A 144,179-nucleotide genomic window follows, 5' to 3' on the forward strand; every position below is an offset into this window, starting at 1 on the left:
TTCTATTATAAGCAATATTAAGGGGATGTGATTCTTAGTTATGTTATTTTTGGTAGTGTCGAAATTTTCTAAGTAAGGAAAGATTCCCATCGCCCAAGTTTCAATTGGACAGAAGCTTGGAATCACATGATTTGAATCATGTGATGTATGGAAATCTTGGTAATTGGGAAATTAAGACTAATTCCTTACTCACACAAGTATGTGAGTTAAGTGAAGGACTAAAGGATCTAGTACGCAATGTTGTGCACTGGTCGAGTCCACCACAAATAACAATAAGATTATTCGTCATAATTTACTAAAAGTCTAGTAAATGTGGTTATGCTTACAAGATTAAGTGTAATTCTGAATCATTGAAAAGTTTCAATGAATGGAAGAACGGATAAGAAGAAACAATTAGGCAGAAAGATAAAAGTTTCTCCAATCTGAAAAGATGGGAGAGTACTTTAGTATCATGTTTTATGATCGTCTTATTGATTGTGAAACCATATCACAATTGATCCTCTAGGTAAACCTTAGTGCACTAGTATGGCTAAGAAGAGGAATCGGAAATTGTTGAAATGGTTAAATCAAAAGGTGAATCATACTTCGTTCCAGAATCAAGTCTTAGAGTCATACTCCAAGATTGTGACTTGAGTGACACGTCTTAAGATGTTCTAACACACTCATCAAATGTGGAGTAGAAAAATGTTTTTCTTACTCTTGCAGGTTTGAAATGAGTAAATTGTGATGTCTTGGATAAGACAAAGACCAACTAAGACCAATTGTGTGTAGTGTTTGTCTTCATAAGAATCTGCACTAACTCTTGAATATTTGTTTATCAAGAAATGTTTATTGACAAGAGAATCTTATATGTCAAGAGGTCAGTGGGAGTCTAAATGATCTTAAAAATGTTCAAGAACTAATCAAGAGTAAACATATTAGACACTAGCACACGACTTGAGGTTTGTAACCTATCGTGTTGACAAAATTTTATTTCTATGCCATTCCAATAAAGTTACTTATGCATATGAGTTCTATGAGTTCTCAATTGACTGTATAAGGGCAAGCACCTTGTTCAATGAAAGTACATTGACTAGTATAGGTGAGCTAATAAATCACTTGGAAGCAATGGTGGGACCCTTGATGGCAAGAAATTAAGAATGAACAGGTTCTGTCTATAAGTGTTTGGATTTGTCACGAACATTATCTTATGATTATGGTTATGACAAATTCACATGGATAAGAGCACATACACCATAAAATCCAAGTGTCATAAGGTTTCTCTCTGTTTCATGAAAATGATTGTGAGGAAACGCTTTCACTAAGAGAGATTTTAAGGAGATAGCAATTGTGATATTTTCATTCTCAAATTCGATTATGATTACGGCATCCCTCTTCATAGTTCGAATTGTGAGATTTGGTGATTAGTCTGAACATTTGGGACTTAGTAATATAAGTTCTGAATTAGTTTAGACACACATGTGAGCTATCTAAGGAAATGTGTATGAGTTTGAGAAGCTTAGATAAAGGCTTATCGAAGCATATCGTATTAGAAATATGAACTTTGGAAGTCAATAAGTATTGATTTCTAGAAGTCCAACTGTTTTATGAATACGTGTCAAAGATAGTGGGAGCATAAATGTTATGCTGGTATGGATATAATTATCATGTTAGTGGGAGCATGATTATTATAGTTAGCAATATTAATTATAGAAAACAAAAGTTTCACTTTGCAAAGTTGCAGGGATTGAAAAGTTGTTTTGCTATAATTAAGGGAGATAATATTATACTTCGTTTAAATCTAAAAGCTTAGATCGAGAAATTTTAATCAAATTTAGTCAAAAGACATATATGGATGTTATGTTGAAAAGATTCAACATAAAGGAATTCTATATATGGCAATATTATAGCAAGAAACTGGTAAAGTATCACGTTTTTCATTATGAAGTGTGTCCCATACGCTTCCGGTATAGGATCGATTGCATATGCTATAATATTCGAACGTTCTAAAATTTTCCAAATGCCTAGGGCAGTAAGAGGGAAAAGGACTGGAACCGGAAATATAGTAACGAATGGACCATAATGACATTATTATGATTAGATATGATTCTATTTATAATGAGTTGTCGTATGGAAAATATGGAAATGTTTACATATTGGGAGTTGGATATCGAGAATCTATGTCTAGATTAGAAACTTTTATGCAAGAAGGATGTTCAAAGGAATGTACTTTGAATGTGAGACTTCATATCTATGGAATTGCCTTGTAACAATCTCCATTAGAGCACTTTGTAATATCATTGGTAAAGTCTTGGTGGCTTTGGTGTTGTGACATTATGAAAGGATCGTTGCATAAAATGTTAGAATCTAACATATTCTAATAGTGGCAAGAATTTGGTATTCTTACACTTATGATAAGGATTAGGAATTGTGAAATGAGTATCATTGGAAATGTGTTCAATTGATCTATTTCACAAAATAAGGACCATAGGTAAACATTGTATGCATGCTTGGAGCATGGGACAACTGTTATAATTCAAGTAATAAGTTGATTATCCGAAACATTATACAATGAATAATGAGTAATCAATATGGTGATTAAATAATGGTGTTTTATTTATACTCAAAAGTTTGGGGCCATATAGGATTAGTATTATTCTTGTGTTTCACTTTGCATGTTTTGACTTCCCGAATAATAAGATTATTCAAACCTAGCTTCCACAGTCGATCATACTTTGGAAGTAGGTATGAAAGAAGACTGTCATGAATCCGACTGTAGATTGTCTAAAGCGTCTTAGACATAGCAAAGGTCTGTTGCAGTGTTCATGAGTAGTCCTGAAATAAGATTTGATTATTGGATTAAACCCACGCTCACTTGAATCACTTCATGGATTTTATCACGAGTGATTAGTGAGACGATAATATCTTATATTCTTGAAACCGAGACATGTGAGTTGTAATTTACAAGTCGGTTGCACATTGATAATATGAAAACGCACCAGTAACTTGGTTTTATAAAATATATTGTTGTGTGTGATTTGATGAGTAGATACAAGCGAGCATTTGAGTCGATGTTTATCCGTTCCTTTTACCCAAAGTGGGATAAAATCAATATATGTGGGCCCCTCGATGATTTAGTGATGACACCCTAAGCGCTTTGCCAAGCCGGGACTAAGTTGATGTGTTCAATTGTAGTCTGTTGTCAGTCGTCATAAATTGGAAATCGGGAAACAACACATGAACAGAGAGTATGATTAAAATCCATGTCTCGGTTCATATGATATCTAGAATGGAGGAATATATGATCCCTTATCTAAAGGACGTGTTACTGATAAGATCAGAGTTGGCAGCGGCTTTGGAAAGCTACGATTGCCGATCAGGTTCTGAAGTCATATGCAAAATAGTTATTAGACTTATCCAAGTGGGAGACTGTTGGATTAGGTGTCTAAGCCCATAACTATTTTGGTATGTACTTGACCCGATTATGAGCATGGTCCTTTTGGGTTGCCTTCACTCATGCAACTTGATAGGATGACAAGAGGAGAGAGAATAAGATTTATTATATGAATAAGAAATTGGTACTCAAAATGGTTTTATTAATATATTACAAGTTTAATATATTATTTGGAAATCATATTATTTAATTAGTATTAATCAGAAATTAATTTAGTATTAGTTTGGTGATCAAAAGAGACTGATTAAATAAAGGGGACTGATATTGCAATTAACTGTTAGTTGCTAGTTGGGATGACGGACTCCATAGAGTGGAGTGGACGAAATTTATGGGGAAGCCCATAAGATTTTGTCCAAAGGGCTCTAAGGAAGGAGTCCATGGGATGCTTAAGGCTTAAGCAGTCATATTAGGGTTTCCACCTAAAACCCTAGCAACCACAAGTAAAAATAGACCCCATGACTAAGAGATTTTCGGCCAATGCTTCTAAGAAACCCTAAGGGCCGAAAGTCTTCCCTCTCCTAAAGTCATCTTGTTGCTTGAGTGTTTCTGAATCCATTAGAGGTGCAACACTTAAGGCACTAAGCTTTCAAGAGTCAAGATCAAGGAGGTTTGTGATTGTTATTGCTACATAACAATCAAGGTAATGATTCTAACCCTAATCATATCTCAGTTTCAGATTTGTATGCTAGTCAATTAGGGTTTATTGCTTTGGTATTAAATGTTGTATGTTTACTTAGAAAAACCTAGATCAAATCAATTAAGGTTGCATGAACACCATAGAAATGATGTTATGCTCATAACCCATCAGTCGACTTTGAAAGTTTATTAGGACACATAGAAACAACTCTTGACTCTAAATCTAGATCAATACCCTTCTCAACTCCAAATCCACCCGTTTCTCAAAATCTATCTGGATCGATGCCAAGCATTCCTCCTTTTGATTCCGGAGTGCTTCCTTCTCAGGTTGAGGGAGAGAATATATATACTTCTATGCCTTAAGGGCAGGGAGGTAATCCAACCCTCAAATCAAACATTAAAGGATTTCAAGATGCATCAGATCAACTTTCCGAAATTGTTCCCATTCTGAACAGCAATGATGATGCGAACTTCTTTGATTTTCCCTCCAACGATGCAAATATCTCTAGTTTTGAAGTTCAGGGGGAGCATCATCCTTAAATTCAATAAATTCAGGGGGAGCAACACAACCTCATTGTTGATTTTGGATCATCAGCTGCACAAGAACTTCTGAGATTATATATCTAGATGAAGGATTATCCTCCTAACCAAGTGATTGGAAATTGAATGTTCGAGTTCAAAGTCACTCTGTTGTTGATATTTAAATTAAATGTCACTTATCTGCATTTATTTTGATGGTTAAACCTAAATCCATCAAAGAAGAATTGGAACATTCTGACTAGATTACATCTATGCAAAAAGAGCTAGCCGAGTTTGATAGAAATAAAGTTTGGAATCTTGTCCCTCCTCCTTCGGAGCACCTAATTGTCGAAACTTGTTGGGTTTTCTAAAACAAGCTCGATGATTCAAGAGTAATCATCTGAAACAAAGCAAGATTGGTAGCTAAAGGATTCACATACATTGAAGGTCTAGATTATGATGAGACATTTACACCTGTTGCGCGTCTTGAAGTTATTTGTATCTTTATCGCATATACAGCTCTGAAGGACTTAAAGGTTTACTAGATCGATGTCAAAAGTTCCTTCCTCAACGGTGAACTCGATGGAGACGTTTATCTTCAACAGCATCCCGATTTTGTAAATTTAGCTTATCCGAACTTTTGCTACAAACTCAAGAAAGCTTTTTATGGCGTTAAGCAAGCTCTTCGCGCCTAGTATGAAACTCTTACATGCTTTCTGAAACGAACTGGTTTTCAAACATGAGTTCATGATCCTACTCTTTTCCAAAGAACAAATGGCAACCATCTCATTCTAGTCCAGAATCTATCTTGATGACATCATCTTCGAATCAACCAATCCGAAAATGGTCACTAACTTTGCATAGTTGATGGTTAGCTGATTCCAAATGAGTGTGACTCGTGAATTAAGTATCTTCCTCGGATTACAAGTCAAAGAAACCAATCGAGGAATCTTAATTCATCAAGAGAAATACACTTCTGGACATCTAAAAACGTATTTAATGGATACCTATGCCTCTGCAAAGGTCCATATGGGTTTCGGACACAAGATCTTTTCGGAACCGACTAGTGAACATGTTGATCAGAAGAAGTATAGGGGAATGATCGGATCACTGCTTTACCTTAATGCAAATCGCCATGACATCATGTTCTCAACATGCTTATGCGCAAGATTCGAGGCTAATCCGAAAATGTCTCACCTCTTGGCGGTGAAATAAATTTTTAATACCTCAAAGTAACAAAGAGCCTCAGAATCTGGTACCCTGCAAATGAAAGCATTTTATTGCAAGCTTACATTTATTCAAACTATGGTTTCCTACATCTTGACTGGAAGAGAACCTCTGGAGTATGTCAATTCCTTGTTCGAAGATTGGTGTAACACCCCAATTTTCATGTATTTTCAAAATCATCCCCTGGGTTATAATTAGGTCATTTTTAGTCCTTGGGGAAGAAAGGAGTTGGTCCTTTTTGGATTAAGGTGTTGAAGTCTAAGTAGTCTGAGTGTTCGATGGCGTTTCGGAGCCAAGGGTATAATCCTAATTTTTTAGTTTGGGCCTTTTTGAATTTTGGGTTCTCGTTCGGAAAGCTTTAAGACTGTGATGATTTTCTAGAAGTTTAGGGCTTCTCGCCACCTTTCTTTGGATATAAGGATCGTCGATAACGGAGTTGAAATGAAGAAGATATAACTGTTCGAAGTTGGAAAGAATCTGGGAAAAACTGAGCTCACGACATGAGCAGTTGGAGCTCAAGACGTGAGAAGTGATAAACAAAAATGTTGATTTAAACTGTGCTTACGATGTGAGCATTAAGCGCTCACGGCGTAAGTAACGCTGCAGCCCAAGCCCACGGTCTTTTAGGGTTTCCATCGTATTTAAACCCCATAAGCTCCATTTTAGGGTTCCAAACCAACCTCCCTCACCCCTAAACTAAGTAAAACCCTAACCCTAGCCTCTCCTTGTGTTCTTGAACTTTTGGTGGAGTTTTTGAGGTGTAAAGAAGAAGAGGAAGAGCATCTAGTCCATCATTTCTGCATTCAAGCCTCACCATCATCCATTTTGACACCTTCTGGACCTATTGTGAGTTCCAAGTTCATTGCTTTATGTGTCCATATGCCTAGATCTAGATTTTTGGGGCTTATTTCTCTAGATCCAAGTTGGTGTGGTTATTGGAATCCATAAAGTTGCCAACTTTATGGATCTCCAGGGTCCCTTGAGTGTGATAATTGCTAGATCTTTAGTTTGGTAGAGTTTTATGACACTTGCATAAGATTTGATGTCATATTTCTTCATTTGTGCCCTAGTTGATATTGGGACATGTATTAGAAATGCATGTCCAAAAAGCTTCGATTTTTATGGTCCTTTGGGTCACGGAAGACCCTCTAGACTGCCCTTTGTTAAGGATTAATGGATTAGGAGCTTAATGATCATTTTTGGTCAGATATGGACTCACGACGTGAGGGATAAGACCTCACGACGTGAGAGCGTGTCCGAGGAATTTTCTGGACAAAAGTGACGACCTCACAACGTGAGCATAAGGTGCTCACGACATGAGAACCTCCTGTGCAAGTTTGGACTCTTTGATTATTCGCTAGCTTGGTCTTGGACTTATCCTTTGGTTTGGGCTCATAATGGACTAAGGATTTTTAGAGTAATGGATTTCTAGTTGGGCTTGCCTTGTTGGGCTTGCCCTAATGGGCTTTGAATGGTGAATTAGGCCTTAGTAGGCCGAATGGAGTTGGGCCTTGTTTGGGCCTAATGGGCTTGGGCCAATTGTGGGCTTGGTTAGTTGGACCATTTAAGGGATTAGTGCTTGGTGGTTTGCCATGGGTAAGTATTAAAGAATGGTTTGGTTGTTTGGTTCAGTTCGTGGAAGCCGGTTCGTAGCAGCTGCAATAATTATGGGATTTATCTACGGTTCGAGGTGAGTTTTCCTCACTGTACTAATAGGATCGAAGGCACCAACGTCGTCCCTTGGATTGTTATCCCGATTATCTTATGATTGAGTATTGTAGTGATATGTTAGATCGGTATCCTGGTAGATAGGATGTTGCTATGCTTAGGGATCGGTTAGATCTACCTGTTATATGTTCTGCCTATATGTTCTCCAGTAGCTTGTGTTGATGTAGTATGGGTGGGTTGAGACTGTACTGCTTTGTGTTGCCAGTCAACAAACCCGATAATGTTTATATCGGTAAATTATATGTGTGTCTATCTATTATATGTCGACATGGCTTGTGTGTGTGTGGTTGGGTTGAGGCGGGCCTGCTTCATGCTGAAGGCCAACATACCCAGGGTGGCCCGGATAGAATTAAGGCCCATCGGGCATACCAGTCAGGCCGAAGGCCTGGAGTGCGGTCCAGACAGGGTGAAGGCCCAACAAAGGCGGACCAGACATGCTGAAAGTTCTGAGAGTAGCCCAGACAGGTTGTAGGCTCTGAGAGTGGTCCAGATTGGCTGTAGGCCCAGCCATGTTGTTATTTGTATATGTGCTACTGTTGTATATGTGCTACTGTTTGTGTGTTGGTACTTTGGGAGAACTACCTAAGCTTGGTGCTTACGGTTTCATTTGATTGTTTCAGGTGCTTCAGATGTTTTGGCAAGGTAAATGCGTGACCGTACACATCCTCGCATTTTGGACTTATGGTTTCTGGGAAATTCTGATAATGCGAAAGTTTTGAAAACTATATGTAAATGATTTCGGTTTTAAACAAATGTTTTGGAAACAACGATTTTGTAAATACTTCTATAGAAAAAGGATTGTTTTGGAAAGTTTAAAGTGTACTTAAATTTTATGGATGTTACAGTTGGTTAACTAGTTGTCCAAGAAATAGAAATATATCTCTCTTTCAACAGCTGAATCAGAATACCTTTTTGCTACAAGCTACACATCTCAAGTTCTCTAAATGAAATCTCAACTTTTAGACTATGGCTTCCGATTTCAACAAATTCTAATCTACTGTGACTCTCAAATTGTTATCGCTACTTCTCACAATCCGATCCAACACTCTATGACCAAGCACATTGACATTCAGTACCATTTTATAAAAGATAAATGTTCTAAATGGTAACATTGAGCTACTTTTTGTTCCAACGGATGATGAAATAGCTGATGTCTTCACCAAGGCATTGGACGAAACCAAATTCAATGGTTTTCAGAACAAGATGGGACTGATGCTACCTAATCCACAGTTCTTAAATGAAGTTTGCACTCTCTGATGGAAACATCAAAAAGTCAAATTAATCCAAGCATAAATTATTTCTCACTGTAGAAATACTTCATCTCGGAAAATAAAGGATCTTTACATGTATTTTTTTGTCTAATCTTTCATCTAGTTTAAAGATCTTTCAGGATTTTTGGCCAAATCAAGTCATCCATTCTGAAGTTGCATTTGTTAAAGAATCCAAGAAGGTTCTCAAAGAATGGTACGAGATCTCACATTTCGATCCACATGTTAAAACTATCTCAAAATTCAAATCCAAAATGGTAATGTGATTTCTCCGCTCTTTCCGAGCTCTGTTCGTTCAGCTCTCGTAATCCTTCTTATATCTCTGTTACAAATTCAAGAACTCTATGATCTTCACAATCAATTTAACCTCATATATCCATTCAAGACATTGTGCCATTTCTCATAGTAATATCAAGTATTAGTGAGCATTTTCTATTTCTTGGAAGTATCTTATGTCTGCTTGACCCATTTTTGGAATTTCATGGATTCGACTTTCTCTTTCAATAAATATAAATAACAATTTTTAAGATTTTCATTTAATCATGTTTAATGAAACGTCCAATTTTTTTGTCCAAAGGTTATCTAATTGTTCTTTTAAATCGAAATAAACATGCTTTGACACACAAAATAAGAAATGATTGAGTGTTTTCTGAAACTGAATCGACAATTTCCCTTTTTGTACCAACAAACGTCCTTTCACTTGGGATTAACTGTCACATAGGAGGGTAATTATGTACCCCGCATTTAATACGACCCGTTTCCAAGTTGGGTGTCATAATTTTTGTTTTGACCCGACCCGAAAAAAACCCACCTATAAAAGGATTTTGAATCCAACCATTCCCTCTTTACGCTCTCATATCTTCCTCAAGCCCTAGAATTTTCTCTATACTCTGTTTTCTCTCGAAAAAGCTTTAAATATTCACCAATGGCTTCCAAGATTGCTAAGTCTCAATCGAAGAAGAAATCATCAAAAGGCTAAGTAGAATCCTCATCCACTGAACCAATCATTCGCGACACCACACAACTCTTCTCCTTGAACCCCCTTGATTATGATTAATCTGTAAGAGTCATGATAGAGTTCATCTATTATCATCCCATCTTTGTTCCTCTCACCAAAGAACCTGACCCTAAATTCCCTCTTATCCTTGTCACCAAATCCTTTGAGAGAAATCGCTACGAGCATGGAATCATCGAGATATTTCTTACTGGGGATAGGATTGTTCCAGTTACAAAAGGAATTGTTTCTTTCAGCCATAGGAATTGATCCAAATCTTGATGGATTTACTATTTTTTATCCAACTACTAATGAATTTCAAGCATTTCTGACCCAAATGGTTATCGTGGAGAGTACAAGTCGAAGGAATTCAAGAAATCAGTTGTTCATGGCCTATCGACCATTCTGATGCACATGATCATGAAGGGTCTATCTGGGAAGCATGGAGGATCTGACTCCATGAGCAAGAATTGGCTATATTTGGTGTATAGCATCTTCACGGGAAGGAACAATGTTGTAGATCTTCCAGAAGTTCTTTGGAGCGATTTTTGCAAGTTTACAGAACATCAGAAGAAGAATGAGATTTCGAGTCTAAGATTCTGGGCTCTCAGATTGCTGCAACTATATACCGAATGCAATGAACCGATTCCAGTCTCGTCTAGTCCTCCTGAGGTATACTACAAAATTTAACTTATTAAATCTTATCGTCTTCTGAACCAAACTCCTTTTGGGACTATCCAATGTTTGCCACAACACATGCTAGACACTCTCCCTTCAAAGAAAAACATCTTGAGGATTCGTAATTAGTAAACCCAGTAATTCATACCCATTCCTCCGATGTTATCCCATCGAAAGGAGAGAAATCAACCAAGAAAGGTTTCCAAATTAAAATCAAATCCAAGAAACGTCCAACCCCTTCCCCATCTAACTCTGGGTCTCCGCCTACCCTTCTCGCCCATTCGTATGAAGTACACTTCGACGTTTCAATATCAGAAGCACACACACACACACACACACGGGGAGTCTGCACATGATCTACACCTACCCTCCCAAAAGGGTGGTGCAGGTATCGAACAAAGTTCCTTGGAGCCCTTGGAACACACTCTTGAATCGTTTTGAAACAACATCCTTCTACACATGAACGATTTCTGACCTCTGTCGGAAATTCCAAGGTTTCCGAGGAAGGAGTTCTCCCTCCAGCTTTGGAAGCCTCAACCGAGCCGATAGCCACCACGGGTAAAGGATGTTCAGGTGCTACCAACTTAGAATTGAACGATTTTGTTGATAGGATTCAACTTTGACACCCCGACCTTACTCTTGATCAAATTAAGTACACCATTACTGGAATGCGAATAAGAGTTTCTTGCTCCCAACGTGATTACAAGTTTCCGAAGGATGCTGACATTGATGATGATGTTGGTAATGAGTCCAATTTCAAAACTTCTGATGTTGTTCCCAACCAATTGGATGATCCATCAGCCAATATTCTTGCCAAACATCCGAGTGTAGATGTGCCCGATCCTAATCCAATTTCGGATGATCCTCCTTGGAAAGTTATTTTTTCCGAAGAACCAAGTGTAGATGTTCCCGACCAAACTCTTAATTTGGATGAGCCTCCCCGGTAAAAAAAAAGCTACATGAGAAGTTCTCGACACCACTCTGGTCTCAGATGGTCCTCCCCATTTCAATGACGATGACGAAGATCATGTTCAGATCATGTTTGAAGAAGGGACTATTGATATCACCGGTGTACTTCCTCCTAGTTCTCAATTTCAGTTCTTACAACCTTCTGCTTCTAAGCCTTAAGCAGAATTCGACTTTCAATCATCTTCCGACGAAATGGATCTTGGTGGTGGTGAAGAAGGTGATCAAAAGAAAGCAAATCCAACTGGTGATGATGATGGTGGCAATGATAATGATGATGATAGAAGCAACTTAAGTGAAGAATCCAGTTTGGATACTAGATCCTTAAACGAAAACATAGTAGATCCCTTCGCTCTGCTTGAGATGCGCAACAAAGTTGAAAAAGTTGACGCCAAAGTTGATTTCGTCAATGCTCAGGTTAGAGCTCTTGACTTAAAACTGGATTTAGTTCTTAAAATCCATTTCCGAAGTCAAGAATGCCACCCCTTCCATTCAAGACAGAGAACAACATTTTGACCATTTAATCTCGCTTCGACTCAAGCACTCCATAGAAGAGTCTGAATGACGTTATTCCGAACTGGTCAAGCATCATGTGGAGACAGTTCAGAAGATGTTTGTTTTTCATGATGAGCTTGTTAAAGCGACCAACAAACTCATCCATCAAACACACGTCCGACACCATAAGCAAATTTAGATATTGGAACGAGAAATCCACTCAAAGGATGCCTTGAACCTCATCTTGCAGCAAGTGTTTATCAAAGTAATTCGGTCTGCCCAACACTTTGTGGACATTCCGAATTACAAGTTTGATGAGGTCATTTCCATCTTTAAAGACATTATTGATACTTTGAAAGCTCAAGCTCCTACTGCCAATGCATACGATAATCTCACCAAGATGGTGAATCTTAGCTTTTAGAAAGTTTTCAACAAAATTGGAGAACTCTGAGACACCATGATGCTTGTACCGAAAGTAGGGCCATGCAAGAGGAGGGAAGTTGTTGTTGTTGTCAGTGGTTGGAAACGAAGCTCGGAATTCCATATCAAAGATGAAACCTCTGATGAAGATGAAGATTGTGATATAAAGGAAAATGACAAGGTCAACTTGGCTATCCAGTCTGAGAAAGAGCCTCCTTCAAATGATAAAATCTTTTCCGATGAAGATAAAGCGAAATGGTCTACCTAGCCATCAGATCTTGATGATACTCTCAAACAAATCATGGATCATACAAAAGTCAAAACAAAGCTGACCATTGACGCTTTCCGAGCGACTAAACCTATGCTACCTCCAATCCCTACTCCAAACATCATCAAAATTGATGAAGTGTAACATCCCCCTCTGGCACATAACACAATATTGTCCGCTTTGGGTTACTCAGCACGAGGACTTCCCAGGGGGTCACCCATCCTGGTACAACTCTCGCCCGAGCACGCTTAACTGCAGAGTTCTTATGGGATTCAATGCCCTCATGGATTTAAAACGGGTTGTGACAATATAACCCGGGGGGTGAAGGTGGGTTGCACCTGATCCCACATTGGATTGGAAGGAGAACCAAACATTTCCTTATAAGGGGTGTGGATACCTTCCTTGTCACAATGCGTTTTAAAGCCGTGAGGGCAGCAGATCCCATAAGAACTCTACAGTTAAGCGTGCCCGGGCGAGAGTAATCTAGGGATGGGTGACCCCCTGGGAAGACGTTCTAATCAAAGATAAATGCAAAGTGATTACGTTCTCTCAGATCATCCCTATGAAGACGCTGAGAAAGGTCGTGGGCCGGTCGCAAGATGAAATTAATCAAACAATTGAGAAAAGTATTTGCATTCAAGCTCTACAGGATTCTCCGAATCCCCTATCTAGCATTTCCCCATATTTCCCTGAAGGATGATTGTATGAACATCACATGGTTCCATTTGAGAGTTATGCACTTCCGACTTCAAATTCTGAACAACTTGATCTGGATATCTCTCCTCACGGCAGATACTATGTGAAATTCAATCCACCACATCCATTCAATGAACAAGAAATTCTTGTTCGAACCGAAAGAGAACAATTGAGCTCATTCTACACAATAATGATCTTCTACTGAAAGAACCTTGGTCTAAACGAAGAATCACTCAAATTAGTGGTTATGGAATGAAGGTGCTAAACAAGTTCGGTCTTGACCGCATTCTCTACCAATACTTTATCACTCGGAATACTCAGAAGAATATTAAGATCTCGGGTGTAAACTTTCCGACAATCAATCAAAATGATGTTCTTGTCATCGTAGCCCATCTCAAAGATAAGCAACCATATGAACTTGGCATCAAAGCTTGCAATGTTGCTCTGAACTTCTTGAAAGACTACATTGTTGAATTTGTCCGATAAAATGGTGAGTTTGCTTCGCTTTTTGGAACCGAGAAGCTCCTTGGTCCCATCAACACAAAGTTGGAAGGAGTTGATCTACTGGATGAAGGTTCTATTGGAGATCCAGAGCTCGAATGCGTCAGATATGTTTATAAGAAGAAGAATTCAAACAAAAAGGAATTTTTCCGAGTTAGGCAAAAGCACTTGGTTCACACCAATGTGCTTCAAAAATTCATTTCCAAATCTTCCAAATCTCAAGCATCCAGAGAAACAAAGAAAGAACTGATCGAGCAACTCACATGGTGGATTGAAGTTAGAAGTTGGCTGCAAAAGGCATACTTGTTCGCCATTGGAGAGAAGATGTAGAAGCTCGATGATGGCTAAGGTTACTTAGTAGGAGGTTTTTGGTTCATGACAAGTGATCCTTAGACAATCCGAGATAATCAAGTTTCCGAGATGGGTGTATATCCGAAGTATCTACATACAGAAGTAGTGAAGTTTCCGAGTTTGAAAGAAGACTGAATGATCCGCAGACTAGTGCTCTTTTGTTTGCGATTATTTTGTCTTGTTTACTGTAACATCTGTAAGAGACAAGGCCAACCACGACGTTGTGTCAGGTGGTTGATCTGCAGTTCACTGTTAGTACTATTATCTCCTTATGTAATTGGTTCTAGGTCAGTATAACTAGGACCATCACCCCCATATAATTCTTTACCTTTTCACAATCTTTTGAATCATCCAATCAATCATATCATTCTCTTTGTTCTTGATCATGTTCATACTCTTCAATATTATTAACTATCTTGAATACTTTGTTGCTTTATTTCTTCAATGCTTGACTTGTATTATCCAGACTTGACTGGAATAGATTATTTGCCTCCATTGTTGTCTTTATCTAAAGGTTTAATTTATTAAACCTTGTCCTAAATTTCTTCCGATATCCCCAGTTCTCACAAGGATGTTAATGTCATCTTGATTATTTTTTTATATGTATTTTGGATTTCTAGACCTCAAAGGAAATTTACGATAATAGTGTTGAACCCCCTAATTCGAGCTCCTACAAGAATACGTAGCATGACAGTAATTTTTTGCACCTTTCCTTAAGAATGCGGAGCTGTAAAGCCATGATAACAAAAAACAGCCACCTCATTAGGTGATGATATATCGTTGGTTAGAATGCCTAATATGATAATTTTACAGTTCCACAATATTTTTTATTTGCTTTAATCAGATCGTTACACATTATTAATATTAATCCCACGAATTTATTCTAAATCAGAAAAAGTATATCAAAGATATGGGTTTTATAAAAAGAGGTGGATAAATCCACTTTTTCAGGGTTCCTAATTCACATGGAGTGGAGGGGAAGTCACCACTTCCATTCTATTGTAGATCTCAATTCACCTTGGTATTTGATACCCTTCACTTTCTTTTCTTTTTCTTTATCATTTTCCCTTTTGAGAACATATTTTATTCTTTATAAAATTACATAGCATACAAGTATTATAACTAAATTTCAGATTATTAAGTTATTCCAAAAATTATATTTTTTCGTAGATTAAGAACATTTGTTTGTAAATTCAATACGTTGGTATCTTATTCAGTATGTCATATATGGTTGTTTATAGACATATATACACAAAGAACAATCTATTTGGTAATTTGTTGTCAATAAATTATATGTGAAATCAAATTTATATTATATTTGAGTAATGCTAAAACTTCATTGTTATAGAAAAGCTTGATGTCTCAGGCACTATAAATTCATTGTTATAGAAAAGCTAACATACAAGGGCTTCTAGCCCAGCGCTATCTGGTGTTGCCCTCCCTCTTTGGGGTTAGGGGTTCAAGTCCCGTCGTGGACATAGATTGATTTAAGGTATAGTTTAGGAGTATATTAGATTTGCCGTTTCAAAAAAAAAAAAAAAAAAACAAGCAACCTTATAATTTGATTTTTGTTTATATATTATACAAAAATTTCACTAAAAGATTTTATAAAATCAACATTTAATATACATAACAAAAAGGTTAAGGAAACAATAAATTTATCTTACTTATTTAGTTTGTTGTAATCTGAATTTAAGTTTTTCCACATTTATACAGTTCTTCGCTTTTAATTTAATTTAATTTTTTTTGTAAATACCATAAATAATATGTTTCATCGATCATTCACACCTTATCTTAAGATACGATTTTCAATTATTAAATACTTGTTTACAATAATATGATTTTCCTATACAATATTTCTTATACATAGTCCACTCTTTTACCAAATAAAAAGAAATCAATTGGTTTAAATATATAGATGTCGGTTTCGAAACTTCTAATTATATAGATATATATAAAGAAAAGATTATGGGCCCTCCATTTTAAGCACAAACTATTATATATTGCAAGTAACGTAACGTTTTAATCTTTTCAATTTTCAATAGAGCCGTTACTTTTCCCCGCACCTTTCCCCTTTAAAACCACCATAACACAAAAAATCAAATCATCATCTCATAACAACATGGCTGCTAAAACATTTGCACATCTTTTCCTTCTACTTTCATCATTGCTTTCAGGTATACAACCTTCCTATATATGGCTTCGAAACTACATGTTCAATAAACATGACGCACAACATATCTGACATTTGTCATCTTTTCCATTTGTTTTCTTGCAGTTGGGACATTGAGGATAGTTCATGGTGATGTATGTCAAACTATTTGCTTTTTAACTTGATGATATTTGCTCTCTTTTTTTTCAAAGAAAAAGACTGAAATACCCTTGTTGATGATGCAGAAAACATGGTGTGTGGCAAAGCCGTCATCGACTGATACCATGCTATTAAATAACATTCAGTATGCATGCTCACAAGTGGATTGCAAGATCCTGCAGAAGGGTGGTGCATGCTATTCGCCAGATAGCTTGATTAATCATGCATCCATAGCCATGAATATTTACTATCAGTGCAAAGGAAGAAACACATGGAATTGTAATTTTGGTAGCACTGGTTTAATTACTATCACCGATCCAAGTAAGTAATCCTCTTTAGTAGGAATCTTGAACAAACCCATTAAAGATTTTAAGCAAGATATAGGGTTTTTATCAGAAATGTAATCAACCAGTTAAAGATTTGTGCATAAAGTTGGTTTTCTATAGAAATTTAATCAACCCTTTAAGATGTTTAGGTTTTATTAATTAGAAATTTAATCGATCCATTAAAGATGTTTAGGCATTATTTGAAATTTAATGGAGCCATTGAACATGCACTAAACTCATTTTTTTTATTAGGAGTTCAACCAACCCACTAAAGATTTGAAGCTAAAGTTAAAATTTTTATTTAGACTTTTCAAATCAAACGTCAAAGATCAAGTTAAATTACCATCAAAGATTTGTGCACTCATTGATCATTTTAAGTTAATCAGCCTGTTAATTAAATATATGAAGCTAAATTTGAGTTTTTCTTATTAGATTATAGGGATAAATCAAGAAACAATAATATATATTTTTATTTACTTGGATAATAACATCTCGATGATAAACGCTCTACTAATTTACAGGTTATGGAGGTTGCCAGTATATGTAATGATCGGCATGAAGAAGATGATGATTTTTAGCAATTATGACCATAGTTATTATTTGTTACTTAAATAGAGTTTTTTGATGCAATATACTTAATTAGTCAAATTTGAGACAAAATGACGTGTTTAGATCAATATTTTCTTGTCAAGTTATAATTAATTAGTCAAATTTGTAATCCGATTGGAGAAGATTGTGATTGTGTTTGAAAAACGGAAAAATTAAAGAATGGAATCGAGTTGCCCCGAGGACACTACAAGAAAATTTCGATTTAGCTACGAAAAAATTCCGTAGCTAAAAGCTAAAATTCCGTAGCTAAACCTGAATAGCTACAGAAGTTGCTACGGAATTTGTCAATGAGATTCCGTAGGTATATTTCTTGTAGCAAACTGTTTAGCTACAGAATTATAGTTCCGTAGCAGTTTTGCTACGACGTTTATTCCGTAGCAATTTAACTATAACACACTTCCATAACATTCCGTAACAATGGGGTGCGTAGCAAATTCCGTAGCTACTTGTTCCGTAACAAATTCCGTAGCCATTTGTTTTGTAGCAAATTTCGTAACCATTTGTTCCATAACAAATTTCGTAGCCATTTGTTCCATAACGAATTCCGTAACCATTTGTTCCGTAGCAAATTCCGTAGCCATTTGTTCCGTAACAAATTCCGTAGTCATTTGTTCCGTAGCAAATTCCGTAACCATTTGTTCCGTAGCAAAAATAGGTTCCAAAACAAATTCATAACGATAAAAATATTCAACAAAATCCAATTTCCAGTTATAATATTCGTTGAAATATAAATACACGCAATAAATTTAATTTTAATAGTTACATAGATTTTTATAGATATATTACATAATTGAAAATCCTTTTACATGGTTCTCTAATCATCAAAACTAAATATTCGTTACAAATATCGTTACAAATATTGTCACACAATTCATATTGGAACCAACATAAACACACAAACAACCATAGATGTTCAAGAAAAATGGCAAAACCTGCAAAATCAAATTTATAAACAAGTTGATTAACATTCAAATCTCCTGTATGAAATCTCATTATATCTCTAGATTTTGACTAACTAGAGATTTAAAATCTGAAAAAAAACAAAAAATAAAAAAAAAACAATCCAACTCTTCTAATTGATACAGTATTACCATATACACAAGAAACAGAATAATAACTAATTCAATTGTTTTTAAGTATTTATTGCATTAACATAAAACTATTATAATTTTAGTATATAATTTCTTCTTTCTTTTTGTGATGTAATGAATAATGGTGACAATGCACAGGGGAAATTCTTGTAGTTTAGTCTTTTTGTGCTAGAACAGTAGAATGAGTCGTGCATAGAAGTTGCTATACTTTATTTAAAAAAAAATAGGATGTCACTAAGTATTGTTAAAAAAAATTAAGATTCTAACTGACAATATATAAATGTTTCCTTGATTATTAAACTAACAATATATAAATGTTTATTTTGCAATTATGAATTATTCAAAAAGAAAATTTTATGTTTTTTTTATTGAGGATGTCATTTCATTTTGACCCATAATGACAATCAACTTTCATTCTTAACCTATATTGGCAACATACTTTAATTTTTAACCAATCATAGCATCTTACTTTCACTTTAACCTATAATAGCAGCCTACTTTCCTTTTTAACCCATCATAGCATCTTACTTTCATTTTAAACATGTAAACTTACACAAAGTAGATTGCTATTATTTGTAATATATATATATATATATATATATATATATATATATATATATTAACACAACTTTCCTTTATGACAATAATAGCAATGCACACACAAACATCTACAATCCAATACACACATAAAAGTAGCTAAAAAAATAAAATCAGTTCATCTTTCCTATGTTTTTTAACCTATTATGGAATTCTTTAATTGTATCAGATGAGAAAAAAATGAAATTGCACTCTTTTATTAACCCATATCAACTATTTCAGATAACAGTTCGTACTATTTATTTTAAAAAACAAACGGATCCATTTTTAACAACGGAAATTTTTCTTTAAAAAAGTCATAATTTCATAACATGTTATCATTCCCTCCAAACAATTTCAAAATTTAAATTTCAAACATTTCATTAATCTTTGAAATCTAAAACCAAAATTAAAGAAATTATAAACCCTAACCTTATAAAGTCGTATCCTCTGATGCGTTGTTATCGGACCAAACAATTTTTGAAGTCTTCATTTTTGCTCTCCTCTCCTAGCGTCGGTTAACTTACACATAGCGAGATAGGGCAATTGTCTCAATCATACATCTATCTTTGAGTAGTCATGTAGAAGCTTTGTATTTATAACAGCAAGCAAGTTGTTTACACAAATATCGCAACAGATTCCAATAGTAAGATCCATAAGCCTCACTATGGGAACCTGGCTCGAGTCAGTGCCTACAGAAATAAGGGCAAAATGGTCATTTGAGATTTTGAGAACTGAGAATTGATTATGTTTTGCATAATTTTAGGATTTATGTTTAAGATAATGAGATTGATTGAATTTGTTTTGAAAACAAAACCTAAAAAGACCAATTTACCCTTCAAGAGAATTACGTGAACATTCCCAAGATTATCAGATTTCAAAATATCTGGAAGCTTCAACAAAATCTCTGCTTTGTCAATATCTGCATTTCCCATTGCAAGACAAACACCAATGTCACTTTTACGAAATCCAAATGAATGGGCACATGTTCCATAAGGAAATAATCGAGCTTCAGGCCATTATTTTGTAACATGTTTATCCAATAATGCCATGAGTTGCTTCTGTTTTTCGTTCTCTTATTCCGGTGGAATCAGTGACACATAAATTGCAAGAAAATATGCATTTAGCCTTTGTATATCCCCCATACATTCTGTACGGCTTCTATAGTTCCTCATTCTTTGGTTAAGTATCCACTCTCCCTTTTATCTGATCTGTAATCCTGAATTCATATCACAAGAGTTGCAAATAAAGCTAAAGATAAGAAGTGAGATTATAAAGTTAATGGAAGCTCATTTCAATGCATATAAGTGGCTGTTACGTTTTAATTTGATGAGTATTATGAAATTTTATTTTGGAATGTAAGGGTAAAAGAGTCATTTAGTCTGATTCAAAATCAGACCAAGTTCAGCTTCAATCGAGTAAAAAAAAACAAACCAACAATTTCTCAATACAAAATTAAAACGATAAACCAAGGCCCCTGAAGAAAAAAAACCTTGGACGAAACTATCATTTACCATTAACACATTGTAGTTGTTGCATCTATATCTAACCTTCAAGGACCAGGTGACACCATGTTGTCTTCATTGATTACATGCAAGAACCGAATAGGGATGGAGGAGCCTCCATCTTCTTCATTGCTTCAACAGCCATTCTTTCTACACATATGGTTCTTAGGTTCCTATAATCACAATACATTTCTAATCTTTATCAAAAAAAAAATTAAGTGTTAAACACATAGATTTCATCCTCTTTTCCACAAAATCAAAGTTATTTATGATCAATGTTTCCTGTTGCACATCTCACCAACAGTAAGTTTAATGATCCCCTTTTGCTAGCTTTGAGTATATGCCTAAGATCACTATCAGTGGCAATCATCATTAATCACCAGAAGACAATCACATCATTTATTTGTTAGCTCCACCAATTATTCCATTATCAGGTCTCCTTCACCACATACTGGAAGTTCATCTTGCTTCTTCATAACATCCTTCACCTGCAACATGCAATCAAATCAACAGATCGCCAAATAGATTAGATGTAGGTTGAAGAAACATGTTATTACTGAACTTGCTACATAGTTTACCCTAAAATTGACATGAGACCTACTGTCGTTCGTGATTCGAAAAAAACTCCACACCTATTTACCGGTTTATCTTTCCCTTAACGTACATAAGAATATCTCATCTAAAATTGAAAGAACACACAAAAGGTCAGAATAAAATAAACAAAATCGGTTAGCGAATCTTGTGTTTGTACGACCTTCTTCATGGAAACCTCTCAAAGTCCTAGTTGAAGGCGGTGATTCAACAACTTAAAAAGGATTCGAGGTCAATATGAGATGAGAGTATTTGCAATTAGACTAACAATATCAATGAGGCATTCACTCGATAGGGGGAATGCTTTACAAATATTCTTAGAAATAGGCAATAATTAATACAATGTACACATATCTGAATCGTAGACAAAAAAACCATAGCAACTCCTCATAAATTGAAAATCATAAAAGCAGAAATCATCATGTCAAAAAAATCGACAATAAGTAAAATACTTTGATGTATGCCTCTTACACACATAATCAACCGGTCCCTCAAAAATCGGCACCCAACAACAACAACGAAACCTCCGACACAAAAGTAAATCAGAAGAGGCGATAGAATAAGACGAACGACAAAACCACAAAGTAAACAACGACCAATTGAACTGAACTAAAGAAGGCATCGGCAGGTGGTGGTGGAGGCTGAGAGAAAGGGGGAGGGGCTTGAGGTGCAAGAAAGGGGAGCGTCGGAGATCGCAACGGGCATCGCAGGCTTCCAAAGGAGAGAAGGAAGTCTCAATCGATCGATGTATGCATTCTAGTTGATTATTAGAGGAATCGGAAAGCAATGATGGACGGTGGCTCACCGACTTCTACTCCAGTTTCTCCAAAAATGTTTAGATGGAACCAAAAAAAAAAAGCGGTGGAAGCAGGTGGAGGGATCAGAAATAAACCGGCAAACCTTAGAATATAGTGGAGGGACTAAAGGTATAACACCAGAAACAATTGGACTAGAAGTAACAGTAGAAAACGCGTGGGGGAGTAAACGTATGAAACCACAAACAATTGGACGGAAACTGACTAAATGATTAAAAAAATGTGGCCAATCTCAAATAAATAGAAAAGTGACTTATCTAACTACAACCAGAGGAGGCGATATTCCGTAATAATATGTAAAGAATTTTATTAATCATAATTAAATTATAATTAAAAATCATAACACAATTAAAAACAGTAATTTATTTTTTTTGGTAAAATATTTTTTTCTATTTTACTACGGAAGTATATTCCGTAACTAATTGACTACGAAATATTCCGTAGCCACATAGCTACGGATTAAGATTCTGTAGTTATTTTGCAAATTCAAAAACAACTTAGATACACAAATAACAACGGTTAACCTTTCCACTACAAGTTCCGTTGTATATTAGCTACAAATTTTTATTGTGTAGCAAATTTTCGTCACAAAGTAGCTACGAATTTCTATTATTTAGCAAACTAGCTACGTATTTTTATTTCGTAACCGATTTTGTAGCCAACTAACTACGAAAATGGATTACAAAACAAGTTCCGTAGCAAACTAGCTACAACCAACAACCACGTAGTATATTTCATAGTGAAATAGCTACAAATTTTGATTTTGTAGCAACAATTCAAGATTTAGCTACGAAAATGCAACTCCCTAGCTATTTCCGTAGAAAAATAGCTACGACCAGCTATTTTGTAGCATATTCCGTAGTATAATATCTACAGATTTTGATTACGTAGTAACTTTTTGTAGTTATTCCTAGTTTAGCTACGGAATGTAACTCTGTAGCCATTTCCGTAGCAAAATAGCTACGAAAAGCCATTTTGTAGCACGTTCCGTAATAGAATAGCTACGGATTTCAATTCCGTAATAAGTTTTCATAGTTATTTATGATTTTTCGTGTAGTGGAGTAGACCAGAATCCCAAGTTCCGGCTGACTCACATAATTGTTTTCTTTCTTGATTTTACTGTTATATATTTGGATTAACTGAAATTGTTTTCAGTTTGTTGATAAAACTGATGCGCATCATTTTTATGTTCTTAAATCTGTTCTTGAATTTAATTGGATGTTTACTTTGATGGGTACTTAATTTCTTTTCTACATATTAATCTCACTAGTTTGGAGATTGTTTGGTTGTAATAATCTACTGGAGATTGATTTTGTTAATATATATTAATTATAAGCAAAGTTATTTTATATTTGGTTTTATTTTTCAAAATTTAACGACAAAGAAGTGTCGTTAATTGTTGAGTGATTAAATTGCAACTATATTTGAGTTTGGTATTGATATTGTGATATTAAGTATACTTTATTAGTTTTTTAGCGTTTGTGAAATTCCGTCTAAGCATGTGCAATGATATAGGAGAAAAAAAAAGTAGAAGGACGAGGATAGGGGAAAAAAAAAGTAGAAGAAGAAGAAGGAAAGGAGTAAAAGGGTAAATCGGTGACAAATTATTAGAAAAAGTTCTAATATTTTATCTTAATTTACGAAAAAGTTTCAAACTAAAATTTGTTTACAATAAAACATGAAGTACCGATAAAAATGAAGATTTGACCCATTATTTTCGTTTTACCTGTTTCATTACTTACCTGATTCCATTAAAATCTCATTATTTTATCTCAATTTACGAACAAGTCCCAAACTAAAATTTAGTGATGATTTGGTCATTTTCTCAATGTAACATACATTTTACCGGTTTCATTATTGACCTGCACGCCTAGTCATTAAATGACCCGATAAGATGGATACGATGAGTTATATAATGTTACATTTACCATAAAATTTTGATATACATCTCATCGGCTCATTTATAACTATGTATCTAGGTCAACAATGAAACCGGTAAAATATGTCTTTGTAGGAAAAAAAGGACAGAAAATTAGCTAATGTCTAATAAGATGGATATACTGGGTTACATAAGATTAGATAGACAATTTGAAATTTTTTATAAACTTAAAAAATGACGAAGTTGTTGCTAGTTTATGTAATTATTGTAATCTTTGTTTGATGCATTTTATATTCAATATATATATATATATATATATATATATATATATATATATATATATATATATATATATATATATATATATATATATATATATATATATATATATATATAACGCAACATATTCATCCAATAAGATCATTTAATGACAGGGAGAGCTGCGTAGGAGACATCTTTATCTGAGGAGGAGGCTTCGTTTTTCGGCTCCTCATAATGATGTTAGAATGGGCCGGCCCATCCTCGGAATCCTAAAAAAAAAGAGGGAACAGAACCACTTTCTTTCAGTGACATATCTAATCAAACTAAATAGGATTTTAAGAGCTGTCATGTAAAACCCCGACTCCCAGGTATATTTTTAAAAGCTTTTTATTCATTTTATTGAAGGAACTCGACGAGTTGGAGGCCCCAACTCGTCGTGTGGAACTTAGTCATCCCGCGTGCGTTTTGACTCCTACTTGACGAGTCAGAGGACCCCGACTCGACGAGTAGGGGTTGTGCATGGAAACCCTAATTTTTAGGGTTTGCTCCCTATTTAAAGAACCTTAACTCCCCTCCCTAGCCTCCCTTACCAGCCTATCGTCCATAAACAAACCCTAGCAAACTAACTCTCCATTTTTTAGTGTGTGAGGCTAAAAGAGTGTGTTTTGGTGCAGCTTAAAAATGTATGGATAGGAAATGGACTGCATGAACTCGACGAGTCGCATAGCCGACTCGGCGAGTCAGATGAAGGTTGCCCGTATTTGATTCTGCATGAACTCGCGAGTCAGTAAGAGGACTCGACGAGTCAGTTAGGGTTTTCCCCCGACATCTGGACACGCATGGACTCGACGAGTTGGTTGGAAACTCAACGAGTCAGTTAGGGTTTTAATACTTCCTGAGTTCTTAAGGAACTCGACGAGTTGCTAGCTGCACTCGACGACTTGGGTCAACATAGACTGTTGATTTTGACCGTTGACTTTGACTTTGACTAGGGGTTGACTGGTTTGACTTCTGGGGGTGTTTTGGTAATTTGGGAATTTATGGAAATGGATCATTGGTGGCTGTAGGTGTTGGACTTGGAGCTGCATTTGGTGGGGTTTGACTTTATCACTTCGAGCTACTTGTGAGGTGAGTTCTTCTCACTATATCAACAGGGTCTACGGCACCAAGGCCGGCCCTTTATAATTTGCATCATGGTTTTAGGATGGTTGCTATGTTAGAGATCGGTTAGATCGGTATCCTGGTTTAAGGATGGTTACTATGTTAGAGATCGGTTAGATCGGTATCCTGGTAATTGGATGGTTGCTATGTTGGAGATCGGTTAGATCGATATCCTGGTTATAGGATGGTTGCTATGTTATTGATCGGTTAGATCGGAATCCTGGTTATAGGATGGTTTCCATGTTAGTGATCTGTTAGATCTGTATGACTATTTGTACTTGCATATGTAACACCCATAAAAATTAAGCCAAATTAAAACATTTTAATTCATTCAAAAACCATTAAGTTCATACATCTCGTTTTCAAAATAGTTTAAACATCAGAGTATCCCCCAGAACCATATCACATAAATCATAAAACATGAGGAGCGGTACGATCACGCCTTCGCCTTGCCACGATCTCCTGAAGTACCTGAAACAATACACTGAACTATAAGCCCGAAAGCTTAGTGAGTTACCCCCAAAATACCAACCACACATAAACATACTCATAACATATCACAAATAGAACAGCCATGCACAACGGGTCTACTGTGTGACTGGTCCGCCCGCACCGGGCCTTCAGTCCACCTGGTCCACCCTCCGAATCTAGCCATGTACATCGAGTCTACAGTGTGATTGGTCCGCCCGCACCGGGCCTTCAATCCACCTGGTCCACTCTATGAGTCTACAGTATGACTGGTCCGCCCACACTGGGCCTTCAGTCTGCCTGGTCCACTCTCCGAGCCTCGGCACGTCTGGTCCGCCCTCTTGGGGCCTTCAGCCTATCCGGACCGCTCGCTGGGCCTTCGGAATATCCGGTCCACCCTGGGTATGTTGGCCTACAGCACAAAGCAGGACCCGCCTCAACCCAACCCCCGTTAAACAACCATGTGCACATAAACAGTTAATCTCATAACAAATCCTTAAACAGACAAACAGTCTAACATATCACATAGCATATCAACATCCTAACCAGGATTCTGACCTAACCGGTCACTAGCATAACATTACCCTATATACCGGGTACCGACCTTAACCAGGTCACTAACATAACACCATCCTAAATACCAGGATGCAGATCTAGCAAAGCAATAACATAACAAACAATACCCGGATTTCCATCCGATAAAGGGCCGGCCTTGGTGCCGTAGACCCTGTCGATATAGTGAGGATAACTCACATACAATTGCCGACTGAAGAGATACGACCAAGCTGCTCCGACCACCGACACGAACTTCACCACAGCACACTACCAAAGAACCAATACCAAAATTACCAAAATACCCTTGGAAGTCAAACTGGTCAACTCTTGGTCAAATTCAAAGTCCTCAGTCAAAGTCAACCTTCCTGGTTGACTCTACTCGCCGAGTCAACCCGTCGACTCGTCGAGTTCTTATACTCAGAAAACTCCCATAACACAACTCAACTCGCCGAGTCGCCCCAAGACTCGTTGAGTTCAACGATCTTGGAATCCCATCCTGTCCAACTCACTGAGTCGCCAACCGACTCACTAAATCAAAGCTTTAACCAAAAGAGGCTGGGTTCTGCGACCAGACTCGCCGAGTCCAAGAACAGACTCGCCGAGTCCAAGGCAATCTTCAACAAACTCGCCGAGTTGTTCTTCCACCTCGTCGAGTCCAAGGCAATCTTCATACAACTCGTCGCGTACACCCATGTGACTCACCGAGTCTCTCCAGTTCTCAATCCATACAGAGGCTTTTCGAGCCATGCAGGGGCTCCAATCCATAGATCCACTCTTCTACAGCCTAACCCTCACATAAAGTTGCAAACTTTACGTGAAACCAAGGAGATATAAGCCCAAAACACTCTAGGGCTAGGGTTTATGACAAAGGGGCTTCACCAATAACTCTTAGACAGGAGCTTTATGACATTATGGACCATCACAAGCCTAGATCTGAAGTAGCAACCTCAGATCTAAGCCTCTAACTCGAAATAGCTCACAATCATACCAAAAATGCCCCAAATCTCAAATGATAATAGATCTAGATACAAAAGAGCCCAAGCAACAGATTAATACCTCCAATATATGCTCCAACTAAAGTAGATCCCGCATCTACACCACTCCTTTGCAGCAAGTCCCTTGATCTTCAAGCCCCTTTCCAAGATTTTCTCCTCCAAGGCTTTATTCTCTCTATTAATGGAGACTCACTCGAATCTAGGGTTTCCTGGAACTCTCTGGGGGAATAGGAGGCTGGGAGAAGGACATAAAGTCCTTTAAATAGGGTGCAACCCTCGGGATTAGGGTTTTCTCATTCCAGCACCAACTCGTCGAGTACGTCTTCCGACTCGGCGAGTTGGCCACTTAACCCGCGATCAATCCCGCTCCGACTCGACGAGTAGCACACCTACTCGTCGAGTAGCTTCCTTAATTTACACGTAGCACCCTGCAACTTCTTGCTTCCGAACTTGGGATGTTACAGCATGCTAGCGTATGATATTTATGTGCACATGTTTGTTGGTTTGGGGGAGTGGGTTGAGGCAGGACCTACTTTGTGCTGTACGCCAAGATACCCACGGCGGACCAGATAGACTGCAGACTCGGTTAGGGCATACTAGTCAGGCCGAAGGCCTGACGAGCGGTCCGGATAAGCTGAAGGCCCTGAGAGGCGGTCCAGACGTGCCGATGGCTCGGAGAGTGATCGAGATAGACTGATGGCCTGTGAGGCGGTCCAGTCAGACTGATGACTCATTATGCATGTTGTGTTTGTTTATATGATATGATTATATCTGTATGGCGTTTGTATTTTGAGGGAACTCACTAAGCTTCGGGCTTACAGTTGTTGATTTTGTTTCAAGTACTTCTGATGATCGCAGGAAGGCGAAGGCGTGATCGTACACATCCTATTGTTTATGATTTGATTATGGGATAATCTGACACTGAACTATTTTGAAAACAAATTTTGTAATAATCATTGGTTTTGAAATGTTTTTAAAAGTTTAAATTTGGCATGATTTTTATGGATGTTACAAGTTGGTATCAGAGCCTTGGTTTGAGTGAATTGGAGGAAACACTCGTGTGTCTCCAGTCTCAAACTGAGGACAAGATTTTAAAACGATTTTCTTAAAATGTTTTCAAAATAATAAAGGAGGATGCAAGTGTATGATCAGCCGGAGCTCGCGGATAGACCCCAAAATACCTTACGGAATATTTGATTTATGTGATATGATAGAACAACATGCTAGTACTAGTCTAGCGATCTTCAGGAACTGCATGATAGAATTGCCTGATTATATGATGCTTGATAGCCTAGGGTTTTTTCGTATATGAAATTGACATCAATACTGTAGTTTCTTAGTGTATGCATCACGGCCGTACATAATTAAGATCTTATAGCTTGAGAATGTTTGGTTTGGCCTTATTTCCTGTTCTTGTTTGATGAAGGGCTTAGGGTAGGATCAGGTATTCGAAATTCTATAGGGTACACCGTTATGTATGGCTAGCATACACGAGTGCTGCAGGGTTGGTGGAAGTTTCATGGAGGGGTTGTTTGGGATGAGTCTGCCAGTTATGAGATATTTAGCCTTCCTCTAGGAGTGAGGATTGAGTGCATGCCATGCTTATGTATAGTTTTAGGGCGTTGTGATGATACTTGAGACAAATATGGGTAGGTGTAGAAGGTAGTATGGTTCCGTATTACTAAAAGCACACGACCCATACGCATAGCAAGGAAGTCACAACCCCTAGGGTTTTGTTGGGAGTTGGTTCCCGGATTGTTTTGAGGGATATCTGATATCTTCCTGGTATATTTTTCAGCATGGTGGTTACTCGACGATTTGTGACTGGATCCGGGTCTGGATCAGGAGGCGGCGGACAGGAGGCACCGACAGCACCCGAGACTATCGGCCATATGGCGCCAGACGAGATGGACGCTAGGATCTGGGAGATCCTGCACGCTGAGATGGCTGCGATGTTCTGGGCTCAGTTACCGGAGATGTTTGGGTCTATCAAGACTGTCATGGTGGAGTATTTCAATGATCACTATGCAGCCCTCACTGAGGCGGCTGCCGCAACAGCCACAACGGCTGTAACGACGACAGGGGTAGGAGCCAGTCAGACTTTTCAGTATCGGGACTTCGACAACACGAAGCTCCCTACTTTTTATGGGACCCAGGACCCCATCAAATCCATGAGGTGGCTATTTGACGTGGATGGGTGTTTCTTCACGTGTTCATGTCCTACTGGCCATAAGGTCATATGTTCCATGAACCTGCTGAGGTCTAGGGCAAAGGACTGGTGGAGGTTGATGACTGGATCGTATTCAGATGACCAGAGAGCTGCGGTTACTTGGGAGCAGTTCAGGGATATGTTCCGCGCTCGCTACATTCCACGAGTCGAGCGGGAACGGTTAGCTCAGGTGTTTCTAGATTTGAGACAGGATGGTGAGACGGTGATGGAGATCAGCCGCATGTTCACGGAGAGGGCGATGTTCTGCCAGGAGTTTTCTTCTGAGTAAGCTCAGATGACACGTTATCTGAGCATGCTCAAGACTGATATTCGACAGTTTGTGGCGACCCAGCATTGTGATACGCTTCTGGATTTATAGGAGGCCGCTAGGCGGCGTGAGTTGGAGATTGAGGTGCAGTTGAGGGAGCAGCGGCAGGTCCCGACACAGGCACAGCCGGTGCCAAAGCGGTCTAAGACCGTTGATTCCAGGTTAGGGGGACAGCAGGGCCGCACTTGTGGCAAGTGCGGGAAGGGTCACTCGGGGGTTTGCAGGTCGGGTAGCGCGTGCCACAAATACGGCAAGGAGGAGCACTTTGCGCGGGATTGTCGCCAAACAGCCCCGGTTCAGGATATGAGGATATGCTACCACTGCCATCAGGTTGGTCACGTGAAGACCAACTGTCCATAGTTCGCTGGCAGACCGGCGCAGGCTCCAGTGCCAGCTATATTGAGGATTACTGACAGGAGTCATGGTAGAACAGCACCCCTGAGGGCTCAGGGACGCGCCTTCCAGCTTACAGCAGAGGAGGCCAGAGCAGCACCAGACGTGGTTGTTGGTATGTTTTTATCCCTTATTTTACTAAAGATATCTGTTTTATGCTTATATGTTTGTACCTATGATTAGGTATGTTTTTAGTGAACTCCTTACCTGCTTTGGTATTATTTTACTCAGGGGCAAGTCGGTCGTTTGTCTCTCAGACATTTAGTAGGGAGTTCGGTTTGCCAGTAGGACAGCTAGAGTGTCCGATGCGAGTCTCTATCACCAATGAACATGGCGTTTCCGCTTCTTTGGTCTATCGGGGTTGTGTATTGGAGATCTTCGGGGTATCTTTCCCGATAGACCTGATTTCGATTCCCATGGGAGACGTATGTGTGATCGTGGGTATGGACTGGCTTAATCGCTTCGGTGCCATGATTGACTGCGAGGGTCAGCGGGTGGTAGTTCGAACCCAAGTGGGGGAGAACTGATTGTCTACGACGAGGGCACCAGATTGGGATCATGGTTTTGCTCGGCTGCCAGGGGTCGAAAATACATTCAGCACGGGTGTGCGGGTTTTCTAGCGTATGTGGTGGATACGCGGGTCAGGGATCAGACCTCGGTTTCATAGGTTCCAGTAGTCAGGGAGTTTGCTGACGTGTTCCCGGAGGAGTTACCAGGAGTGCCTCCGGAGAGGCAGGTCGAGTTCAGGATCGACCTTGTGCCAGGTGTGGCCCCTATCACCTAGGTGTCGTACCGGTTGGCACCAACAGAGATGCATGAGCTGTCATTACAACTGCAGGAACTGATGGGCAAGCAGTTCATTCGTCCGAGCAGTTCTCCGGGAGCGCCGATTCTCTTCGTCAGGAAGAAGGATGGTTCACACAGGATGTGCATTGACTACCGAGAGTTGAACATGTTGACGGTGAAGAACCGTTATCCACTCCCGAGGATCGATGATCTTTTTGATCGGTTGCAAGGAGCATCTTGGTTCTCCAAGATAGATCTGAGGTCCGGGTACCATCAGGCTAGGGTTAAGGAGGAGGACGTGGAGAAGACCGCCTTCTGAACTCGTTATGGACATTACGAGTTTGTGGTAATGTCATTTGGGCTCACCAAAGCGTCAGCAGTATTTATGGACCTGATGAATCGGGTCTGCAGACCGATGCTCGATCGCTCAGTCATAGTGTTCATAGATGATATCTTGGTATACTCTAAGACCCGAGAGCAGCATGAGGAGCATCTACGGGAGTTATTGGGCGTTCTGAGGCAAGAACGGCTTTATGCCAAGTTCTCGAAGTGCGAACTTTGGTTACGAGAGGTTCAGTTCCTTGGACATCTCATTAACCAGGAGGGGATTTTGGTCGATCCGGCCAAAATCGAGGCGGTAATGCAGTGGGAGGTTCCGAAATCTCCCTCGGATATCAGGAGTTTCTTGGGATTGGTAGGATACTACCGTAGATTCATACATGATTTCTCCAAGATTGCAGTACCCTTCATTCATCTGACAAAGAAGGGGGTTGATTTCCGGTGGGGCCCCGAGCAGCAGAGGGTGTTTGAGACCCTCAGACAGCGAGTATGTGAGGCTCTAGTCTTGACCCTCCCAGAGGGAGTTGAGGACTTTGTAGTTTTCTGTGATGCATCCATCACAGGACTGGGAGCAGTCCTCATGCAGAGAGGACGGGTGATAGCCTACGCATCACGGCAGTTGAAGCCGCATGAGACGAGATACCCTACTCGTGATCTGGAGTTGGAAGCGGTGGTATTCGCTCTCAAGATTTAGATACATTACCTCTATGGGGTCTGCTGTACCATCTACACTGACCACAAGCGTCTGAGACATATCATCGATCATCCGAATCTAAACATGAGACAACGCACGTGGCTTGACGTGGTCAAGGATTATGACTGCGAGATCCTTTACTATCCTGGTAAAGTGAACGTGGTTGCAGACGCTCTGAGCCGCAAGTCAGCTGGGTCTTCTACCTCAGTGACTTGTATGAGGATATCCGTGCATTCTCCACTTATAAGCTTGATCATGGAAGCTCAGATAGAGGTAATGCGTCAGGAGAACTAGAAACTTGAGAGGATTAGGGGTGAGAACACCCGGTTTGTGCAGGATAGCCGTGGATTATTGACCCGTTGTGGCCGGGTCAGGGTTCCGATGTCTGGTGGGGTCAGACAGACTATATTGGAGGAGGCCCATAAGTCTCGCTTCTCTATTCACCCGGGGGCGACCAAGATGTACCGGGATTTGCGTTTGAGTTACTGGTAGTCGTGCATGAAGCGAGAAATCGCTTGGTACGTGGAGAGGTGCCTGACATGCAGGATGGTCAAGCCCGAGCACCCGAGGCCGCATAGCAAGCTGCAGCCTCTAGAGGTTCCCATGTGGAAGTGGGAACAGATCACGATGGATTTTATCACCAAACTGTCGAGGAAGGCGAAGGGCTTCGACGCTATTTGGGTCATCGTGGATTGATTGACTAAGAGCGCCCAATTTTTAGCGATACGGGAGAATTCATCAGCCGAGAAGCTGGCCGATGTGTATATCCACTAGATCGTTGCTCGCCATGTGGTGTCGGTCTCTATTGTCTCAGACCGCGATGTTCGGTTTACCTCCCGTTTCTGGCAGAAGTTCCACGAGGATCTGGGCATGCACCTGCACTTCAGTACAGCCTATCATCCATAGTCAGACGGCCAGAGTGAACGGACCATACAGACTCTCGAGGATATGCTGAGGGCCTGCATCATTGACTTCGGTGGGATCTGGGACTCCTACCTACCCCTCGCAGAGTTCTCCTATAATAACAACTTTCATTGCAGCATTGGTGCTCCACCTTTATGAGTTGTTGTATGGACGGAGATGTCACACCCCAGTTTGTTGGGGCGAGATTGGTCACAGGGTGATGGGACGGACCGAGGTGGTCCTGCAGATTACCGAGATGATTTAGCAGATCAGACAACGATTGCAGACCACACAGAGTCGGCAGAAGAGTTACACCGACCGGCACCGATCTGAGTTGGAGTTTCAGGTCGGTGACATGGTGCTCTTGAAGGTCTCACCCTGGAAGGGTGTGATTCGCTTCTGTAAGAGGGGAAAGTTGGGTCCCCGATACATTGGACCATTCAGGATCACTGCCAGGGTTGGCAAGGTGGCGTATAGAGTAGACCTCCCTGAGGAGCTTAGTCAGATCCACAAGACTTTCCATGTCTCACAGTTATGGAAGTGCATTCAGGATGAGGAGGCAGTAGTATCCCTAGATGATATTCAGGTCGATGAGCGCCTGAATTACGTGGAAAGGCCAGTGGCTGTTCTTGAGAGGAAGGTAAAGGTTCTACGGAACAAGGAAGTACCTCTAGTAAAGGTACAGTGGGAGCACAGGAGGGGATTCGAGTGGACGTGGGAGCCGGAGGCAGAGATGCAGGAGCACTATCCAGAATTGTTCGCCGCAGCAGACTTCGAGGACGAAGTCTAGTTCAAGTGGGGGATAATTGTAACACCCCGAATCCCAGGTATATTTTTAAAAGCTTTTTATTCATTTTATTGAGGTAACTCGACGAGTTGGAGGCCCCAACTTGTCGTGTAGAACTTAGTCATCCTGCGTGAGTGTTTTCACTCCTACTCGACAAGTTAGAGGACCCCGACTCGACGAGTAGGGGTTGTGCATGGAAACCCTAATTTTTAGGGGTTTCCCCTATTTAAAGAACCTTAACTCCCCTCCCCAACCTCCATTACCATCCTATCTTCCATAAACAAACCCTAGTAAGCTAACTCTCCATTTTTGAGTGTGTGAGGCTAAATGAGTGTGTTTTGGTGCATATCTTGAAGAAGATTTGAAGACTTAGAAGCTTGGAACGAGAAGGAGCTTGTGGATCCAACATCCACTTCTTTTTGGCATTCATTTGAAGGTAAAAAGTCTTTACCTTGGCTTTCCATTTCTTAGATCTTCTCTCATGCATGAATATGGTCATTTTTGGGGAAAACGGGGTCATTCTTGGATTTGAACTTGTCCATAAGATATGGTCTCAGATCTGGACTACTCTAGGTCCCAAATTCAGAAAGCTATTAGATTTATCAAGTATTAACCCTTCACCATGCCCTAAACCCCATTATAGACTTCGTTTTGGTGTTCTAAGCATGTGGGACCTTGCATGCACGTAAAGTTTGCAAATTTACGTGGAATATGTGCCTTAGGAAGCTAGATCTACAAGTTGGAGCTTTTGAGTAGCTTAAAAACGGCTGGATAGGAAATGGACTACATGAACTCGACGAGTTGCATAGCCGACTCGGCGAGTCGGATGAAGGTTTCCCGTATTTGATTCTGCATGAACTCGGTGAGTCAGTAGTAGGACTCGACGAGTCAGTTAGGGTTTTCCCCGACATCTGGACACGCTTGGACTCGACGAGTTTGTTGGAAACTCGGCGAGTCAGTTAGGGTTTTATGACTTCCTGAGTTCTTAAGGAACTCGACGAGTTGCTAGCTGCACTTGACGACTTGGGTCAACATAGACTGTTGACTTTGACTTTGACTAGGGGTTGACCGGTTTGACTTCTGGGGGTATTTTGGTAATTTGGGAATTTATGGAAATGGATCATTGGTGGTTGTAGGTGTTGGACTTGGAGCTGCATTTGGTGGGGTTTGACTTTATCACTTCGAGCTACTTGTGAGGTGAGTTCTTCTCACTATATCAACAGGGTCTACGGCACCAAGGCCGGCCCTTTATGGTTTGCATCCTGGTTTTAGGATGGTTGCTATGTTAGAGATCGGTTAGATCGGTATCCTGGTTTAAGGATGGTTCCTATGTTAAAGATCGGTTAGATCGGTATCCTGGTAATTTGATGGTTGCTATCTTTTAGATCGGTTAGATCGATATGCTGGTTATAGGATGGTTGCTATGTTATTGATTGGTTAGATCAGAATCTTGGTTATAGGATGGTTGTCATGTTAGTGATCTGTTAGATCTGTATGACTATTTGTACTTACATGCTAGCGTATGATATTTATGTGCACATGTTTGTTGGTTTGGGGGATTGGGTTGAGGCAGGACCTTCTTTGTGCTGTAGGCCAAGATACCCAGGTCGGATCAGATAGACTGCAGACCCGGTTAGGGCATACTAGTCAGGCCGAATGCCCGACGAGCGGTCCGGATAGGCTGAAGGCCCTGAGAGGCGGTCCAGATGTGCCGATGGCTCGGAGAGCGGTCCAGATAGACTGATGGCCTGTGAGGCGGTCTAGTCAGACTGATGGCTCATTATGCATGTTGTGTTTGTTTATATGATATGATAATATTTGTATGGCGTTGGTATTTTGAGGGAACTCACTAAGCTTTAGGCTTACAGTTGTTGATTTTGTTTCAGGTACTTCTGATGATCGTGGGAAGGCGAAGGTGTGATCGTACACCTCCTATTGTTTATGATTTGATTTTGGGATACTCTGACACCGAACTATTTTAAAAACAAGTTTTGTAATAATCATTGGTTTTGAAATGTTTTTAAAAGTTTAAATTTGGCATGATTTTTATGGATGTTACATGTCACGATCATTCACATCCATTTCAGTAGGCAGGAAGGGCACGAAAGCTACCGTTTCTAGAATGCGAGCAAACTAGCTTGCTGACTCTCCTAGTGGTTTGGCGGCAAGGAAAGGGGCATTCGGGAAGCGACTAGTCGCTTCTGGCGAAGATTCTAGAAGTACACGTCTTCTCTTTGTTTTCGGGGCCTCTAGTGAGTTACAGACAGAGTTTGAAAAGGTCAAATCTTTGATGATTCCATCATCTATGATTGAGTTGCGAAAAACCGATAAAATGTATGTTACATGGAGAAAAGGGCAAAATAATCACTAAGTTTTAGTTTGAGACTTATTCGTAAATTAGGGTAAAATAATGGGACTTTAATGGAAGTAGGTAAGTAATGAAACTGGTAAACCGGGAAAAGGGGTCAAATCGTCATTTTTACTGGCAATTCATGCTTTTTCGTAAACAAATTTTAGTTTGGGACTTTTTCGTAAATTAGGGTAAAATTGTAACGTCCCAAAAATCTGAGTAAAATTTTTAGTTTTCAAAACCAATCCAATGACCATAATTGTTTACAAAACATTGTTTCCAATAGTAATAATCGAATCAGAGTATCCCAGAAATCCAAAATCATAAGAATTAAGAGGATGTGCACGATCACACATATGCTTTCCCACGATCGTCTGAAGTACCTAAAACAATAAACTGAAACTGTAAGACACAGATTAGTGAGTTCCCAAAAAGAACCACACGCACAACCATACATACTACATCATGCATATATGACCCTTCAGCATGACTAGACCGCCTCGCAGGCCTATAGACTATGTGGACCGCTCTCAGAGCCTTCAGTATGACTGGACAGCCTCGTCGGTCCTTCAGCCAATCTGGATCGCTCTTTGGGCCTTCGGCCTAACTGGACCACCTCGTAGGCCTTCAGTCTATTCGGACCACCCTTGGTATCTTGGCCTTCACCACCAGCTGGTCTGCCTCAACCCAACAAACCATAACATGTCGACATATACAATAACAGTTAATAATCAACAAACACAGGTAGTCCTACAGATCTACTAGTCTAACACATATCCAACAATACAAGTAATCATACAGATCTACTAGTCTAATCACATAACCAATGAAAACATACTCTCGACATAGCATCACATGGCAAACCAGTATATCTAATCCAATCGGCTGACATTGGTGCGTTCGACCCATACGTACAGTGAGGAAAACCCCCCTCCCAGTCCGAGAAGATAGTTGAACAGGACATTGCTATGAAAATCAGCTCTACAAGTCACATATACATCAAATAGTGACCAATCTCAACTACAACTCAAATTCCCAAAATACCCTTAGGTCAAACTTGGTCAAAGTCAAAAGTCAAAGAAGTCAGCCAAGTCAACTCAGCTGAGTACGCCCAACGTACTCAACTTGTATACACGAAATACTAGGGTCTTAACCAAAATACGGGTTGTTGACCACGTACGCGAAACGTACCATAGTGTACACCCAATGTACATGCCAACCAACTTTTCCTTCTATTAAGAGCTTAATCCCTTAATCCCTTTCGTCCAAAATCCAGACCTAGTCCCAAAGTAACATCTTGAGTCATAAACTTTCCAACTTTATGACTTTGCATGGCTAAGAAGTGCTCAATACCCATGCATGGAAGGAAACTAATGATGAACATTGCATTTTTATGACTTTAGACAGTCGAAATTGTCAGAAAATGCAATCCATTTGGTCTAGAGCATGTCATACTCAAGAGCATCATTGTTTGGGGACAAAAGGACATAATAACATCATACAATCTAGATTTAACCAAATAAGCATCAAGTTATAAACTTTATACCTTCTAGAGATGGTGGAAGGTGCAAAACTTCCAGATTCAAGGTTGTTCCAAGCTTCCAACTTGTTCTCCTTTCCTTCTCCTTCCTCTATGAACACCAAAACACACACTAAGGCTCAAGGATGCTAAAAGTGGATTAGGGTTAGCTAGGGTCGAATATGGAGGTAGAGGCTGAAGAATGAAAAGGTATCAATGAGATAAGGATGATTAAATAGGGTCCAAACCCTAAAAAATAGGGTTTGACCCCTGACCACGTACGCCCAGCGTACACATGCAGCCCCCACTTTTCATTTAAATGTGATATGTGACCAATTTGCAAGAATTTCTCATACTAAGTGTCAAAATTTAAAATACCTGGAAATCGAGATGTTACAATTCTCCCACACTAGCATCAAATTTCGTCCTCGAATTCCGTTGTTGTGAACAACCCGCATCTCTGCCTCGGGTCAATAAGACAATCCTCCTCGAAACCCGATCTGAACTAAAAAGTCGACTCATACAGGCGTCTGCCTTCCTATACTATAATCAACCCAATCTTAGTGAAACTCACGTATCCCGACTAAGAATGAATCCTTGACCCACTAACTTTTACCACCGAAGAATAACCATTACAATTTTGCCCAAAATCCAAAAATACAATACCTTGTCTGACTCCCAAGCAGGCAAAACTATGTCGGAACACAGTCAATACGACTTCATTTTACAATCCGAACCATACGAAACCCTTCCGACCCTGAATTACCTTGCTAATACCAGTAGGAAACGGAACCCCTGACTATTTACAATTGTTGAACCCACCATTCGAAAACAAGGCGACTCCCAACACGAGTCTCAGCTAAATAACTGTTATAGAGAAACACGTACAACACCAACATATTCCACAACTCCCTTTACCCACTTTGAATCAAGGCATCTTATGAAGAAAACACGAGAGACCACTTAGGATCCCACAACTACCAGCAACAACCCTATAACTTGAGAATACTCAATCTCAAGGACTATCTTTCTCTCCCTAACTATAAGACATAACTTCTAGTGATAACCACACAGTCGGGGACTCTCAAAACTACAACCACCAAAACAACTCCATCAATATGCTACCCGGGACCGGGAACCCATCAGTTCAAAACTTCAGAAAGCATACTCCAAGACTGATATTCATCCATTCATTGAACCTATCCCTTGTCCCTAATGGAGAACACAACCAAATCATGCGGAAAGAATGCTCAAAACACACCGATCGCAAATTTCAACCAATCCCAAATCTAGAAGTTGTACCAAAAACTTTAAATACACCCTTGACTCCTTAACAAGTCATCTCCAACCCACTGCTCCTACAAGCAAAAGATAGTAAATCCAAGAATTCTCACGTTGCATCCAAATCCCTTATCAGCTCAGGTGTACAATCCTGCACATAAACACTCGCAATACTCAACTCGATATCTCACCCAAAAACCAACTCGATACTCAATTCATAACCCGAGATCCACGAATCTGCACTTGCATTTCACAAAAAACCTTCTGATTCACGACAACCCCTTACTAGACCGAGATATAAAGGTTACCAAACCAGCTTTGAGGCTACGAGTCTCGCACATGGTCCATCCACCAGGTTCCCAAGTTTCCAAATAACACCCAGCCTATAAACCCCTCTGCGCCACACACTAAACACCCACTTAACCCTGTAACTCAAGATCCAAAACTTTGATCCAACGGTCTCCACAAGATCCCACCTGTGTTTCCATAATCACACGGGCCTTGCCTATAGGTTCCACCCAAAAAGAGCTACATGGGCCCGACTCCGCCTCAGACGCCAATGGTCCTCAATCTAGAACAGAGCAATACCTCTCGACAATCCTGACCGGTGTGCACAAGGCACAGACTGATTTCCCTTTTGCACTCATGACCACCTCCAATGATAGTCTACCTCAAATTAGTGAATGCTACGATTCCATCGCAGTCTTACAACACTTATAACCAACCATGGTTACCACCCATGGCCTTACCACACCCTAACCATCACAACCCCACGCATCCTGAGCCGATACCTGCATCCCATCAGATGTTCGGGACATACTTCAAATTCCGAAGCCCTCAACCTGGACTCAACTAGAAGCCTGCTATGCATAATAAAGGAGACGCCAACCAACAGTTGGAAGTTTCCTGAATTCCTACTTACACAAACTCAATCTAAATGGCCACTCGGGTCGTCTCTCCTCCTGGTGAGGATGTGAAACTTGCCCTTGTTCCACACCCTTCAATTCCTAACTCTCAGAAATCTTGACCGATTCTTCCCCACTTGGATTCGACAAAGCTCTTTCATCACTTAAGTCCTGAAGGATTTCCCAACTCATCAACCTCATATAGCATGAATCGCCCATGACCTCCGTTAATCAATACTAGTGTTCCATTTCTAGCCAACTCCATGATCACCCAACTCCTGAAACTATGAAGAATACTCTTGAAACCTTAACTAATATGATATTCCAAATCACCTCCCATGATACCAATTCCTGAGTTCATATGTTGGCGACTAAAACTATAACTCTTGTCCTTAACCGATAATCTTTATCCCAATTTCCATTCTCGAAGAATCATTAAATTCTAAATGACTACAACCCATGCGAATATAAAACTCCCCTGTCACTTCGGATGACCAAACAACTCATGCAACTGACACTACCATCTTTCTGCTACCGCTCCCCTCCTAGCAACAACAATGCTTGAACCCAAAAGTTCTTCCATAGGCAACCGCCGCTCCTATCAAAACAAATACTAGAACCACCAAACCCTGACGATTACTGGAGAACTAACTCGCTGAATCCTGACCATAGACCTTCCACACGATTACTGGAGAACTAACATATTGGAACCCGCTACACGAGATACAACCCCTCAATAACCCACTAATGATTCAAGTCATGAAAAAGACAAAAAACAATTCTTAAAGATATATCCCAACAATAACATAGAATTAAACCAACGATAACGCTTACCCAAACCAATATAAAATTCCAAGAAACATGAATACTGATAACAACCAAAAAGAACACAAAAGATAATATACCCGCAAAATCACCTACCGGAGCACGGGCCTCCCCTGACTGACACTGCAATGACCAAATCCTCTATGTTGGGGCTCCTGCCCTACCCTCACAACTATCAGAGATCCGCAAAGTAGCCGAAGCAGGTGCACTCACTGCTCCTCCGCTCATCATCGGACAGACGACCCTCTTGTGGCCCACTTGATCGCAGAGAAAACATAACGAGCTTGCCCCCCAAGGACAATACCTACTGACATGATCAATCGTGCTACGCTTGTAACAACCCATACCCCTGGAACGACAAGCTCCATCGTGCAGTTTCCCGCACGTGTCGCACTGACCCCGACCCCGATGGCCTCCTAATCGCTGATCTGAAGTCTTGGGTATTTTCCTGGAACCCTCCCTTTCCTACACCTGATCTGGCCCCCTCTTTCCTAGGTGCTCCAAATCAGTCTCTCGCTCACAGCATGAAAGAGTGTGGGCTCCAATGATAGCCATAACCTCGGCGCGGATCACGCCCAAGCGCTCATCCAAGATCTCCAGAATCTCCTCCTTAACTGAACCAAAGATCACAGGAGTCTACTCCAATATACCGCGGGTAATCTCTGATGAGATGAATTCCCGCATTTGCTCGCTAGTCGGCTCAGTACCTGCACCTGAGCTGGAACCAAAACCTGAACCTCCTCCATGAGTGCTCATCATCAAACTGAAATACAACATGCCAATGATCAGAACACACCCAAAAATCCTCTTCCCACAAACTTCTTAGATTCTCCAAGACTCTCATGATTCGAGTATGGATCCTATGCTTTCAGTAGTACGGGCCTAATACTACCTTCCACAACTATCCATACTTTCCCCAAGAACCATCATGAATCCTCTAAGTCGCCTACTCAAACCGATGCACCAAAAATTCACTAAACCGCGCCACAAAACCCACTGAAGCGCTTCCAAGGCTCTCCTAGGTTCCCGACCTCACACTGCCATTAGCTGCTGAAGAACTCGCCATAATGCCAGTCACCCACCTCATGAATACTTTCATATGCACATAGTAGCTAACTCCCATTACCTAGGAGTTCCCCAAAGCACAAAGCAAGCAACATTCTTGCAGTAACATTCCAATCCATAGAACGGTCATAGGGCATTCAACCTACATACCACAACTCATGCTAAAAATTTCCACCCTCACTGTCGGCTTCCTTATGCATGGAAATTATACACAGAACAGGTCAAATAGATTGTCGAATAATAGACTCTACCATTAGGACCACAACCAGACAAGGAACATGAAATAAGGCCAAATCAATTATTCTAGGGCTATAAGATCCTAACCATATACAATTTTAAAAGCATACACTTAGCAGTCACTAATACCAATAGATATTTCCATTACAACATAGCATCCAATACTCCCAAGACTATAAAGCATCACACAAATCAAGCCAATCCATCCCGGACTAATCAGCTCTAGCATGCAAGTCCACTAGCTCATACAATAGACATACAAAGGCATCTCTCCTATCATTCTATTATGCAAAAGCTGAGCATATTCTTAGCCCTAACTAGCATGCGATTCACAGATTCATAAATCAAATCATATCAGATAACATGTATGGGTATTTTGGGAGAAACTTACTTGAGCTCGGCTAATTGCATGCACCACACCCTTTTCTTATCTTAGGAATTTCCTTTCTTAAAAAAATATACTTTTCTTTTCAAAAACTTCACCAAACCCAAAGTTTGAGTTCAGACACACTCGAGAGTATGTCTGAATCCCTCAAACCAAGGCTCTGATACCAACTTGTAACATCCCGAAAATCATGACATAAAAGAATTGTTTTTAGATTAATAAATCGTTAATACATATCTTTCCCATAAAACCAAGGTAACTGAGTCTTAGCAAAACATCGTTAAATAAGAGTATTTTACAGAATGCGGAAAAATGGGGTGTATGCTCTTCAATCATCCCAAGCCCTTTCATTTGAAAACCGAAGTACCTAAAACATAAACTGAAGACCGTAAGCACAAAGCTTAGTGAGTTCCCCAAAATACCATACAACATACAACCACATATTATCATGCAACATACATATAGTTACCATGGGCTCCCCCCCATGGTCTTTATCTAGAATGTCATGGGCTCCCCCTATGGTCTTTACCTAGAATGCCATGGGCTCCCCCCGTAGTCTAATATCCAGGTGCCACGGGCTACCCCCGGGGTCTTCCATGCAAGTATCAAAGAGACATTTATCATACAACACAACACGTAATGGGCCGACATTGGTGCCTTCGACCCATGGATATAGTGAGAAGACTCACCTCGCACTGCCAAATCAAACAGAAAATCCCAGGCTGCTGGCTGACATATCCCCGAACTATCGAAGTCAAAACAACACCCAATCAATAATTGGATTCCAATCGATAACCATAAATCCATTACTAGGACAAATGACCAATTTATCCCTCACCTACTTTTGGACCAAGACTTAGGCCCAAACCTAATAGTCCACAAGGTCCAAATACCAAAAACTACCCAAGGCCCAATCCATGGCCTAATTTTCCAAATTTTCCCAAATCCATAGTGGGCCTCCACAAATAAATATCAACCCAAAACATGATGGCCCAACAGGTCCCAAAACAACAAAGCCCAAAAGATGGTCCAAACCGAAGACCAAAAATCGAAATTCCACTCTGCTGAGTACGCGGGGCGTACTCAGCTTGTACGCTAAGCGTACTGGCTTAAGAGCTTGTATGTTCCGCGTACAGGCTTGTACGCCCAACGTACCCCTCCTGTTTGACCAACTCTCAATTCTAGCTCTTAATCCATTAAGCCAAGATGTCCAAAACCTCAGAATAGCTAAATATAAGTTACTTGATCCACAAAGTCGAATGCTTTAAGCCTTTGCATGGCTTAATGAAGCCCAAACACCAAAGATGAATTCCAAAGGTCAAAATCACTCCGAAATGTCTTAAAAACCTCTTAATACCTTAAGACCTTAGTCCAAACTTCCAGATCTAATTCAAAGGGGCTTCTTAAGTCATAAACTTCCTGACTTTACGAATTAGCATGACTTAATGGGACCCTAATCAAAACCCTAAGTCCCATGCTTCACCAAAAGACTACCAAATCATGCATGGAAGGTTTATACTGATCAAGCTCCAAACTTTATGACTCCATAACCCCAATAAAGTCCAAATATCAAGCTCAAACGTTCTGGAGTAACTTCTGCTCACAAGAACCACCATAAAGGGAACAAAATCATAACAAAGTGCCACCTAGCTAGATCTACAAGAAAGAGTTGCGAAGGTTGAGACTTTATACCTCCAGAAGTTAGATCTAGGTGCACAAAGCCTGGATCCAAAAGCTCCAAGTCAATGACTCTTCAAGAAGTTCCTTTTTCCTCCTCAAGCACCAAAACACACATAAGTCACTTTGAAGCTCTAAAATCACTCAAATGGGGGTTAAGGGTCGATTTATAGGGTTTAGAGGAATGGAGGCTGATGATATTAGGGTTAAGTTATGAGATAAGAAGCTTAAATAGGGTCCAAGACCCTAGAATAGGGTTTGGGTCTGATTAGAGTACGCCCATCGTACTCTAAAGAGCACCCGTGACCATCCTGTTTATTACGCCTAACATACACCGAGGTATGCCCTACGTACTGCTCTCTTCACTAGTACGCCCAGTGTAACCTTTGTGTACGCCCCGCGTACCCGGCTAAAACTTTAAACCACCAAACTTCTGAAGGCCATAATTTCTTCGTTATTAGCCCGTTTCTGACGATCGTTATATCCACGGGAAGGTAACGAGAAGCCCTACACTTCTATCAACTCATACCATCCTTAAGACCTTTCGAACAAAAATCCAATTTCCACAAAAACCTTGACTTACACTTTACCGAAATAACCCTAGGCTCTAAAACACAAACTGAACACCCATATCACTTCAAATACATCACTCGCACCCAAATGGGCCTAGATCTCACCTTTTCAAAGGCCCTAATCCTTATGATGACCGATCTTTGGGTCACATCCTAGAATTAGGAATCGATTCGGGACTGGGCATTACAGTTGTAGCACTATCACATCTGATAGAAATGGTAGATATCAGTTTAGGCCATGGTTGAGTTAGTAATACAATTCTGTTTCTTAGAAGCCTAAGAAATGGCACCTCCTCCAAGAAGAAACACCCAACCACTAGTAGAGGAGTGATCCTCTAAATTGTTAATCTAGTTGGCATCTGAATAACCTTCCAAAACAGAAGGATATATACTATATGTCAAACCATAATCCATGGTTCCTTTCAAATACCTAAATACTCTAATTACAGCTTGCCAATGATGTGAACTAGGATTACTAGTATACCTACTAAGCCTTCCCACAACATATGGTATATCATGCAGAATGCTAATCGTGGCATACATCAGACAACCAATAGCCCTTTACTATTCAAGTTGAGACATTGGAGATCTATTATTAGGTCGAAGCTTAAGATTGGGATCTATGACAATGCTAACAGGAGAAAAAAATTCGAAGTTAAACTTTTTCAATATCTTATCGATATAATGAGACTGAGAAATTGAAATTCCCATTGTTTCCTTGTTTGATTCTTATACCAAGAATCACCTCTGTCTCCCCCATGTCTTTCATTTCAAAACAAGATGATAAGAATTTCTTGGTTTTTTCAACTTCTTTTAAACCAGTACCAAAAATCAACATATCATCCATATATAGACAAATTATAAATCCTTTCCCAGAAGTATCAAATTTTCTATATACACACGTGCTATCTTGGTTTAATGCAAACCCATTAGACAATACTGATGGGTTTTGAGCACTACAACATTCCTATGGTGTACATGCAACCCTAATGCTTTGGATCTAGGTTTTTCTCAAGTTATACATGCAAGTAATCATCCAAAGCATAAACCCTAATAACTAGCATACCAATTTCAAAAATTGACATAAACTATGGTTAGAAACATTACCTCACTTGTTATTGATTTGATCTTGACCTTCAAGAGCTTAGTGCCTCAAATGTGCACCTCTAATGGAGTCACAAACACCACTAGCAACAAGGAAGAACAAGAGAGAGAGGAGAAGGCCTCAAAATCGGCTAGGGTTTCTCTTAGAAGCATAGGGGTCGATTTTGTGAGTTGGAGGGTTCCTTTTATAGTTTAGCTGCTTTAGGATTATCTACTGGAAACCCTAAATCCCTTGCTTAGGCCTTAAGCAACTTATGGATCCCCATATGGCAGTCTTGGACGAAATCTAATGGGCTCCCCATAGATTTTTGTCCATCCTATCCAATAGGATCCATTAGCCCAAACTACAACTATCACTAAATTAATTCCAAATTAATTTATGATCAATACTAATTAAATAATTTGATTTCTCAATTAATATATTATTCTTATAAAATATTAATAAATCATTTACCAACCTCTTTCTCTATGATTCATCCTATCAGTTGCTATGGTGAAGGCAACCCAAAAGGACCATGCTCATAATCAAATCAAGTACATACCAAATATAGTTATAGGCTTAGACACCTAATCCAACAAATATAATATCGTCAAACTTTTGATGTCATTGTTTTGATGCTTGTTCAAACCATATAATGATTTCTTCAACTTGAACACCTTGTGTTCATTTCCAGGCATCGTAAACCCTTCGAGTTGTTTCATGTAAATTTTCTCGTCAAAGTCACCATTCAAGAATGTAGTTTTATATCCATTTGGTGGATCACAAGATTATATATACTTTCAAGAGCTACCAATAATCTGATAGTGGAAATTCTAGCAACGGGATAATAAGTATCAAAGAAATCAATGCCTTCCTTTTGCTTAAAGCATTGGACAACCAATCTGGCTTTATAATTATCTATTGTCCCATCCACCTTCATTTTCTTTTTAAGGATCCATTTGCATCCCAATGCCTTGTAACCAGGAGGTAAGTTAGAGAAAACCCAATTATTGGTATGCATAATAGAATCAATCTCATCCTGAATTGCCTCTTTCCATAAATGAACATCCCAAGAAGCCATAGCTTCACTAAAACTATTTTGTAAAAATCGCAAAAATAAACCCCAAATCGGTAATCGCATCAAGTATAAAAGACTTAGAAAGAGATAGTTATGTCAAAAAGTTAAAGAATAATATATCCCAAAAGTACATGTTGTTGGGTCACTTAGTTATATAGATTTGATGATTCAAAATATATGCATTATAGTTATAGTTTATCTACTCATTGTAGAAAGCCAGTCTTGTCTAAGTAAGTGTAAATAATACAACTTAGACAAGCTGATATGTCAGAGCTTGTGTAGTTATGCTGATGGACGTTCATATGTCGAAGACTGAAGATCATCCCCTGATGAGCAAAAGACCCTAAAGTCTCTATCAGCACCAAAGGCATGAAGTCACCATTTACTGAAGACTAGTCAGTATGTCCATACGTTGAAGGTCCTACATTGATTACACGCTAATCTAGTGATACACTGATGATGTACGTTGATGCTGAAGTTGAAGCTGATCAGCGTGACTCCCTAACACTGACGTTGATGCTCTAATCAGTGTATGTTGTGATGGTGCTGATGTCTGAATATGGAGCGGATCAAATTTACTTGGTGAAGAAGTAATTTGAAGATTTGATCTGATCCATTCCTTATATACCAGATCAGTTTACATATTTAGAATATATTAGAATCAATCCCTTGATTGAAGGGATTCTCTAGAATAGTTCACTATATAATATTGTATTAGGGTAAAACCCTAATTAGGTCTTTCTGACGGTTTTGTGCCAATAGCTTTGTGCACCCGTTCTAGTTTTTTAAAAACCTTTCTTAGTGAAAGATATTTTTATGATAATTATTTCTCCTTCTATTGTTTTTTCTTGTTTGTATCCAATCTACAAATCTACAAAGGGTTTGGGACCAGCACATATCAACATGTTTCCAAAATATAAATTTCGTAAAAATCTAAATCCGTCTTAATTAGATATGATTATTGTAAAATATAAAAATGAGTCGCGTGTAAGAAGTTACAACGCTAAAACGCTACGAAGAGAATGGTTGGCCCTTGGATAAAGTCACCAAAAGGAGAATCGTAGTACTTCTCGAGATAAGGATTTTGAGACAAAGAAAACCAAAAATGGATTTCTTATGAGAGAGACACGATTCTTGCAAAATCTTTTAGAATTATAAAAATAAGGGTTAAAAATAAAGTCCGAATTAGCTAATACAACCTAAAGGAAATTTGTAGTACTCAATGATAGCTACGTGTATGTATAAAGAATGTCGAAAACAAAATTTATATGAAAGAGATATGAGTTTCTGAAAAACATTTTCGTGTGTGCGTAATGCGCACTCTGACAACCAGATCCGTCGAGATTCGAGAAGACGTGGACAAACGAGAGGGTGACACGTATTCAATGTTGGGTGGACCCAATGTGCACATGCGCGCCGCGCACACCAAAACCGGTTACTATAAATAGAGACCCTCACGCACTCTCTTTTTACACCTCACGCCACTCTCTACTCTCTCTCTCTCTCTCTCTCTCTTGCAATCGATTTATATAAATTCCCTTCTTCTAAATGGCTCGAGCCTCCCGATGCAAAGTTCCGAAGCAACCGTGTGACAACCGTCAATTTTGGCCAAGTCAAAGTCAACTAAAGTCAACAAGTCAAACCGGTCAACTCATCTAACCCTTGTATATTAGGGTTTCCATTATGTTTCTTATTGAACAACTCGCAATCTTAATACAAAGTATCACTTAGAGTTTTCACGTGTTCGGAAATTCTAAACCCTAATCAGGGCAAGTGATGAAACTACTCGATAAAACATTATTCCTTGACCCTCGGGGGCATATAACAATCATAACAAGACTTAACGAGGTTTACGAACCTTGAATTACAGAGCCAAACACTCAAAAAGGTCACAAAAGAAATCTCTCCAAGAATGTGAAATCTCTCCCAAATCTCTCTCTGTATGAGAAATCTCTCCAAGAATATGAAATCTCTCCCAAATCTCTCTCTGTATGAGAAATCTCTCCAAGAATGTGAAATCTCTCTCAAAACCTCTTTTGATTTTTTTTAATCATTTGGGGCATCCCGGCACTTGACTTGGTGAAAAACCATTCGAAATGGGATGATACCTTGGAAAATAGCCTTTTAGGGCTGAAGTCTCTCTATAGGGACCAAACCCTCCTTGAGCCGAAGCTCCAAGAACTAAAACTGAAGTCCCCTTAAGGAACCGCAGCCATCGGCCCGGAACGACTAAGGACCGGAACTGCTGAGGACCGAGGCTGATGAAGACCGCAACGCTGAACCGAACCCGAAACTGGAGCACCGCATCAGACCTTCAGCTGCGGTCCCTTCTGATGAGTCCGCCTGCGGTACCTGCTCGGACCGAAGTCCCTCCCCCTTGGTTCCAATGCACCAACCAAGCCATCCCTGCGGTTCTAAGGCTGCTAAGACCGGAACCTCACCCCTGACTGCGGATTTTCCCATTTTCCACCCGGTTTTCGACCACGACTCCGTTTTAAGCCTGTTTTTAATTATTTTAGCGAGGTATTTTCACCCAAAATTATATTTTGACATATAAGACCCCATATATTCATAAATTAAGCATATTTTTAGGGAAATCCTTATTTAAGAATAAAAAAAATCTATTAAGTTAGATCTTGTGGTGGAGTGTTGACTTTGCCTTAGTGTATGACACAAGCAACCACCCCATGCCCACTCCATGACCAACCATTGTCCTTCCACCATACCTAGTCACTTCCATCGTCCTTCCCATCATTTTCTTCCAGCCATACACTTGAACAAAATGTAGAATCATTATCTCTCCTCTCTCATTTCTTTCATTTCCACCAAAGATCAAACACCTTTCTCTCTCACTTCTCTTTCTCTCAAATTCGAGATTCAAGGGCTGATCATCAAGTTTTCTTTCACTTTTGGTAAGTGATATTATCCTCCTTATGATTATTTCACTTCTTTCTACCCAAATCATAGATTACTTACACAAAATCCATCACATTTGTGTTAGATCTTCGAACCTTCAAGGCATCTTCTAAGTGTTCTTGAGTTGAACACTTCCTTTTCTTCAACATCCATCCGCTAAGAACACACAAGGTGAGTTCATACCCCTATCTTTTCATGTTTTTCTTAAGTTTTAAGGGGGGGGGGGGGAGGAATACAAGTTAAAACACCAAGAACACAACTAAACTCTTTTAACAGCCTTCATCAGAAAAGTTTAACTTCATTCACGGACTATTTTGGTCTACTTAAACATTTTAGTTTTCACAACTGTATTATATTCAAATAGTTCAGATTCATACCTTTAAAATGACTACTTGCACATCTCCATACGATTTTTCTACGATTTATGGTGATTTTTAGAAAACTGACTATCACTGTAGCTACGAGTTCGGACCAGTCTGTGAATATGAACATTTTAACACAAGTTAAAGACTTCTAAAAATCATAATAAAAATTATGAATAAACTAGACACATTTTATGAACTCTCAGTTCGTATGATGTTTCTATGATTTTTCTAAAACAGTGCAGAAAGGCTAAAAACTAGTTAACAGCTTATAACTTTCATAACACTTTGTATTATGTTGAGCAAAGTGTATAACAATAAGTTCTAAATATTGAATGTATTTTCTTGTTAGTTTCTCATCATAAACTGAAATTTAGTCATTCATGATAAGGATTCTTCATTCATTTCGAACACATATAATAAGCTATAATAAGCATAGTTTATGGATTTTTACCTACATGAGAAAGGTTTTACTCTCAAAACAAATGGGTTTTTCATATACTACATAATAGTAATAGTTTATGGACTCATAGCACTAATGTATTTTCATAAAAGGGGTTCTTTTACATTACAAACGTTCTGGATAAACTATAATAGGTATAGTTTATGTATCATTTACATTTCAAACTCATTTACCAAAGGTTTTCACTTCAGTTCACATAAATCTGTTAATGAATAAATTTGTGAGATATTCGCTTCGTGTTACCTTCATAGTAACAAAGTCAAAAGTCCTGTAAATTGTAACCAGAGTCTCTTGTAGGGAGAGCGTGATAATTGTGTATAGATCTATATTGGGTCTGACAAGCCCGCACCTGAGCTGCATGCAACACCTAGACCGGCAGGTCTGAGGTGACAAGTGTCATTTAACTTGAGACACCTGAAGAACATCGTATTACGAGGCCGTCTAAGTCTTAGCATGGTTATAATAGCTCACATGTGGTATTAACAAATCATAAGATCTACGGGTTTTACCTTTAAATTAACGAGTTATGTCAATTTAACTCACATGAATTACTTTAAGTATGGAAAAATACTTGTATACTTTCGGTCTTAGGATTAAAGACAACACATAACACATAAAGTTTACGAGATTTTTCTCAAATTAAAAAGGGTTTTATGCCGATTTAAAATCACTTTTATATCTTTAAGTATGGAAAAATACTTTTTTATTTTCGGTCCTAGGATTTAGGACCACATAACTTTTATAAGGAAAATATAGGATTTTCTTTGGAAACATATTTCTAATAACACTACATCTCGTCTAGAATTGTTAGACTTCAACGGTTTATTTAACTCAAATTATATATGACTTATATACGTTGAGTGATCATAGAAGGAATCTATGGGCCCTTCTAGGGTACATTATCGCATAACATAGAAGCATTCATCCCACACTTAAATAAGAAAATATTGGGTTTTCTGGAAACATACTTTGTCGCTTTTACAAGGAAAACGGTTTCTTTCTCAAACAAAACTCTTATGAACTCACCAACTTAATTGTTGACACTCTTTCAAAACTACTTGTATTCTCAGGAAATCAGTCAAACAGGAAAACCAACAGCATTTTGAGGATGGGACGATAAATCGTCAAACAGTTCATTTTGTCATCATAATGTAATTGATTTTGAAACATGTAAACTTATTCCATGGTGTAACCTTTTCAATCATATTTATGATGGTTGTATTTACTTTGAGCACTATTATACTCGTTGTTGTGATACTATACATGAAGTCCTCCACCCCCGGACGTTTCCGCCATCCTTGGTTTGGGGGTGTGACAAACCGAATCAAGCTACAAGGGTGAGTTCACAGCCCCACTTTTATGATTTTCAAATGTTTTACATGGGGGATACATGTTATAATACTATACTATCGATTTCACAGAATATTGTTATTTGTAATATATTAGTAGTTTACAAAATGCATGAAACCCTAGGATGATATTATGTCTGGTAGTTATCCTGCCAAAATTTTAGGAATAATATTATGCCTAGTTGTTATACAATAGAAACCGTAGAATAATATTATACCTGGCAGAAACTCTGCCCAAAACTATATGATAATATTATACCTAGTTGTTATACTGGCAGATACTCTAGGATAACATAGTACCTAGTTGTTATGCTGACCAAGCCTTAAGGATAAACGTAGTACTTAGTTGTTACTCTGCCCTAATATCCTATCAAAAACTACGATAATTATATATATATATATATATATATATATATATATATATATATATATATATATATATATATATATATATATATATATATATATATATATATATATATATATATATAAGAAAGTATATATTAGTATAGTTATGAAGAAAAATAACATCAAAGGAAAAACTAAAGATAACAAGATCAATTAACATACTATAAGGTTAAACAAAGCAGTGTTAAATGAGAACGACAATTCATCCTTTAGCTGATTTGTTTTCAGCAAACTCTGGCCTATAATCGTTAAATCTTAAGTCAGCAGGACAAATATGTGCATATCTATAAGGGATTCACAACCCCGCCTGTTGTAGCTAGCTACAACCCCTGATGGTAAAGTCACATCAGACATAACTTTCTAAACTACATTACAACGTCCAATGAAGCGTTTTGCGGGGCAAATACCTAGTTAAAAACTCAATTATAGGAACTCATTGTAACAAATTGTAACGCCCGTGATTCTGGGCTAAGCATTAGTAGATGATGTAATAGTCTAGTTCAACCAATCTAACTCCTTTTGAAATAATAAAGATGAATTATTTGAGTATTATGTGAATTAAGTGAATTTATGTGCTTTATACTTAATTATAAAGGTATAATAAATAAAGGATAAAAATAAGCGTCAAAATTAAAGTGTGAGATAAACCCTATATCTATATATAAAGTGGTAGTTGTCGAAACAAGGATTCCGCGTATATAAAGAACGCCGAAATCTGAGTTATAACGAAGAAGTTATGGCACGTCGAAGTTTTACGGCAAAACCGACACGGCACCGGGAGACGTAAATAGTGAATTTATGATAGAGGACTTTTTAGCCTTAGTAATCTAAATGAAAGTCGTAGAATATGTTAAACCGAGAACGTCCATAAAAAGAACGCCCAAATCTGACTTCGTATGAGGAAGTTATGAATTTTCTAAGATTTGGCATAGCAGTGCACGACCCGAAACTCGAATTTTAGTTCGAGCGGTTTTTGACCTACATGACCTAAATGAGAGTTGAATATCTCATTAATAGGAACTCAACGATAAAAAGACAGACGAAAACGGAGTCCGTATGTAGAAGTTATGAATTTTACGCGAACATTTAACAGTGTAATCTCCTCGTAGTGTTAAATTTAAGATCGGCCGAGAAATAGCCGATGGAGTCTAAATGAAAGTTTTAGATCTTGTTTTTACCTACGCGTGGATATAAAGAACGTTGAAAAAGGAGCTCGTATACGAGAGTTATGATTTTTATAAGTCAGGAGGCTCCTGTACGAGTTTAGGTGACGTGGCACGATCATAGCCGTTGCTTTCTCTCCAAGGCAAGGAATCAGATGATGACACATGGCACTGACTCGGCGAGTCAGTGACCCAACTTGGCGAGTCCATCACAGCCTGGCAGCCTATAAATAGAGGTGTCGGGCATTGCCATTTCTTCACACCTCTCAATCCTTCTTTCTCTCTCTAAAACATCTCTCTAGCTCTCCTTAAGCCCCCTAAAGCCTAGGAAAACCCTCTAGCACCGGAAGGAAGCCCCGAGGCTCCCAAAGGCTCTGAGAAAAGAGCTTTTTAGTTCGGAAACGCTGCTCTAGCGAAGCCCCGGTTTTTAATAAAAACTCGTTGTATGTGAGATACGCCTACCATACTTTAAATATAGCTTATATATAAATATAATATCATTATTGTGAATCTATAAATAAGATTTATCAGTGATTCAAAGTCGTTATACTGATTGATCTACTTACGAGAATGATGTCTAGGCTGTGATTTAGTGTGGTGTTTAAAGTGCGATTTCCAAACAGTATACTTCGTATACCAAACGGACCCTACCTCCGATATGATCCTACCTGGTTGTTCCATACTTGATAGATCATGAAGTAGACTCTGAGTTAATGATGAATCTAGACTAATAAATAGTCCCAATGAATATTAGACTAAAATCTAGTGGTAATGATACTAGGTTTCGTCGAAAGAAAATAAATTAATAGAAGCGAAGCGCTGTCTGAGTTCGGAATCACCACCTTAACAGGTGAGTGCATAGTTAATTTCATCTTACACATAGATATGAAGTATTTTATATAAATTACGTGCTTTGTGTGCATATTATCTTTATACTTACTATCTATGCTGGATGAACGATTTTATACATATTTTAAATGATTTAAACTGTATATGTATTTTATATCTACAAAATGTGTTGGGTAAAACATGGGTAGATGTAATAGTTGTTGTGTGATAAAATAATGAGAGGCCTCGATGTTATTGATGATCTAGTCATCTAGCGGAGTATAGATGACGACTACGGACTATTCTATACAGTCCAGTGGAACGCTAGCAGGATCGCAACCTATAGGTGTTTATTTGAACTGTGTGCTCATCAGAAGTACTCCATCCCTCCACATGGTTGCCTTATTTGACATGAATTGATGAGGAACCCCCAAAGCATGTGTTGTCGCCCCGATGAAAATCCTTAGGCTAGGTCCCTTATGTTAGATGTTCTAGGGACATAAAGTGAGGATAACGGGAACGTGTAATCGGGTTTGTTTGGTTGATGAAAATAATAATATTATTTAGTGTGGGTTGAAAACCCCATGTGCTCACCAGGCTCCCAAGCCTGACCCACTAAGTTTCTTGTATTACAGGTAGTGGCGTACGAGCATAGATATGATGTTTGGGATGAGAGATTACGGATATAGGCCTGCAGATATGAATAAATGTAGTAAGGCTTATATTGTATTGTTTATGCTTTTGATCTGTATCGAACATGACATCCCGGGGTTTTTAATGAAATACATTTCTTCGAAAATTATTTGATAAATCTTTATCATATTTTATTTTGGGAACAAATTCCGCAACACTTTTATTTAAAATGTTACTCTGATTTTTAAACAAAGCATAAACAAAAAATTCGTCTTTTCTGGTCGTGAAAGTGGGGATGTCACAGTTGGTATCAGAGCATTAGTTTAAGCAAACTAGGAATTTGAAGGATTTCTAGACTTAAAATTAGAATGCTAAGCGATGATTGTGAGATGAGTGTCTAGTATATTTTAGACACAAGCACTAGTTTATTTTAGGAAAGATGCCTAAAATTCTTTTATGTGCTATATGCTATTATTTGTTCGGATCTATGGTCTATTGCTGACCGGATCTGGAAACCTTATGTGTTCAAAATTCTAAACGTACGACTACGATATTAGAACTAGCATGTAAACGTTTCGGAGAGATAAGGATGATTTAAACGTCTATCCTAAATAAAGATCTAAATTCACCCTATTCGGTGAATAGATCAAAATGGCGAGAACCCGCAGTGGAGCCGGGAATGCAAATGGGAACATGAATCAACCACCAGTGATTGAACAAATACCTGCTGTAGCAGATGCTCCAAAGCCAATTACAATGGCCGAAGTACAAGCCATGATACGGGCTATGTTGGTTGAACAACGGGAAGAGATGAGGCAGATGTTGCATGAAAATAGGAACGAACCTACAATGCCAGTTGAACAGTTCGAATTGAACGATGGGCAGTCAGAAGGAGGGAACTACAGTGGGACCGTTGGTCAAGCCAACCCACCAATAGTTCGACAAAACAACCAGGATGACAGAGTCGAGAGGAATGGATGAAAGTACAAGGATTTTCTGACTTGCAAGCCATCAACTTTCACTGGAAAGGAAGATCCGATCGGAGTCATTGATTGGATCTCGGAGATGGCGTTAGCTTTCATGACGTGTGGTTGTAGAGGCAAGTTACAGACCACCTTTGCAGTATGCCAGTTCTGAGGAAGCGCTGTGCGCTGGTGGAATACCCTGGGGAAGACTCTGAGCCCCAATGAGCCCCTGCAACTGACATGGGCAGAGTTTTTGGTGCAATTCAAATGCAAGTACTGCTCAGCCCAAAACCTGCTCAAGCTAGAGAACCAATTCCTGACCTTGAAGAAAGGAAGCATGTCAATTGATGAATACACCAACAACTTCACAAAGAAGATGGAGTTCGCCTTGCGTCTTGTTCCGGATGAGCTGACAAAAATCGACAAGTACGCAAAGGGACTTCCATGGGAGTACGCGGTGCCAGTGCGTCAGGCACCCACTCTGGAGGCAGCTATCTGGGTTGCCAAGTCTGTGGAGCGTATGATTAAGGGAAGAACTGCCAGCAAGGTTGAGGTTGGTGAGAAGAGGAAGTTCGAGGGGTCTGCAAAGCCCAACAATAAGAAAATTAAGTCTGGTTCAAGAAAGTTCGGAGGAGTAAATGAAGCGAAGTGGTCCGAGAAGTGCAAGAAGAAGCACTTCGGGAAATGTAGCGAGGAGGTGACCTGCTACAAGTGTGGGAAGACCGGGCATTACGCTAATGAGTGCACCGCCAACGAGAGGGTGTGCTACGAGTGCCGTGAAGAAGGGCACATTGCTAAGGATTGCCCGAAGAAAAAGGAGGCAGCAAGACCCAATGTTCCACCAAAGCCGAAGGCTAGAGCCTTCCAGATGATGCTTGAAGCTTCAAAGGAGGCAGCATATCTCGCTTCAGGTACCTTTCTTGTAAATGGATTACCTGTCAATATACTATTTGATTCGGGAGCGAACTACTCCTTTGTGTCACATAAGTTTGGTGGGAAACTAGCATTGCCCGTAGAAAAACTTGATAATGCCCTGATTGTAGAAGTTGACAGTGGCAAGTTCGTACCTGTTAGTAATCATATTAGGAATATAGTCATCGACTTAAATGGAAACGAATTCCACGAAGAGCTGTTACCCATAGAGTTGAATTGTTTCAACATTGTTTTGGGAATGGATTGACTTAGCGCCAACGATTCCGAGATATTATGCAGAAAGAAGATAGTAAGAGTAAACCCACCTGTATAAGAGTCATTTATGGTGTACGGGGACAAACGCAGAGTAAGTTCTGGAATCATCTCCCTGATGAAAGCCAGAAAATGTTTGTCCAAAGGATGTGCATCATATTTGGAATTTGTGATCGATGCTAAGAAGGAAAAGAAGGAGGTGCAGAATATACCGGTCATGTGTGATTATCCGGAAGTCTTTCCCGAAGATCTTCCCAGATTACCGCCTGATATACAAGTGGAGTTTCAGATAGACTTGTTACCAGGAAGGATAGCAAAAGCACCGTACTGATTAGCACCAACGGAGATGAAGGAGCTCATGACGCAAATTCGGGAGCTGTTGGACAACGGTTTCATTCGACCTAGTTCATCACCCTGGGGAGCTCCGGTGTTATTCGTGAAGAATAAATATGGAAGCATGCGAATGTGTATAGATTACAGAGAGCTGAACAAGGCAACTAAAAAACAAGTCCCCTTTTCCAAGGATTGATGACCTATTCGATCAGCTGCAAGGTTCGAGCTATTTCTCAAAGATCGATCTTAGGTCAGGATATCATCAGCTGAAGGTGAGAGAGCAGGATATCGAGAAGACTGCATTCAGAACAAGATATGGACACTATAAGTTCTTGGTTATGTCGTTTGGACTAACCAATGCTCCAGCAGCATTCATGGATTTGATGAACAGGGTTTGTAAACCATTCCTCGATAAATCCGTGATAGTCTTCATAGATGACATTCTGATTTACTCAAAGATCCAGGAGGAGCATGGACAACATCTAGGATAAGTGTTGGAAGTCTTGAAGAAGGAGAAGCTGTATGCAAAGTTCTCCAAGTGTATTTTTGGATCCGAGAAGTCCAATTCTTGGGTCATGTGGTTAACCAAGAAGGGATAATGGTTGACCCAGCAAAAATCGAAGCGGTGATGAAGTGGGAACGACCGAAAAGTCCCATGGAGATTCCAAGCTTTCTGGGATTAGCTGGATATTACCGAAGATTTATCCAAGGTATTTCTTCGATAGCTGCTCCATTGACAGCTTTGACCCACAAAGGAGCTATGTATACGTGGAGTGAGAAGCACGAAGAAGCATTCGAGAAGCTAAATAAGAAATTATGTGAAGCACCGATTCTTTCTCTACCCGATGGAGTTGAAGACTTAATAGTATACAGCGATGCGTCGGGAGTCGGGTTAGGATGTGTTCTGACCCAAAGAGAAAAGGTGATAGCATATGCATCTCGACAATTGAAGGAGCATGAAAAGAACTACCCCACTAATGATCTGGAGTTGACAGCGGTAGTTTTTGCCTTGAAGATATGGAGGCATTACCTCTATGGCACGAAGTGTGTCACACCCCCAAACCTGAACGGCGGAAACGTTCGGGGGCGGAGGACGTCATATTCAGTATCATAACAATTGAATAGTAAAGAAAATACACACCACCATAACATATATATTTGAAAAGTTTACATGATTGAAAGTGTTGCATGTTTAAATATCAAATACAATATGGTGACCAAAATATGTTACTTACACCAGCGCGTTAGTCTTCAAAAGTAGTTGCTACCTGGCTTAGCGATTTCTTGAGAATACAAGTTATTTCAAAGAAAAAGTGTCAACATTTAAGTTGGTGAGTTCATAAGTATATATTTGTATAAATGTATGCCATTCGAAAGCTTCGTGTTTGTTTTCCAGAAAATCCGATATTTTCTCATAAAAGGAGTTATGAATCTTTGTTTGTATAATATGAATGTATTGAATCAGGAAAAACCTATATTTTCCTAATAGTGGAGAGTAGTCTCAAATGTCCAAGACTATGATTTTGTAAGTAAATATGTTATACTTAAAATAATGATGTATAGTTTTATTAGTAAACAAAACTATACGAAGTTTGTAATTTTGCGTAAAGATAATTCTAATATTACTTTTCCCGCAAAAACATAAATACCATAATAATTGTCTATCCTGTGAGTTTTCATAACCGTACTATGATGGATTTGCCTGCGGCGACGTTCTTCAGGCGTCGAGGCGATATGATATTTGTCACCCCGCAGACTGTAGCTAACAGTCAGGGCGCGAGATCATCAGTCTCGTATAGATCTATACACACGTATCACGTTCTCACAACAGAGACTCTGATTATAAAACAGGGCTTTCTGGCGGTACCTTGACAGGTATGGTGAAGACGATTGACTCACATATTCTCAATTAAGTCACGTATTTTGAATTATATATGAATGATTTCTGAAAAGATTACCCTTTCTACAGTGTTAACAAAGGCATAATAATGAGTTGCATTTTCTTGTATAAACATGATGTTGTAGTTAAAATGGTTACCCTTGGTATGATGTAGCATGCAGAAATATAAATGAAACATATTTCTATATATAAAACATATTGTATCCCATGAGGGTAAAGTTTGTGATGTGTGATGTTTTATATGTTAACAACTTCATATAATAGTTAAAAAAATAGTAAGATAAGTATAGAAAAAGATTGATGTTTTTCACCCGAGTTTAACCGTGTGTTTACTTGTATTCCCCCCCCCCCCCTAAAAGCATTTAAAAAGGTATTTAAAAACGTAGTGATAGGGGTATGAACTCACTTGGTAGCTTGAAGAAGGTGAGACAAAAATTGATCAGAACTTCGACTGGAGAAAGCTGATTTCTCGGGATTCTCGGGAATCTCGGGAGCGTAAAACTTCCTTCGGAACTTGGATATGAAAACTGAGGCTTCAGGATGGTTTCGAGGGGTTAAACGCAGAGCAAAAGCACGGGAATGAGAAGAATTGAGCAAAAGAACTCGGCAGCCTCGCATGCCCTTTTATAGGGGCTGAACCTCGCACGTACGCTGGGCGTACGAAGCTCTACGCGGGGCGTAGTTCGGATCAGACCTCCAGGTGTCGAGCTTCGGATGGTGCAACGTGGTCGCTTCTGGGCCGAGGAAAGCAGTTGTACGCTGCGCGTAACTATCTCGTACGCAGGGCGTACCTTGGTGTCGACATGTACGCGGGGCGTACTCCTCGGTACGCTGGGTGTACCCTTCGGATCAGATCAGACTCGTCAGCACTTCGGATATTATCCGAATAAATAATTAAATTTATATATTTTAATTATTTAAAAACTTCAGAAAATCATAACTCTTGCATACGATCTCCGTTTTCGACGTTCTTTATATCCACGCGTAGGTGAGACCATGCTCTACAACTTTCGCTTATCCGTCGGCTAATTTTGAATATATTTTTAATATTATATTTTTAAAAGGCCGGGACTGGAAAAGTCCGTTAAAAATCCATAACTTCTTCATCCGACGTCCGTTTTTGTCTATCTTTTTACTGTTGTATTACTATTGATGAGATCTTCGATTCTCGTTAAGGTTGCGTTGGCTAAAAGTCGTCCGATCTCTATTTCAAGTTTTTAGATGTCTACTGCTATGTATGAAACTTCGAAAAATCATAACTTCCTCACACGAAGTCAGATTTTGGACGTTCGCTTTATGTATGCTTACGGTTTAGTGATATTTACAACTTTCATTTAGATACTTAATGCTAAAAAGTATTTTATTGAAATTTCGTGTTTTACGCTTAACAGTGTTTTGCCGGTTTTGTTGCGGATTTTCGATTGGTCATAACTTCTTCGTTATAACTCGGATTTTTGTGTTCTTTATATTTTTGAAAACCTTGATACGATATCTACCACTTAGTACATTCACATTGAGATTTTTGAACATTTCATTTTTGACGTTATTCATATTATATTAAGATAGGTTACCAAACCTGACTTTGGATCGTTACATTGATTCGAAATATCGGGTTGTTACAAAGTGAAAACTTTTCACTGATCATAAGAGTCTCCAGTATCTCTTTAATCATAAAGAATTGAATATGAGGCAACGACGCTGGCTAGAGTTACTCAAGGACTACGACTGTGAGATACTTTACCACCCCGGTAAACCAAATGTTGTCGCTGATGCTCTCAGTCGAAAAGTCAACCTTGAGAGCAAAAGGCCAAGAGCGTTGAGAATAGAAGTTGTCTCGATGATTGTGGAAAGTATCAGGAAAGCTCAAGAAGAAGCTTCAGAGAAGAATGACCGAAAGGAAGAACGTTTGGGCAAAACGTTAGTGTTCGGTACTAACAGTCAAGGACTGAAGGTATTCCAAGATCGGGTTTGATTACCTAAGACTGGAGGAATAAGAGATATTCTGATGGAAGAAGCACACAAGACCATGTACTCGATTCATCCTGGTAGCACTAAAATGTATAGGGACCTAAAACCCTACTACTGGTGGCCGACGATGAAGCTCGGTGTTGCGAAGTATGTGGCCGAGTGTGTAACATGTGCGAGAGTTAAGGCACAACATCAGTAACCGTATGGGAGTTTAGAACCTTTACCTGTACCCATGGGTAAATGGGAATACATCACCATGGATTTTGTGACTAAACTGCCCAGGACAAAGAACGGACACGACATGATTTGGGTGGTCGTGGATCGTTTCACTAAGAATGCACACTTTATAGCAGCTAACGAGAGGTGGTCTATGGATAAGCTCGCAAATGCTTACGTGAAGGAGGTAGTAAGACTTCACGGTGTTCCTCTTATGATTGTATCAGATCGTGATAGTCGTTTCACGTCAAGGTTATGGAGAAGTCTACAAGAGGAATTGGGTACGAAGTTGTGTTTGAGTACAACTTACCATCCGCAGACTGATGGCCAGAGCGAAAGAACGATTCAAACACTGGAAGATATGCTGAGAGCATTTACCCTGGATTTCCAAGGTAACTGGGATGAGCACTTACCTCTGGTAGAGTTTTCCTACAACAATAGTTTCCAATCGAGCATCAAGATGGAACCCTATCAAGATTTGTACGGACAGAAGTTTCGTACGCCGTCTTGTTGGCTTGAGGCTGGGGGAAAGCAGTTTATGGGCCCTGAGATAGTCCATGAGACTGCTGAGAAGTCAAAGGTGATCAGGGAAAGGATGTTAGCAGCTCAGGATCGTCAGAAGAGTTATGCTGATAAGAAAAGACGACCGATGACATTCGAAGTTGGAGATTCTGTTCTGCTTAAAGTCTCACCGTGGAAGGGACTTATAACATTCTGGAAACGAGGAAAGTTGAGTCCAAGGTTTATTGGACCATTCAAAGTTCTTCAGAAGATTGGGAACCAAGCTTACAAGCTCGAATTACCCGAAGAACTAGATGGTATTCATAACACCTTTCACGTGTGTTATTTGAGGAAATTCACGGGAGAAGTTCCCGACATAATTCCAATCTTAGAATTAAGAATGGTTGAGAATAAGAGGCTGATCGAAGAGCCCGAGGCAATCGTTGACCGTAAGACTAAGAAGTTACGACGCAAGATGGTCGATTTAGTGCTATTCCGTTGGACACATTCGAATGGGCCGAATCACACCTGGGAGACAGAGAGTGACATGATGAGTCGCTATCCACATCTGTTTGTTGATTCATGATTCCCGGACGGAATCATCTTAAGGGGGAGAGAATTGTAACGGTCGTGTTTTTGGGCTAAGCATTAGTAGATGATGTAATAGTCTAGTTCAACCAATGTAACTCCTTTTGAAATAATAAAGATGAATTATTTTAGTATTATGTGAATTATGTGAATTTATGTGATTTATACTTAATTATAAACGTATAATAAATAAAGGATAAAAATAAGCGTCAAAATTAAAGTGTGAGATAAACCCGATATCTATACATAAAGTGGTAGTGGTCGAAACAAGGATTCCGGGTATATAAAGAACACTAAAATCCGAGTTATAACGAAGAAGTTATGGCTCGTCGAAGTTTTACGGCAAAACCGGCACGGCACCGGGAGGCGTAAATAGTGAATTTATGATAGAGGACTTTTTAGCCTTATTAATCTAAACGAAATTCATAGAAAATGTTAAACCGAGAGCGTCCATAAAAACAACGCCAAAATCTGACTTCGTATGAGAAAGTTATGAATTTTCTAAGATTTGGCATAGCAGTGCACGACCCGAAACTCGAATTTTAGTTCGAGCGGTTTTTGGCCTATGCGACCTAAATGAGAGTTGAAGATCTCATTAATAGGAACTCAACGATAAAAAGACAGACGAAAACAGAGTCTGTATGTAGAAGTTATGAATTTTACGCGGACATTCAACAGTATAATCCCCTCGTACTGTTAAGTTTTAGATCGGTCGAGAATTAGCCAACGGAGTCTAAATGAAAGATGTAGATATTGTTTTTACCTATGCGTGGATATAAAGAACTTCAAAAACGGAGCTCCTATGCGAGAGTTATGATTTTTCTAAGTTGGGAGGCTGCTGTGCGAGTTTAGGTGACGTGACACGATCATAGCCATTGCTTTCTCTCCAAGGCAAGCCATCAGATGATGACACATGGCACTGAATCAGAGAGTCAGTGATCCAACTCAGCGAGTCCATCAGCCTGGCAGCATAAAAAATAGAGGTGTCGGGCATTTCCATTTCTTCACACCTCTCAAGCCTTCTTTCTCTCTCTAGAACCTATCTCTAGCTCTCCTTAAGCCCCCTAAAGCCTAGGAAAACCCCCTAGCACCCGAAGGAAGCCCCGAGGCTCCCGAACGCTCCGAGAAAAGAGCTTTTCGGTTCGAAATGCTGCTCCAGCGAAGCCCGGTTTTTAATAAAAACTCGCTGTAAGTGAGATACGCCTACCATACTTTAAATATAGCTTATATATAAATTTAATATCGTTATTGTGAATCTATAAATAAGATTTATCAGTGATTCAAAGTCGTTATACTGATTGATCTACTTACGGGAATGATGTCTAGGCTGTGATTTAGTGAGGTGTTTAAAGTGGGATTTCCAAACAGTATACTTCGTATACCAAACGGAACCTACCTCCGATATGATCCTACCTGGTTGTTCCTTACTTGATAGATCATGAAGTAGACTCTGAGTTAATGATGAATCTAGACTAATAAATAGTCCCAAGAATATTAAACTACAATCTAGTGGTAATGATACTAGGTTTCATCGAAAGAAAATAAATTAATAGAAGCGAAGCGCTGTCTGAGTTTGAAATCACCACCTTAACAGGTGAGTGCATAGTTACTTTCATCTTACACATAGATATGAAGTATTTTATATAAATTACGTGCTATGTGTGCATATTATCTGTATACTTGCTATCTATGCTGGATGAACGATTTTTTACATGTTTTAAATGATTTAAACTGTATATGTATTTTATATCTACAAAATGTGTTGGGTAAAACATGGGTAGAGGTAATAGTTGCTGTGTGATAAAATAATGAGAGGCCTCGATGTTATTGATGATCTAGTCATCTAGGGGAGTATAGATGACGACCACAGACTATTCTAGACAGTCCAGTGGAACGCTAGCAGGCTCGCAACCTGTAGGTGTTTATTTGAACTGTGTGCTCACCAGCAGTACTCCATCCCCCCCACATGGTTGCCTTATTTGACATGAATTGATGAGGAACCTCCAAAGCATGTGTTGTCACCCCGATGAAAATCCTTAGGCTAAGTCCCTTATGTTAGATGTTCTAGGGACGTAAAGTGAGTATAACAGGAACGGGTAATCGAGTTTGTTTGGTTGATGAAAATAATAATCTTATTTATTGTGGGTTGAAAACCCCATGTGCTCACCAGGCTCCCAAGCCTGACCCACTCAGTTTCTTGTATTACAGGTAGTGGCGTACGAGCATAGATATGATGTTTGGGATGAGAGATTACGGATATAGGCCTGTAGATATGAATAAATGTAGTAAGGCTTATATTGTATTGTTTATTCTTTTGATCTGTATCGAACATGACATCCCGGGGTTTTTAATGAAATACATTTCTTCGGAAATGCTTTGATAAATTTTTATTTAAAATGTTACTCTGATTTTTAAACAAAGCATAAAAAAAAATCGGTCTTTTCTGGCCGTGAAAATGGGGATGACACACAAATGCTCGACCAACCTTAATAAAATAAACTACGTAGAGGGGAAAACCTTGAAGTAGTAATAGTATGTATCAACAAAGTAAAACAGGTGAAAAGCCATAAGATAAATGGAATAGAATGATTTATTTAAAAGAAATAATTATAAAATTTCAGAAAGAGATATTAATTCAAGTAAACCCATATAAGAATAATGATACATACTTTCCTAAGTACCTTATCAATTACCTACTCGAAACTAATCGAGTACACAAATCCAAATTTCCTAAAAGAAGGAAGAAACAAAATAAAAAAGAGAACGTTAAAGGAAAGATAACAATGTAAGAAATCAAAGATAGTAAAAGAAAATACCCCCTACAAACTTAGAGCACAAGAGGAGTTTCGAAATCATGAATATTCATAAACAAAGATCCTATATTGAGAATTTTTACAAGAATACTTTCAATAATCGTAAAAGTTGTAAACTCACCAGCATTATGTTGACCGTTTTCAAACCACATGTAATCCTAGGGAGCTGCAGAAAAAGAGGATCATTCCAAGGAGTACATGTGACATCCCCAATTTTACGGCCATAAAAGACCGATTTATTTATGCTTAGTTAAAATCAGCGTATCCTTTTTAGTGGTAAATATTGCGGAATTTGTTCCCAAAAACATGATAATGATGTTACCAAAGCAATTCCGGAGAAATGTATTTTATTTCTATTAAAAATGATGGGATGTCATCGTCAATATAGTACATAAGCATAAACGGAAATAATATAGGTCTTACAAACATCTATTATTCTACTGGCCTATAATCCATAAATCTCTCATCAATCATCACACATGTGCTCTCGTGCCACTACCTGTAATACAAGAAAATAAGTGGGTCAGACTTGGGAGCCCAGTGAGCACATAGGGTTCTCAACCCATAATAATTAAATTCTTTTAATTATATATGCTCTTCAAATCATTCAACCCGAATACCCATTCCCGTTATCCTCACTTTTTGTCCCTAAGGCATCTAATTCAAGGGACCTATCCTAAGGAATCATCTTCGGGATAGAAAATAATGCTTGGGGGATTCCTTAGCATTATATGTCAATAAGGCAACCATGGGGGTGGAGTACACCTGGTGAACACTTAGTTCAAAAACACTTATAGGTTGCGAGCATGCTAGAGTTCTAGTGGTCTGTCTAGAGTAGTATGTGGTCGTCATCTATATTCTGCTAGAGTATTGGATCATCTTTAAAGTCAACTCCTCTCATCATCTATTTCATCTTTTATATCGCATCATCTATATCATCTTTTATCTACCCATCTCTACCCAATATATTTATAGGTATAAAAATATATACAGTTTAAATCAAGTAAAACATGTGCAAATCGTTCATCTAGCATAGATATCAGGAACATAGATGATAGACACATATAGCATGTAAGTATCTTAAATACTTCATATATATGTGTAAGATGAAAGTAACTATGCACTCGCATGTTAAAGTGATGACTCGAAATTCGGACAGCGCTTCGCTTCTAGCAACTGACTTTTCCTTTGACATAACCTAGTATCGTTATTACTAAGTCTTAATCTAATATTTTATGTGACTAAAAATAATCTAGACCTATCAATTATTCCAATGAATACTAATAGTTCTATCAAATAAGGATCTGTCAGGCCGGACAGTTGGGAGGCAGAATCATTTCGGCATAATAGCTTTTCTGAAATCCGACAACCAAGCCAACATGACCATTCTAGACACCTCTCATGTAAGTAGATCAATCAGTATAACGACATGAAATTACTTATAGTTATTATTTATAAAGTCATAACAACGACTATGAATTTAAACATAAATTACACTAAAATAAGATAGAGTGTAATTTAACTTACAGGGATTCCTTAGACAAAAGTCTGGAAATTGCACTGGCGGAATTCCGGGCTAATAGCTACTAGATGTTAGGCTCCTACAGACTTCTAAACTTGCCAAAATACCTTAAAATCTAAGAAGAATTCAGACCAAAAGAGGTAGAATCGAGAGAGAGAGAGAGAGAGAGAGAGAGAGAGAGAGAGAGATAGAAAGAGAGATGTGTTTGGGAAAGTTATAAGCACAAATGATGTATTTATAGCAAAATTTGGGGTGCACAGTGTGTGAAAGAGGTGCACATCGCAAACTTTAAGGCTATGTCTCACCGGGCGCTTTGTGTCACGTTTCGGCCTCTCCGTGGTTCGCGTTTTCACCTTCTAGAAGTGCACGTCGCGCACCTGGCGATATCTACAACTTTTCTTTAGACCCCAGCAGCTAATTCTTACTTTATTTTCCGTCCATATTTTTATAAAATTAAATGATTTTGCTAAAATCATAACTCTCTCGTACAGAATCCGTTTTTGGCGTTCTTTTTGTCAAAATTCATATCTTAAAGAGTACTACGATTTTCCTTTTGGTGACTTTAGCCAAAAGTCAACCATTCTCTTCGTAGCTTTTTACGCCACACATTCCTTGTGCGCGGCTGAATTGTATATCTTATATAAATCATATCTAATTCATACGGAGTCGGATTTCTACGAAATTTATATTTTCAGGATTCGGTTGATGTGTACTTTCTAAATATAATATATATATATATATATATATATATATATATATATATATATATATATATATATATATATATATATATATATATATTGCCGCACTTATTTTTACGATTTACGGGCGATTCGGCTAATTTTTCCTATTTTATTATATTATAATCATCATGAAACACATAATATTCACATAATTCTTCTTTATTACATCAAATAGGTTACACTTGTTGACACAAACTAGTACATCATCTAGTTAATGTCTAGTGAGAAACGCGACCATTACATTTCTCTCCCGCTTAGGATGATTCCGTCCTCGGAATCATGCATCAGCAAATAGATGTGGATAGTGATTCTTCATCTCACTTTCTGTTTCCCAGGTGAGGTTTGGCTCATTCGGATGTTTCTATCGCACAAGCACTACATCGACCATCTTACGTTGTAACTTCTTCGTCCTGCGGTCATCAATGGCTTCGGGCTCTTTGATTAACCTCTTGTCTTCATCAATTCTTATCTCCGAAAGTGGAATTATATCAGGGATTTATCCCTCAAACTTGCTCAAATAACTGATTTAGAAAGTGTTATGAATGCCATCCAGTTCTTCTGGCAATTCCAACTTGTAAGCTTGGTTCCCAACTCTCCGAAGAACCTTGAATGACCCAATAAATCTTGGACTCTGCTTCCCACTCTTTCCAAATCTTATAAGTCCCTTCCATGGCGAGACATTGAGCAACACCAAATCTCCAACTTCAAAAGTCATTGGTCGTTGCTTCTTGTCAGCATAGCTCTTTTGACGATCTTGAGTTTTTCTAACATTATTTCCCTGCGTACTTTCAGCTTCTCAGCAGTCTGATGGACCATCTCTCGTCCCATGAACTGGTTTTCTCCAACTTCTAGCCAACAAGACAGCGTACGACACTTTTGTCCGTATAAGGCTTTAGAAGGTGTCATCTTAATGCTCGAATGGTAGCTATTGTTGTAGGAAAACTCTACTAGGGGTAGATACTCATCCCAGTTACCTTGGAATTCTTGGGTACATGCTCTCAACATATCCTCCAGTGTTTGAATTGTCCTTTCACTCTGATCGTCAATCTGTGGATGGTAGGTTGTATGTAACATCCCAAGTTCAGAAGCAAGAAGTTGAAGGGTGTTATGTGAAAATTAAGGAAGGGACTCGACGAGTAGGTCTCTTAACTCGTCGAGTCGAAGCGAGTGTCAGGCACGTGATTAAGTGGCCTGACTCGCCGAGTCGTCGGCTGGACTCGACGAGTCAGTGCTGGAAGAGGAAAACCCTAATCTTAGGGTTTTCACCCTATTTAAAGGACTTAATGTCATCCCCTCAGCACCCATGGCACCCTTTGAGATCCGGAAACCCTAAATTCGTGTGTGAGAGTCCTTGGGAAGCAAATTGGAGCTTGGATAAGTAATTTGTGAAGAGGTCTTGAAGATCAAGGAGCTTGGATCAAGGAGATTTGTGGAGATTCGGTTTATTCTTCAGTGGGAGGTCGTTTTGGAGGTAATGAATCGTTATCCTTGGCCTTCTCCATTCTAGATCCCTCTTTCATGGAGTTTAGGGTTTGTTTGGAGATAATATGATGAGATTTTGGTGCATGAGTTAGATCTGGAGTTGACACTCCAGATCTTAGTTCTATTTGGATCAAACATGCAGAAAGCCCTTTTAGTTGCTATGCAAAAGCCATTCCCCATGAGTTAAGTTCCTTTCTAGCATGGTTTTTGGAATTATGGGACATGAAGCACGTAAAGGTAGCAACTTTATGTTGCTAATGCACTCTAGGGACCCAGATCTATTGTTTGGAGCAAAGGAGTAGCTCTGTATCTCTCGAATATGGGAATGCACGTATGAACTCGGCGAGTCTGGGAGATGACTCGGCGAGTTGGGCCAGGGTTTCAGGCATTGAGTCGCGTAGTGACTCGGCGAGTCGCATGGGTGACTTGGCGAGTCATATGATGATGAGCTTGGACTCGATGAGTTGGAAGAACAACTCGGCGAGTCTGATGAAGGTTGTCGTGGACTCGACGAGTCTGTTCTCGGACTCGGCGAGTCACGATGCAGAATCCCCAACCTCTTCTGGTTAGACTCAGAGCAGTGAGTTGAGTGGTGACTCAGTGAGTCGGTCAGGTTAAGACTCAGAGATTGTTGAACTCGACGATTCATGGGGTGACTCGGCGAGTTGAGTCGTGTTATGAGAGTTTCCTGAGTTTAGGAACTCGGCGAGTCAATGGTTTGACTCGGCGAGTGGGGTGAATCAGGAAGGTGGACTTTGACCAGTTTGACCTTCAGGGGTATTATGGTAATTTTTGGATATTTATGTCCTTGGATCATTGATGATGGTAGGTGTTGAAGTTGGAGGCAGTGCTTCGGGTTTGTGCTTTCGTGATTTGGTTCGGCAGTTGCAAGGTGAGTTATCCTCACTATATCAACAGGGTCTAAGGCACCAAGGCCGGCCCTTTATCGGATGGGAATCCGGGTATTTATTTGATATGTATTGATTTGCTATGTCTGCATCCTGGTAATTAGGATGGTATTATGTTAGTGAGCTGGTTAAGGTGGGTATCCTGGTATATAGGGTAATGCTATGCTAGTGACCGGTTAGGTCGGTATCCTGGTTAGGATGTTGTTATGCTGTTTGATCTGATAGATCGGTTTGTCTGGGAATTATTACGTGATTGACTGTTTTATGTGCACATGGTTGTTTGACTGAGGTTGGGTTGAGGTGGGTCCTGCTTTGTGCTGTAGGCCAACATACCCAGGGCGGACCGGATAGACTGTAGGCCCAGCGAGCGGTCCGGATAGGCTGAAGGCCCCGGGAGGGCGGTCCAGACGTGCCGAGGCTCGGGGAGTGGACCAGACCGACTGAAGGCCTGGTGCGGGCGGACCAGTTATACTGTAGACTCAGAGAGTGGAACAGGTGGACTGAAGGCCCGGTGCGGGTGGACCAGTCACACTGTAGACTTGATATGCATGGCTGTTCGGTATTATGATATGATTTGATATGTGTATGGTTATGTGGTTGGTATTTTGGGGGTAACTCACTAAGCTTTAGGGCTTACAGTTTCAGTATATTGTTTCACGTACTTCAGGAGATCGTGGCAAGGCGAAGGCGTGATCGTACCGCTCCTTATTTTTATGTTGATGTTTCTGGGATACTCTGATAATAAACTAATTGAGAACCTTTTTGTAATAATTAATGGATTTGTGTTGTTTCCGAAAAGTTTAAATTGGTTGGAAAATTTTGGTTGTTACAAGTTGGTATCAGAGCCTTGGTTTGAGTGAATTGGAGGAACATTCGTGTGAATCCAGTCTCAAATCAAGGAGGGATTTTCAAAATGGTTTTCAAAAGGTTTTCGAAATAAGTAAAGGAGGATGCAGAGGGTACGATCAGCCAGAGCCAGTAAGTAACCCCAAAATACCATACAAGTTATTTTGATTATGTGATATGTTAGAACAGCATGCTAGTACTAGGCTAGGGATCTTCAGGAATTGCATGATAGAATTGCCTGATTATGTGATGCCTACTAGCCTAGGGTTTTCCTTATATGAGATATTCAGCTTTTCCTCTAGGAGTGAGGATTGAGCGCTCGCCGTGTGTGTGTATATGGTTAGAGTGTTGTGGTGATACTTGAGATAAATATGGGTAGGTGTCGAAGGTAGTATGGGCCTGTACTACTGAAAGCACAGGACCCATATACGTATCAAGGAAGTCACAACTCTCTAGGGTGTCGGTTATGAGATAGTTCCCCGGGCGGGTATGTGATGTGTCTAAGGGTCTTGTTGATGTATTGCAGTATGGCGATTACGAGACGTTTCGGGGCAGGATCCGGTTCGGGATCGGGATCAGGAGAGGGTGGTCAGGATGGACCAGTACCACCCGAGGTCATTGGTCAGATGAGCACGGATGAGTTGGATGCCAGGATTCGCGAGATCCTGCATGATGAGGTTGCTGCCATGTTCAGGGCTGAGTTACCAGAGATGTTTGGGTCGATCAAGACCGCCATGGTTGAGTACTTTGATGAGCGCTATGCAGCTCTTGCAGGGACAGCTGCCGCGGCAGCTGTAGCGGCTGTAGCATCGGCAGGAGGAGGAGCCGATCGAGGTTTTCAGTATCGGGACTTCGATAATACGAAGCCCCCTACCTTCGATGGAGTTCAGGATCCCATCATTGCTATGAGATGGTTGTCAGACGTGGAGTGTTGTTTCTTCACGTCTTCATGCCCTGCGGATCAGAGGGTGAGGTGTGCTCTGAACCTTTTGAGGCTCGGGGCGAAGGATTGGTGGAGGTTGACCACGGGATCTTATTCTGATATGCAGCGGGCTGCAGTTACGTGGGATCAGTTCCGGGAAGTGTTCAGTACTCGTTATGTTCCGCGGGTTGAGAGAGAGAGGTTGGCTCAGGAGTTCTTGGAGCTAAAGCAGGATTCAGAGACGGTGACGGAGATCACCAGGATGTTCACTGAGAGGGCGATGTTTTGCCCGGAGTTTGCTTCGGAGCAGTCTCAGATGTCCCGATATCTGAGTATGCTCAAGAGGGATATCCGGCAGTTTGTGTCCACACAGAGATGTGATACCTTGTTAGAGTTGCAGGAGGCCGCCAGGCGGCGTGAGTTGGAGATTGAGTTGCAGTTGCGAGAGCCGAGGCAGGCCCCGCTACAGTCGTAGTCGGCGCCGAAACGGTCCAAAACCGTTGACTCTAGGGTTGGAGGTCAGAGCAGCCACACTTGTGAGAAGTGTGGGAAGGGTCATGCCGGAGTTTGCCGATCCGTTGGTGTGTGTCGCAAGTGCGGGAGAGAGGGGCATTATGTGAGGGATTGCCGTCAGTCGGCCCCGATGCAGGATATGAGGATTTGTTATCATTGCCATCAGGTTGGACACTTGAGGGCCAACTGTCCACAGCTTGATGCAAGACCGGTGCAGGCTCCAGCACCGGCCAATTTTAGGATTACGAGCGGGGATCAGGGTGGAGCGGAGCCTCCGAGGGCTTAGGGACGCGTTTTCCAGCTTATAGCAGAGGAGGCCAGGGCGGAGCCAGATGCAGCTGCGGGTATGTTCCCATCTTGTTACCTTATTATTTGTGTGGTATTGCAAATCTGTCTGCCTTTTTCTGCATGATTCGTAGTATGATTGCGGATCTTAGTAGTTAGGAGTTGTAGTGGTTAGCGTCCAGGAGGATTCATGGTCGGAAGATAAGATATATGATCTCGCTGTAAGGAATAGCAACTGCGATGTGAGAGGTGTTCAGTTGAGATTCGAACTTCCTTAGAGTTCGGGATGTGCAATGACGGGAGAGTTGTTCTGTGGAGCTTGCTCACTCCAGAGGGAATGATTTCATGGAGAAGGGGTCGATACCAAGTGGGGTCGACCGAGTCATGCCGATTTTGCCATTGGTAATTAGTAGTTGGTGCACTAAGTGGGGAGAATTGGCAAATTCTCACGTGAATCAGCAAGCATCCAAGGGCAGTGTCATTAGTCGAGAGTGTGGTATGGTTAGAGCAGGTGATAGACATATGGGGCAGGGAACGGACCATGGTTTTTGGTAAGGTAGTTGATCGACGAGAGGCCTGGGATTAGGCCGGGGTGAAAATTCATAGAACGGATTTAGAGTTCGGAACCCCTAGAGGGCTAGAACAGACTGCATGGGAGAGATTCCCGGGAAGAATGGTTCAGGGTGATGAACAACAGTTTTTTTGAGCGGTCCGGATAGACTGAAGGCCGGTGGGCATACCAGTCAGGCCGAAGGCTCGAAGAACGGTCCAGACAGACTAAAGGCCCAGAAGGGCGGTCCAGACGTGCTGAAGGTTCTAAGAGTGGTCCAGATAGGCTGAAGGCCTGGTGAGGCGGTCCAGTCATGCTGAAGACTCTGTATGTGTTAGTAGACCTGTATGTCAAGAATGAGTGAGTGTGTCGCCGTGAAATAGCAATCAATAAGGTCTGGCCCCAAGTATTGATCATGATGATGGAGTTAGCTAGAGGCCTTGTATGGGCTTCGTTAGTTGTGTGATCAGATTCGGAGTATATGGTAGTTAGGGAGTAGCAGTTGCTCTGCATGGGTGGTGTAAAGTGGAGTTTTAGCACCATGACACTTGTGATGTGGTAAAGGTCGTTGAGTAGACTTCCTTGAAGAATGGAAGGGAAAGGTATGTGGCTCCGGGGAGGAGTATTGGTTATCTGAAGGGAAAGCAGTAGTGTAAATGGATGATCGGAAGTATTTCGGTTATTGATAGTGAGCACTGAGATTGTACCAGTTGTATGGAAGCACATCTGGGTTGGATGTTCGTTGAGGTGGTGGAACGGTTAGCACTGATGTCGAATCAGAGGAGTTCGGAAGTGATGCAAGGGTAGATCCTTGGGATCCAAGTATGGTTGTTGTCATGAGTTATGTATGCGGTGGTGTTCCGTCCGGGGGATGGCTGGACCCGTCGTAGATGTACCTGGAATTCCAGCCTGAGGCTGTTGGGGCCAGGTATGGATGTTTATGTGATTTAGCTGGTTGTCCATGAGAGTTGTTTGGACGCTGAAGGATGTGTTATCTTAACACAGAGAAGAGATTAGTTTCGGGAGGAGAACTGGATGAATTCCAATATTACGCGCACCCGGGTTGTCGTCAGTTTTGACAAAAGGATGATAGCTTAGAGCTATGGTAGAGTCCGGTGGTCTATTATGGTATCCGGTTTTCGCAAGTTGCGGAAGTGGGTGCAAGTCGGGAATATGGTAGTATCATTAGGTGGCACTTAGTTGATGAGTGTTGTCATCAAAGAAAAGAAGCCGGTGGCCGGCTTGAGGCAGTTGTCAGGACCTTGTAGGGGAAGAGATGGATTTTATAGGGATTCGATAGTAGTGTTTGAAGGGATCTGGGCCGGTGTGAGATCAGTAGATGCATTGTGGGACTATCATCTGGAATGGTGTGTTGCTGCAGGCTTCGAGGACGAAGCCTAATCTAAGTGGGGGAGAATTGTAACATCCCAAGTTCAGGAGCAAGAAGTTGAAGGGTGTTATGTGAAAATTAAGGAAGGGACTCGACGAGTAGGTCTCTTGACTCATCGAGTCGAAGCGAGTGCCGGGCACATGATTAAGTGGCTTGACTCGCCGAGTCGGTGGCTGGACTCGACGAGTCAGTGCTGGAAGAGGAAAACCCTAATCTTAGGGTTTGCACCCTATTTAAAGGATTTAATGTCCTCCCCTCAGCCCCCTTAGCACCCTTTGAGATCCAGAAACCCTAAATTCGTGTGTGAGAGTCCTTGGGAAGCAAATTGAAGCTTGGATAAGTAATTTGTGAAGAGGACTTGAAGATTAAGGAGCTTGGATCAAGGAGATTTGTGGACATTCGGTTTATTCTTCAGTGGGAGGTCGTTTTGGAGGTAATGAATCGTTATCCTTGGCCTTCTCCTTTCTAGATCCCTCTTTCATGGAGTTTAGGGTTTGTTTGGAGATAATATGATGAGATTTTGGTGCATGAGTTAGATCTGGAGTTGAAACTCCAGATCTGAGTTCTATTTGGATCAAACATGCAGAAAGCCCTTTTAGATGCTATGCAAAAGCCATTCTCCATGAGTTAAGTTCCTTTCTAGCATGGTTTTTGGAATTATGGGACATGAAGCACGTAAAGGTAGCAACTTTATGTTGCTAATGCACTCTAGGGACACAGATCTATTGTTTGGAGCAAAGGAGTAGCTCTGTATCTCTCGAATATGGGAATTCACGTATGAACTCGGCGAGTCTGGGAGATGACTCGGCGAGTTGGGCCAGGGTTTCAGGCATTGAGTCGCGTAGTGACTCGGCGAGTCGCATGGGTGACTTGGCGAGTCATATGATGATGAGCTTGGACTCGACGAGTTGGAAGAACAACTCGGCGAGTCTGATGAAGGTTGCCGTGGACTCGGCGAGTCTGTTCTCGGACTCGGCGAGTCACGACGCAGAATCCCTAACCTCTTCTGGTTAGACTCAGAGAAGTGAGTTGAGTGGTGACTCAGTGAGTCGGTCAGGTTAAGACTCAGAGATTGTTAAACTCGACGAGTCATGGGGTGACTCGGCGAGTTGAGTCGTGTTATGAGAGTTTCCTGAGTTTAGGAAATCGGCGAGTCAATGGGTTGACTCGGCGAGTAAGGTCAATCAGGAAGGTGGACTTTAACCAGTTTGACCTTCAGGGGTATTATGGTAATTTTTGGATATTTATGTCCTTGGATCATTGATGATGGTAGGTGTTGAAGTTGGAGGCAGTGCTTCGGGTTTGTGCTTTCGTGATTCGGTTCGGCAGTTGCAAGGTGAGTTATCCTCACTATATCAACAGGGTCTAAGGCACCAAGGCCGGCCCTTTATCGGATGGGAATCCGGGTATTTATTTGATATGTATTGATTTTCTATGTCTGCATCCTGGTAATTAGGATGGTATTATGTTAGTGACCTGGTTAAGGTGGGTATCCTGGTATATAGGGTAATGCTATGCTAGTGACCGGTTAGGTCGGTATCCTGGTTAGGATGTTGTTATGCTGTTTGATCTGATAGATCGGGTTTTCTAGGAATTATTACGTGATTGACTGTTTTATGTGCACATGGTTGTTTGACTGAGGTTGGGTTGAGGCGGGTCCTGCTTTGTGCTGTAGGCCAACATACCCAGGGCGGACCGGATAGACCGTAGGCCCAGCGAGCGGTCCGGATAGGCTGAAGGCCCCAGGAGGGCGGTCCAAACGTGCCGAGGCTCGGGGAGTGGACCATACCGACTGAAGGCCCGGTGCGGGCGGACCAGTCATACTGTAGACTCAGAGAGTGGACCAGGTGGACTGAAGGCCCGGTGCGGGCGGACCAGTCACACTGTAGACTCGATATGCATGGTTGTTCGGTATTATGATATGATTTGATATGTGTATGGTTATGTGGTTGGTATTTTGGGGGTAACTCACTAAGCTTTCGGCTTACAGTTTCAGTATATTGTTTCAGGTATTTCAGGAGATCGTGGCAAGGCGAAGGCGTGATCGTACCGCTCCTCATTTTTATGTTGATGTTTTTGGGATACTCTGATAATAAACTAATTGAGAACCTTTCTGTAATAATTAATGGATTTGTGTTGTTTCCGAAAAGTTTAAATTGGTCGGAAAATTTTGGTTGTTACATTGTACTCAAACACAACTTTGTACCCATTTCTTCTTGTAGGCTCTTCCAAAACTTTGATGTGAAACGACTATCACGGTCCGACACAATCGTTAGGGGAACACCGTGAAGTCTTACTTTCTCCTTCATTTAGACATCTGCGACAGACCATCTCTCATTGGCCGCTATGAAGTGTGCACTCTTTGTGAATCGATCCACGATTACCGAAATCATGTCGTGGCCACTCTTTATCCTAGGTAGTTTAGTCAAAAAATCCATGGTGATGTCTTTCCACTTACCCATGGGTACAGGAAAGGGCTCTAAACTCCCATACGGTTTATGATGTTGCGCTTTAACTCTCGCATAAGTTACACACTCAGCCACATACTTAGCAACATCGAGCTTCATCGTTGACCACCAATAATAAGGTTTCAAATCCCTATATATCTTGTTACTACTAGGATGAATCGAGTACATGGTCTTCTGGGCTTCTTCCATAAGAATATCTCTCATTCCTCCCATCTTAGGCGCCCAAATCCTGTATTGGAATACCTTCAACCCTTGGCCGGTTGTACCGAACTCCAAAATTTTGTGTAAACGCTCTTCTTTACGATTATCTCCTTCCAAAGCTTCTTCCCAACCTTTTTTTATATTTAATACATTTATTGAGACAATCTCAATTCTCAATTCCCTTGGTTTCTTCTTTTCCAAGTTTATCTTTCTACTCAAAGCATCTGCTACGACATTGGCTTTACCAGGGTCATATAGTTGTTGGGTTTTATGTACTATAACACTCCTATGGTGCACATACAACCCTAATGATTTGGATCTAAGTTTTCTCTAGTTATACATGCAATAAAATTATCCAAAGCATGAAACCTATAACTAGCATACAATTTGAGATTTGTAACATAAAAATCAAGTTAGATAATTACCTCTTATTGTAGCTTGTAGAATTTTGGCCTTTGAAGAGCATAGCACCCAAGTGTGATGCCTCAAATGGTTCACAAAACACCACCAACAATTGGAGGACAATGAGAGAGAGGTTATGAAGCTCCAAATTCGACTAGGGTTTCATCTATGATCACAAGTTTCGATTTTTGGAGTCTAGGGGTTACTTTTATAGTTTGGAATTCCTAGGGTCTAACTTGTAAACCCTAATTCACTTCCGTGGACCTTTAATCCAATAATCCATAAGATAAGCCCTTTGGACTAACTCTTCATGGAATCCCACATAGAATTAGTCCATCCTAATCAATATGGATCATTATCCCAAACTATAAATATCATTGATTTATCTAATCAGTCCCCGTTAATTTAATTAGTCTCTTTCGATAACTAAATTAATTCCAAATTAATTCTTGAGAAATACTAATTAAATAATATGATTTCTCAATTAATATATTATACTTATAATATATTAATAAATCACGAATAACCTCTTTCTCAAATATCCTTCATATAAAATTGCTCCGGTGAATGCAACCCAAAATGGACCATGCTACTCTCGGTTCAAGTACATACCAATTATAGTTATGGGCTTAGACACCTAATCCAACAGTCGTCTCCCACTTGGATAAGTCTAATAACTATAACTGCAAGTACGACTTCAAAAACCAACTGGTAATCGTAGCTCTCGAAAGCCGTTGTCTAACTATGACGAGCCCATTAGATAAGGGATCATATATTCCTCCATTCTACAAGATATCGTATGGACTGAGACATGGATTTTAATCAATCTCTATGTCCATGTGTTGTTTCCCGATTTCCGATTTATGACGACTGATTAATTGAACAAATTAAATCAGTCCAGGCTTGGCCAAGCGCTTAGGTTGTCATCACTAAATCATCTAGGGGCCCACATATATCTCTTTTATCCCTCTTAGGGTAAAAGGAACGGATAAACTTCGACTCATATGCTTGCTCTATTTACTCATCAAATCACACACAATGATATGTTTTATAACACCAAGTTACTGGTGCGTTTACATATCATCAATGTGCAACCGAATTGTAAACTGAAACTATATGTCTCCGTTTGAAGAATATAAGATAGTATCGTCTGACTAATCACTCGTGATAAAATCCATGAAGTGATTCAGATGAGTATGGGTTTAATCCAATACTCAAATCTTATTACAGGAGTACTCATGAACACTGTAACAAAATTGTGTTATGTCTAAGCATTTAGACAATCTACAGTCGGATTCATGACAGTCTTACCTCATTACTTACTTCCAAAGTATGATTGATTATGGATGTTTGAATAACCTACTTATTCGGGAAGTAAAACATGCGAAGTGAAACACAAGAATAATCGAATCCAATATGGTCTCAAAACTTTTGAATATAAATAAAAACACTTATTATTTAATCACCATATTGATTACACATCATTCATTGTATAATATTTCAATTAATCAACTTAACACTTGAATTAAAACAATAGTTATCCCATGCTTTAAGCATGCACACTATGTTTACCTATGGTCCTTTCTTTATGAAATAGATCAATTGAAAACATTTCCAATGATGCTCATTTCACAATTCCAAATCCTTGTCACAAGTGTAAGAATACCAAATTTTTGCCACTATTAGAAAGTGTTAGATTCTAAACTATCATGCAATGATCCTTTTGCAATGTCAATGCACCAAAGTCACAGAGACTTGGACAATGAATTTACAAAGTATTCCACTGGAGATTGTTACAGGACAATTCCACATATACGAAATCTTATATTCAAAGTACATTCCTTTGAACATCCTTTCTTGCATTAAAGTTTCTAACTTACACATAGATTCTTAATATCCAACTCCCATTATGGAAACATTTCCATTTTTTCTATGTGACAATCCTATCTATTCATAATCATGTCAATATGGTCCATCTATTACTATACTTCCAACTGTCCATAAGCAACCAATTTTTGGCGAACCTTGGATTGTTCTTAACAATTGTTTAACAACTTTAGTCAGATCTGGTTCCGGTTCTATTTCCCTCTTAATGCCCTAGGCATTTGGAAAATCAAAACAGGCGAATATTACAGCATATGTAATCGATCATATACCCAAAGCATATAGGACATTATTCATAATGTCTTACTTAAAGACGTGAATCTTTTGCTATAATATTTCTATGTATAGAATTCTCAATGTTGAAACATTTCAACATGAAATTCATACATGTTCATGACTAAATTATATTAAAATCTCAATATAAGTTTTCAGATTTGAAATGAAGTGTGAGTTCCTCTCCTTAATTATAGCAAAACACACTGTGCAGTTTCGTAAACTTTTGTTTTCTATAATTAACATTGTTAACTCGCAATTCTTAACGTAATAATTGTGCTCCCACTACCATAATAATTACATTCTTACTAGCATAACACTTATGCTCCCACTAGCTTTGACATGTACCCAAAAATCAGTTGGACTTCTAGAAATCAATACTTATTGACTTTCTTTCCAAAGTTTAGATTTCTGATACTTGGTTCTTCGAAAAGTCTTTTATTTAGACTTCACAAGCTTATACACCTTTCATTAGAAAGCTCACATATGTGTCTAAACAATTTTAGAACTTACAGCAGTAAGTCCCGAATATTCAGACTTTTTGCCATTTCTCACAATTCAAACTATGAAGAAGGATGTCGTAGTCATAATCGAATTTGAGAATGCAATTAACACATCTGCTATCTTCTTAAAATCTACTTAGCGAAAGCGTTTCCTCACAATCATTTTCATGAATTGGAGAGAAACCTTTTTCACTTAGACTAATGGTGTATGTGTTCCTATCCATGTGAATTTGTCGTAACCATAATCACAAGACAAGGTTAGTGACAAATCCAAACTCATATGGACTGAACTTGTTCAATCTTAATTTCTTGCCATCTAGTAGCACAAGGGTCTACCATTGCTTCCAGGTTGTTTAGCAAATGATTGAGTACTCATAGAACTCACATGCAAGGTCAACTTCAACTGGAATGGCACAGAAACAAGAATGTGTCAACACGATAGGTTACAAACCTCAAGTCTCATGCTAGTGATAAACAATAAGTTTACTCTTGATTAGTTCTTGAAACTTTTTCAAGATCTTTAAGACTCCCATTGACCTCTTGACATATAAGATTCTCTTGTCAAAAAGCATTCCTTGACAAACAAATATTCAAGAGTTAGTGCGGATTCTTATCAAGACAAACACTTCACACAATTGGTCTTAGTTGATATTTGTCTTATCCAAGACATCACAACTTACCAATTTCAAATGTGCAAGAGTAAGAAAACATTTTCTATTCCACATTTGATGAGTGCGTTATAAACCTTCTTACGATTATGTCACTCAAGACTTGATTTTGGAACGAAGTATGACTCACCTTTTTTATTTAACCATTTCAACAGTTCCCGATTCCTCTTCTTAGCCATATAAGTGCACTAAGGTGTCCTTAGAGGATCAATTGTGACACGGTTTCATAATCATTAAGATAATCATAAAACACAATACTACAGTACTCTCCTTTCCTTTCAGATTGGAGAAACTTGTATCTTTTTGCATAATTGATTCTTCTTATTTGTTATGTTATTCATTGAAGCTTTTCCAATGAATCAGAATTACACTTAGTCTTGTAAGTATAACCATATTTACTAAACCTTTAGTAAATCATGATGAATAGTCTTTATCATTCTTTGTGGTGGATCTGACCAGTGCATATCATTGTGTACTAGATCCTTTCATCTTTCACTTGACTTACATATACATGTAAGCAAGGAATTAGTCTCAATTTCCCAAGTACCAAGATTTTCATACATCACATGATTCAAATCATATGATTCCAAGTTTCTGTCCAATTGAAACTCGGGCGATGAGAATATTTCATTATTTGGAAAATTACGACACTACCACAATTGATATATAACTAAGAATCAATCATTTTCCATATTGCTATTAATGGAAACATATAAACAACAATTTTCACAAATGCCATTGCAAGGAAACATAAAATAAGATCAAAATTTCTTTATTTATAAAAGTGCGGAAAAACTTGTCCTTACAATGCAAATACAAATGAAAACTATGTTGTTATCTATTCCTAAACAATCTATCATAACTCCTAAGCAGCAGCTCAAAAAATCAGATCATCGAACCATGCGATCGAAATCCATCTCTTTGCAACCAGACTCAGCTTACTCTTTCATCGGGAAGTAGATCTTCCAATCAAGTTTGCTTTACCAGTGCGCCAAATCATTACCAATTCAGCAGCAATAAGCAAATAAGTAAGATCGATAAGGGTCACGTCGTGGTCTGTCACATAGTAGTTTTTAATAAACTCACTATATGACTTAGGAAGTGAATGAAGAACCAAGTCAACAGCCAGCTTCCTTAGGAACACTACACCCAACATTCCCAGCCTTTCAATATGCAGCTTTATGTCTAAGATGTGAGCACATACAGACTTTCCATCTTCATGTTTGCTTTCCAATAGGGCTTGAGTGATCTTGAACTTTTCAAGTCGACAAACATGTGGGCCAGGGAGAAATATTGGAGGAGGTGGAGGAAGTGAAGCATGATTTCCATTTCCACGATTTAATCGTGGAACATCATCTTCATGAGGAAAATGTTTTCCAAAAGATTCGGGAAGACCATAGTTGTCAGTAATAGACATCTACAAGGGAGAAATTCAAGTTAGTTGATTTAAGTCCTTAATATAACACCCAAATTGTAATATTAAGGCTAGGACCCAACACAATATTCTACAATACGGAAGAGGGATGTCGTAATCCAATTGTAAAATATTTGATGGTAGGTAAATGACGATTTACCAATTTCCACCATGAAAAACGAAAATGAACATTAGGTTTTAAATGAATTGAAATTCCTAGATTCTTTGAGATTCATTGAACTTTTCAATGGCATGTTTAATCTCAATTATGCCCATCAAGTTTGTGACTGGGATACCGAGGATCACAAACAAGGTATGAATAACCATGCAAATTAGCTTGGTACTCTCGATGTCATTAATCACCTAATCAATGTGCCGGTTAACCATGCACGCTCCATTGATCAATGATAATTTACGAGAAACCCATTTATATCCTTCATTAGTCCACATTAGTGTGTCGGTTAACCACACACGCTCCACTAAGTGACCAATAAGGTGCAATGTGCAATTTCATGGGTTAGCATCAAATCCACATTTTTCCTAAAGTAACTAAAATTGGGAATTTATAAAGTGTTTAGTTACTTTATATTTCATTATACTTTTAATGAGGATTTAAGTGTCCTATCAAACCCGTTCGGCTAACGACCCTCCACTGGTCAAGGGTGCGGTGGGTAAGAGTGGATACCCAATGGCGGTCATTTTACAGGCCGCTTCCTTAAACACCCCTTATATACCAGCTTCGTGAATCAGGCCTACTAATGGTAAGACTGACTTTTAACTTATACATATATAATATATTAAACTTTTAATTTTATATAGTATAAGGGTGTATTTTACACATTTAAAATTACTAAGTGGTTTAATCTATTAATAAATTAAACTTTTAATTTAATTAACTTTAAGCCATATGATTATGGATTTATTAAATTTCTCTTTTAATTAAACATTTAATCAATTTAATAAAGTTCATAAGAGTCTAATTTGAACTATTCAAAGGAAACATCAAGGTTCTAAATACAAAATTCAAAATTAAAACTATTTAATTAATTTTTTAAGTTATGAACCTAAGTGTTGCACCTTTTCAAATTACTAGGTTTTTAGAATTCAATGTTTCATAAATGAGACTTTTCAATTTCCAAAACTTAAGGGCAAATTTTGTAACTCTTGAAAACCTTTTGAATTCCAAACTTGATGGCAAGTTTTGTAACTCCTTAAAATAAACTTTTTGAGTTCCAAAATTTGATGGCAAGTTTTGTAACTCTTCAAAAACATTTAGATCAAATTTTAACCAATAAAATAATCATATTATCTTTTACCAATTTGACCTAATTACAATTCATGTAGCAAGATAAATCAAATAATACAAACAATTAGCTTATCATATACCTTGTAATTATCTTAATATTTGACATTTATCTTTTAATTGGATGAGGTTAATCACTACCATATTAGAAAAAACATATTTTATGATATAAACAGTTCATGGTAATGATCCTAATCCAATTCTAGTAAAAAAAACCCAAAAATTTGTCAACAGACTGTCCAACTCGTCGAGTTCAAGTAATGAACTCCTCGAGTTCATCGTGAACTCCTCGAGTTCCATAGTGGACTCGTCGAGTTCACCATGGCAGAAGGCAGATTTCCATTTTTTCAACTTTGAATAGTTACCCAATGCATCTATATAACAGAAAACACACATGGCTCTGATACCGCTGTTGGGTTTTATGTACTATAACACTCATGTGGTACACATACAACCCTAATGCTTTGGATCTAATTTTCTCTAGTTATACATGCAATAAAATTATCCAAAGCATGAAACCTATAACTAGCATACAATCTAAGATTTGCAACATAAAAATCAAGTTAGATAATTACCTCTTATTGTAGCTTGTAGAATTTTGGCCTTTGAAGAGCATAGCACCCAAGTGTGATGCCTCAAATGGTTCACAAAACACCACCAACAACTGGAGGACAATGAGAGAGAGGTTATGAAGCTCCAAATTCGACTAGGGTTTCATCTATGATCACAAGTTTCGATTTTTGGAGTCTAGGGGTTACTTTTATAGTTTGGAATTCCTAGGGTCTAACTTATAAACCCTAATTCACTTCCTTGGGCCTTTAATCCAATAATCCATATGATAAGCCCTTTGGACTAACTCTTCATGGAGTCCCACATAGAATTAGTCCATCCTAATCAATATGGATCATTATCCGAAACTATAAATATCATTGATTTATCTAATCAGTCCCCGTTAATTTAATTAGTCTCTTTCGATCACTAAATTAATTCCAAATTAATTCTTGGGCAATACTAATTAAATAATATGATTTCTCAATTAATATATTATACTTATAATATATTAATAAATCACGAATAACCTCTTTCTCAAATACCCTTCCTATCAAATTGCTCCGGTGAATCCAACCCAAAATGGACCATGCTACTCTTAGGTCAAGTACATACCAATTATAGTTATGAGCTTAGACACCTAATCCAACAATAGTATCGCAGTCGTAGTCCTTGAGTAATTCTAGCCAACGTCGTTGTTTCATATTCAAATCCTTTTGATCAAAGAGATACTGGAGACTCTTATAATCTATGTAAATATTACATTTTGTGCCATAAAGATAATGTCTCCATATCTTTAATGCAAAAAATATCGCTTCCACCTCCAGATCATGAGTGGGGTAGTTCTTCTCGCTCTCTTTCAGTTGTCGAGATGCATAGGAGATTACTTTATCTTTCTGGGTCAGAACACAACCTAACCCAACTCCAGATGCATCACTATAAACTGCGAAGTCTTCAACTCCGGCAGGTAAAAAAAGAATCGGTGCTTCACACAACTTCTTATTTAATTCCTCGAAAGCTTCTTTGTGCTTCTCACTCCATGTATATGTAGCTCCTATATGGGTCAAAGTTGTTAATGGAGGGGCTATCGAAGAAAATCCTTCGATAAACCTTATGTAATATCCAACTAATCTTAGAAAGCCTCGAATCTTGGTGGGACTTTTTGGTCATTCCCACTTCATCACAGCTTCAACCTTTATTGGGACAACCATTATTCTTTCTTGGTTAACCACATGACCCAAGAACTGGACTTCCCGGATCCAAAAACCACACTTGGAGAATTTACATACAACTTCTCCTTCTTCAGAACTTCTAACAAATTCTCTTAAGTTCTTTCCATGCTCCTGCTAGCTCTTTGAATATACGAGAATGTCATTGATAAACACCATTAAGGATTTGTCGAGGAAAGGTTTACAAACCCTATTCATCAAATCCATAAATGTTGTTGGAGCATTGGTTAGTCCGAACGACATAACAAAAAAGTCATATTGTCCATGTCTCGTTCTGAATGCAGTCTTCTCTATATCCTGCTCTCTCACCTTCAGCTGATGATATCTTGACCTAATTTGATATTCGATAAATAGCTCGCACCCTGCAGCTGATCGAACAGGTCGCCAATCCTTAGCAATAGGTACTTATTCTTTACCGTTTCCTTATTCAGATCTCTATAATCTATGCACGTCCTCATGCTTCCATCCTTCTTCTTCACAAATAGCACTGGAGCTCCCCAGGGTGATGAACTTGTTGGATTAATGTCTAAGTCCATAACTATATTTGGTATGTACTTGACCCGACCCGGCATGGTCCATTTGGGTTGCACTTCACCGGCACAATTTATATGGATAGTCTTTTGAGAATAGTATATTTATGATTTATATTAATATATTATAAGTTCTAATATATTAATATGGAATCATATTATTTAATTAGTATTGATCAAGAATTAATTTAGAATTAATTAAGTGATCAAAAAGAACTAATTAAATATGGACTCTTATATATATGGAATGGGCCAAGTTCATTTAGGTTGGGCTAAGCTTTCATGGATGGTCCATGGAGCTTTTAACCCATGGATCCTATGTAAATGAAAGGTCATGGGTATTAGGGTATACATGGATGTAACCCTAATCCTCCATAATATATAAAGGGGTCCTTGGCTCAAAAAATTGGCACAAGTGTGTGAAAATAAGAGTGGGCCGATTTTAGTGTGCATACATATTCTCTCAAGTTCTTCCAAGGTGTTTTGGTGATTTGTGATTCCATTTGAGGCTTCCACACTATTGGGGCTAAGCTCTTAAAGCTTGAAGACATCAAGCTACATCAAAAGGTATGTCATCTAACTAGAACTTTGTAGTATAGGTGCTTCATAATATGCTAGTTAGGATGAAACCTTGGAATAGTTAATATTTGCATGTATAATAGAGAAAACATAGATCCAAGGTTTATAGGGTTGCATGTACACCATAGGAGTGTTAGAATGCTCAAAACCCAACAGAACTATGTCTAATGAAACCCTTGTCCAACAACTCGTGAAGTTGTATCATAAGTTCCTTCATCTCTGTTGGTGTAATCGATAAGGTGCTTTCGCTATAGGTGTGGTTCTTGGTAACAAGTCTATCCTAAACTCTACTTGTTTATCAGGAGGCAATCCAGGAAGATCTTTGGGAAAGACTTCAGGAAAGACACACACCACGTGAATCCTCTGCATCTCTTTCTTTTCCTTCATGACATCGATCACGAATACTAGATATGATGTACATCCTTTGGATAAACATTTCCTATCTTTCATCTGGGAGATGATTCCAGAATTTATTCTGCGTTTGTCCCCGTACACCATAAATGGTTCATTTCTAGGTTGTTTGATCATTACAATCTTCTTTCTACACTTGATGTCGGCGTCGTTTGTAGTAAGCCAATCCATCCCTAACACTATGTCGAAGCCGTTTAACTTAATGGGCAACAATTCCTCGTAGAATTTATTTCCATTCAAGTCGATGACTATGTTCTTAATACAATCACTAACATGTACGAATTTTCCACTAGCAACTTCTACTACTAGAGCACTATCTAGTTTATCTACAGGCAATGCTAGTCTTCTACCAAATTGATGTGATATAAAAGAGTAATTAGCTCTAGAATCAAAAAATATATTGGAAGGAAAATCATTTACTAGAAAGGTACCTAAAGCGACATCTGCTTCCTCTATTGCTGCTTCCAGTGTCATCTAGAATGCTCTCGCCTTTGGCCTAGGCGGCACATTGGGCTTCACATCTTCCTTCTTCTTCAGGCAGTCCCTTGCTATATGCCCTTCTTCATGACATCCTTAACACACCTTTTTTTTGGATGTAAACTCGTTGGTGTAATGACCAGTCCTTTCGCACTTGAAATAGGTCAACTCCTTGCCACATTTCCCAGAGTTCTTCTTCTTGCACTTCTCACACCATTTTGCTTCTCCTCCATTTCCAAACTTTTTGGAACCAGATTTCGAGAATTTGCTCTTCTTGCTAGATTTTGATGATCCCTCAAACTTTCTCTTCTCTCCTACCTCTGCTCTCTCCAGACCCTTCTCCCCAATCTGGGTCTCTACGTTCCTTGCTGACCAAATGGCCTCCTTCAGAGTCCTTGCTATTTTTAACATTGGACCAAAGTCCGCCTGTAGTTCGTTAGCAAACTTGTCAACTTTTGAGAGTTCGATAGGGACCAAATGAGGTACTAACTTCATCTTTTCAGTGAAAGTGGCAACATACTCACTAACACTCATCTTGCCCTTTTTTCAGGTTCTGGAATTTGTTGTTGATCTCCAGAAGGTCTCTTTAAGATCAGTACTCCCTCTTTAACTGTGCAAGGAAACCCCCCCATGTCATCCTTTTTGCTTCTCCCCTTGGCATCGATTATGCCAATAGATTCCACCAGCTCAACACTCTCGTCTTCAACTGTTGGACAGCAAAAATCGTCTTCTGTTTGATGTTGCATTCATAACTGTCGAATACTCCATCTCGGAGATCCAGTTCATAAATAGTACATGTGTTGGGTTATCAGAAAGGCTGGGTGGTTTGGCTCCCATGAAGTCCTTGTACTTGCAACCATGTCCATCATTTCCTTCATTTCCTCCCTCAGGGTTATTTCTTCTAACCACTTGGGGTTCTACTTGACTAATTGTCCTGCTATAATTTCCTTCCTCAGACTGTTCTATATTCAACTCAAGTAGCTCAACAAGCGTCGTAGGCTCTCTACCGTTCTCACAGATTAGCTGCCTCATTTCCTCTCTTTGTTCGGCTAATAGAGCCCTAAGTGTTGCCATAGTGACAGGTTCAGCTACTGGCACTTCTTCGGGTGCACACTCAATCACTCGTGGCTCTGGCTGCTGGTTTCCATTAGCGTTTCCAAAACCGTTGTTTGTTCTTACCATGATCTTCTATACACCAAAGAAGATGTTTAGTGTAAAGTGACGAGAATTAAGGTAGGGATAGCTCTATTTACGATAGACGTATAAATCTCCATATCACTCCGAAAAAATATATGCCAGTTCTAATATCTTGATTAAACGTTTAGAAACCTGAACACATAAAATTTCCAGATCCGGTCGGCAATAGACCATAGATCCAATCGAATAATAGCATCCTAAAGAATATAATGCATCTTATAGCTATAACATCAACCACTTCCCATATAAAAGCAACTTAGGCATCTTCCCTAAAATAAGCTAGTGTTTGTGGCTATTCAGCCATACTTCCTAAATATAGAAGACACTCATCTCACAATCATTGCTTACCATTCTAAGTTTAAGTCTATAAATCCTACAAATTCCTAGTTCGCTTATACTAATGCTCTGATACTAACTGTGACATCCCCGATTTCACAGTTAGAAAAGACCGATTTATTTAATGCATATTTAAAATCAGAGTATCCTTCTTAAAGGATAATCTTGGAGAATTTGTTCCCTAAAACATGATAATGATGTTATCAAAGCATTACCGACGAAATGTATTTTATTTCTATTAAAAACGTTGGAATGTCATCGTCAATATGTAACACCTCAAATTTCAAGACAAATTTTTCATTTTTAATTCTCAAAATATTACTCATAAATTCAAGTCATCGCATAACTTGTAAGTTATTATCAAAACAATATCAGAGTATCCCAAAATCCTCAAATCTCCATAAGCCAATGGATGTGTACAATCATGCCTCCGCCTTTACGAAACCTACAGAAGTACCTGAAACACATTTTACACAAACACTGTAAGCACGAAGCTTAGTGAGTTCCCCAAAATACCACATACACATATAATAAGCCTCTCATGGCTATGTCTCGGTACGGACCCTCCGGTCATGTGTCTCAGTGAAGACCCTCCGGTCTCACGACTCGTTATGGACCCTCCGATCATGTGTCTCAGTGAAGACCCTCCGGTCTCACGGCTCGGTATGGACCCTCCGATCATAGCTCAACATATAGACAGAATAATACAACTGCATAAGTCACAAAGACAGAATGCATGATACACATAAAGCAGATAAGACCCTCTGGTCAGTAATCAAATAAGACTCTCCGGTCAATAATATAAATAATACCCTCCGGTCAACAACATAAATAAGACCCTCCGGTCAATAACACAAATAAGACCCTCCGGTCACTCATGCATTACCACACATGTAAATATAGTGAGAAGACTCACCTCAACCGCTGCCTAAGAAATCCTACACTGTTGTTGCCGTTGCGCACTGGCTCCTGAACTGGGCCAAAACAACCCAACACCATAATAAAAAACTATGCAAGGCTACACCCCAACACTACACCCCAAAGATGGCCCCATCCAACAGGCTCACAATGACCCAAACCCAATGGGCCCACCAAGGCCCAACCAAGAGATCCACAAAATGCCCACTAATGGCCCATTTCCCAAATTAGGCCCAACCCCCATATGGAACTTATCCTAAGCCCAATGGTTCTCTTAGCCCAACAATAATCTCAGATGTCCCAGAGGCCCAAACAGTAAGTACAAACAAAACGGCCCAAGGATACGAAACCCAAAACACAACAAGCCCACAGCGAGATTACGAGGGGTGTACCTCCCCTAGTACGCTCATCGTACACGCGACTCCTGATCAGGGAAACTAGACCAGTACACGGGGCATACTAGGACTTACGTGGGGCGTACTGCTCAAGTCCAAAAACTCTATTGTCGACTTAACCACTTCAGCCCAAAGCATCCAAACCTTAGGGAAGCTTCATTACAAGCTCCTAACTGATAAAGTTGGCAACTTTATCAGTTTGCATGTCTTAATGGGACCCAACTTCCAAAAACAACCATTAAGACTCTCTTAAATCATCTTAACACATGCATGAAGAGGTCTAGACGACCAAGTTCTAATTTTTATGAATCAAGGCAACCCAATACACTTAAAAGGACAGGAGATTTTCTCTGGAGTTCACCAAACTCACAAAGTTCCAATCTTGGGACATAAAACCCTAAAAATGGACCCAAAACAAGAACTAGCACAACAATGATCAAGTTTTGAACTTGATACCTCTGGAAGATCCATCAACTCGAGTAGAACTTAGATCCAAAAGCTAAAAGCACCAGCTATCCTCCTTCAAGACTCCTTCTTCACCATGAGCTTCATGAAAAACACTCAAATGAGCCACCAGACTCACACAAGCTAGGGGAAACGAGATTAGGGTTTGAGAGGGCTTGGAGACTAGAAATGGTGGCTGAAAATGAGGCCATCATGTTCCTTAAATAGGGGAACACAAGTCATTAGGGTTTACACTCTGAGCCTAGTACGCCCAACGTACCCTCTGGTACGCCCATCGTACTAGGTGGCCTCCGCGTTCATGCTACGCACATGAGTACGCTGAGCGTACACATGCTTACGCCCCACGTACTCAATTGCCACCCATTTCTCAATAAGGACTAAACTTGCCAAAACTTCAAATTATCATAACTTCTTCGTTATAAGTTTGTTTCCAACGAACCTTATATCCATGGAAAGGTGGCGAGAAGCCCTACGCTTCTAGAAACTCATCCCAGCCTTAAAAATCCACGAACAAAAACCCAAAATTCATAAAATATCGAGCCAACGCCTTTACCGATACTCTTGGGCTCTAAAGAACAGCCCGAACCCCTTTCTTCACACAACCTACCTTGTCCATATCCAAAAAGGGGCTAAACCTTTCTCCTTCAAAGCCTCAAAACCTTCTCATACTTGGATTATGGCCCATGAGCCTTGAATCACAAAACGATCCGAAATAGGATGTTACAATTCTCCCCCACCTAAATTTGATTTCGCCCTCGAAATCGCTCCTTGTCAATACTCAGATCAAATCAAACAACCCAAGAAGTGCATCCAAAAAATCAGAAACCAATTAGAACCCTCCCACACAAAGAGGAAGGAACCCTTCGCCGTTGCAGATGCAGCTCTGCCTCTCTAAAATTTGGAATCTATAGTGGTCCGTCTCCCCGACAGACCGCCCATGCAGAATATCACCATGTCAATCGCTCATCGAATAACAGACCCGATAAAACACTTCCAATCATGATTATCTTGTTGCGACTGATGGAAACAAGTTGCTGACCATAATCAGCTGTTGATCACTTATACCTGACATACTAGTCGATCCTGGCTGAAACTCAAAAGGAACGGAGGGGTTACCTCACACCAAGGGCTAACCACCGATACTGCTATCAAAACCCATCTGAAGAATGAACCTCAATACTCTGCCCTCAACACAAAATGAAAACCTTCCGATCCACATGGAAACCGAGACCTTACAGTAGGTCTGACCTCCCATCAGACAGAACCATTCCACTACCAATCCAGGGCGATTCAGCTCCGACGCAGAACCGAATGATCATGCCCGACCGGAACTATCCACTGATGTTCGCGAACATAAGCCCAAGCTACCTTCCAATGCTTAACACCAAATCCGAATACAAGATCGACTCCCGACCCAAAAGTTGAACCGTCGGGGCTACCCTAACACATCCAACAATACGACTCCACAACCGTTCAGTCCAACAGAGCTATCTCAACCAATCACATTGTACACACAATCACTAAGTTTGTTTTACCCCAAGCGAATATTACATCCGATCTGCAGTCACACATCACCTCTGACCTCTTTCGTCTACCACTACTAATTTCATGTGTGTCATGGTCCTCCCCAAGCCAAATGAACCCATTCACCCAGGTCTAAAACATCAGATGGAAACCATAACTACTCGAAATGAAATCCATCCAAAAATCTGAAATCCCAACCTACCTATCCTTTACACAGATAGAGTCTAACTCAAACACAAGGTTTTGGCCCGACAATGAAATTTGGAACCCCTCGTATCCAATCTGATACTCAACTCATGACCCGAGATCCGTGAATCTACGCGTGCATTACACCTCAATCCTTCCGATTTGCGACAACCCCTCCCTAAATCGAGGTAACGGTCCCGAACATTGCTGAGACCCCAGTCTCGCACCTGGTCTGGCCACCAGGTTCCCAAAGGCTCAAATGGCAAGGCTACCCAAGCCTAAGAACCCATATGCGTCACACATTGACTAGTGAATACTACAGCTCTCGGCAGCCTTACAACACTCTCTCACTGACTAGTGAATGCTACGGCTCCCCGCAGTCTTACAACACTCTCTCACTGACTAGTGAATGTTACGGCTCCCCGCAGTCTTACAACACTCTCTCACTCACCATGGGCTCACCCCATGATCTTTCCCGACAGTCCTAAGTGATTACTCCCACCTGGATCCATCCACTCTCTTACCACCTCACATCTGCTAGTTTACCGAACAATCATCTCATCATCAAACCATCACCATACTGAGTTCACTAAACTCATGCTCCGCGATCCAACATAGATAGGTGCGCTCACCCACCCAGGTAAATCATCACTACTCCTGACGAAAATTGTCGCAAACAAAGCACTTTACCTCAAAACAATTTACATCCTTGGATAATCCCCGCCTGACGACATTTAACTGGTGGGTCCACAACTGGAATAGATAATAGTCGCTCGATGCTCCACTTTCCATCTAACAAACCCGAGTCTTATAATAGTCCAACAATTTAGGGCATCGTACTCGGATACCACGATACCCCATCACAAAATCTCACGATAGCTTTCCATGACCACTGATCTTGAACTTACAGAACCTGAAACCTCTGAAGTACTCCAACTCATAATTTGAAGTATGGAGGAATCGTCAATGACTGAGAACGCGTTGACGAAATTCCAAAACCCCATCCTCTACTGATCAAAACCCATGCGAAACTACACATACCGACTCTGAAGTTGATCATCTGTTGCCCCTACTGGAGTATAGATAGCAATCTATACGTTGAACTAGCAAATCTCTCAACAATCGAAACTTGACCTCAACGGCCCAACCTCCTCGAAACCCAAACATTGGCGAACCCGAAAGAAACACTGACCATAATAAGATCCCTGTCCAACGGCTACCTGTCGTGAAGACACTCAATCATTCCTAAGCATATACAACATGCATCATCTTGCTCTGCACCTTGCCTTGACTACCTCTAGACCCAAATCTCATATACCCGGACCGCAGATCCCTATAACCCAATCTTCTGAACTGCAACTTAAACAGTCTGATAATCCTCCTTACAGAATACCCGATTCTCCCCTACTTAGGGTTTGAACCAATGCCAATTGGCATACCAAACAGACCACACTACGAACTGGCTCACCCGATATACCATAACCGACTCTTGGGACGTACCACCCAACACTCGATAATCTTCCAGATAAATACCAATCAACTCCAAGTATTCCGAATCTCAGATGGAGACCTCGGAAACTTCCCAATGGGACTGCCTCCAATCACCAAGAATCTCATACAGCTGCGCAGCTAGATATTCCGACTGTCCTGAAATAGTATCGACTCTTTATCTGGAAATAATGAACTATCACCCGCTTCATTCTTTGAATCCTCACCCAATAGCTCATCGCAAGAATCAACATAGAAATAGGTGACCTCACCCTCACAGTAGATTCGCAGCATAGACAACGAGGGTCGTCGTTTCGATATACTCATCCTGTTTACTTGAAACAGTTGCTTGAATACGACTTACCAAACTCAATTAAGGCATACCCTTGTCCTTGTTAGTCACAGTCCCCACTGATGACTCCTTCCTGGCATAAGAAATAACTCAAGGCAATCATACCACAAAAATCCCTTTGGTGCTAATACCGCAACTATCTGGTACCCCACAGGGTCTTCCTCTAATCTCTGAAATCAGAAGCTCACTCACCTTTCCTTCCAAAATGGAAAGCGGGAATAATATAATCCTCGTCATAGAAATTTCCATCACAATCCATCGGTTGATCACTCAACTCCGATTGCAATCCTCCACAACGCATCATCTCCACTTCCTTTTTGAGTCTTGCGACTCTACTGGCACCTCACCTGTCAAATACCTCGAGGCCTAAACTCAATTTTTCTCGCAAGGTATACTCCATTTAAGCTCGTCCAACATGGCCCTCTGGCCCACAATTTATCATATCCACTCTTAGTCTGAACAACCACAGCGGGATAACCGGTAAAGACGGAAACACAATCTGCTATGAATCATGGTACCCGAATCATGTTATCTCCCCTCAACCTGCTTCTTAGAACCTCTAGAATTCTCCTCGTTTCGAGTATGGGTCCTCAGCTTTAATTAGTACGGGCCCAATACTACCTTCCACATCTACCCATACTTTCCTCAAGGATCGTCTCAGATTTCCAAAGTAGCTGCTCAACTTTCCCGATTGACCAATCCCATTCCATATGCTCGCTCCCCAGCGAATACTCACATCTAAACAGCACACTCATCAGACTGAAATTACTCCCTAGTCTCTCATAGGTTCCCACACTTCTCTGCCATCAGCTGCTGAAGAACTCCTCGCAATGTAAATTAGCTATTTCATGAATACAATAACAGGCAACAAAGCTCAAATAATCCTTCGAGTAACAGACTCATCCCTACAACGGTTGGACTCAGACGAGATTTGTGCGGCAGGGTCAAATCCGTCACTCTGAGATTATCCAACCTTTTTCACATGTGACTTGAAATATTCACTTAATATCTAACTCGCATCACTCATGAGTTCCACAAAGCACAAAGCAAGCAGCATCCGAGCATCGAGTAACCTCCACCAGCACATAAAACCTTTCTAGCATACAACTCCAAATGCTCTATCCACAGCACAAAAGGCATCACCGAACTCAGGCAATCCTACCTCTCATCTCCTCGGAGATCTCTAATATACATATGCAACACTACCAGCTCACATAACAGGCATAAAGGCATCTTTCCTAAGCAGGCACACTAGCATGCAATTCTGAGCAGATCCCTAGCCCTAAACTAGCATGCAGTTCTATCAGCTCATAATAACAACACATAATCAAGGTAGGGTATTATAGGGAATCATCGCTCGGGCTCTGGCTGATTATACACACCGCTTCGGATCTGCTTTCAAAACTCTTTAATCTCTTTGGAAAAATCGTGTGCTGAAAATTCATTCTTTTTGAAAAGTTACCAACTCCTCAGTTTGAGTCCAAACATACCCGAGGGTGTGCCCGAATCCCTCAAACCAAGGCTCTGATACCAATTTGTAACACCTCAAATTTCAAGACAAATTTTTCATTTTTAATTCTCAAAATATTACTCATAAATTCAAGTCATCACATAAATTGTAAGTTATTATCAAAACAATATCAGAGTATCCCAAAATCCTCAAATCTCCGTAAGCCGATGGATGTGTACAATCATGCCTCCGCCTTTACGAAATCTACAGAAGTACCTGCAACACATTTTACACAAACACTGTAAGCACGAAGCTTAGTGAGTTCCCCAAAATACCACATACACATATAATAAGCCTCTCATGGCTATGTCTCGATATGGACCCTCCGGTCATGTATCTCAGTGAAGACCCTCCGGTCTCACGACTCAGTATGGACCCTCCGATCATGTGTCTCAGTGAAGACCCTCTGGTCTCACGGCTCGGTATGGACCCTCCGATCATAGCTCAACATATAGACAGAATAATACAACTGCATAAGTCACAAAGACAGAATGCATGATACACATAAAGCAGATAAGACCCTCTGGTCAGTAATCAAATAAGACTCTCCGGTCAATAATATAAATAATACCCTCCGGTCAACAACATAAATAAGACCCTCCGGTCAATAACACAAATAAGACCCTCCGGTCACTCATGCATTACCACACACGTAAATATAGTGAGAAGACTCACCTCAACCGCTGCCTAAGAAATCCTACACTGTTGTTGCCGTTGCGCACTGGCTCCTGAACTGGGTCAAAACAACCCAACACCATAATCAAAAACTATGCAAGGCTACACCCCAACACTACGCCCCAAAGATGGCCCCACCCAACAGGCTCACAATGACCCAAACCCAATGGGCCCACCAAGGCCCAACCAAGAGATCCACAAAAGGGCCACTAATGGCCCATTTCCCAAATTGGGCCCAACTCCCATATGGGCCTTATCCTAAGCCCAACGCTTCTCTTAGCCCAACAATAATCTCAGATATCCCAGAGGCTCAAACAGAAAGTCCAAACAAAACGGCCCAAGGATACGAAGCCCAAAACGCAACAAGCCCACAACGAGACTATGCAGGGCGTACCTCCCCTGGTACGCTCAGCGTACACGCGATTCCTGATCGGGGAAACTAGACCAGTACGCGGGGCATACTGGGACTTACACGAGGCGTATTGCTCAGGTCCAAAAACTTTATTTTCGACTTAACCACTTCAGCCCAAAGCATCCAAACCTCAGGGAAGCTTCATCAGAAGCTTCTAACTGATAAAGTTGGCGACTTTATCAGTTTTCATGTCTTAATGGGATCCAACATCCAAAAGAAACCATTAAGACTCTCTTAAATCATCTTAACACATGCATGAAGAGGTCTAGACGACCAAGTTCTCATTTTTATGAATCAAAGCAATCCAATACACTTAAAAGGATAAGAGATTTGCTCTAGAGTTCACCAAACTCACAAAGTTCCAATCTTGGGACATAAAACCCTAAAAATGGACCGAAAACAAGACTAGCACAACAATGAGCAAGTTTCGAACTTGATACCTCTGGAAGATGCATCAACTAGAGTAAAACTCAGATCCAAAAGCTAGAAGCACCATCTATCCTCTTTCTAGACTCCTTATTCACCAAGAGCTTCACCAAAAAGACTCAAATTAGCCACGACACTCACACAAGCTAGGGGAACGAGATTAGGGTTTGAGAAGGCTTGGAGACTGGAAATGGTGGCTGAAAATGAGGCCATCATGTTCCTTAAATTGGGGCACACAAGTCATTAGGGTTTACACTCTGAGCCTAGTACGCCCAACGTACCCTCTGGTACGCTCAGCGTACTAGGTGGCCTCCGAGTTCATGCTACGCACATGAGTACGCTGAGCGTACACATGCTTACGCCCCACGTACTCAAATGCCACCCATTTCTCAATAAGGACTAAACTTGCCAAAACTTCAAATTATCATAACTTCTTCGTTATAAGTCCGTTTGCAACGATCCTTATATCCACGGAAAGGTGGCGAAAAGCCCTACGCTTATAACAACTCATCCCAACCTTAAAACTCCATGAACAAAAACTCAAAATTCATAAAAGATCGAGCCAACGCCTTTACCGATACTCTTGGTGAAAGGCCCACGCTTTCATATTTCTGAAAGACCCAAACTTTCATACTTGACAATTGTTACTCCAAAACATGCTAGGTGCATATTCATAAAAACAATATTTTACATTGATAAAATGATTAGAAACGACTGGATACAAACCGACTATTACAAAGTGTTATATATTACACAACTACCCAGGATACTATACTTTTATACATACATGATCCCTAAATACAAAAGTAATATCATAACTATTCTAAACCTTCAAACAGTATACAACTATACTGGTTACTTATCTCCTGTAATTTGTTAAACATTGAGAGGGGTAAGCGGTGACGCTTAGTGAGTTTAATAATAAATACAATATAACGTTATGCCATATATATACTTCAATATGCCAGAAGCAAAGAGGAACAAGGAACAACAAAGGCATATGTGAATCATGTGACAAACTTTCCATATCAATCAATGATTTGATTCAAAGATATACAATCAATGAGACATAACAATTTCCATACTTGATATACATCAATAAAGCTTCGGCCCAAATGGCACAGAAGACATACACTTTCTGATTAAACATTTTGGTAGATTTCAGGCTTTCAGCCCTGTCTAACATTCTGCCAATGCCATATAATAGAAGTCATTCTCTTACGAGACATGCTCTACATGGCCAGAGGCTACATACCAGTACCACCGTGAATCTAAGTCCTTTCACTGATCACATGGTCAAAGGTACAACTTTGCTACCATAGTAGCGGAAATAATAACACGAGATGATAACACGGAAAAGCACATAGCACATATAACACATAACACACAATTGTTCCTATATATTGAACTCACCGTGAAATAACCGGGGGTTAAAATAGTAATTTGTGCAGCACTTCGTTATAATAAATAGCTTTCTTTGTTGAAAACCGGGAGCTTTATTGAAAACCGGGCTTTGAGAAGGTTGAGCTTTAAACCGAAAAGATAAATTTCTCGGGCTCCTCGGTCACTTCGGGGCGTGTTTCGGGTGTTGGAAATGATCTCGGGGCTTCGGGGGAAGTGGAAATAGCTAAAATATGAAATTAGGGGTGAAAAAGTGGCAATTTTCTAAATCTAGCCGGGAGGTCTTGCACCCTTTATATAGGTGCGAGCCTCGGATCCAAAGCGAGTGGAAAGGGGACACGTGTCGCAGTAGCGAGGCTCGGAGGCGAGGGAAGGCAGGTGGCGGTGCGAGGCCCGGACACGCAAGGGGTAGCTGGCGCGCTTCGGACAGGCCACGGAGACGGCACGCGTCGGACGCCTATTGGACCGCGCATCAGATAGCTCTCCGGCTCAAACACGCGTCAAGCATGCGAGATTCTGGGTGACGTGTCCGGGTACTGTTCATGCGAATTTTCTCGGTTTTCAAGGATTTCTCGATTTTTGAGCCAAAAACTTCCGAAATTCATAACTTTCGCATACGAGCTCCGTTTTTGAAGTTCTTTATATGCACGCGTAGGTAAAATTATGCTCTACAACTTTCGTTTAGACTTCGTCGGCTAATTTTGAATTTATTTTTAATATTATTATTTTTAACAGACCGGGACAGGAAAATCCGTTAAAAATTCATAACTTCTTCATCCGACGTCCGTTTTCGTCTGTCTTTTTACCGTTGTACTACTATTGACGAGACCTTCGATTCTCATTTAGGTTGTGTCGGCTAAATATCGATCGATCTTTATTTGGAGTTTTTAGTTGTCTACTGCTATTCCGAAACTTAGAAAAATCATAACTTCCTCATACGAAGTCAGATTTGGACGTTCTTTTTATGAAAATTCTCGGTTTAACAAATACTACGACTTTTATTTAGATCACCAAGGATAAAAAGTAGCTTATCAAAAACTCACTTTTTACGTCATTCGGTGTCGTGCCGGTTTTGTCGCGGATCTTCGATTGGTCATAACTTTTTCGTTATAACTCGGATTTCGTTGAGGTTTTCGCCTAAATGTTTCTAACGATATTATTTACAACTTTCAATAATAAAATTTTACTTATTTCAAACTTTATATTTTCGTTAAATTTCGATATTTGACTTTTAATTGGAATATCATAAGACTTCCAATATTTTCCGAGTAATTCTAAACATAGTTTTACTTCATTTCTAGTAAAAACTATCTGTTAGAACTCAATACTCAATATTACATAATATTTCATCATATTATTTACTTTTAACATTTACAAAACACGATTTCAAAACGTGTATGTTACACTTGGGCTCTAATGAACAGCCTGAACCCCTTTCTTCACACAACCTACCTTGTCCATATCCAAAAAGGGCCTAAACATTTCTCCTTCATAGCCTTAAAACCTTCTCATACTCGGATTACGGACCACGAGCCTTGAATCACAAAAACGATCTGAAACAGGATGTTACACAATACAGTACATAACCATAAACATAAATAATGCAGGCCTTACAAACATCTATTATTCTAGTGGCCTATAATTCATAAATCTCTCATCATCATCACACATATACTCTCGTTCCACTACCTGTAATACAAGAAGCTGAGTGGGTCAGGCTTGGGAGTCTGGTGAGCACATAGTGTTTTCAACCCACAATAATTAAATTCTTTTAATTATATATTTTCTTTAAATCATTCAACCTGATTACCCATTCCCGTTATCCTCACTTTCTGTCCCTATGGCATCTAATTCAAGGGACCTATCTTAAGGAATCATCTTCGGGATAGACAATAATGCTTAGGGGATTCCTTAGGAATATATTCCAATAAGGCAACCATGGGGGGATGGAGTACACTTGGTGAACACTTAGTTCAAAAACACCTATAGGTTGTGAGTCTGCTAGCGTTCCACTGGACTGTTCTAGAATAGACCATGGTCGTCATCTATACTTCACTAGATTACTGGATCATCTTTAAAGCCAAGGCCTCTCATCATCTATTTCATATTTTTGTTGGATTAGTGTCTAAGTCCATAACAATTTTGGTATGTACTTGACCTGATTATGAGCATGGTCCTTTTGGGTTGCCTTCACCATAGCAATATGTAGGATGAATTAAGGAGAGAAAGGTTTAATTATGATTTATTAATATATTATGAGAATAATATATTAAAGGAGAAATCATATTGTTTAATTAATATTAGTCAAGAATTAATAAAGAATTAATTTTGTGACTAAAAGAGATTAATTAAACTTAAGGGACTTATTGTGTAACTATAAGATAATTACATAATTGGGCTATGGATCACCTTGGAATAATAGGTTGGACGAATTCTATAGGGAAGCCTATTAGAAATCGTCCAAGGCATGTTCCAGAAGGGGTCCATGGGCTGCTTAGGGCTTAAGCAGTCAGATTAGGGTTTCCTAGCTGTAAAACCTAATAGCCAACATATATAAGGAACCCTTATGGCCCCAAAAACGTGGTGAATACTTCCTTTAGGGTTTCCAGCCGTTTTTGGTGCCTCCTCTCTCCTCCGTCTTCATCCAAGTTGCTTAGTGGTGTTTGTGACTCCATTAGAGGTGCAACACTTGAGGCACTAAGCTTTCTGAAGCCAAGGATTGATTGTTATTGTTATATAACAATCAAAGGTAAGATCTAAACCCTAATTTCAGTTATAGTTTATTAGATCTAGGGTTTATGGCTTTGGATTATCAATTGCATGTTCATTAGACAAACTAGATCCAAAGCTATTAGGGTTTGCATGTACACCATAGGATTGATGTAGTGCTCAAAACCCATCAGTGGTATCAGAGACTAGGGCTGTTTATTTGATGTATTTGATGCTATAGTTGATTTTTCATGCTTAAAATCGAAAATTTTCGGTTTCTGGGGGCTGGACTCGCCGAGTCCATGGCTGAACTCGCCGAGTCCATAGTGAACTCGACGAGTCCAAGCTAGACTCGACGAGTCAGAGTCGCAGATGGAGCAGATTTCGGGATTTTGACCTGTTTTGGCTGTGGATAATTGCCTAAAATGTTTTTTATTAATAAAATCCGATTTTTATCAATATTTGGAGATTATCCTTTCCAAAATAGAAGATAATTGTCAAAATTTAGATAATCTTTTGTTTTATTAGATAAAGATTGAATATTTGTAATTTCGATATGAATTATCTTGTGAAAAAGTTTCAATTTTCCCCTTTAGGTTTTATAGTTTAAATTTGAACTTAAAAGTTTTGTTTTTGAAATTTGAATAGTTAAACCCTAATGTTTTGAAAAGTTTCAAAACTTGCCCTCAAGTTTTGGAATTTAAATTTTTTATTAAAAGTTAATTTTGAAATATTTAAATTCTAATCCCAAACGTTTTGAAAAGTTTCAAAACTTGCCCTCAAGTTTTGGAATTTAAAAGTTGATTAAAAGTTTGATTTTGAAATGTTAAATTCTAAAACCCTCGCATTTTGAAAAGTTCAAATTACACCCTTATGGTTTTGTTAATTAATTAAAGTGTATAATTAAAAGAGAGTTAATAAATCCATAAAGTTTTGGTTTACATTTAATTAAAATTAAAAATATAATTTATTAAATTAGACCACCTAGTATTTTAAAAGTGTAAAATACACCCTATACTATATATAACATTAAAAGTCTAATATTATATATATGTATGAGTAAACAGTCAGTCTTACCGTTAGTAGGCCTCATTCACGAAACCGGTCTATAAGGGGTGTTTAAGGAAATTGCCTATAAAATGGTGATTGAATGGGTATCCACTCTTACCCACCGCACTCTTGACTGGTGCAGGGTCGTTAGCCGAACGGGTAGGATAGGACAAAACCTTCCATTATAAGTATAATGAAGTACAAAGTAACTAAATGCTTTCACAAATTCCCAAATTATAGTTACTTTAGGCAAAATGTGAATTTGCATGCTAATCCATGGAATTACACTTCACACCCTTGCCAAACGTTAGTGGAGCGTGCGTGGTTAACCGGAACACTAATTTGGGGTTGACATTGGGAGTGAAGGGTGGCTCGATGTTTATCATAGATCAATGGAGCGTGTGTGGTTAACCGACACATTAATTAGGTGATAGTATCATTGAGTGCATCACGTAGATTCGTATGGTTATTCACACCTTGTTTGTGATCCTCGGCATCCCAGTCGCAAATTTGAAGGGCATAATCGAGATTAAACATGCCATTGAAAAGTTCAATGAATCTCAAAAGATCTAGGAGTTTCAATTCATTTAAAACTTAAACTTCATTTTTGTTTTTCATGGTGGGAATTGGTAAATCGTCATTTACCTACCTTCAAATATTCTGCAACTAGATTACGGCATCCCTCTTCTAGGTTGTATAATGTTGTGTTGGATCCTAGCCTTGATGTTTCATTTGGGTGTTACATCAAGGATTCTTATCAACTAACTTGAATTTTCTCCCGTTTTGTAGATGTCTAAATCTTACAACGGTCTTCCCAAGTCCCTTGGAACAAGCTTTCCAAATGAAGATGATGTTCCACGATACGATCAAGGAAATGAGAGTCATGCTTCACTTCCTCCACCTCCTCCAATTATTCTCCCTAACCCACAAGTTCAAAGGCTTGAAAAGTTCAAGCTCACTCAAGCCCTATTGGCAAGTAAACACGAAAATGGGAAACCTGTGTGTGCACACGTCTTGGAGATAAAGTCACACATTGACAGGTTAAGGATGTTGGGTGTCGAGATTTCAGGTGAGTTGGCTGTTGAATGGGTTCTTCAGTCGCTTCCTGAATCATATAGTGAGTTCGTTAGAGAGTACTATATGATGATCCATGACGTGACCCTCATTGATTTGACCTATTTGCTTATAGCTGCTGAATCAGCAATGATTTGGCATGCTGATCAAGAAAATTTGTCTGGTGAATCAAACTCCCAAACTTCCATGGACATTGGAAATCCAGAAAAGGTAAATTCTGAGATAGTTCCTTGTGTCATTCCAAAAGAGTCCATTTGCTTCTACTGCCAAGAGAAGGGGCATTGGAGACGAAGCTGCCCTGTTTACCTGAGAGATCTATGAGATGGGAGAGTCAAGACGTACAGCTCTACTTCAGGTAAAATCCACTAACTAACTCTGTAAGTTCCTATTTTTTGATTCTTGACACATGATGTGATAAGATTACATTTTGATGTTTTTGCAGGATCGAAGAAAAGAGAGGAAGCTTAAGGAAGAAGCGTGTTGAATCTGATCATGAAGAAATGGATTTCGATCGCATGGATTCGAATATCAGATTTTTAAGCTGCTACTCTAGAGTTAGGATAGATTGATAAGAAATATGTAATAGCATAGTTTTTCAGTTGAATTACACTGTAAGGACAAATTTTTCCACAATAAAATAAATTTTGATTTTGTCTTACTTATTTATCCTTGCAATGGTGTGTATGAAAAATTGATGTTTAATTGTTTCTATTATTAGCAATAATGGATTTGATTCTTAATTATGTTATTTGTGGAAATGTCGAGAATTTGCCAAATAAGGGAAGATTTGTTGGGTTTTGAGCATTCTAACACTCCTATGGTGTACATGCAACCCTATAAACCTTGGATCTATGTTTTCTCTATTTTACATGCAAATATTAAATATTCCAAGGTTTCATCCTAACTAGCATATTATGAAGCACCTATACTACAAAGTTCTAGTTAGATGACATACCTTTTGATGTAGCTTGATGTCTTCAAGCTTTAAGAGCTTAGCCCTAATAGTGTGGAAGCCACAAGTGGAATCACAAATCACCAAAACACCTTGGAAAACCTTTAGAGAATATGGATACTTGGCTCACACTATGAAATCGGTTATTGCCCTCTTTAGTGTATCCACACTAGCCACTAGCATAATTTCATGAACCATAAGACCCTTTATATAGTGTGGAGGATTAGGGTTAAACCCTAATACCTATGACCTTTCATTTCCTAGGATCCATGGGTTAAAGCTCCATGGACTATCCATGAAGACTTAGCCCAACCTAAATGAACTTGGCCCACTACACATATATATATCTAAGAGTCCATATTTAATTAGTTCCTTTTGATCACTTAATTAATTATAAATTAATTCTTGATCAATACTAATTAAATAATATGATTATATATTAATATATTAGAACTTATAATATATTAATATAAATCATAAATATACTATTCTCAAAAGACTATCCATATAAATTGTGTCGGTGAAGTGCAACCCAAATGGACCATGCCGGGTCGGGTCAAGTACATACCAAATATAGTTATGGACTTAGACATTAATCCAACAGTCTCCCACTTGGATAAGTCTAAAACTATTATTGAGTACGACTTCAAAAACCAACTGGCAATCGTAGCTCTTAAAGCCGCTGTCGAACTCTGATCTTGTCAATGAACTCTGACCTTTGTCAATGACTTGTCCATTAGATAAGGTATCATATATTCCTCCATTCTAGATATCATATGGACTGAGACATGGATTATCAATCATTCTCTCTGTCTATTTGTTGTTTCCCGATTTCCGATTTATGATGACTGACTGATTGAACAAATCAAATCAGTCCTGGCTTGGCCAAGCACTCACATGTGTCATCTCTAAATCATCGAGGGGCCCACAGATATCGCTTTTATCCCGAAGGTAAAAGGAATGGATAAACTTCGACTCATATGGCTTGTTCTACTACTTGTTGAATCATACACAAAGGCACATTTTATAACATCGAGTTACCAAATGCGTTTTCGTGCAATCAATGTACAACCAACTCATAGTAACAACTCATATCTCTAGGTTTGAAGAATATAAGATATTATCGTCTCATGATCACTCGTGATAAAATCCATGAATTGATTCAAAGGAGCGCGGGTTGAATCCAGTACTCAGAACTTATGAGCACTCATGAGTGTTGTAGCACAACTTTGTACACCAACTTGGACCTCTACAAGCCAACCCACGACATTCTTGATTCATATCTACTTCCAACATATGACCGACTGTGGATGGTTTGAATAACTTAGTCATTCCGGAAGAATAACCTAGTTATTATGGAAGTCAAAACATGCAAAGTGAAACACAAGAATAAATGAATCAAATATGGTATCAAACCCTATGAATATAAATAGACCACTTTTATTTATCACCATACTGATTACTTATTATTCATTGTTTCGGTTTTATCAACTTTATACCTGAATTAAAAACACTAGTTGTCCCATGCTCCAAGCATGTACACTATGTTTTTCTTAAACAATAGCTTTGCCATACACCAAGTATGCACTCTATGTTTGTCTATGATCCTTACTTTGTGAAATAAACCAATTGAACATAATTTTAATGATTCTAATTTCACACTCCCAAATCCTTATCGAAAAATGTGAGAATTTCAAATTCCTATCATTTATAGAAATCTGTTTAGATTTTAAACTTATATGCACTGACCCTCCTGTAATGAATATGTACAAAGTCACAAAGACTTGTCAACAGTCATTATAAGGTATTCCAATGGAGATCAACTCCATGGAAACTAAGTCTCATATTCAAAGTACATTGCTTTGGACATGCTTCTTGCATTAAGTTTTCTAATCTTACATAGATAACTTCCACCTATGGAGACAACTCCATATCCTCATTTTGACTATCACTTCTGAATAAGAGATGCCTCTTTTCAGAATATGTCAATATGGTCCTTCCAAAATTAGCACTATACCTCCAACTGTCCCTGAGCAACCAATCTTTGGTAAACCTCAAATTGTCCTCGACAATTGCTTAATCATTTTAGTCATATCCAATTCTAGACCTTTTCCCTTCTTAATGCCTCTGGGCATTTGGAAAAATTTAGAAATGACAAATATTATAGCACATGCAATCGATCCTGTACCCAAAGCAAATGGTACACGATTCATGATGTCTCACATAAAGACATGATTCTAGACCAGTCTTTTGCTACAATATTTTTATTTGCCATGTTTTCAAAATTTGACTATGAAGAGGGATGCCGTAATCATAATCGAACTTTGAGAACGCAATATATAGAATTTCCTTAAGTTGAACCAATCCAACATGAAATTCATATATATATTCTTGACTAAAGATGATTAAGGTCTCAATCTAAGCCTTTAGAACTGAAATGAAGTATATCCTCTCCCTTAATTATAGCAAAACAACTTTTTCAATCCTTGCAGCCTTACAAATTGAAACTTTTGTTTTCTATAATTAACATTGCTAACTTGCAACACTAACAATAATTATCATGCTCCCAATAACATGATGATTATTAGCATAACACTTATGCTCCCACTAGCTTTGACATGTACTCAGAAATCAGTTGGACTTCTAGAAATCAATACTTTATTGACTTTCTTACCAAAGTTCAGATTTCTGATACGAGATGCTTTGATAAAACTTTATCAAAATCATACACCTTTCCTTAGATAGCATGCATGTGTGTCTAAACAATTTCAGAACTATGAAAAGGGATGTCGTAATCATAGTCTCAATTGTTTAGACCTTTTGCCATCTGCTTCAAATTTACTTGGTGGAAGTGTTTCCTCACCATCATTTTCATGAATCGGAGAGAAACCTTATGACCCTTATATTTTATGGTGTATGTGTTCTTATCCATGTGAATCGTCAAAACCATAGTCACAAGACAAGGATAATGACAAATCCAAACTCATATGGACTGAACTTATGCAATCTTAACTTCTTGCCACCTGGCAGTACAGGGCCTGCCATTGCTTCCAAGTTGTTATGCAACCAATTGAGAACTTTCAGAACTCCTATGCAAAGCCAACTTTAACTAGAATGGGCACAGAATATGTCAACACGATAGGTTATAAACCTCAATTCGTGTGCTAGTGAAGAACCTCAGGTTTTATTCTTGATTAGTTCTTGAAATTCTTTTTAGGATCTTTAAGACTCCCACTATCCTCTTGACATATAAGACTATCTTGCCAAATATTCAAGATATAGTGCGGATTCTTTATCAAGACAAACACTTCACATAATTGGCCTTAGTTGGTCTTTGTTTTATCCAAAACATCACAACTTACCAATTTCAAATGTACAAGAGTAGGACACTTTTACTCTTACATTTAACAAGTGTTTTAAACCTTTCTTTAAGATATGTCACTCAAGTTACAATCTTGGAGTATGACTCTAAGAATTGTTTTAGAACGAAGTATGACTCATCTTCCTGATCTAACCATTTCAACAATTCATGACTCCTCTTCTTAGTCATAAGAATGCACTAAGATGACCTTTAGAGGACTAATTGTGATATGATTTCTAAATCATTAAGATGATCACAAACATGATACTAAAGTACTCTCCCATCTTTTCAGATTTGAGAAACTTTTATCTTTCTGCCTAATTTGATTCTTCCCATTCGTTCTGCCATACATTGAGACTTTTCCAATGTTTCAGAATTATACTTAAACTTGTAAGTATAACCATATTTACTAAACTTTAGTAAATCAAATAGTCTTAACGAGCTTTGTGGTGGACATGACCAGTGCACAAGAATGTGTACTCGATCCCTTTAGTCCTTCACTTGACTCACACATCCATGTGAACAAGTAATTAGTCTTGATTTTCCAATGCTTGAAAGTTCTCATTCATCATACTATTCAACTTGCATGATTCCAAGTTTCGGTCCAATTGAAACTTGGGTGATGAGGAACTTTCCTGATTTGGTAAATTTAGACACTACCACAAATGAAAGAATCAAATCCATTTTCCAATATTGATGTCAGTGGAATCATATAAGCAACAATTTTCCACAAATGCCATTGTAAGGATACTTCAAACAAATAAAATTAAACAATTTTCTTTTATTTTAAAACTTTTCGGAAAAACTTATCCTTACAATCCACATGGAAAATTGTTGTTATCTATTCCTTAGCAATATATCATAACTTCTTAAGCAACTGCTCAAAATTCTGATGCGATCGAAATCCACCTTCGCGATCAGAATCAGCATATACTTGCTTTAAGATTTCTCTCTATTCTTTGATTCTTAAAACATCAACATGTGACCCAGTCACATCATGTAATGAGGATCTCAGAATAGAACTTAACAGAGTTAGATAATGGGCTCTACCTGATGTAGAGTCAAACTTATTGACTTTAACATCCTTATGTAAATTTCGCAGCTTTGCAATCAACGCCCCTTCCTTTAGCAAAATAAACATATGGACCCTTTGGTAATGGGACTATCTCAGACTTAGCCTTTCTCTTTACCATTTGGTCAACCGGGTTGACTATGGCCAATCCCTTTCCATTGGGAAGAGAATGCTTTTTCTGGATTTCCATTGTCACCATTGTCACTGTCCATAAAGTTTTTGGGAAGTTGATCTTCTAATCAAATTTGCTTTACTATCGTTCCAAATCATTGCTGATTCAGCAGCACCAAGCAAATAGATATGATCATTAAGGTTCATGTCATAGTCTGTTTCATAGTAGTCCCAAAGGATCTCACTATGTGACTTAGAAAGTGATTGAACATCCAACTTTCTCAAGACTTTGACACCCAACTCTCCCGGCTTGTCAATATGTGACTTCATCTCTAAGATGTGATCATACATAGACCTTGCTTGCCATTAGGGCTTGAGTGACCTTGAACTTGTGGGTTAGGGAGAATAATTGGAGGAGGTGGAGGAAGAGAAGTATGAGTTCCATGAGCCAAACTCGGGAAGTCATATTCATTAGGAAAGCTTGGTTTGGGAAGATCATTGTTGTCTAAACCAGACATCAACAATGGGAGAAATTCACGTAAAGTTGATTTAAGTCCTTAATATAACACCCAATATGATATATTAAGGCTAGGACCCAACAAACTATTTTATAACTTGGAAGAGTGATGCCGTAATCCAAGCTATAAAATATTTGAAGGTAGGTGAATGACGATTCACCAATTTCCACCAAGATAAACGAAATGTATTATTAGGTTTTAATTGGTTTTGAAACTCCTAGATTCTTTTGAGATTCATTAAACTTTTCAATGGCATGTTTCAATCTCGAGTGTGCCCTTCAGGTTTTGTGACTGGGATGCCGAGGATCACAAAACAAGGTGTGAAGTAACCATGCAAATATACTTGGTACCCTTAATATTTACCCCTCAATCGATGTGCCGGTTAACCACACACGCTCCAACGATACTATGATAAACATTAAGTTACCCTTTTCCTACCTTGTTAAGTCCAGTTTAGTGTGCCGGTTAACCACACACGCTCCACTAACAGCTTAAACAAAGTGCAAAGTGTAATTTCATGGATTAGCACCTTATTCACATTTTCCTAAGTAACTAAGATTGGGAATTTATAAGTGTTTAGTTACTTAGTATTTATCATCATACTTATAATGAAGGGAGAATTATAGTCCTTGTCCTACCTGTTCGGCTAACGACCCTCCACCGGTCAAGGAAGCGGTGAGTGAGAGTGGACACCCATTAAACTGCCATTTTATAGGCAGTAACCTTATACCCCCCTTATAGACCGGCTTCGTGAATGAGGCCTACTAATGGTAAGACGACTTGCTCTTATACATATAATACATTAAACTTTTAATATTATAATAGTATAAGGGTGTATTTTAGACATTTAAAATACTTGGTGGTTTAATCTATTAATTAAACTATACTCTTAATTTAATTAAATTTAAACCATGTCATTATGGAATTATTAATTCTCTTTTAATTAAACACTTTAATTATCTATTAATAAAGTCCATAAGAGTTAATTGAATTATTCAATAAAAACATCATAATTCCAATTATTAAATTCAAAATTAAAACCATTTAATTAATTGTTTAAGTTATGAACCCAAGAGTTTTAGAATTCAATTCTTTTTTTTATCATAAAAAACTTTTTCCAAATTCCAAAACTTGAGGGCAAGTTTTGTAACTCTTGAAAACTTTTGGATTCCATAACTTATGGAGTTAAATACTTGTTTTATGATGAAACTTTTCATGTTCCATAACTTAAGAACAAGTTATGGAATTCTTTAAAACATTAAGACCAAGTTTTGTAACTCCATAAAATACTTTGAATCAATTTTTTTTAAAAACCTTTCATATCCATAACTTATGGAGGTTTCAAAAAACTCTTTAGATCAAACTTTTAAAACTAATAAAATAATCATATCATTTTATCTTTTACTAAATTTGACCTAATTCAACTCATATAGCAAATGATTCAAATTTTACAAATAATTAGTTTTTCACAAAAAAAAGTAATTATCTTAAAATTTGACAAATGTCATGTTTTTTTTTCCTTTTTTTACAACTTGAAAATAAAACATTTGCATCAATATAACAGAAAACAACCCATGGCTATTATACCACTGTTGGGTTTTGAGCATTCTAACACTCCTATGGTGTACATACAACCCTATAAACCTTGGATCTATGTTTTCTCTATTATACATGCAAATATTAAATATTCCAAGGTTTCATCCTAACTAGCATATTATGAAGCACCTATACTACAAAGTTCTAGTTAGATGACATACCTTTTGATGTAGCTTGATGTCTTCAAGCCTTAAGAGCTTAGCCCCAATAGTGTGGAAGCCTCAAGTAGAATCACAAATCACCAAAACACCTTGGAAAACCTTTAGAGAATATGGATACTTGGCTCACACTATGAAATCGGTTATTGCCCTCTTTAGTGTATCCACACTAGCCACTAGCATAATTTCATGAACCATAAGACCCTTTATATAGTGTGGAGGATTAGGGTTAAACCCTAATACCCATGACCTTTCATTTCCTATGATCCATGGGTTAAAGCTCCATGGACTATCCATGAAGACTTAGCCCAACCTAAATGAACTTGGCCCACTACACATATATATATATATATATATATATATATATATATATCTAAGAGTCCATATTTAATTAGTTCCTTTTGATCACTTAATTAATTATAAATTAATTCTTGATCAATACTAATTAAATAATATGATTATATATTAATATATTAGAACTTATAATATATTAATATAAATCGTAAATATACTATTCTCAAAAGACTATCCATATAAATTGTGTCGGTGAAGTGCAACCCAAATGGACCATGCCGGGTCGGGTCAAGTACATACCAAATATAGTTATGGACTTAGACATTAATCCAACAAGATTCTCATCGCCCAAGTTTCAATTGGACAAAAACTTGGAATCATACAACTTGGTTGCGTGATGAATGAGAAACTTCATATTTGGAAATTAGACTAATGCTTTGGCAAAGTGTCAAGAGAAGGACTAGGAGATCAAGTACACTAGGTTGTGCGTTGATCAAGTCCACCACAAGAGTGATAAAGATATTCGTCATGATTTACTAAAGTTTAGTAAATATGGTTATACTTATAAGATTAAGTATAATTCTGAGTTGATCGAAAGAGTTTCAATCAATAGCAGAACGAATAAGAAGAATCAAGTAGGCAGAAAGATAAAAGTTTTTCTATTCTAAGAAGAAGGGAGAGTACCTTTTATTGTGTTTTATGATAAGTCTTAATGATTAAGAACTATTTCTCAATTGGTCCTCTAAGTGAGTCTTAGTGCATTTGCATGTCTAAGAAGAGGAATCGAGAATTATGGAAATAGTTAAATCAATAAGTCAATCATACTTCGTTCCAATATCAAGTCTTAAGAGTCATACTTCAAGATTATGACTTGAGTGACAAGTCTTAAGTAGGTTTATAACACTCGTCAAATGTGGAATTTGGAAAAGTTTTCTTATTCTTGCACATTTGAAATTGGTAAGTTGTGATGTCTTGGATAAGACAAAGACCAACCAAGACCAATTGTGTCAAGTGTTAAACTTGAAAAAAAAGGCTACACTAACTCTTGAATATTTGTTTGTCAAGAAATGTTTCTTGACAAGAGAATCTTATATGTCAAGGAGTCAGTGGGAGTCTTAATGGTCTTGAAAAGTTTCAAGAACAAATCAAGAGTAAACCTAGTTAATCATCACTAGCGCACGACTTGAGGTTTATAACCTATCGTGTTGACATTATTTTTTTTCTGTGCCATTCCAATTAAGCTAAATGTGTATGTGAGTTCTATGAGTTCTCATTTGAATGCATAAAGACAAAGCACCTTGATCAATGGAAAGTACATTGATAAGTAAGGATGAGTTGCAAAACCACTTGGAAGACATGGTAGGCACTCGTGTTACCATGAGGCAAGAAATCAAGATTGAACAAGTTCAGTCCATATGGTTTTGGATTTGTCGCAAACTTTCGTTTTGACGAATTCACATGGATAGGAACACATACACCATAAAGTCTAAGTGACATAAGGTTTCCCTCCTTCATGAAAATGATTGTGAGGAAATGCTTTCACTAAGAGAGATTTTAAGAAGATAACAATTGTGAAAATTGTATTCTCAAATTCGTTTATGATTACGGCATCCCTTTTCATAGTTCGAATTGTGAGATTTGGCAGTTGGTCTGAACATTTGGGACTTAGTAACATAAATTCTGAATTGTTTAGACACACATGTGAGCTATCTAAGGCAAAGGTGTATGAGCTTAAAAAGCTTAGATAAAGGCTTATCAAAGCATTAGGTATTAGAAATATGAACTTAAGGAATTCAATAAGCATTGTTTTCTGGAAGTTCATTTACTTTCTGAATACATGTCAAAGCTAGTGGGAGCATAAGTGTTATGCTGGTAAGAAAATAATCATCATGTTAGTGGGAGCATGATTATTATGGTAAGTATTGTAAGTTAGCAATATTAATTATAGAAAACAAAGATTCACTTTGCAAAGTTGCAAGGGTTGAAAAGTTGTTTTGCTATAATTAAGGGAGAGAATATTATACTTCGTTTCAAAATTCTAAAGCTTAGATCGAGAAATGTTAATAAATTCAGTCAAGGATACATAGTGCATTCTCAAAATTCGATTATGATTACGGCATCCCTCTTCATAGTTCGAATTGTGGGAACATGGCACATAAAATATTATAGCAGAAGGATGATAAAGTATCATGTCTTTATGTAAGACATTATGCATTGTGTCCAATACGCTTCGAGTATAGGATCGATTGCATATGCTATAATATTTGACCGTTCTAAAATTTTCCAAATGCCTAGGGCATTAAGAGGGAAAAAGGGACTAGAATCGGTTTTGACTAAAATAATTAAACAACTATCAAAGGACGATCTGAGGTTCACTGAGGATTTTTCGCTTATGAGTAGTTGGAAGTATAGTACTGGATGGACTATATTGACATTATTATGAAATAGATAAGATTCTATTAAGAATGAGTTGTCATATGGAAAATATGGAAATGTTTCCATTAATGGGAGTTAGATATTAAGAAATATGTCTAGATTAGAAACTTTTATGCGAGAAGGATGTTCAAAGGAATGTACTTTGAATGTGAGACTTCACGTCTATGGAATTGTCTTGTAACAATTTCCGATAGAATACCTTGTAATTTCATTAGCCAGGTCTTGGTGACTTTTGTGTTATGACATTACGAAAGAATCATTGCATAAAATGTTAGAATCTGACATATTCCAAAAGTAGCAAGAATTTGGTATTCTTATACTAATAATAAGGATTGGGGATTGTGAAATGAGTTTCATTGGAAAAGTTTTTCAATTAATCTATTTCACAGAGTATGGACCATAGGAAACCAAAGTGTGCATGCTTGGAGCATGGGACAATTGTGGTTATAATTCGAGTAATAAGTTGATTTTCTGAAACAGTAAGCAATGAATAATGAGTAATCAATATAGTGTTTAAATGAAGATGTTTTTATTTACGCTCAAAAGTTTTGGGGCCATATAGGATTAATATTATTATTGTGTTTCACTTTGCATGTTTTGACTTCCAGAATAACTGGGTTATTCGAACCTCCACAGTCGGTCATACGTTGGAAGTAAGTATGAAGGAAGACTGTCATGAATATGTCTGTAGATTGTCTAGAGTGTTTAGACAAAGCACAAGTTTGCTACAGAGTTCATGAGTGCTTTGATAAGATTAGAGAATTGGATCAAACCCACACTCACGTGAATCACTTCATGGATTATATCGCGAGTGATTGTGAGTCGATAATATTGTATATTCTTGAAACCAAGACGTGTGAGTTGTTATTTGTTGGGCGGTTGCACATTGATGATAAGTAAACGCACCAGTAACTTGGTGTTATAAAACTTATTGTTGTGTGTGATTCGATCAGTAGGTGCAAGCGAGCATTTGAGTCAAAGTTTATCCATTCCTTTTACCCAAAGTGGGATAAAAGCGATATATGTAGGCCCCTCGATGATTTAGTGATGACACCTCAGCGCTTGGCCAAGCCGGGACTAAGTTGATGTGTTCAATTGTAGTCTGTTGTCAGTCGTCATAAATCGGAAGTCGGGAAACAGTATAGAGAGAATGATCGAAATTCATGTCTTGTGTCTATACGATATCTTGAGAATGGAGGAATATATGATCCCTTATCTAAAGGACACACGTATCTGATAAGATCAGAGTTGACAGCGGTTTTTGAAATCTATGATTGCTGATCAGGTTCTGAAGTTATGCAAAATAGTTATTAGACTTATCCACGTGGGAGACTGTTGGATTAGTGTCTAAGTCCATAACTATTTTGGTATGTACTTGACCTGATTATGAGCATGGTCCTTTTGGGTTGCCTTCACCATAGCAATATGTAGGATGAATTAAGGAGAGAAAGGTTTAATTATGATTTATTAATATATTATGAGAATAACATATTAAAGGAGAAATCATATTGTTTAATTAATATTAGTCAAGAATTAATAAAGAATTAATTTTGTGACTAAAAGAGATTAATTAAACTTAAGGGGCTTATTGTGTAATTATAAGATAATTACATAATTGGGCTATGGATCACCTTGGAATAATAGGTTGGACGAATTCTATGGGGAAGCCCATTAGAAATCGTCCAAGGCATGTTCCAGAAGGGGTCCATGGGCTGCTTAGGGCGTAAGCAGTCAGATTAGGGTTTCCTAGCTGTAAACCCTAATAGCCAGCATATATAAGGAACCCTTGTGGCCCCAAAAACGTGATGAATACTTCTTTTAGGGTTTCCAGCCGTTTTTGGTGCCTCCTCTCTCCTCCCTCTTCATCCAAGTTTCTTAGTGGTGTTTGTGACTCCATTAGAGGTGCAACACTTGAGGCACTAAGCTTTCTGAAGCCAAGGATTGATTGTTATTGCTATATAACAATCAAAGGTAAGATCTAAACCCTAATTTCAGTTATAGTTTATTAGATCTAGGGTTTATGGCTTTGGATTATCAATTGCATGTTCATTAGACAAACTAGATCCAAAGCTATTAGGGTTTGCATGTACACCATAGGATTGATGTAGTGCTCAAAACCCATCACTTTTATCTCTCATCATATCTATCATCTTTTATCTACCCATCTCTACCCAAGATATTTATACGTATAAAAATAAATATTCATTATTAATCAAGTAAAACATGTATAAATCGTTCACCTAGCATAGATATCAGGAACATAGATAATAGGCACATATAGCATGTAATTATCTTAAATACTTCATATCTATGCGTAAGATGAAAGTAACTATGCACTCACATGTTAAAGTGATGACTCCAAACTAGGACAACGCTTTGCTTCTAGAAACTGACTTTTTCTTTGGTGTAACCTAGTATCGTTATCACTAAGTCTTAGTCTAATATTCTATGTGACTAAAAATAGTCTAGACCTATCAATTATTCCAATAAATACTGATAGTTTTATCAAATAAGGATCATTCAGGCCGGACAGTTGGGAGGCAGTATCATTTCGGCAGGATCAGAAAATATTCCTTTAAGTGCATATGATTCTGAAATTGTTGCTTTTGATGATAATGTTGCTTATTTCGATAATTTGGTTGTTTCTGCTAGCAATGAAGCTAAGAAATTAAGCAATCAGTTGTTAGAGACACAGAAGAAGTTAGATTCGAAGGTTGTCAAGATAGAATTTTTAGAATTGCAAATAACAAACGTAATGTGTGATCGAGATTCGTTATCTAGTGATGTAAAACTTTTGTTAGCTCAACGAAATATCTACTGCAATTCTGCTAAACGTCTATATGGCAAATTAACTGCATTGCATCATTCGTGTGATATTAGCAAGGAACAACATAGGAAATTATTACCTTTTCTAGCATATGAGAGAGCGAATGTTGATAATATTTCGTATGATTGTGAGAAAAATATTGTTGAGTTTGACAAAGTTCCTAATGATAGATATAATTATGGAATTGTCAAAATTGACGAATGTCTTGATTCAAATGAATTAGTTAACATTGTGAATGATACTTTGACAAAATCAGAACAAATCAAAATTTTGAAAAAGACTGAGAATTCAACATCTGATTCTCAATCTAATTTTGCCGATATCGAAGATAACTTTGACAATATTAGCGAAATTAGTGAAATTGAGGATGTTGATTGTTCTCAGTTGTCTGTCATTAATGTTGCATCAAAATCTAAAGAAAAAGAAAAACTTAAGGATTTGATGGTTAAGATTGACACTGGCAAACCTTCAACTTCGAAAGTTTGTGATTCTGAGTTTATGGATATCCGAGATAGTCAAACGGATGGCAGTGATGATGAAAATGATGATGACAATTTGGACAAAAAGGTCTCATCAAACAAATATTCGAAAGAAAAAGAAATTCCTCGTGTTGTTGTTGATCAAGTATTTGGGGACACTGAAACTTTCGACAAAGTGTTATCTGAAAAAGGAGCCCATTATTTGGAAACAAATCAAGTGGTGTATCCAAATTTCAAGTGTACTGATGATGTTGTTTTTCCAAATTAAGTGTTTGTCACCACTGGAAATGTTGAGAATATTAAACCAGAATTCAACAAAATGGTCGAAGATGACAACAAGAAAACAACAAACGAAGGGTTCTTTTCAAATCAAAGCACTGTCGAAAATAATCTAACAAAGAATTCATATGTTTTTCAAAGACAAAAACCACAACGCAAATGGGTTGAAAAATTGAAAATTGTGAAAGAAGTTGCAAAAGAGGTTGTTGTGGAAAATGAAATTGTCGTCAAATTAAATTCTAAAGAATTTAAAGAACAAATTGACAAGTTTTCAAAACAAAATGCAATTTCAAAAAGACAAGCTCGAAAGAAGATTTTTTGGCAAACCATGGAGCTTCGAAAACAACAAAATGGTTTGAATTTGAAAACAACTGAAAATACAAAGACTAAATCTGTTGAGAACAAGTCTTCTCATTCAGTAGTTCATTCAGATCAAAAACTAAATCCCGCTCAAACAAATAAATCTAAATCTGAATTTCATCCAAAAACAAATTCTTCGAAAGTTTCAAACTCATCATTTTCAAAAGATAACAAAAATACATCAAAGAATGGTCAAAATCAACCATCACAACAACGATTTTCTACTAATCAACAAACAAGGTTTTCGCAAAAACAAAAATCTCCAAATCGATTTTCTCAAAATCAAAGTTTTGGAAACAATGATGGAAGTCGATACGCCATGGCATTTCGACCTAAATCAAATGTTGATTTCCTCCCACAAAAACCGAATTTTCCAAATCCTACAGGAAAACAAACCTTCAAAGTTTCGAACACAAAAGGGTTGTCTCGTGACAAAAACATTGATCACTGGCTTGAAGGAAAAGGACGAATGTATCAATCAAGGAAATACTCTCAACAACAAATTCACGAAGCTTATGAGAAGTATGTGAATACTTCGTCAAATGCAAGCTCATCTTCAAAAGATTCGAACGTTTCGGTAAAAACTTGGCAACCAGTTTCGAAAGAAAAGCATGTTCATACTCAATCTAAAAAGACGAAGGCATGTGTCAGTGACAATCCCAAACTAACAAAAACTTATGTTTCTGTTCCTTTAAATAATGATGTGGACTTAATTGATAGTCTCAAAACTAAAGTTTGTGATTGGGTTAAAAGTTCTTCATTTCATTCTGTTTTCAAAACTAATTTCCAAGGACCCAAACAGCCTTGGGTACCTAAATTCTTTCATTGATCGCAGGTACTATGTGACGAGAAATATGATGAGAAATGGTATATCGATAGTTGTTGCTCACGTCACATTACAGGACGAAAGGAAAATCTGAGAGATTTTCAAAGTTTGGAAAATGCAGGAGTTGTGAAGTTTGGCAATAATCACAAGTGCCAAGTGAAAGGTTATGGCAAAGTCACGAATGGAAAGTTCACTGTTAATCGCATTGCTTATATCGAAGGTCTTCAACATAAATTGATAAGTTTTTCACAACTTGTTGTGGGCACTGGCAATCAAGTGGTGTTTAACGAAGAAGGCAGTATCATTTCGAATGTTGAAACTAACGAAGTATTGCTCAAGTCTAAACGACATGGTGACATGTTTACTCTTGATATCAAACCAATCATTGGCAAACCCTTAGTGTGCTTACTTTCGAAAGCTTCCTCTGACATCAGCTGGTTATGGCATCGACGTTTATCACATTTAAACTTTCGAAATTTGAATAAATTTGTTGTTGATGATCTTGTTCGAGGTTTACCTGTACTAAAATTTAACAATGATACATTGTGTGCAGCTTGTGAGCAAGGGAAACAACACAGGAAAGGACATCCAATTGTGATAGATGCGAAAATTGTGGAACCGTTGGAACTTCTTCACATTGACCTTTGTGGACCATCGACTGTTGAAATTCTCAACAAGAAACAGTACATTTTGGTTATTGTTGATGATTTTTCTCGATTTACTTGGGTATATTTACTCAGGTTAAAATCTGAGGTTGCTTAAACAATGATCGAGTTTATTAAGAAGATTGAGATGAGTTTGAAGAAAAATGTCGAAAGATCAAAAGTGATAATGGATCTGAGTTTAAGAACAAAGTGTTGGATTCGTACTTAAAAGAAAAAGGAATTTCGCATAACTTTTCTTCGTCCTATACACCTCAACAAAATGGTGTTGTTGAAAGACGAAATAGGTCACTTTGCGAAGCAGCAAGAACTATGTTGACATATGCGAATCTTCCTCAATATCTATGGGCTGAAGTAGTTTCGACAGCATGTTTCACTCAAAATCGATCTTTCATTCATCGTCGATTTAATATCACTCCGTATGAAATCATAAACAACCGAAAACCTAATGTCAAAATCTTCCATGTTTTGGTTGCAGGTGTTTTATAGTGAATCTTAAAGATAGCCTTTCAAAATTTCAAGCTAAAGCTGACGAAGGCATATTTTTGGGATATTCGCACAATTCGGTTGCATACAGAGTGTTAAATAAGCGTACACGAAAAGTCGAAGAGACATTCAATCTTCCTTTCGATGATTATTATGTCAAACAAGTTGAAAAGCAATTTGAACAAAAACCAATTATTAATGAATCATCTGATGAAACTGAAGAATCAAATTCATCTGACTTTGATTATGATTTAATTTTTGGTATTCCTGACAGGGCTGTGGATGCTGAAGTTAATGCGAATGATAATCATCACTTTGAATCTTCGAAGCATAATGATGACTTGGAAATTCCTCAAAATATTGCAAATGTTAATTCAACAACGAATTCTCCCGAAGTTGGCGAAAGTATGCATGATAATCCAATGGAAGGAGAGCACTTGGATTCGAATACTCTGGTTGAGGGGGAGCATTCTTTCGAGGGGAGAATGGGAGAATGGATGAAGTTGTTGAGGGGGAGCATCTTGTTGAGGGGGAGCATCAAAATGATAATTCTGTCGAAAGTCTTGATCAAAATGATGAATTTCACAAAATAAATGATAATCTTTCTGTTGCAGGATCTGAAAATGAAGAGTTGTACGAAGATGCACCTTTAGAATTTGATCCAGCATATCCACCGTTAGAGAAATGGACAAAGACTCATCCGATAGATCAAGTCATTGGAAATCCTCAAGATGGAATATTAACAAGAGCTCAGATTCGTGCAAAGAAAGAGGTATTAAACACTCATCAAGAATTTTGCATGTTCAATATTTTCATCTCGAAAATAGAACCAAAGACAGTTAAGGTTGCAATGGAACACTCAGATTGGGTTGTTGCAATGCAATCTGAACTGGCTGAATTCGATAGAAACAAGGTTTGGCGATTAATTCCTAAACCTGAAAATGTTTCGATTGTCGGGTTAAAATGGATTTTCAAAAACAAAACCGACAAAGATGGAAATATTGTACGAAATAAAGCATGTCTAGTTGTAAAAGGATATTCACAACAAGAAGGGATTGATTATGAAGAAACCTTTGCCCCTGTCGCAAGACTCGAGGCTGTTCGAATATTCTTAGCTTATGCAGCTCATAAGGATTTCGATGTATATCAAATGGATGTGAAATGTGCTTTTCTCAATGGTGAACTTGAAGAAACTGTTTACGTTGAACAACCTCCAGGTTTCGTAAATGAAATGCATCCTGATCATGTATACATTTTAGATAAAGCAGTTTATGGGTTAAAACAAGCACCAAGAGCATGGTATGCAACTCTTACCAGTTTCTTAAAACAGTCGAAATTTAAACAAGGATCAGTTGACCCCACATTATTTCGAAAGAAAGTTGGGAATCATCTAATGCTTGTTCAAATTTATGTTGACGATATTATTTTTGGCTCTCCTGACCCTGCTTTGTCTAGTGAATTTGAAATTTTGATGAAAAGCCAATTCGAAATGAGCATGATGGGCAAAATCAATAATTTTCTTGGCTTAAACATATGTCAAAACAGAGAAGGCATTTTCATCAATCAGGAAAAATATACAAGGAATTTGCTCGAAAAGTTTGGATTGACAAATAGCACGAAGTTAAGAGTACCAATGGTTGTTGGCACAAGGCTAACACCTTCGTTAGAAACGCCTGCGGTTGATCTTACTTTATACAGGAGCATGATAGGTTCATTGCTTTATCTTACTGCAAGTAGACCTGATATCATGTTTTCTGTATGTAATTGTGCTAGGTATCAAGCAAATCCTCGAGAACCACATTTAACAGCTGTGAAGAATATCTTCCGTTATCTCAAGGGAACAATTTCGTTAGGATTATGGTATCCTTCGAAAACAGGATTTTTCATTCAGGCATTTTCAGATGCAGATCTAGGAGGGTGTACCTTGGATCGAAAAAGTACAAGTGGTGGTTGTCAATTTTTGGATGGAAAGTTGGTTAGTTGGCAGTCGAAGAAGCAAACGTGTGTTTCGATTTCTACTGTTGAAGCCGAATATGTTGCAGTTGCTGCTTGTACATAACAAATTATTTGGATCCAAAGTCTGTTGAGAGATTATGCTGTGAATATGAAAAGGATTCCATTGTACTGTGATTCTCAAAGTGCTATACGCATTTGTCATAATCCAGTACAACAGTCGAAAACAAAACATATAGCTCTTCGTTATCACTTTATCAAAAATCATGTGGAAGATGGAAACATTGAAGTTCATTTTGTAAAAACAACTGATCAGCTTGCTGATATTTTTACAAAAGCTTTGGATGAAAAATCATGTGTTCGAATTTTAACAGGTTTGGGAATGATTGAAGTGAGTTCTGTTCCAGAAAGGATTTCGAATGTATAGCAAAGGAGTGCTACACAAATGTGTCGATTCAGAGGCAATAAGACGTCATTCAGCGGTTACTGTTCATAGTCAACGCTTCGACACGCTTCGAATTCGACAATTTGCATGTTGGTTGTGTGGTACAAAATTTTCGTTCGTTTGTCAAATTTTCGTAAGGTTGTAAAATTTTCGTAAGTTTGCCAAATTTTCGTAAGAATGGCAAATTGTAGTTTGTTCACAAATTTTCGTATGTTTGTAAAAATGTTTTTCGTAAGTTTGTATTGTCACACCCCCGAACCAGACGGCGGAAACATCCGAGGGCTCGTGTGACTTAAATTGAAATATCATCACAATGAATATACATGAAACATAACATAAACATCACCATCCATTAATACATTACAACTGACCTTGTTCACATCAAGTACATTGTCTAAATATTACATATCCATAGCATAAATTGTTTGAGAGTCACAAAACATAACATCCTAACACACTTGGTAATTTTCTTCAGCTTATCTGCTACCTGAGAATACAAGTTATTTTGAAAACGGTCAACACATATAATGTTGGTGAGTTCATAAGCAGGTTTGATATGAAAATGTTTTGTGTAGTTTGTAAAACCCAGAAAATCCGATATTTTCTGAAACGGCAATTGTTTACGAAATAGGTGTGATGATCCATAAGTATATGCGTGAATGATTTCAAAACGTGTAAAAGTAGTATTTTTCTCATAATGAATTCTTGTATTATAGTTATCGAAAGTAAAAGTGAATAATGTTGTTCCCCCAGAAAACCCGATGTTTTCCGATATAAATAGTATGATCGTCTTGTATTATTGTATCGTCACAACGAATGAATATGATTTCCCATGATTACTTAGATGGTATTGGATATCTATATGAGTCGTTATAACCATGCATAATAATGACTATTTCGTTTGTCTTGGCATTCTAGTGAAAGCCGATATTGAATTAAGATTTTGTCACCCTAGACTGGCCGAGTTTAACTGTAGCGAACAGTTTAGGTGTGGGGGAGTCACCCCCGTATAGATCTATACACAAACTCCCGCTCTCCCTCCAGGAGACTTTGATTATAACTACAGACTACGACCGACACTTATTGGTGTCGCCCGTTATTACTCACTAAATCCAAATGAAATTGAATAACCTTGTTTAACAACCTGATTTATGTTTACTTGAATAAAAGGTAAGCCTAACAGACGAAGAGAAGAGGACTACGGGGGCCCACTAATCACGTATGTTATTATAGGCTGTCGAGTATGCGACGGACACGTTAGCTCATCACGCATATGATTGATTTGGACCTTACTAGCAATGCAAATGGGCCACTACGGCCCAATAGCATGTAAAAGCCATTGAGGATCCATTAGGCATGTAATTGGGTCACCTGAGGCCCAATAAACATGTGTAATTATATTGGGCCCAATAATTATGATATTGGGCCACAAAGGCCCAATAGCACGAATAGAAGGTATTTGGTCCCAACCATTGAATCGCTTAGGTTTTATCGAGTTTAAGTTCGTATTATTGGTATTTGTTGTATGCTAAATGTTTATTCACAATGTTTTTAAAAAATATCTTAACGTTTGAATTATAACGAAGCTTTAATTATATATATATATATATATATATATATATATATATATATATATATATATATATATATATATATATATATATATAGAATCATGCGTTATAAGCTTGATATTTTTAACCCAAACATTCATAATTGTATATTTGGCCCAAAAACATTTAGATTGACCATTTTGGCCCCTTTTTCTTTAAAAATGGAACTTCTAGTCCCTTTTTATGAAAATTGACATTTTTGGTCCTTAAACCATTTTTCTTGACATTTTCCACCCAAACTTTATTTGAATAGTAATTTCAGTCCAAAACTATTGCATTTGTCATTTCCAGCCTTTATTTGTAAAAAGTTTACATTTTTGGCTCAATTTCTGTAGGTTGTACAATTTTGACCACAAAATCAAAAACTTTGCATTTTTAGTCCAATTTGGTAATAAAATCATTTTCAACCCCTGAAATAGTTTATTTACGTTTTAGACTCATAGTTTGCTACGTTTTACATTTCAGCTCCTCAAAACTTCATTTTTCGCAACCTTGGGCCCAAAAACTCGTGAGGCCCAATTTAAAGCCCAATAAGCTAAAATTTATGTTTTTGACCCTTTGAGAAGTATTATTTTCATAAAAATCAGCTTTTATACAAATAAATACCTTATAACCCTCATAAAACCGATAGTTATCAATTTACACCCAATCTTTGTTATTTTTGCAAAAATGACACTTGTAAAGTTCTTTAGCTTTGTTTTTCACTTTTTAAACTTAAGGACCCTTAGATCTATGATGTATGTTGTTTATTATGTTTTTGTTTATGATTCTTTCACCCTTTTTGCTATAGATCTCGAAATATCATAAGTATTACATATTATCACAACCAAAAACTAAAGAAAACACACATAACATGCAAACACACATAGATCATCACATAATACTTGTATTCTCCCCCAAAAACAAGTAAAAACCGAAAACAAGGGGGTATGAACTCACCTTGCTTAGTTGCTCATGGTTTTGAAGAAGAATGAAAGAAGATGGTGTTGTTTTTGGTTCTAGCAAGCTCCTTGAGTGGATTTCGAACTTGGATGGGTTCTAGGGAGCATGATCATGAAATTAGGGTGGTAAGAAGGATGAATGAGTTCAAAAGAAAGTATGCTACTTAGATTTTTGAGATCTTACCACTAGAGTGCAACTTGAAGTGATTTTTGGTTGAAACCTCCTTGAAATGCTTCTAATTCTCGAAAATTCTTGATGAGAGGGGAGAGGTGTTCTTGAATGTGTTTTTAGGAAGAGTTTGATATGGTTTGTGTGTGTGCTTCTTGCCTACGGCCGAAGATAAGAAGAAGAGGGAAGAAGAGAGAGAGAGAGTGAAGTGATAGATGCATGGGAGTATGGGAATGCTTGGTTACATGTTGAGTAATTTCCTAATTATCCCCTAAACAAAAATGAGGTGTCAAGGCATCATAATCCCCATTAATCCCTTCTCTTTTTTTTGTATATATATATAGTTGGGCCGAGAGGGAGAAAGAAGAGAGATGGAATGGGCCTTTAATGCTTGGTTCTAATAATAGGAGGCCCATTTTGATGGTTTTCGGCCCATTTAGAATGAAAGAATGGGCTTCACGGCCCATTGAAGTTTATTAGGTTTGTTATGGCCCAATAAGGCCCATTAAGGTAAACCAATTCATTTTGGATCCATTATGGCCCAAAATGTTAAGTTTCATGGAAGTGGGTCCAATTAGGGCCCATATAAGGGTCCTAAGCCCAAAATAGTCAAATTGGAAGCTTATTGGTCCATTAGGCCCAATAAGGAAACCCTAGTCCATAATGGACTTAAACCGGGATTTTTAGGGTTCCCAATCTTTTGTTGACCATTTGAAGTGTTTGTATAGGGTGTTTGATGGAATTTTGTTGTCATTAAACATTACCCTTGTTAATGTTTACAAAAACCTTAGAATTCCTAGTTGTGACATCATCCCCCCGTTAGAGGGAATTTCGTCCCGAAATTCTTTTTGAAGCTAGATTTGAGAATGCGAGAATAGGTGAGGGTACTTTTGCTTCATTTGGTCTTCGCGTTCCCATGTGGATTCCGGTCCACGTTTTGGGTTCCACCGAACTTTCACAATCGGAATGCGACTTTGCTTAGTACGCTTCACTTCCCTGTCCATGATTTCAACTGGTTCCTCGATGAACAGGAGATTCTCGTTGATTTCGATTTCATCCAATGGGATGACGAGAGTTTCGTCGGATAAGCACTTCTTCAAATTGGAAACATGGAACACGTGGTGTATACTGCTGAGCTCGGCAGGTAGCTGCAGTCTATAAGCCACTGGACCGATTCGGGCAAGAATCTCGAATGGTACAATGTACCGTGGGTTTAGTTTTCCCCGTTTCCCGAAACGAATCACCCCTTTCCAGGGAGAGACTTTTAACAACACCTGATCCCCTGTTGAATCATGAAAAGTGACCCTCTTGAACTTCAGCTACCGCAGCCCACAAGCATCCGCAGTCAAGCTCCCATCAGCAGCCTCATCCGAAGTCATCTAGCCAACCGCAGTCTTCTTACTATACTTAGTTTATTTTTATCTATCTTTCTGTAATACTCTCTATTATCCAGTATGCCTTGCATGGCTACTCTTAGAGACGTAATCTAGTGTAACTCTTGAGACTCTATAAATAGAGCTTATTCTCCCTTATTCAATACAACTCTGAAGCTATTTTTTCTATCTTTCTATCTGATTACGCATCTCTCCTTACTCTCAAACTTTACTAGAATATAATTGATTACAATCTCTCTTCGGATCAAGTCTCTTGTGACTTAATCACTAAGTTTGATCTCAATTATTAACTTGGTCTGAATGCATTCCTCGTTATGAATCAACTTATGTGTATACTTGATATAACAATTGTTGTCATTTCCATTTCTTTACTTTTCCGCAACTAACTCTCTAACTATCTAACTCTAACTTATTAATATTATTGTTGAGCTTTTAGATCCTACGAGATTAACTATTCCGCAATATACTTGTTCTAACGTTTTTTCAAGTGTGTCTCAAAGTTTTTCTCTCAACAATTGGTATCAGAGCCATAGTGGTTGCTTTTTGAAAAACGGAACTCTGATTTTCAAAGGGCCTTCTATACCACTGAAGCTCATTTCTTAAAAAAAAACTTTCAAAAACAAGGAAATATGGCACAATCGTTATCTCTGAATGTTTCCAACAGTGTTGGTGGTTCTAATCGAGCCCCAATATTGGTGGCAAATGAATATCATCACTGGTCTCAGAGAATGGAAAGATACTTAAGGAGACTTGGTAGAGATGTATGGCGATCCGTAGAAGAAGGACCACATGTCCCAGTTCTTACACCAGTCCAAACTGACGGCGCTACTGCCAGACTAGGAGGAGGTCAACCAGTCATGAACCGTCCCACCAAGGATGATCTCGATAAAACGGAAAATGATGCTGTTGCTTTTTATGAAATCTCTTGTGGAGTTGCTCCTGACAACTTCGATATTATCATAAATTGCAAATCAGCAAAAGAGATCTAGGAAGTTCTCAAGAATTTGTACGAAGGCTCAGAACAAGCACAAGATAAGAAGCTTACAACCGCACTCAATGAGTTCAACAACTTCAAAGCTCATACTGGCGAAAGTTTGGAAGACTCCTTCAAAAGGTTCAACCTGGTAGTCACCAAGTTATCCAATGCGGGCACCATCCGCAGTAACCATGAAACAAATCTTCAGTTTCTTAATGGTTTGGGAAGACATTGGACTATGGCTAAAATGATAGTCCAAGGCGATAGAAAAATTCATTCATTATCTCTCTACAAGCTCTACGGAGAACTGCAAGCACAAGAATCCACCTTACTCAAAGATTGTGCTGACTTTGGAGGACCACTTGCTCTCATAGCACAAGCTCCACATAATCAATCCTACTCTCCCTCGTATGACACTCCTCCGCAGTCATACGAAGCTGACTCAGAGTATGATGATGAAGAAGAATTTCAGAAGGCTATTGCTCTGGTTAGCCAACAGTTCAATCGACTACCACCTCCTTCCTTTCGCAAGAATCAGCAGTTCAACAAACCTCCATTCAACCGTAACTTCAATCCACAGAATAACCATTCTCGTTACCCCAAAAGTTCTCATCCACCACTGCAATCTCAAAATTCTCAACCAAAGGAGGCACCGCAGTCTACTCAAACCACTGACTCCGGTACTCCATCAGAAGACAAAACTGATGTTGTGATTTGTCACAAGTGCAACAAAGAGAATCATTTTGCAAGAGATTGTAAGGCCAATGTAGTAAAAGACAGAGCATTCTACCTTAGAATGGCTCAAGATTTGGAAGATAATGAAAAGGCAAGTGCGTACGTTGCTCATGTCAAAAGAGACCACCAAGTTTGGTCATCCGGAGATGAAGAAGAAACCATCAGCAGTATCAAAGGAAAGGGCAAAATCTGCATGCTGGCAACTACGGAAGACGATGGATCTTCAAAGCTGGAAAAGAATTACTGCTACATGGCGAAGGATGGAACTCTAAGCATCGTCGAACAGGTAAAAATCATGATCCAAACTCTTAACTATAACATGCATGACTGTCAACCCTTCATAGATAATCTTAATGACACGTGTGCTGCCGTCCTTACAGACTATAACAAAGCCTTAGATGAGAAGAACATTGCGTCCCAAGAAATGTTTCATGTGAGAGGACGACTGGATAACAAAAGACTCAAAATGGCTATGTTAGAAAAGGACTTAGAGTTAGAAAAAGATGCAAGAATGTTGAGTGAAACACAATTAGAGATAGCTTTGAACCAAAGAGATTTAGCTCAGAGTGAAATTGTACGCTTAAATCTTTTAATAGAAAAATTGTTCAATGAAAGTGAAGCTATTGAGAATTTGGTAAATAATGGAACCGTGGACAATACATACAATTGGGGTTGGTCAAATGGATATCCTACCGCAACGGATTCCTCACCCCGGTTTAACAAAGATCGACTGTATGTCCCTCCTGACCGAGAATTTCATTTCCCAGTCAATGACAAGACTTTTCCCGAAGATATCAGAACACACTTCGGTAGACTTCATGATCTAAGTAATAATTGTGTCATTGAGGAAATTGTGCCTGAGGTTTCGGATCATACAAGTGATCTAACTCCTATCTGTGGCACAATCCATTCAGATTCTCAGACCTCATCCGTAGTTGATGAAGAAATTATCATTGAGGGCCCCGAAGTCTCGAAAGACTTCCTATCTCTGTCCTCAGACCGCAGTGTCTCACACTGCAGTCAGAAGTCCCACAAAAGTCCCACTGAAGTCCCAACTCAGACTTACTTTGCGGTAGTCAAATCATCTTTACCGCAGTCCTCAATAAAAAACTTTGTGACTCTCCAACCAATTCATCATGAATTACCCGTAGAGAACTTTGAAGTAGGTCAATGCTCTCACAACCCATAATCTTCAAGTTCGGATGAGTCAAGCCCTCGTCCTCAAAAATTTTCTAAGAATTCCAGGAAACCGCATCTAAACACAAATGACTGCGGTTCTCCAAAAACCTTAGCAAAAAAGGCTTTCAAAGAGGAAATTCGATCTCGAGGCGCAAATCGACAAAACTTTTCAAAAAACAAAAAGCATATCAGATTTCCAAAATCAAAGAGTCCAGAAAAGTTTGTTTTCTCTCATTACTTTTCAAAAAACTCTCCAATCAAGAAAACATGCAAAAAGGAATGTACAGTTTCATCAGTCATTCCAAAGTCATCTGACACAACTCAAAAGAAAGAAAGGTCTTTTCGAAGCAATGGTTTTCAAATCTATTCCTCAGATGATCCAAAATGGAAGGGTATCTTGCCCACTCCAACACTTTTAAAGTCACATCAAAATTTAAACAAGGGAAAAGGTATTTTACCAAATCCAACAAAAAGGTCCAAAAGATCTACACGTGCTCACCCTTTTTCGAAACAAACCTTTTCAAAATCCAACAGCACCAATGTCAGATCTTACCAACCTCGGACCGGTCACAAGCCTACTCCATCGTTTAGACCGCTGACCAAACAAAGAGTCAGAGCAAAAGACAAAATTTCAGCTTGTCAATGTCAGTGTAGATGTCAAAATCGTTCATATTATGTCAAATCTAGTTCGATTCAGAAACCTCGTAACTTTTCTTAAAAAAGCAACACTCCAAAAACTCACAAACACCCAGGACTAGGATTAAAAGTTGACATGAAACCAGTCCCTGCAACCTCGGTCCATGCATCATTTAGAAACTCATATGTTGTCCCAGGCTCCAAACTAGTTTGGATGCCTAAACTAACCGTGTAATTCTCAGGCTTTGTGCAAGGAGGAACAAGAAGAAGAATGGTTAATCGACAGTGCCTGCTCCTTGCACATGACCGGAAGGTTAGAATACCTTCAGGATTTCAGGCCAATTTGCAAAGGTGGAAATGTTACATTCGGCAACAATGCGAATGGGATAATCCGAGGTTATGGTGTTCTTACTACGGGAAACTTCTCCATTCAAAAGGTTGCTTATGTAGAAAGCCTTAAACACAATCTCATCAGTGTTGGCCAACTATGTAAGGCAGGCCATCGAGTTGAATTTGATGACCAATTTTGCTATGTAATGACAAGCGATAGGAGCACTTGTCTGATCAAGTCTCGATCCGAAGGTACTATGTATCCTCTGGATGTCTCTCTGATCATAGGCCAACCGCAGTTATGCTTCCTATCCAAAGCAGTATCCGACGTCAGCTGGCTATGGCACCGCAAGCTAGCTCATCTCAACTTCAGATACATCAACAATTTGGTCACTGGAGAACTAGTCAGAGGACTCCCTATTCTCAAGTTCACCAATGACACTCTTTGTCCTGCATGTGAATGTAGAAATCAATCCAAAGCAAGTCACCCCATGGTGATTGACTCGTCAATCTCTGAACCACTGGAGCTCCTGCACATTGATCTCTGCGGTCCATCTACCGTAGCCAATCTCCATCACAAGAAATACATACTGGTTATAGTAGATGATTACACACGCTTCACATGGGTCTTCTTTCTTCGACTCAAGTCAGAAACACCGCAGATTCTCATCAATTTCATCAAAGAGATAGAACTCCAGATCAAGCTGCCAGTTCGACGCATCCGAAGTGATAATGGAACCGAGTTTACTAATCATCTCCTAAATGGTTTCTTGGTTTCCAAGGGTATCACTCACAAATTCTCCGCTCCCTACACACCGCAACAAAATGGGGTAGTAGAGAGAAGGAACCGCACCCTAGTAGAAGCAGCCAGATCCATGCTCAACTTCGCACACCGTATGAGGGCCTTAAGAACCACAAGCCAAACGTCCGCTTCTTTCATATCTTTGGGTGTAGATGTTTTGTGATCAATAACAGAAATCATCTTAACAAGTTTGCACCAAAGTCTGATGAAGGCATCTTCCTTGGCTATTCCACAAACAAAGTTGCTTACAGGGTTCTCATTCGACGTACAAGGCAAATCATTGAAAGCTTCGATGTGAAATTTGATGACTATCACATCCGCAACACCCCTCCATCGACTGAAACCACAGCAATCCTAGAAAGTGATATTCCTGCTTCTTCGGGTCCATTAAATCTAGTTGAAGTCAATTATGACGATCTCTTCGACCCTGTAGAAACAGCCAAATTATCCGAAGTTCTTATGTCTCAGGAAGCTCAACAGCAGCATGCTGATGTATCTGGTCCATCTCTATCCGAAGTAGCTTCTCTCAATACTTCCACCTTGCCGGTTCAGGGGGAAAGCTCTACTCCGGATCAAGCAACAACCATCGAGGTTCCAGTACTTGATGTAGCTCAAGTTCCTATCCGCAGAGAATCATTACCATCCAACGTTTCTTCCGACTCGGATGATGAAAACATAGAGAACATTGACACAAGAACAGACTCAAGGATTATCACTCTCCCATCCGCAATCCATGGGGAACCTTCTCAGGTTCAAGGGGAACTCCCATCAGCAATCCAGGGGGAACCTCTTCCAACTGCTCAATAAAATTCCATTCTCGCTCCAACAATCCAAGATGACTCATCAGGATGTTCTCAAGTCCAGGGGGAACTGCCATCTCCAACCGCAGAGTCTTCTGATATCGAAGACATTCCCTCTACCGCAACTGCTGATCATATGCAACCCCGTCTACACGTATGGACGAAGGACCACCCACCAGGACAAATCATTGGCAACCCATCCGCAGGTATCCAGACTCGATCTTCCAAGGGCTTATCTGATCACTGTCACTACGCAGCATTTATGTCCTCGGTCGAGCCCCGAACGATCAAAGAAGCATTACTAGAACCTGACTGGATATCCGCAATGCAAGAAGAGCTAGAAGAATTCAAAAGAAACAAAGTATGGCAGCTCATCCCGAAGCCGCAAGGTCATACAATTGTTGGTACTAGATGGGTATTCAAAAACAAACTTGATGAATTTGGTGCGGTTGTCAGAAACAAGGCAAGGCTAGTTGCAAAGGGCTATAGTCAACTTGAAGGTATTGACTATGATGAAACGTATGCTCCGGTAGCACGAATGGAAGCCATCCGAATCTTCTTAGCATACGCAGACCACAAAAACATCAAGGTACACCAAATGGATGTAAAGAGTGCCTTTCTCAATGGGGAATTAAAAGAAGAGGTTTATCTTCAGCAACCTCCAGGTTTTGAAAGTATTGAATTTCCAGACCACTGCTACAAACTTGAAAAAGCAGTCTACGGTCTAAAGCAAGCCCCAAGAGCGTGGTACGAGACTCTCTCTGAATTTCTTGTCTCGTCTGGATACAAAAGAGGAGTGATTGATCCCACTTTATTTAGAAAAGCAAATGGTAATCACCTTATGCTTGTACAAATATATGTGGATGATATCATCTTCGGATCAATTGATGGAAAGATGGTGAATGAATTCGCTAAGCTCATGACCAACAAGTTCCAAATGACCATGAATAGAGGGATCAACTTCTTTCTAGGACTTCAAGTGAAACAAGTTCTGCAAGGAATATTCATTCATCAGGAGAAATACACAACTGAACTGTTAAAGAAATATTCTATGGACAACTGCTCTTCGGCTAAGGTCCCCATGGCCTTCGGATATAAGATATCTGCTGATCCCTCTGGCGAATCAGTGGATCACAAGACTTATAGAGGTATCATTGGTTCATTAATGTACCTCACCGCAAGCCGACCAGACATTGCCTTTGCAACAGGTGTATGCGCAAGGTATCAGGCTGACCCAAAAGTGTCACACATGACCGCAGCCAAACAAATACTACGATACCTGAAAGGAAGCAAGTCTCTTGGTTTACGGTAACCCGCAGGCAATGACTTCAGCCTTCAAGCACAGACGCAGATCATGCCGGATGCAGACTAGATCGAAAAAGCACCTCAGGTGGATGTCAATTTCTGGGTGGAAGACTCGTTAGCTGGTCATCAAGGAAACAAAGTTGTGTATCTCTGTCTACCGCAGAAGCTGAATATGTGGCCGCAGCCAGCTGTTGTTCACAAGTACTATGGATGAAGACACAACTTATGGACTACGGATACACAATGATGTGGATACCAATTTACTGTGACTCTAAAAGTGCTATAGCGATTTCTCACAATCCTATTCAGCACTCCAAGACCAAGCATATTGAACTACGGTATCACTTCATCAAAGACCACATCCTGAAAGGTAACATTGAACTCATCTTTGTCCATACTCATGAAGAGATTGATGATGTGTTCACAAAGGCTCTTGACTCTACAAAGCTCAACAGTTTCTTACAAATGTTATGAATGATGAATCCGGACCCACAATTCTTTTTGAATTAATAGGTACCGCAGACCATCCTTGGTCTCTGTTGCGGTCCTAACTGAAGTTACTTATGATAGATGGTTTTGGTATATCCTGTGTACCGCAGTCTATGTACCGCAACCATATATCATATTTATCTCTCAATTGTCCTTATTATTTGTTATTACTAATTTATGTTCAAGTGTTCTTCTCAGTTATTCTACCGCAGTCATTCATCCGACGGCATATGATCCATCCGCAATGAAGTTTCAATCCGTAGTCATTTTAATTGATTTTCAAACTGTGACATTCTTTTGAAAAATAAAAAATAAAACACGGTATGCTATTTAATGATCCTTCATTAAAAAGAAAAACATTAAATAAAAAACATTCTTTGAGAAACTGTCCCATCTCCTTTTTAAATAAACCTTGTGTCAGACCTATTTTGGGAATGATGACAAAAAGAACACTTTTCCATAAATAAATCTTCTTAATCTGTCTCTTCCTATTACCCTAAAACATCTAATCCGCTACAATTTCCCTTTACCCAACGGATTAATCTCACCCTCACCACACATTCTCTAGACGTGGGTCTTAAATCTGACATTTCATTAAATGCAAACCTCTTTTTGGTAAATCTCAAAGTACAGATTTAATCCTTTTTCTTAATCTGTGGCTGAGATTAACTTTCTTAATTCGAAATAAAAACCCAAACGTTTTCCCAAATTCACTCAGGGTAAAATCGTTTCCCGCTCCCATAAGCCACTATAAAACCCCTTTCTTCTTCCCAAAGAAAAGTTTACGCTCTCTGAACTTCAACCTTCATCTTGCACTCTGTTTTTCCTTCTCGTACAAAGCTTCGTCAAATCCCTACAATGGTGAAATCAGGTGTATCCAAGAAACACTCCAAAGCATCTGGATCAGTGAACCCTACTGGTTCAGACTCTGCCTCAAGACATCCTACGCCTACGATTGCCTCAAGTAATTTCAGAGCTGTGTTCGAAGAACATTCATCCTACAATGCTCCGATCAAGCTAATGATCAAGTTCTTGACCAATCACCCTCTGTTTGGCCCCTTCGATTCGTTCACAGACGTTGTTCCACTTTCAACCCTATTCAAGTGTGCCTTCTCAGCGTATCGACCACTCGAAAATCCACAAGAAGTGCATCTTAACCTTGTTAACGATTCTTTGGTCATTCTGTCTAAAGAAACGTTTCTCACTGCCATTAACCTTCTTGTTCATCCCTCAATCAAGATTTTTGCTCCATCCATGGCGGACATCACTTCTGCGCTTTACCAGATGGGATATCAAAAGAAAATCAAAGGCATTGGGGAATTCAAGAAAAACCAATTGCCTGCGGTTTGGCAATTCATTTTCCATTTTGTAATCCGCAGTCTATCTGGCAGAACCGGAGGCACGGATAACATGGGACTCAAACTCCTAGAGTTAGTATGGAGTATCTTCACTGGCCATGACGTCAACTACGGTCAGATAGATACTATGGGACAATTTCTTGCAATACATTCCAAAGGAAAGCCCAAGAGAGAACCCTACCGAACTCACGTTTGCAAGGTCCTGGTCTCTATGCATCTCAGACCTCCATGCGGATGCAGGAATTAGCATGGGCAACGACATCAACCTCTTTGTCACCAAGGATCTCAAAAGGTACAATCCCTCATCTGATCAGTCTGTTTTTGGACCCATTAGAAGACTACCAACCCACATTCTCTCCACTCTTGGTCTTGAGACTGCTAATGTCTCAAATCATATTCAGGCTACGGAAGCTATTGCCCCATACCTTCCTACCCCGCCTCTTCAAACCCCATCCGCAATCATTGCTCCTGGAAGTACCGCAGTCCCTTCTTCCACTACTCTCTCCAATATTTCTCAAAGAAGAAAGAAATTAGTCTCAGTACATCAAGGGCCCCGCAACGTCTCCAAGAAACAAAGAACCCCAAAGAAAGATGCTCCCAAACCAACCAAACCCTCAAAGAAACGCAAAATCACCCAAACCGCACCCTCAAATGATAGTGATTCTGATTAGGATGCACAACCCATAACTATTCTCAAGAAGAAGAAAACCAATCCCACTGGCCAAATGCGTGACCGGACTGATACCTCAGCCTCTCAAAAGGCTCCGGTAGTCCTTGGGGTGGCCGCAGACCCATTCAACACCACCATCGAATTCCACTCAGACTCAGAAAGTGAGTCTGTTTCACTGCATCGTGGAGACTCCCCCCCAGTTCACTCCCAAGAGGATGACACTGGTTCTCGCCCTAAGGTCTCCAATGCTTCCCGACTGCATTTCTTTTCTACTGAGGAGTTGCGCTCCATCCTCTTGAATATAACCCAAACACTACAAACACCATCCCAACCGCAAGCCGACTCTTCAGCCTTTGCCAGAACTGAGCCGAGGCCAGACTTGACCCCAGGTCAAGGAGACCGAGGAAGCTCAGGAAATCCTACTCTGCTTACATCTGTAACAGGTGGTTTAGGCACGGTGAGCACTAATGTGCAAGGATCCGTGAACCCGGAGGGCACTTCGGTGCGATACCAAGGAATTGACGACATAAACCTAAATGATTCATGGAGCAAGTATCAACCTTCCAATGAAGTCGAAGCCAAGAAATATGTCGCTTTCCGTAGGGCATTCCAAGCAAGAAAGGCACGACAGGCAAAACAGCTTCAGCAGAAACAACAAGAAATTCAGTCTGTAGCGAAGTATTGGGCAGATGCAATCAACAATGCCAATACCGTAGCTACTTTCTGCAAGGTTCAAGCTCTGATGGACAACATGGCTGATACTATCTGCAAAGCTCAAGAAGCAACTGCTGATCAAACTCCTTCAAAGACCCCTCCATCTCGAACTGCCAAAGACTCTCAAGATGCAGGCACCGAAATCGAAGTCAACTCTGCTCCCGCCTTCGGTTTTGATGATGTTGATCTTTAGGAGGTTAATCAGCCCAGTCCTTCGGATGATGACCTCATGATGTTTGATGAAGAGGAATCGAGTGGTTCTCAACACTCAACCTCTAAGCCTAAGGAGAAAAAGAAAAAGAAGAAGATGGTCGTCTCAAGAAAAGAATTCCTAAGTCTACAATCCAAAGTAGATCAAATACTTGTCGTAGTCAAATCAAATCAACCGCAATCAGAAGATCATCCGGTACCGCAGTCCTTGATCGAAAGGATTGAGCGTTTGGAAACCAGGGAACGTCTGGATGCTGAAAGAATTTCTCTCAAGGTAGAAATGGGAATTCGGTCCCTTGATAACAATCGTCAAGCAGATCACAAGGAATTCATGGCTGCTGCGGAGCGCCTCATCTCTGAGGTATCCGCAATCAAGAAAGACCTACAAGCAGCCATTGCGGACAAGTCTAATCAATCCCAAAAACTGATAGCTGAGACTCACACTGCATATGAGTCCACTATCTCAGTTCTTCAAGCTACAATCAACAGACTGCAACGATCTTTATCATCAAACTTCCATGGTCCCGAAATTCTTCAACTCACTAAGGAAATTCACAGGCTGCTCTTCAACACCACCATCCCCAACAATCAACAACTGGCGGATGCTCTTAAAGCCCAGTTCCAGGAAGTTTATGCCAAGGTCGATGGTCTCAGACAATGGCTTGAGGATGCTCCGGTGTTGCATTCCTCAAGAGGGGGAAGTGAGGAAGAAGACCATCACTCCAATCATTCCAACAGCATCTCACACCATCAAAGTCCCCTCATCATTACTGAAAGAATTCCTTCACCGCAACCATCTCATCAGACTCCACCGCAACCATCTCATCAGACTCCACCAAAGGAGATCACTCCTGAGCGACCAGAGACTCCCCCTCACTTTAAGAATCTGGTGGATCACATGTCTTCTCCAAGTTCAAATGACTCCCCTATCACCAAACAGAAGAAAGCTTACTGGAAAGCAGCTAAATTTGCTGAGCTCATATGGAGAGAATGCGGTTTCGACACTGTTATGGATGAATCCTTGATAAACTCTTGGATCAATCCCCACCGCAGACTGCTGGATGACGACTACAAACCATATCTCACCTATGCTGAACCCCCCTCTGATGGCTACTGGGATGTTCCAATCTCCCCAAATGCTAAATACTTCACAGTATTTGAGCAGTTTGACCGTAGCCTTCCAGACCACAAAAGACTGCCAATGGAATTCGAGAGACTTAACCGATTCTATGCAAAGCATGCCTCTCCCATTGAGAAGATCTGGTCTAACGATAGATCATCATCAGTCAAGAACTTTAAGCCCCGGAAATTCATGAAAGCTGACTTCATTCAATACACACTCACAAGAAGGAATCAGGACTATGTCCGCACCCAAGCTGACTTCCCCTGTATGAACCCAGAAGAAGTTTTTCTTATAGCAAAGGTGTTCCAAAACAAGTGTGAAAAGCATCCGAAGATGAAGATAGCACTTGAAAGGGCAAGCACGTTTCTAAGGGAAACTGTCTGTGACTTTGCTAAAATCGACGCAGACATCTACCCCACAATTGCCAAAAAGTTCGATCTACCACCGCTTGATCCTGCACCGATGCCTACTGAAGGTTATCAAGAAAGATCCCTAGGTGCAACTAACTTCCCTGAACTTGGAGTCATCTTCAAAAGGAAAACCGATCAAATCAAGTACTTTTTCCGTTGACTGCCATGAACCGCCTTACAAAGAAGCAACTTGAAATCTGTCGAACCGCAGTAGAAAAATCGAAACATACAACTGCCGAAGTCAAGTTCGAGATTTTAAGGAGGATCACTTGGTTGGAAAATATCAGGAAGTTTTGGTGGATTCTGATCAAGTTTCTTAAACTTGATAGCTGAAGAAAAGTTAAAGAGGTCACTTAGGGGGAAATTGTTGAATCATGAAAAGTGACCCTCTTGAACTTCAGCTACCGCAGCCCACAAGCATCCGCATCAAGCTCCCATCAGCAGCCTCATCCGAAGTCATCTAGCCAACCGCAGTCTTCTAACTATACTTAGTTTATTTTTATCTATCTTTCTGTAATACTCTCTATTGTCCAGTATGCCTTGCATGGCTACTCTTAGAGACGTAATCTAGTGTAACTCTTGAGACTCTATAAATAGACCTCATTCTCCCTTATTCAATATAACTCTGAAGCTATCTTTTCTATCTCTCTATCTGATTACGCATCTCTCCTTACTCTCAAACTTTACTAGAATATAACTGATTACAATCTCTCTTCGGAGCAAGTCTCTTGTGACTTAATCACTAAGTTTGATCTCACTTATTAACTTGGTCTGAATGCATTCCTTGTTATGAATCAACTTATGTGTATACTTGATATAACAATTGTTGTCATTTCCATTTCTTTACTTTTCCGCAACTAACTCTCTAACTATCTAACTCTAACTTATTAATATTATTGTTGAGCTTTTAGATCCTACGAGATTAACTATTCCGCAATATACTTGTTCTAACGTTTTTTCAAGTGTGTCTCAAAGTTTTTCTCTCAACATCCCCGACTTGAAATTCCAAGGGCTTTCGTCGTTTATCAGCGTAGCTCTTCTGTCGGTCTCGTGATGCTTGAAGTCGTGCTCTGATTTGAACTATCTTCTCTGTCGTTTCACGTATGATTTCTTTATTGGCAGGAAATGGGCGGATTTTGTTAACCTATCCATTATTACTCATATGGCATCCAATCCATCAGTTGTCTTGGGTAATTTGGTCACAAAGTCCATGGTAATCCTTTCCCATTTCAACTCGGGTATTACCAGCTGTTGTAATAATCCTGAGGGCTTTTGATACTCTACCTTCACTTTAGCACAAGTAAGGCACTTGCTAACGTAAGTGGCAATCTCTGCCTTCATGTTAGGCCACCAATAATATTGCTTGATATCCAGGTACATCTTATCTGAACCCGGATGGATGGAGTATCGTGTCTTATGAGTCTCATTCATGACTACCTCTCTGAATCCCCCAAGTTTAGGGACCCAAATTCGGTGCATGAAGTAATATGTTCCTTCCTCCTTGAGTTCGAAGTTCTTTTCCATTCCATGTAACGCTTCGATGGTTCTGTTTTCTGTCTTCATGGCATCAGACTGGGCTTCTTTGATTTGCGAGAACAAGTGGGATTGAATGGTTATTGAAAGAGTTTTCACACGACGATTTGAGTATGCTTTCCGACTCAAGGCATCAGCTACCACGTTAGCCTTGCTTGGGTGGTACTTGATTTCGCACTCATAATCGTTTAGCAACTCAACCCATCTTCGCTGCCTCATGTTTAACTCCTTTTGATTTAAAATGTGTTGGAGGCTCTTGTGGTAAGTGAAAATGGTGCACTTCGTACCATAAAGGTAGTGCCTCCAAATCTTCAAAACAAAGACCACAGCTCCCAATTCGAGATCATGGGTGGTATAATTCACCTCATGTGTCTTTAGTTGCCGGGATGCATAAGCTATCACCTTCCCACGCTGCATGAGTACACAACCTAAACCTTGATTCGAAGCATCACAGTAAACTACGAAGTCCTCAGTTCCCTCTGGTAATGATAGTACTGGCGCACTACAGAGAGCTCGTTTCAGAGTTCGGAAGGCAACCTCCTGCTTTTCTGTCCATTCAAATGGTATGCCTTTTTGTGTAAGCATGGTAAGTGGCTTGGCTGTTCTGGAGAAGTTCTGAATGAATCTTCTGTAATAGCATGCGAGACCCAGAAATTGACGAATTTTTGTGGGTGTCGTTGGGACTGCCCATCCTTCAATGGCTTTGATCTTAGGAGGGTCCACATGCATCCCTTCTTAACTGACAACATGACCTAAAAAGTTTACGCTATGGAGCCAGAACTCACACTTAGAGAGTTTTGCGTATAACTTTTCGGTTCGTAGGGTTTCCAAGATTTGCCGGAGATGTCGACTATGCTCCTCTTCGCTTCAAGAATAGACCGGGATATCGTCGATGAAAACGATGACAAAGTTGTCGAGGAATGGTCGCCAGACTCGATTCATCAGGTCCATGAATGCGGCAGGGGCATTCATTAGACCGAAGGGCATTACAACAAATTCATAATGTCCATAGCGAGTTCGGAAAGCGGTCTTGGGGATATCCTCTTCCCGGACCTTGAGTTGGTGGTAGCCGGATCGCAAATCTATCTTATAGAAGAAATTTGCTTCTTGAAGCTGGTCGAATAGATCGTCGATTCGTGGAAGTGGGTAGCGATTATTGATAGTGAGCTTATTCAGTTCTCTATAATCGATACACATCCTAAAGGATCTGTCCTTCTTCTTAACGAAAAGGACCGGAGCTCCCCAGGGTGAGAAGCTAGGTCGGATGAATCCTTTGCTCAAGAGTTCGCTGAGTTGGCTTGACAATTCTTGCATCTCCGCAGGAGCCAACCTATATGGCGATTTGGCGATGGGTGTAGCTCCTAGCACAAGGTCGATTCGGAATTCGACTTGTCTCTTTGGAGGTATCCCCGGAAGATCTTCAGGAAAGATGTCAAGGAAATCGCAAACCCCTGGGATGTCTCAGATATTGATCTCTTCCTTGGATTTATCCACGATGTGAGACATGAATGCAAAGTCCTTATTTTGTAGACACTTATGTGCCTTAATACATGAGATCAGACGAAGGTTCGTACTGGGTTTGTCTCCGTATATAATTAGGGTTTCCTAGTTTGGGAGATAAAGGCGAACGGCCTTCTCGCGACACATAATTTTGGCATGATGGGGGCTCAACCAATCCATGCCGATAATCACATCAAAACTCCTAATAGTTATAGGCATCAAGTTTATTTGAAATGCGTGGTGATTTAAGGTTAGGCTACATCCTACATAGATTTCCCCAGGTGATTCTGTTTTCCCATTAGCCATTTCCACCGTAAATGTTTCATTAAGCTTCTGGGGTTGTTGTTTTAGCAAATGTTTGAACTTATTACTCACAAAACTCCGCTCTGCCCCGGTATCAAAAAGGATGCATGCATATGAGTTGTTAAGGAGAAACGTACCAGTGACAACAGCGGGATCCTGAACTGCTTCTCCTTGACCCATGGTCAGCACTCTCCCTGCTTCTCCATTCCCTTGGTTGTTGACATTGGGGCAATTTCGACGGAAATGCCCAGTCCTTCCACATCCATAACAGGTGTGGCTAGCCCCAGCATTGTTGCCGTTGTTGTTGTTGGTGTTGTTGTTGTTGCAGTTGTTGTTGTTGTTTCCTTGTTGTTGGTTCTAGGGAGGATAGGTCCTACAGTATTTTGCCGTGTGACCCTTTCGGTTGTAACTGGTACATTGCATCTCCCTGCATTCACCATTGTGATGGAGATTGCACTTGTTGCACTTTGGGAGATTTCCGGAGTACGGCTTAGGGGCACTTGAGGTGGATGAGGCTGGAGCATGTGGTGCGGAGGGAAATTGGGTGGTTGCAGCATGAACTGTCACTGTTTGTTGTTTCTTTGACGACTCTGAGCCTTGTCGTCCCTTCCTCTTGTTATTCTTTCCTTTCTTGTTATCACTCTCCTTCTTGCTTTCAGTTTCCCCTCCAAAGTCGGCCACAGGCTCTGCAGGCCCGTCTTCGATCCCAACCTCTTGTTCTTCCTCAGACTCCTCTTCAGGTTCCTCTTCAAGCTCCTCTTCAGGTTCCTGCTCAAGCCATCCGTTATTCCCCTGATTAGGGAAATACGGATCTCCAGGAAGATGGAAACCAGCCATACTGTCTACAAGAGGGTATATAATTAAACCATTATTAATCCTAAGATAGTTTTGTTATTATTGAAATTGGTTTGATGTTCTCCTCTTGGCTAGCAAAAGGGTATGCCTTAGGTTTATTGACCATCGCGATCGCTCCAGGGCATGCGATAGTTGTATTCTGAAGGAAATGTAGTTGATCAGGCTACATTCATTTCCTAATACAACCGTGAACAGTCATGGCCTAACCGAGATGTCAGGATTTTTCCCAATGTCTTATTTGAATTGTTATTATGTTCATTTTTCTAAGTCGCACAAGTAAGAGTGTTTATTATTATGTTTTATTCATTTTGTTCAGAGTTATTTAGTCCCTCTTTGGTTTTATAGTTGCATATCAATGTGTGGTTAGATATGCCAGTTCACTATAAACAGAGCTTTGATACCAACCTGTCACACCCCCGAACCAGACGGCGGAATCGTCCGAGGGCTCGTGTGACTTAAATTGAAATATCATCACAATGAATATACATGAAACATAACATAAACATCACCATGCATTAATACATTACAACTGACCTTGTTCACATCAAGTACATTGTCTAAATATTACATATCCATAGCATAAATTGTTTGAGAGTCACAAAACATAACATCCTAACACACTTGGTAATTTTCTTCAGCTTATCTGTTACCTGAGAATACAAGTTACTTTGAAAACGGTCAACACATATAATGTTGGTGAGTTCATAAGCAGGTTTGATATGAAAATGTTTTGTGTAGTTTGTAAAACCCAGAAAATCCGATATTTTCTGAAACGGCAATTGTTTACGAAATAGGTGTGATGACCAATAAGTATATGCGTGAATGATTTCAAAACGTGTAAAAGTAGTATGTTTCTCATAATGAATTCTTGTATTATAGTTAATGAAAGTAAAAGTGAATAATGTTGTTCCCCCGGAAAACCCGATGTTTTCCGATATAAATAGTATGATCGTCTTGTATTATTGTATCGTCACAACGAATGAATATGATTTCCCATGATTACTTATATGGTATTGGATCTCTATGTGAGTCGTTATAACCATGCATAATAATGACTATTTCGTCTGTCTTGGCATTCTAGTGAAAGCCGGTATTGAATTAAGATTTTGTCACCCTAGACTGGTCGAGTCTAACTGTAGCGAACAGCTTAGGTGTGGGGGAGTCACCCCCATATATATCTATACACAAACTCTCGCTCTCCCTCCAGGAGACTTTGATTATAACTACAGACTACGACCGACACTTATTGGTGTCGCCCGTTATTACTCACTAAATCCAAATGAAATTGAATAACCTTGTTTAACAACCTGATTTATGTTTACTTGAATAAAAGGTAAGCCTAACAGACGAAGAGAAGAGGACTACGGGGGCCCACTAATCACGTATGTTATTATAGGCTGTCGAGTATGCGACTGACACGTTAGCTCATCACGCATATGATTGATTTGGACCTTACTAGCAATGCAAATGGGCCACTACGGCCCAATAGCATGTAAAAGCCATTGAGGATCCATTAGGCATGTAATTGGGTCACCTGAGGCCCAATAAACATGTGTAATTATATTGGGCCCAATAATTATGATATTGGGCCACAAAGGCCCAATAGCACGAATAGAAGGTATTTGGTCCCAACCATTGAATCGCTTAGGTTTTATCGAGTTTAAGTTCGTATTATTGGTATTTGTTGTATGCTAAATGTTTATTCACAATGTTTTTAAAAAATATCTTAACGTTTGAATTATAACGAAGCTTTAATTATATATATATATATATATATATATATATATATATATATATATATATATATATATATATATATAT

General features: G+C 39.1%; 2 protein-coding genes across 2 annotated transcripts; one reads left to right on the forward strand and one right to left on the reverse strand.

Annotated features, from left to right (window-relative positions):
• Positions 1–16,235: 16,235 nt before the first annotated feature.
• LOC145138794 (Carbohydrate-binding X8 domain superfamily protein) lies at positions 16,236–17,595 on the forward strand. The gene is made up of 4 exons (XM_079072818.1): positions 16,236–16,357; positions 16,459–16,487; positions 16,578–16,812; positions 17,339–17,595. The coding sequence occupies exons 1-4, from the start codon at positions 16,303–16,305 to the stop codon at positions 17,362–17,364; spliced, it is 345 nt and encodes a 114-aa protein (XP_078928944.1). The 5' UTR covers positions 16,236–16,302; the 3' UTR covers positions 17,365–17,595.
• A 3,422-nt stretch (positions 17,596–21,017) lies between these two features.
• LOC145140137 (uncharacterized) lies at positions 21,018–87,380 on the reverse strand. The gene is made up of 2 exons (XM_079073731.1): positions 87,027–87,380; positions 21,018–21,086 (listed from the first exon to the last, which is right to left on the reverse strand). Exons 1-2 carry the CDS (start codon positions 87,378–87,380, stop codon positions 21,018–21,020), a joined length of 423 nt encoding a protein of 140 aa, XP_078929857.1.
• Positions 87,381–144,179: the final 56,799 nt, after the last annotated feature.

This window comes from Lactuca virosa, chromosome 9, assembly GCF_052849685.1.
Source record: "Lactuca virosa cultivar CGN04683 chromosome 9, Lactuca_virosa_CGN04683_v6, whole genome shotgun sequence".
Taxonomy (NCBI): Eukaryota; Viridiplantae; Streptophyta; class Magnoliopsida; order Asterales; family Asteraceae; genus Lactuca; species Lactuca virosa.

What these genes read in the sequence shown, in the direction of transcription:
- LOC145138794 (XM_079072818.1), top strand. Translation starts at nt 16,303, where the DNA reads ATGGCTGCTAAAACATTTGCACATCTTTTCCTTCTACTTTCATCATTG. An exon ending in ACTTTCATCATTGCTTTCAG is followed by an intron (nt 16,358 to 16,458) that starts GTATACAACCTT and finishes GTTTTCTTGCAG; the next exon opens with TTGGGACATTGAGGATAGTT. An exon ending in AATTACTATCACCGATCCAA is followed by an intron (nt 16,813 to 17,338) that starts GTAAGTAATCCT and finishes ACTAATTTACAG; the next exon opens with GTTATGGAGGTTGCCAGTAT.
- LOC145140137 (XM_079073731.1), bottom strand. Translation starts at nt 87,380, where the DNA reads ATGACACTGGAAGCAGCAATAGAGGAAGCAGATGTCGCTTTAGGTACC. An exon ending in TCAAGTGTAGAAAGAAGATT is followed by an intron (nt 21,087 to 87,026) that starts GTAATGATCAAA and finishes TGCATGTTGCAG; the next exon opens with GTGAAGGATGTTATGAAGAA.